Source organism: Chrysoperla carnea, chromosome 2 (assembly GCF_905475395.1).
Source record: "Chrysoperla carnea chromosome 2, inChrCarn1.1, whole genome shotgun sequence".
In the NCBI taxonomy this organism is placed as follows: Eukaryota; Metazoa; Arthropoda; class Insecta; order Neuroptera; family Chrysopidae; genus Chrysoperla; species Chrysoperla carnea.
This window is the reverse complement of record NC_058338.1, coordinates 7,319,843-7,456,588: the sequence shown is the minus strand read 5'-3', so window position 1 is coordinate 7,456,588 and position 136,746 is coordinate 7,319,843. Positions and strand designations below refer to the sequence as shown.

General features: G+C 29.0%; 11 protein-coding genes across 14 annotated transcripts; 2 read left to right on the top strand and 9 right to left on the bottom strand.

Moving 5' to 3' along the window:
• Positions 1-15,476: 15,476 nt before the first annotated feature.
• LOC123291405 (fatty acyl-CoA reductase 1-like) lies at positions 15,477-18,272 on the bottom strand. Its single transcript, XM_044871679.1, has 8 exons — positions 18,034-18,272; positions 17,582-17,830; positions 17,272-17,423; positions 17,093-17,202; positions 16,653-16,863; positions 16,075-16,302; positions 15,679-15,817; positions 15,477-15,608 (listed from the first exon to the last, which is right to left on the bottom strand). Exons 1-8 carry the CDS (start codon positions 18,262-18,264, stop codon positions 15,477-15,479), a joined length of 1,452 nt encoding a protein of 483 aa, XP_044727614.1. The 5' UTR covers positions 18,265-18,272.
• Positions 18,273-20,927: 2,655 nt separating this feature from the next.
• Positions 20,928-32,173, bottom strand: LOC123294321 (fatty acyl-CoA reductase 1-like). The gene is made up of 9 exons (XM_044875468.1): positions 31,851-32,173; positions 31,397-31,645; positions 30,657-30,808; positions 30,476-30,585; positions 30,193-30,403; positions 22,558-22,785; positions 22,086-22,224; positions 21,887-22,014; positions 20,928-21,060 (listed from the first exon to the last, which is right to left on the bottom strand). The coding sequence occupies exons 1-9, from the start codon at positions 32,139-32,141 to the stop codon at positions 20,958-20,960; spliced, it is 1,611 nt and encodes a 536-aa protein (XP_044731403.1). The 5' UTR covers positions 32,142-32,173; the 3' UTR covers positions 20,928-20,957.
• Positions 27,467-28,310, bottom strand: LOC123294322. The gene is made up of 3 exons (XM_044875469.1): positions 28,177-28,310; positions 27,984-28,108; positions 27,467-27,608 (listed from the first exon to the last, which is right to left on the bottom strand). The coding sequence occupies exons 1-3, from the start codon at positions 28,276-28,278 to the stop codon at positions 27,500-27,502; spliced, it is 336 nt and encodes a 111-aa protein (XP_044731404.1). The 5' UTR covers positions 28,279-28,310; the 3' UTR covers positions 27,467-27,499.
• A 4,046-nt stretch (positions 32,174-36,219) lies between the features above and the next one.
• Positions 36,220-52,691, bottom strand: LOC123291404 (fatty acyl-CoA reductase 1-like). The gene is made up of 8 exons (XM_044871678.1): positions 52,677-52,691; positions 51,969-52,202; positions 51,454-51,702; positions 37,852-38,003; positions 37,681-37,790; positions 37,103-37,313; positions 36,370-36,553; positions 36,220-36,261 (listed from the first exon to the last, which is right to left on the bottom strand). The coding sequence occupies exons 1-8, from the start codon at positions 52,689-52,691 to the stop codon at positions 36,220-36,222; spliced, it is 1,197 nt and encodes a 398-aa protein (XP_044727613.1).
• A 1,144-nt stretch (positions 52,692-53,835) lies between these two features.
• On the bottom strand, positions 53,836-59,045 carry LOC123291402 (putative fatty acyl-CoA reductase CG5065). The gene is made up of 9 exons (XM_044871676.1): positions 58,683-59,045; positions 57,539-57,787; positions 57,001-57,152; positions 56,821-56,930; positions 56,508-56,718; positions 55,194-55,390; positions 54,395-54,510; positions 54,190-54,317; positions 53,836-53,938 (listed from the first exon to the last, which is right to left on the bottom strand). The coding sequence occupies exons 1-9, from the start codon at positions 58,974-58,976 to the stop codon at positions 53,836-53,838; spliced, it is 1,560 nt and encodes a 519-aa protein (XP_044727611.1). The 5' UTR covers positions 58,977-59,045.
• A 4,032-nt stretch (positions 59,046-63,077) lies between these two features.
• Positions 63,078-67,899, bottom strand: LOC123291401 (putative fatty acyl-CoA reductase CG5065). Its single transcript, XM_044871675.1, has 9 exons — positions 67,894-67,899; positions 66,446-66,724; positions 65,779-66,027; positions 65,050-65,201; positions 64,880-64,989; positions 64,610-64,820; positions 64,286-64,513; positions 63,667-63,805; positions 63,078-63,209 (listed from the first exon to the last, which is right to left on the bottom strand). Exons 1-9 carry the CDS (start codon positions 67,897-67,899, stop codon positions 63,078-63,080), a joined length of 1,506 nt encoding a protein of 501 aa, XP_044727610.1.
• Positions 67,900-68,849: 950 nt separating this feature from the next.
• LOC123291832 (monocarboxylate transporter 9-like) lies at positions 68,850-79,718 on the bottom strand. 3 transcript variants are annotated; one of them, XM_044872259.1, is made up of 7 exons: positions 79,576-79,718; positions 73,379-73,561; positions 72,153-72,423; positions 71,562-72,008; positions 70,428-70,985; positions 69,640-69,831; positions 68,850-69,134 (listed from the first exon to the last, which is right to left on the bottom strand). In XM_044872259.1, exons 2-7 carry the CDS (start codon positions 73,454-73,456, stop codon positions 68,992-68,994), a joined length of 1,689 nt encoding a protein of 562 aa, XP_044728194.1. In that variant the 5' UTR covers positions 73,457-73,561; positions 79,576-79,718; the 3' UTR covers positions 68,850-68,991. The 3 variants fall into 3 exon arrangements, with proteins under 3 accessions (XP_044728194.1, XP_044728193.1, XP_044728195.1); XM_044872258.1 differs by having other exon boundaries at positions 73,379-73,565; positions 79,593-79,718; XM_044872260.1 differs by having other exon boundaries at positions 73,379-73,565; positions 79,598-79,718.
• A 3,440-nt stretch (positions 79,719-83,158) lies between these two features.
• On the top strand, positions 83,159-84,166 carry LOC123293771. The gene is made up of 4 exons (XM_044874677.1): positions 83,159-83,367; positions 83,426-83,591; positions 83,651-83,821; positions 83,889-84,166. The coding sequence occupies exons 1-4, from the start codon at positions 83,250-83,252 to the stop codon at positions 84,046-84,048; spliced, it is 615 nt and encodes a 204-aa protein (XP_044730612.1). The 5' UTR covers positions 83,159-83,249; the 3' UTR covers positions 84,049-84,166.
• Positions 84,167-85,274: 1,108 nt separating this feature from the next.
• LOC123294000 (nuclear RNA export factor 1-like) lies at positions 85,275-104,123 on the top strand. 2 transcript variants are annotated; one of them, XM_044875048.1, is made up of 10 exons: positions 85,275-85,458; positions 85,527-85,715; positions 86,248-86,389; positions 86,979-87,163; positions 87,286-87,429; positions 87,879-88,096; positions 88,440-88,608; positions 88,810-88,997; positions 89,652-89,771; positions 90,052-90,171. In XM_044875048.1, exons 1-10 carry the CDS (start codon positions 85,345-85,347, stop codon positions 90,152-90,154), a joined length of 1,572 nt encoding a protein of 523 aa, XP_044730983.1. In that variant the 5' UTR covers positions 85,275-85,344; the 3' UTR covers positions 90,155-90,171. The 2 variants fall into 2 exon arrangements, 1 of the variants encoding a protein (XP_044730983.1); XR_006535067.1 differs by lacking the exon at positions 90,052-90,171 and adding an exon at positions 104,113-104,123 and having other exon boundaries at positions 88,810-89,655.
• LOC123294001 (3'(2'),5'-bisphosphate nucleotidase 1) lies at positions 90,472-96,185 on the bottom strand. The gene is made up of 6 exons (XM_044875049.1): positions 96,083-96,185; positions 95,614-95,753; positions 95,280-95,541; positions 94,930-95,204; positions 94,556-94,792; positions 90,472-91,129 (listed from the first exon to the last, which is right to left on the bottom strand). Exons 2-6 carry the CDS (start codon positions 95,731-95,733, stop codon positions 91,073-91,075), a joined length of 951 nt encoding a protein of 316 aa, XP_044730984.1. The 5' UTR covers positions 95,734-95,753; positions 96,083-96,185; the 3' UTR covers positions 90,472-91,072.
• On the bottom strand, positions 97,902-107,634 carry LOC123291399 (pro-resilin-like; the record flags this gene model as incomplete). Its single annotated transcript, XM_044871673.1, has 3 exons — positions 97,902-98,063; positions 106,977-107,177; positions 107,317-107,634. Coding segments are annotated over 3 exons (633 nt in total), but the record flags the coding sequence as incomplete, so codon positions are not given.
• Positions 107,635-136,746: the final 29,112 nt, after the last annotated feature.

Sequence of the window (136,746 nt, the reverse complement as noted above, 5' to 3'; positions counted from 1 at the left end):
ACCTTTAATAAGTTTCAAGAATGTGGGATCTTGGTCCTGATATCTAGCGCAAGGAATAATGGTAGCGAAAAACTAGCACCATGGATCAAAAGTTTGGCCCAAAGTTAGTGGTTTTCAAAAAAAATTTCATTCCGATCGGATAAAATTTAGCTGTTTTATAAAAAAAAATCTATTTTTGAACTTTATGACGTCATCAAAATAAAAAAAATGGAATTTAGCTCTAGCACATCCAAATTTTATCCAATTTTGATAAATCAAGTATGTAATTATACTAAATTTGGGTCATACTTTTCAAATATGTAGTCAAAATTAACCTACCTTCAATAGGTTTCAAGAATGTGGGGTCTTGGTCTTGATATCTAGCACAAGGGTAAATGGTAGCGAAAAACTAGCATCATGGATCAAAAGTTTGACTCAAAGTTAGTGGTTTTCAAAAAAAATTTCATTCCGATCGGATTAAATTTGGCTATTTGATCAAAAAAATGGATTTTTTAACTTTATGACGTCATCAAAATCCAAAAAATTGAATTTAGCTCAAACACATCCAAATTTTATCCAATTTTGATAAATCAAATATGTTATTTTACTAAATTTGGGTCATAGTTTTCAAATTTGTAGTCAAAATTAACCTAGATTTAATAGGTTTCAAGAATGTGAGATCTTGGGTCTCCGTTAAATAAAAACTGAAAAGAAACAAAAAAAATTCCAGCAGTTTACATAGCGACTTTAACAGTCGGAAAATCCATTACCATTAAAATCTATACAGGCTTCAATTTTCCCAATAATAGGTCCCTATTGTTTTAGACGCTATGTAAACTGCTGGACTTCCTGGACCTTCTGCTCGCTGTTTTTTCTCTTCAGTTTTTATTTAACGTAGGATTTTATGATTTTTCTTAAATAATTTTTTTATGTCTGCAATAATTCAATGAATTTTTACATAATGTGATGATAGCCTTTCAAAAATAATAAATAATAAACATTCAATTGTATTTCGTGTTCCACCTCTTTGTCTGCTCGTTCGTATGCTGTACTTGCGTTGTGATTGTAAGTAAAATAATAATAAATGTTTTATAAATAAAATGTTATTATTGAATTTGTTCTAGTGACCTAGGTCATTACATTAATAAGCTAGCTAACAGCAACAAGCTAACAGTACAATTCAATTCAAACAAGACATCAAGAAAAATTTATGCGCAATAACACACTGTACCACAACGCAACAACGGTTGTATTGTACATGCAATGGCTCAATCATTGACATTGTATTTAATGGAATGAGCGATTTTTACTCGGAAAGGCTCAGCATACCTATTTCATGGGTGTGATTGGTTAAAATTTATCCCAAATAGTGGATACCTTTTTAACCGATTTCAAACCAAAAAAAAGGAGGTTCTCAATTTGACTGTATTTTTCTTTATTTTTGTTATCTCAGAACTTTAGACTGGGTGAACCGATTTTGATGATTCTTTATCTATTTGAAAGCTGGGGCTTCCCGTGTGGTCCCTTTTCATTTTGGTCTAGTTCTGACAACAGTATCCATGAGAAAACCATAAAAGTCTTAAATTTGCATTCATTATGCACGACAAGAGAACGAATAACTCAATATCACGTCAACCGATTTCGATGATTCTTTTTTTAGTGACAAATTAGTTAGTATACTTCAGATTCACTAAAAATCACAAAATAAAAAAACTTTAAAAAAAACAAAAAGAAAACCGACTTCAAAAGAAAATCTTTTTCAAAACAAATTAATATGCAAAAAGTAAAAAAATAACGATAATATAATGCAGTTAAAATTATTGTTATTTTTGGAGTCGGTGTCAGCCAAGCTAATGTAGCAAACTGTTCTTTCAGAGTTGTTTCCTTGGCTGACACCGACTCCAAAAATAACAATAATTTTAACTGCATTATTTTATCGTTATTTTTTTACTTTTTAGTGAATATTAATTTGTTTTGGAAAAGATTTTCTTTTGAAGTCGGTTTTCTTTTTGTTAAAAGTTTTTTTATTTATCGTTTTAATACCAAATTCAAAGATATATTGGTTTCAAACAGCCGGAAGTATCGCGGAAACCAGATTTCATTATTAGACCCGGTAAAATCTATCCCAGCAAAATTTTAAAACTAAAAGAATGAATGCATCGTTTTTTCTTTTTAACCGACTTAAAAAAAAAGAGGAGCGGGTTTTCAATTCGACTGGGCGAAGCGATTTTCATGATTCTTTATCTATTTGAAAGCTGGTGCTTTCCGTGTGGTCCCATTTCATTTTGGTCAAGTTTTGACAATGACATCCATGAGAAAACCCTATAAGTTTTAAATTTACATTAAGTATGTGCGCGAGAAATTGTCAAATAACTCAATACCACTCCAACCGATTTCCGTGATTCTTTTTTCAGTGACAAATTGGTTAGTGTACATCAGATTCACAAAAAATCACAAAATAAAAATCGATTTCAGAAGAAAAAACCATTCCAAAACAAATTAATATGCACTAAAAAATAAAAAAATAACGATAATATAATTTAGTTACAAATACTGTTATTCTGTCACAGTTGTTTCCTTAGCTGACACCGACTCCAAAAATAACAATAATTGTAATTATATTATCGTTATTTTTTTACTTTTTAGTGCATATTAATTTATTTTGGAATAGTTTTTTCTTTTGAAGTCGGTTTTTATTTTGTTAAAAAAAATTTTAAATTTAAAATGCATACAATTTTTACCTGTATACAAATTAGCGTTTTATAATTATTAACACTTGATCCGATTGTCTTTACAGGGGGTCAATTTAATTTATATATATTTAAAACAATTAAATTTAATTGTGAAATAATAAAAAAAAATGCATTATAATTAAAAAAATAAAATAAAATAAAATAAAATAAATAAATAAATAATAGTATTTCAAGTAAAAAGTTAATGACCTGATTATTTACAATAAATTTCTTGCAAATATATAAAATACATGAAAAAAAAAAAAAATGTCAATGTTAAAATGTTATCAAAATAATAAAATAATCTGTGTATTTCCTATTACTTAGTTATACGCTTCGTAAATCCATTTCAATTTATTATAATCCATTCTTTGTTTTATTTATTTATTTCATTTTAAGTTTAGTTTTAATATTCTTTGTTTAAATTGTCCATGGAAATATTTATTCTCCATAAAATGAATTAAAGGCTATTCTGATGTGGACAAGAGAAGGTCAGGTCATAGGACAAATCTTTAAAATAGATAACGATAGAATGTAGAGTCCTCGTCCCGGAATTCAGAACATAAGTGATAGCTACCGAAAAACGGACATCACAGCTGAAAAGAATGACCGAAAAATGGTGGGTTTCAAAAAAAATTCCAATAAGATCCGAACAAATTTGCCTGTGTTATCAAAAAAATCGAATTTATATACCGAAATTATATATTTTTTAACTGTTGGGTTGAGTTGGGTTGGGTTGGGTTTAAAACAAAAAATTTAATTTTGCTCTATCACATCCAAAATTTATCCAATTTTAATAAATCAAGTATGTAATCCTACTAAATTTGGGTCATACTTTTCAAATTTGTGGTCAAAATTAATCTAGCTATAAAAGATTTCAAGAATGTGGAGTCCTCGTCCCGGAATTAAGCACATAAGTGATAGTTAGCAAAAAACTTACATCAAAGCTGAAAAGTTCGAGCCACAGTGGGTTTAGTGGGTTTCAAAAAAAATTACAATAAAATCGGATCAAATATGCCTCTGTTATCAAAAAAATGAATTTTTTAACTTCATGACGTCATCAAAATCCAAAAAATTTAATTTTGCTCTATCTTTCCCAAATTTTACCCAATTTTGATAAACCAAATATGGAATCCTACTAAATTTGGGTCATAATTTTCAAATTTGTGGTCAAAATTAACCTTGCTATAATAGATTTCAAGAATTTGGAGTCCTGGTCCCGAAATTAAGCCATATAAATTATAGCTAGCCATATAAATGATAGTTTTTTGTTTAATATATATTGGGAGATTTGAAAAGCTAGTGTGATTAGTTTAGTTAAGCATAAAGAAAGTTTTTATTTGATTAATTCTTATTTCATAATATAAATTATTGCATCATTTTTATATAAATCATAATAATTTTTTAGGTATTGTTTTCTTTTTATATAACAGTCTGGAAATTTGTTATACGCACACGTCATATAAAAATTACTGAACGAATTTTAATCAAACTTTCACTCAATCATGTATTTGTGTGTAAATAAAATAAAGGCTATATTAGTGAATTTTCTGAAAAAAAAAGCATTTCTCCTTGTAAAAATTGCATTTTTTACTTATATTAAACAATACTGAAAAAAAAAACTGAATATTGATTGAGAATAAAATATATAATTATGTAGAGATTAAGATTTACAAAGTTAAAGAATCTTTATCGATAGTTGTTTAGTATTTAAACTCTCGAAAAATAATCTATAATTTTGAGGAATAACAGTGCAATAAACAAAATCAATTTCCATTGCGATATTTTTAAGAATGACTATAAAAAACACATGAACGTAAATTTTGATTCTAGGTATTACACCTTCCCCTATATTAGAAACATTTTAAGTTGTAAATTTTCATAAATTTATAAACAAACAATAATTTTTCTTTATAATATTTATTTACTGAAAATTGTATATGACTGTTGTAAATATTTGAATTTTAAATAAATAAAAAATAATAAATTTTTTTATGATTCGAGACATAATTTTGTTTTGTTTTGTTAACTTAAAGGCAAAAAGGTTATTGAACTGCTAATAATCAAAATATTCAATAAAATAGCCATTGAACTTACGTACTACTTTTTTTTATTCGTATAAAAAAAAATTTATGGAAAATGAATCAAGTGCGAATTTAACTCGAGATGTAGAAGCTATCTCAATATCTGTCAAATATTCAAAAACTTATTTTTAACACTCGATGACAATATCAAGGTGTTGTAAGTTTGAACACTGTAACCATTTTTTCCCGTGATATCATGGAAAGATCGATTTTGTCGGTATTGTTTTTATACAACAGGCTAAGCATACCGCGTACGGAATTGGTCAGGGTTTGACCAACTACTAGGGTGAACTATTTCTCCTTTTTCTAATAAGAGAACATTTAATTATATCAAAATGCGAAATTCAGTCACCAGTCGATAAGTTAATACTGTGAGGTATCGAAATAAACTTTTCCAAAATTCTGTGCTCATCAAAATCTTCACTAAGATGTACATTGAGCGAGGCTAAATCGTTTAGCCGATTTTCAGATATAATTGTCGATCTAAGGTATGTTTTGAGACGACACAAAGTTGAGAAGGGGCGATCATATGTCTCGGTAGTCACAGATGAAGCTGCCAGAACGCGAAGCATTTAGTAGACATATAGAAACTTATCTTCATTATAAATTTCGAAGGCTTGAAGTGAATTTTTGACGCCCTGTCTGGCAATGCGTTTTCGTCTAAGTTGAACTTCGTCACAATGATGTCACGGAAATCATAGTGCTCAATTGAAGAGTATGGTTTAAAAAGTTTACCCTGGTTTTCTGTTTGAAGTACTTGAAGAAAAGACCCGCGGGTAATCGTGTACGAATTGTAAATTTTACAATATTTATCGCAAAACTCGCAATATACGAGTACTGTCATCGAAACCATCAATTTTTTAAATTGCAAAAAAACTGGTTACATAATAAACCATCAAATACAGGTTAAAATAATCATAGAAGTTTTGATTCTCTACGGATTCACGCTCGAAATATAAATCTGATGATGTAAGTATATAAGGTCCAAGGAGTGGCTAACTTGATTTTCGGGTTAAAAAATTTATATTATTTTCTTACATATATTTTTACTGGACTTAAGAACAAATAGAACGAACAAATTCTGGAATAGTGTCCCATTTTTTAACGCAAGGTACAAGAACTTCAGAACCCAATTAACTCCTCTATATTTTTCGGTCTATTTTTCGCTAACAGCCTTTTTTTGGGGTACGGAATCCTAGGAATCCTACTATATACAATAAAGGATAAAAAAGACTACTAGAAAAGTAATTTTATGTAAATTTCTAAAAATAAATAATTTGTATGATAATTATATTATTACTGATTTTATTTTTTGAAGTTCAATAATCTTTCGATTAAAATTTAATAAAAAAAAAATTTGGTTTCTTTCATTTCATTCACAATAAAATTATTTATTCAATAGTTTTTTTTTTGTTGTGAAGTCTATGAATAAATAATTGTGTTGTTTTTATAAAGTGGTTCAACTGAATTATCTCAAATAAATTTTTATTTCATGGAAATGACCTACAAAGGTGAAAAGAACTTTGTTTTTTAGTAACTTTATTTTTAGTAAGAAGAGTAGATACCTCGGCCGTTCTGTTCTGAAACATTTATTAGCGATATTGTTCAACTCCTTTGCTTTGTGACCAAGAGAATCGATTTATTTTTATAGTTCTGAAAAAAGGAAATTTTGCACACAATATCCAGCCATGATGCATTGTTAATTGTATCAGCAATAAAGTCAGTGTTGCTATGGATTTTTTCTCGAAACGGAGTGAATGTACATCCGTATTTCTCTCGCTAATTTTCGTTAGTTATCTCGATTTGCCTTAAATCATGAAGAATTCTTAGCTCATACTGTCAAATTAACAATTTTTTTTAAGCAGGCGTTTTCATCAACGGCTGTTTTTCTTCCAAAATAATATATATGGGGTCTTCCGTAACTCAACGGACAATTTAAAGTCGAAAGTGACCTATATACTTTTTTCCAAAACCCAATAGCTAAGAAGTTATATGAGTATTATTAAATTTAACCAATAAAGTAAAAGCATTGCTGATTAAAGTAGTTTATTGTTTTATTAATTAAAATTTTTCCTTCGTACACTACTAGAGGAACTATTTTCGACCATGTTAATGATAACTTTTTCCCCGGAAAGTTCTTGCTGTACGATGCACATATAATAACACTTATTTATTAGGAATTATTCGTTCAGGCAACCGCCGTTGATAATCATGCAATGACGCTCTTGTATTCCATGACAATATCCATACGATAACTAAAATTTGTACACAAAATTTAGCAAATAAATATAAATCACTACATAGTATAAAATATAAAGTATAAAATAATGTCCCTATGTCCCTATGTACGCTTAAATCTTTGAAACTACGCAACGGATTTTGATGCGGTTTTTTTTAATAGATAGAGTGATTCAAGAGGACGGTTTTTATGTATAATACATCCATATTATAGTAGAGTAAGGGGTTGAAATAGGGGTTGAAAGGGATATGCTTCAAAAAATAAAAAAGTTGTGCATCGATTAAGCTCAAATATTGACACGATATACAACCAGCTTCAAAGATCTATTGTTTTTATCTACTTTTAACCTTCGGAGGGTAGAAAGGTGTAGCGAGAAAGTGGGAAGGAATTATCGAATATTTACAAATATACCTAAGTGGGGTATCAAATAAAAGAGCATGACGTGTACATTACAAAACTGTTATCCCACGCAAGGAAATGTGGAGGGAGGGGTGCAAGTGGGGATGTTGCCCAGCAAAGCGGGTAGTTCACAGCTATTAAAATATAAAAGAGAAATTAGAATTATTTTGCTATAACTTGGATCACTCTATATAAACAATAGTTCAATTAAAATTCTTTTTTCCAGACATAATAATATTTGACCTTGAATGGTGTGCAAAATTTTTTAAAATGTTACCTGCGGCATCAACTACGTGTAGTTTTACATGTGATTTTATGAACATTTAAACCAATATTTGGTTTATAACATCAATATTTCTAGGCGTTACAAACTTGGAACTAAACTTATTAATATAACTTGAACTTTATATATGTATAAGGCTTACAAATATATGAACTCAACAAACTATCATTCTTTAATATTTTAAAACCTCCTGTACTATTAAATCCGTCAGTAATATTTAGTCGCGTGATGAGAGATTAGCTCACACGTTCTGTATATGTGTCAAATATTTCACACGTACATATTCTTAAACTTTGTAAATCATGACAACGATGAGACAATGTTTCATCTTCTCTCTCACTGCCCAACTCTTGTCATGAGGAGATAGACTTGCTTGAGCCAGCCTCCCTTTGACGATCTCTCCGACCTGGAGTCCGTCGACGTCAAAGCTCTCCTGCTGTTCTTAAACAGCTCTAAATGGTTCATGGAGTAGTGGCCGGAGATGGTTCAACCCTTTTTCGGTATCACAACGGACCCTATGGTCTAAGTGTGTCCCACCCCAGGACAACCACTCTAACCTAACCTAACCTAATTAGATTAGAAATTATTTAAAGATAGAAAAAATAAAAGATAAAAGTTATTTATGTTTTAAATCGAAATCGATTCAAATGCTCATAACGCGAGTGCTAGTGGGTTAAACAGTTTTTTTTTTTACATAATACATGAATTTCCACACACTAAGTATAGGTTTATTAAATCAATACGAAGTTTATTGCAAAATTTTTGTACCTATTATAAAAATTAAAAATAAAAACTTTAGACTTATTTTCGTAGACATCATTATTATATTCTAATGAAAACAAAAACATTATGAAATTCTTAACAAGATGATTAAATGAAAACAAAAAATTAATAAAAATTTATGCAATATTTATTATTTATATTTGGCAAAAAAAAATTAAACAGACAGAATTTATCATCGACTTTGTATCATAATTTTTTTTTTGCGTTGTAAATTTCAACATATGATAATACGTTTTTTATATGTTTCTTTTTTTTGCGAATAATTTTTTATCTCTAAATTTAATGTTTCATTGACTTCTGCTGTTGAAATTAAATAACGCGTAATTAATTTTTTGGATTCAGTTTTGCGTAGACTTAAAGAAGTATAGAAGTATCGAGATGGGAAATAGTTTAGTGAAATCAGCACTCATTTTTGTAATCTTTTATTATACACTAGCTATGAACTACCCGCTTTGCTGGGCAACATCCCCACTTGCACCCCTCCCTCCACATTTCCTTGCGTGGGATAACAGTTTTGTAATGTACACGTCATGCTCTTTTATTTGATACCCCACTTAGGTATATTTGTAAATATTCGATAATTCCTTCCCACTTTCTCGCTACACCTTTCTACCCTCCGAAGGTTAAAAGTAGATAAAAACAATAGATCTTTGAAGCTGGTTGTATATCGTGCCAATATTTGAGCTTAATCGATGCACAACTTTTTTATTTTTTGAAGCATATATCCCTTTCAACCCCTATTTCAACCCCTTACTCTACTATAATATGGATGTATTATACATAAAAACCTTCCTCTTGAATCACTCTATCTATTAAAAAAAACCGCATCAAAATCCGTTGCGTAGTTTCAAAGATTTAAGCGTACATAGGGACATAGGGACATAGGGACAGAAAAAGCGACTTTGTTTTATAATATGTAGTGAAGCTATAATACAAAGATGTATAAAAAATTAAAATTTGAAGCTTGAACAACCGTACTAAAATGATTTGAATGATTAATTCCCATAGAAATATATGTTAATTTACGATAACTTATTTTCTAAAAAACTTGTATAACTTTCAGACAATTATTAGTGGCCTCTTAACTGTAAAACAAAATTAATAGTGGCTTCTTAATCTGTAGTGCCTCAACAACCTTAACAACAAGTAATTTACATATCTTTTAACCATGATATAAAAAAAAAACTTCCAAAATTTATGGTATTGACCTTAAAAAAAATAAAAATAAAATTAAATACGCAATTTCTTTTACAAAAATTTTCCAATTTTTATTTATAATCCATTTTAAAGGTCTGTGTACAAAGATAATAAAGATATTAATTATAAAAATTTGCAACAGAAATTTATTTAACACACTCTTTTAATATATTTTATTTTCAGGTATCATCATAAAAAGATTAAACATGTCATATTGATGGTATTATAAAAAAAAAATATATATATAAAAGTGAAATTTTGCTCACTTAATTTATATTTATAATGTTATTATCGATATAAAAGATGTATGATTCATATATCATATTTTATATTTAATAGGAGAAACTGTGGTACCTTGATCATTGTGTACCTTTACAATTACAATTAACAATTAAAGATGAAAAGAAAAGTATTCCATAAAATATTAACATTTAAGGAGATATGCATGGATTGAATTATACTAGGGATTTCAACAAAACTTTATAAATACATTTTTTGATTAACAAAGTTTTCAAAAATCACCAAAAATTCCTAGGTCATCAGGCTTTTTATTATTATTTTATCGTTCAAAGTTGGCTGAAAAAATGATGAATCATATAGGTTATCTTTTTCAATTGGATATTTCTATGTCAAAAAATCTAGAGAGTGTGATAAAAAACTATCTAAAATATTTAGACAATCTTGTAGTTTATAATAATATAAGGTTGTCGATGATATAAAAACAAAATTTTAATTTAATTATGAATTCATTGAAGATCCATCATTTGATGGACAGAGACGACTATAGTTAGAGTGTTGATGATTCAAGAGCGATATCTATAATATCAAATTTATAAGCAGCACTTGTACACCAATATAGTTTTCAATATTATTCGCACCCTTAAATAATTTTGAGAAACTGAATTTGTATATTGTATGTGAAAAAAAAAACTGAATAAATGAAGATATATATTTTTTTACCTATGGTACAACAATTTCCCAAATTCTTTTATTTAAATTCTTATCAATATGGAATAGTATTATCAGGGTTACTTTAATTATTATTAATACCTTACTAGTCACCTAATACCAATCCTAAGGTAAAACGATGACTTATTTATATACTTACAATAAAATATTAATACTTACTTTACAAAATAGGTATAATATTACTCATCGTAAAAATTTATACTTATTATTTTTAGAATTCATTTTTAAAATTTATATACTCGTTGACAATGATAAAAATGAATATAAAATCAATTGGGAAAAATTATTTTGACATACAACAATCGTTTATAGAAGATAATTCCGATCAGATGCTTAAACTAGGTTTCAATAGGCGTTAAATAAATGGATATAAGAAACCATAGTAATTTACAACAATACTGATAAAATGCATCAATGGCTTGCACATGAAGCGATCCGAACCATCGTACAAGATATACCTATCACTATTTATTAACAAATTATTAATCTAATGTAATATACATATATGTTTAATTGTTTACTTATGCAACACACACAACAAGTATGCATTATAAGTAAGCTACCATATAAGATTATAGTAATGTATAATGATTGATATTTCTTTATCGGGAATAGTAAAGTCTGTCAATAGACAAGCGGGCGGATAGAGTAGTCTTGGTAATACGGTTCCGTTGGTAAACCTTCGTGTACGGAACGAAATAGTTATCTCTTTTAATGGGAGTTATTCCATAAACCATTGTTTTTGTTTAAGATTTAAAAAAATTAAGCCTGCTTATGGCTACCATATTGATTGATTGATGTCATTAGAAAATTTCTCAAAAGTTAAGAAAACAATTGACAGAGTTAACTGTTGTAATACCCTTTATAGAAAGTATTCAATATCAGTGCTTGCATTTAAAATAAATAAATTAGAAGGGTTTAAACAACCAACACAATTATGGCAACATTTCAGTCACCATTAATTTGGTTTTCAGAAATTTCGAAAATTTTCGAAAGTATTTTCAAGAATTTTTTGTCGTTTTTCGAGAATATTTCATCATAATTTTCAAATCTGATGTCAGAACAAGATGTCCCACATTTAACTCTGCAACTTTGGGTTAACTTTTAATGGTACACTCTGTATCTATATTGAAATATATATAAATAAAATTATTAGTAATTTAATAATTTATAATTACAATTAATATACTTTTACAAGAATTTGATACATTTTATTTACTGATATATATATTTTCTACTTAATTTTATTGTTATTGTTTCTGACAAAAGAATTTAAAAAAAAATTTGTTTTCAAACATAAAATATGATTCATACTTAATTATAATAATAATTAGGTATTTTATGTGGTGTGTTTGAAATATCATATTTCATATTTTTCATGTGATCGATCGATATATCCATTTAAAAATACCACACTATTTGAGAACTATAATATAGTCGGATTAAGGAATACGTAAAATAGCCATTCTTAGGGAGTCCTCAATAACAGCCCCAATTTTGATGATTTTTTTGTTAAAACTGCATGAATGTAGACGAAATATAATAAGTTAATTTTTCGATATTTGTCTTGAAATGGATTTCAGAAACTATTTGTCTAGGAGGTGAAAAATAGGCTAGATTTTCGTAATTTTTAACGAGCTTTTACTCTCAACAACGTTAATTAGTGAAGCTGTGTCTCGATAAAAGTACGTCGGATCTATAAACTTAAAATTGAATGAATCCAATGAACATAAAAATGGATTTTCTCCTTGGAATTTTAATCTAGATTTCCTTTGTGTTTTTTTGTGTCAAATAAAATTCATTTCCACGCCTTTATTTGCTCAATTTTATCGTAATAACAATGTTTGTCAAACATGTAATAAAATTTAATAGTTTATACTGTTACCTAAATCTTTTAATCTAAAAATTAAGACGTTTCGAATTAAAACACATTTCTTTCAAAATAAAATCATGGACAAATCAATTTTTTATTGAAACTTTTGTTTAATAAAAAAATAAAATAATGCGTGAACTAATTTTAAAACAAAGAAATATTTTATTATTGAAGGTAAAGTAGGTTTCTTCTTCATTATTTATTTAATTATTTTACTTTTTTTGTGTTGAATCAATTGTGTTATTGTGTATGATTCATAATAAAACATTACCTAATTTAGGATTCAACATTCCATTCCAAAATTTTATAATAATTTTATCAAAATGTTTATTATAACATAACAAAATTAGAAGATTGTCTTTGAATGTTAAATTTAAAGGTTCTTGTAGGCGAAAAATGAGAAGCTGCACTTGATCAAGTCCTTGATACAACAATAGTATAAATATTGATTATTTTAGTATTTCTATAATGAAGTATAACAAAATTTGTTTTTACTTGTTCAGCTTTTTAGATTCGGTATAAACATCTATGATTGAAAACTTTAACAGCTCGAATCTATGATTTTAACAACCTAAGGGGTATTAAAAAATTTACTTGCTTATAAAGGGCGTTAATGAGAATGCATAAACACAATCTAAAGATGATCCCAAAAAATCGCGTTTTTTTTAGGAATGTCTTATTAATTAACTTCAAAAATTGAAAATTTTCGGTGTCTTTTACTTTTAAAGAGATTGATTGATTAACTTAAAGAGAAACTTGCAAGTGAACAGCTTTGGAACATGTCGAAAAATTTCCATTACATTTTCCAGGCTTTTAATCTTACTTGGTCACTAACAGATCTTATACTAATATTTTTGAAGACCTCACGATATCCACTTTCATATCGATGATTGGCTCTAACTGCTGGGACAAACACGAAAAATTATCATGAGCCGAAAAAATCTAAGCTGTTTCGGAGAACAGAGTATACATTTTTTCATTCCAATCAGTTGTATATATAAATAGTTCATTTGTGTTTTTATGCAAATATCATTACATATCAGTAACAACAGTTGCCAGAACAAAATTAAATATACAACAATTTTCATGACTGTTATCAATAAAAAGTTTTAACAAAAATTACTTTAACGATGGTGCCTATATTTCATCCTAAATAAAACTTCAATGTTTATTTAATTTTTTAAATAAATAAATCATAATTATGTCAAGGTTATATTTATGATTACAAAAAAAAATAGTTTATAATTTTTAGGTTTTATTTGTTATTGTTTTGTCATAAAAATACAATGTTATCCATATTATAACTATCTATTATTTAGAAGAATTTATATGATTGGTCACGAATAAATCAAAAAGGTGGTCAATTGTAATAATAAATAATAATAATTATTATCAGTTATAAGTACACTTGTATTATTAGTTACAGTGAAAATTTATAATCTGTCATCACGATTACTCAACAACGAAAAGATATGTCAATTTTTATAGCGTGCTTAGGATGTAAAAAGTGAGGTCAAGTTCGTAAATGAGTAACATAGGTCAGTTGGGTCTTGGATCCGTAGGACCCATCTTGTAAACTGTTAGAGATAGAAGAAAAGTTTAAATGTAAAAAATGTTCCTTATAAAAAAATTAACAACTTTTGTTTGATACATTTTTCGTAAACATCACCTTAGTGATGAAGCTCTATTGCCCACGAGTTTTTTACAAATAAATAAATCACTCTATTTATCGAAATAACTACATCATTGTTTTGAAATAGAAAAAAATCTATGACAAATAGTCAGATGTTCAAGGTGAATAACAGAGATAGTCAGACCAGATGTTCTATTTAAAAAAAATTTTTTTTTGTTAATTAGCGTTTTCTTTGTTCAGCAATGTTTACCATTAGATAAGTTAAATAATTATTTATGATTCGAATTTATTCAATGCCATCGCACATTTTAAATGTTATGGTTCAATAAAAAAACAAATACTAATCGGACACGTATTGGTAGACGATTACGAAAAGCAAGTATGAAATCCTACTAAATTTGGGTCATACTTTTCAAATTTGTGATTAAAATTCTGATAGTTTTCAAGAATGTGGAGTTCTGGTCCCGGAATTATCCACATAAAGGATAAGAATGGGCCAACCTTCGTGGGTTTCAAAAAAAATTTCAATATAATCGGATCAAAGTTGCCTCTGTTATCAAAAAATCTTTATGACGTCATCAGAATCCAAAAATTTAATTTTGCTCTATCACATCCAAATTTTATCCAATTTTGATAAACCAAGTATGTAATCCTACTAACTTTGGGTAGGTAACTCAAAATTAACCTAGCTCTAATAGATTTCAAGAAAGCCTGGTCCCGGAATTAGGCACATAATTGATAGATTGACATCATAGCTGAAAAGTATGATCCAAAATTAGGGGGTTACCAGAAAAACACTACTGGGGAAAGGAATATTATGGGAAAAAATTAAAAAAATTAAAAGTAATTTTAACTATTCGATTTATTATCTAAAAGTAACGTTTATACAAAAAACTTTCAGTATAACGATTAATGACGAAAAGAGAACCGATAATTAAAAGACTTATTAACAGGACATGCTGAAAAAATTTTCTGTAAATGAAGAAAAATCGATATATTTTTTTATTAGTTAATATCAACAAAGGATTATGCTTATGGAAAATAGCTTTTTTTAGATAGAATTTGTGATAAAACAGTTAAACTAGTAAAAATAAAAAAATAAATTGAAAATTTTTTGGGTTTCTGACCATAGGAACTCCTATTTTACTTTTCTCAGAGCTAACATTTCTCAAATTTTCAAAAAGTATGTTCGACAGACGAAAGCTATTTTCCATACGTATGTATGATGCGATACGATACTCGAAATAAAATGATTTTATTTCGAGTATCGTGATATTTATTTCAATAACTATACTTAAAAACATCTTACTTTTTTAAATTAACCATTCGTTTATGAAATGCTTTTTCTGAAAAGTTATTTTCTTTTAATAGATACCGTTTTGTCCCCTCTATTTGAGTTTCAAATAGTTTCGGAATTGTTAACCCAGAATAATCTACCTATAAATTTTAAATAAATTTTATTCAATTATAAATATTTCTAATTATCTGTTTTAGTTTTAATACTTACCGAGAACTTATCCATATCTTCTGGTTTCAATAATGCTTGCAACGATTTAAAATTATCATTTTTAAATGTCCACTCATTTAGCGTGAACGGTGCAAGCTTCATATTTGCATAAAATACTTGGCGATATAATTTAAATAAACTAAAACAATGTTACTTTTGAAAATTTAAAAACAAAAATTATTTCCATTAAAAAAAACTATTTTTATTCAAAAATAAATTATTTTTTAATCGATTTTTTATGAAAGGGTAATTATTATTGATTATTTTTTAATAATATTTATTTTTTGCTAAAAGTTACTCTCCTACCGGCTGCGCCAAGAATTTTTTCGTGATTTTACCTAAATATAATCTGATTATTTTTAATTTAAGATTATTTAATTAACAATTTTTACTTACTTTAATCTCTGATTACTTATTTTCAATAAAACACTTAAAAATATTGCTGGAATTAGGTGCAGTGTTACAAAATAAAACCAATATAAATATTTATTCGAAGTAGGGAAACAAAATGGATACCATAATAGTTGATTCGGTGGATTTTTTATTATTTTAGTCACACCAAGATCAAATAATACGCTATTATTAAAATTTATAAAATCACTGGTTGATGAGTTAATTACTAAGCTAAAAAAAAAAAATACTTTAAGTAACACTTCCTTTGAAAGGTACTTTTAGACAGTAATTTTTCGTGGTATTCATATATATTTTCACAAGCTTCCTATAATTTGTATCCTCAGGTGAATTTTTTGAAAGATTCAAGCGAAACGAAATTCTTCAAAACAAAAGACTGGATAAGTTTTGATCTTGATAACTTCTGAATTTTGATTCAGCTGCCCAAAAAGCATAAAGGTACCATATTTTAGATTTCCAAACGGAAAATACCGATCCTTTTTCTACACTTTGTGAAAACATGGGAAGCGTTTTTAGATTCGTCAATGAGCATGAATTTATGTTTACAAATCATATAATATTACCATTGATTACGATCAGTTTGTTCTAAAGCCTTGTACCATGCTGATGCTATCATTCCATTTATAGCTCTGTCAACAGGCACCCAATCTAACTTAGCATTACCGTCTACGAAAATTGTATGTAGTACGCCAGTCTGAACTCCACTAATTAGACCCATTGGTCCATTGTAGTTATCAACCCAGCCAGGCATTGGTTCCTTCTCCGAAACAATCACTAAGACAAGATATAGCTATTTTATACTGTTAAAAAATCTTTCATAAGCATTTAGTTTAGAGTCATAAAGTAAATTGCTTGACCTTTGTTGGTATATGAAATTTAAATTCAATTTAAGCTGAAGCTAGAATAGACTTTTCTATCAAAAATGTACCTACGCAGATTTTCTTACACCCGCAAGTCTAGCAAAATTTAAAAAAACAAAAATAATTATAACTTAAAAATTTACCGACTGTAGGACGAAATATAACTTTTGGTATATCTTGACAACTTTCAGAGAGAAGTTCTTCAGCAAGATTTTTTGAAAATGTATACGTATTCGGAAACTTATTTAAAATTCTAAAATTAAACGAATTCATTAAATTCACTTAAAATGCTAACTTTGAGCAAACTTTACAAACAACATACTTTTGTTCAAGAAAATTGAGCACATTTTCATCCATATTTTCAGCCGCTTTAATCATAGTTTTCCAATTCGTTGCCGCCTCATAAACCTTTTCTTCGATTGCGTCCACGTCTTTATCGATATTACAATAAGTGGTTGACGTATACAGGAAAACCTAGTCACAGAAAGAACTTTATAATTTGCGATCAAGGAAGTAAACCGTTATATTCAATCTGGATAACATTGATGCACAACGGGTTAAATCATTCAGTATTTTAACGGGGAGCAGTCAATTTCACGGAACGTTCGATATAAATTTTTTTAATTGATTACCTTTAAATGTTGCATTTGTTTAAGTATCCTTAACATTTCTCTAGTTCCTCGTGTATTAATTAAAATGGCATCCTTCAAAGAATCATCGAAACGAACAGATGCTGCCACATGGAATACAATATTTATTTCATTTATTATAAATTCCAAATCAGAATCAGATAAACCATATTCTAGTTCACTGATATCTCCTTTAATTATTTTTACTTTTGATAATGATTCTGGATATTCAACTTTTAATCTGTCAAATAACTAAAAGAAAGTGGAATTGATTACGTATATTGTGAAAGGAGAATGAAGGATTGCATGCCAGGTCAAAATGTGGAAAAACATTTCCCAGGATTATACACTTTATCACAAATTTGAACCCCTAATAACTATCAGTATATTTGTTTAACACTTACAGGTATATTAAACATTTTATTTAATCTTTGTTCATCCGTATAATTTTTTTTCGAACGCATTATTAAATAAATTCCTTTAATTTTTGGACATGAACGAAGTAATTTCTCAATTAAAACTTTTCCCATAAAACCAGTACCGCCAGTTATCAAAATGTTTTGATCAGCATAAAATTCACTAATTGATGGTACATCCTCTGATAACTGTGATAGAGTTACTTTCTCCACAAACACTTTCTTCTTTGGCTTAACGATATTTTCTTCAACAATATAATTTACAAACATTTTGAGAACTCGACACAGAACACAGAACCATACAAAGAATAAATCTTGTGCTTTAAACCACGATTATTAAAATATATTTTTTTTTATTTGCAATATTTAATTTAGTTATATTTTCTCCGAAAATGTAGTCTTACGCACTGTTTTGGGTGGACAAACCGTTGTCTAACGAATGACATTCTCACTTTGTGAAAATTCGCATTTGGAGGAGCTGAAGAAAATATGAATTTCCTGAAAATTAAAGGATAAAAATTTTGGGTGTATAAATGTGGACAAATGATGAACAAACGAATCCAATTATGCTATTTTCACGGGGCTTCAAAACAGCCTTTTGATAGTGGCGAAACTCCAGCTTTTCTTTCAGCAATTTGATGTTAATGTTTTATACGTTCAAAAACATGAAAATATCAAAATTCCATTTCAGTAGAAAAAATTAAATAATTGAATAACTAGGGGAAAATATGACTTTATTGATGGAGCTCTGCTGCTCACGAGTTTTTTTTTTTAATATTTAAGAACAATTGTATTGAAATTGATGCAATTTTTGATGAATTGATGCAAAATATAAGGTGACTCAAAACAATAGTGTTAAAAAAGTTTATACTGGTGTCTGCAGTACGTTACAGAATTCCTCTGCTACCTCTGTAATGAGATTTTTCTCTCAAATCAAAGAAAGACATTTCCTATAGACCTCTTGGATTGAGTCTTGTCCTTGGAAGTTAGTAATATGCACGTCGTTACAGGTTTCTAATAAAAACACGAACATTAGTTTGTCATTTTTCGCAATTTTAATAGATTCCACAAAAATTGATTGAAATATTTGTAATAATCTACTCAAAAAATTAAAATTTAGTTCTTTAGAATTGATGCAAAATATAAGGTGATCCAAGAACAATAGTGTTAAAAAAATTCCTAAAAAAAAATCTTTTGAAGATTGTTAGGTAGTGGCACCTTAATCGACGACTGTCGAGTCAATTAGCATAATCATTAAACATTTACCAAACGTTTTACCGATTTAGCCATGAAAAGAAGAAAATCAAAGTCAATTCAACGTAGATAATAATAATCTATTTTCATCTATTAAACAAAAGGGCGTATAAAAGGTAAAATTAGCCACGGGGTAAGAGCCTTTTAGAGACTCACTCACTTATCTAATTAATATTTAACAGCAATACTTATGCATAGGTTTGCATATTAGGGAATTTCCGAAGGAAATGGAGCTATTGCTCTTGTACTGATGATGGAATTTTGAAAAATTTCATACCTAATAGATGTTCTCCAGCGGTCGTCGCAATTTAAGTCCGATTTGAATAAAATTTGGTCTGAAGAAGGGTTTTGATATTTGAAAGGTCAAGTTCGCTAATGAGACTAAAATCGACAGATTTATTAAATAAAAAATATGTTAGTATTTGTTGATCAGTTTTAAGCAAAAAAGTACTGCTGTATTTTTTTTCTTTAGATGCTTAGTTTTCGAAATAAAAATTCTTGAAAATGTAATATTCGATTTTAAGAATTTGTAATTTTTTTCAATCTTTGGGGGAATTCGGTTAGCTAACGCAACTCTTGCGCTATTTTTAAAATATAATTGTATATGTTTTGAAAGTTTGAATGCTTTACATATCTACTTATTCAATATCCTTGGCCCAGGCCAGAAGTGCAAGTTTTGGAATACGAAACAATACGTGTTAATACTTTCAATTTTATTTTACTTGTTAATATTATAAATTCGATAGTAACACTTTCTGTATGTTTCGTTGTTTGTATTTCAAAGAATTTAATTATGGAAATACCTAGTAATCGGTGAATAAACAAGGTGGTGGTTTATTTTTGAAAATATCACTTGAAATTTAAAAACTTGAAACAATTGAAATTTAAAAAACCCCCGACAAAACCTTCTCAATCAAAGCGGTTTGACCGTTTAGGTGCTACGATGCCACTGAGAAACGCACCGACGCACAGATAGACACTTTAAACTTATAACACTCCTTCTTAAACCAATATCAAAGTGATGGTCAAGGATATCAGATGAGATGAAAAGGATACTTAGAGAGCTATCATTTTTTGGGACAAATTTTTGGAAATATTTTAATTTAAAATGGAAATTTATGAGTTGAGTTTGTTCTTTTGAATTATTATTTTGAATTATCTAATTATTTTACCATTTCACTTTTCAAAATGAATTGAGCCAGGTTTATTTGATCATTCATTTCCATAGTAATTATTTATATGTTAAAGTTATATGTCATGCCTTTTCCAAACTGAATCAATTTTGAAGATCATCGCCAATTTGTTAATTTTTTCGGGTGCGGAACACTAATCTCGCACTTGAAACATAGCTAAGAACACTCGTATTAGCGTATTTTCCTTCGAATAATTAAAATCGTTCGACGAAGCGGACGGGTTACGCCTAGTTATTAAATAATTTTAATAGTTTCAGTATTTTAATAAAATGATAATTATTTTAACCTTGTTTTTTTTCCCACCATTGTTTTTTATTTTACCCCAAAATGAATATCAAAAGCGTCCGGTATCAAATGTATTGTATTCAGGTTGATACACTAATGTAAATACAAAACCTGGACAATTTGAAGCCATCGAAATTGGAACGTCTCAAAACAAGTTTTCTAAATAAGAGATGTTTGATGAAAAAAAAAAAATTATACCAATTAATTTTAAGTAAAAGTTTTATTCGTTATCTAAAAGTATCGTTTGTACACAAATTTTCCAACATAACGATTCAAAACGAACATAGAACCAATAAGTAAAAGACTAATTACCGCAACATGCAGAAAAAATTTTCTGTAAATAAAGATAAATTAGTATTTTTTTTAAATATATCAACAAAGGATTCGGTACAATGCTTAGGGAAATAGATTTCGGCCAAACATTCTACAAATTTGATTTTTCAATTAGAATTTGTGATAAAACAGGTAAACTAGAGTTAAATAAATCGAAAATTTTTTAGGTTTATGACCAAAGCAACTTTTGTTCTACACTCTTCAAGAACTATAACACTAACATTTCTCAAATTTTCAAAATGTATGTTCGACAGCCAAATGCTATTTTCCATACGTATGTTGCGGGGTTCTTTTACATCACGCACTCATTTAAAAACTTTATATGACGCAGTGACTTAAATCAAGACCATTACGTTTCAACTATCGTCCAAGAAAATTCTGGGAAACTGGCATCAATTTTTGATTCAATACGCGAGTATTGCTTACATTTGCTAGATTTATATAAAGGCAATTAATTATTTAGGAGAAGTTTGGACTAATTATTTAACAAATTTCCCGTGTCCTCCACGAATACCGTTCACCTTCGCCACCAAGTACCTCGGATATCAATTCTGTTACAATATTCGTGTTCTGTTACAATATTCGACCCCAAAAACCCCCGAGTAGTAACGAGTTTGGAATCATTTTCCTCGCTAACGAATCGGCTGTTATTATAATAATGGCCGTGGTGAGAAAATAGTTCGCTCATACAACGAATGCACTTTTTAAAGTGGACGCCGTATACAGAGAGAACATCTGCTTAAAAAAAAGATTATTTACTGATCATGGTCACTGCATCATGGAAGAATTATAGAATATAATTTATGTAGATCAAAATAAAATCTTACATTTTTAAATTAAACACTCGTTTATCAAATGTATCTTTTGAATAATTCTTATCTTTTAATAGATACCGTATTATGCCATCTATTTGCAATTCAAAATGATCCAAAACTACAACCCCAGAATAATCCACCTATAAATTTTAAATAAAATTGTTTCATTTATACGTATTTCAAACTATCTGTTTTGTTTTAATATACTCACCGAGAACTTATCAACATCTTCTGGTTTCAATATTGCTTGCAAAGATTTAAAATTATCATTTTTAAATTTAAATTCATTTAATGTAAACGGTGCAAGCTTCATATTTGCAAAATATATTCGGCGATATAACTTAAATAATCTAAAAAAAATTTTATTTACAAGAATTGAAAAAAGTTTCGAAAGTCGGTTTTGCTTTCTAGAACAGAACTTATAATTGAAACAAGTTTGATGGGAATGAATCTATTTTGTGTAGTTGACATACGTAAAAACAAAAGCGTTAACGCTGTTTGCAGTACGCGACAGAATTCCTCTGCCAGCCTTTAATGAGATAGTTCTTTCAAGCCAAAGAAAGGCATGTCATAGGCATCTTGGATTGAATCTTGATCCTACCGGCTGCGCCAAGAAACAATTTCCGACCAAAAATACTTAACTGTTTTTTATTTTAAAATTTTAATACTCAATTTATGCTTACTTTAATCTCTGATTACTTATTTTCAATAAAACACTTAAAAATATTGCTGGAATCAAGTGCAGTGTTACAAAGTAAAACCAATATAAATATTTATTTGACGTGTGGAAACAAAATGGATACCATAATAGTTGATTCGGTGGATTTCTTTTAGCTATCTCAGTACCAGGATCAAACAATACGCTATTATTAAATTGTATAAAATCACTGGTTGATGAGTTAATTACCAAGCTACAAACATTAAATTATTAAATAAGTACCTAATACACGTTGGCTAGGTTGCTTCGAGACAGTTATTTTTTCGCGAGTATATATTTGTTTTTTGATTGATTAAAATTTCCGGAAAGCAGGATTTTTGCATGAACCTTTTATTTGTGGTTCTAAACAAAATCCCAAATCGGAATCAAATAACACAAAATAAACGGTCACTGTTATTGTAAAAATAGGAATTATCAAGTTTGTATATTAGGAAATTTCCAACAAAAAACATTAAAGTACTTTTTTTTGTAAGACTAACTGAATTTTGATTTAACCGCCCAAGAAGCATAAAGATACTCAAACTTATTTCGTGCAACACGACCCATACGCCTACTGTTAGCAGCTACTGAAATTTACGATACCATCCTTCTTCTATACTATTCGCTGTTTGGGAAAACATGAAATTATAGTTACTGGTTATAAAATATTACCAATTATTACGATCAGTCTGTTCTAAAGCCTTATACCATGCTGATGATATTATTCCATTTATAGCTCTGTCAACAGGAACCCAATCTACCTTTTTTGCACCGTCAATTAACACTGTACGAAGTACGCCAGTCTGAACTCCTGTAACTAGACCCATAGGTCCATTGAAGTTATCAACCCATCCAGGCATTGGTTCCCTCTCCGAACCAACCACTAAGGCAAAACATAAATATTGTATTGTAAAAAATGTTTCAGAAGCATTTGGAGTCATAAAATAAATTGCAAGACTTTATATATCAAATTCGAGCTCAGATTAGAGTGAAGCTAGAACATGCTTTTCCATGTTAGCCTTCTGGGAAGTCCGGATAGAATATTCTTCTTTTGAGCGCTTCTGGAAAGAGCAGCCTTAAATGATTAATGAAAAAATCATTTTTCTAAGTAGCCAGTTCAACATTCAATCTTTTATTGGTCTAATCGGATGGTTCCTCTAGGGCCAAGTCCATGAACATTAAAGAAAGAAAATAGTAACTAAAATTTTACCGACTGTAGGACGAAAAATAACTGTTGGAATATCTTCACAACTTTCAAATAGAATTTCTTCAGCAAGATTTTTGGAAAAAGTATACGTATTTGGATACTTATTTAAAATTCTAAAATTAAACGAATTCATTAAATTGATTTATAATGCTAGCTTTGAGCGCAAAATTTACAAATGACATACTTTTGTTCAAGAAAATTGAGTACATTTTCATCCATATTTTCAGCTGCTTTTATCATTGTTTTCCAATCCGTTGTTGCCTTATAAACCTTTTCCTCAATTTCATCCACGTCTTTATCGACATTACAATAAGTGGTTGACGTGTACACGAAAACCTAATCACAGAAAAAACTTTATAATTCGCGATCAATGCAGTAATCAACTATATCCAGAAAAAATAACTGCTTTATAATTATACTGTTCCTTGTTTTGGTCTATTAATGTATCAAACATAAGTCCTCAAAAATAGCGGCTGCGTCAAACCGAAATGAGTCACTGAGCAGAAATATACTACTTGCAACGGATTTATCTTAAAGAAGAAAATGGATTATCATTTGTGGGCGTTAATAGCACTTTCTATGACGTCAAGTTTAATTATTAGTGATCCTGTTTGGATAAAATTGATACACAACGGGTTAAATCTTGCAATGTGTTAATGGGGAGCAGTCAATTTTACGGAAGATTCGATATATATGTTTAATTTATTACCTTTAAATTTTGCATTTGTTTAAGTATTTTTAACATTTCCCTGGTTCCTCGGGTATTAATTAAAATGGCATCCTTTAAAGGATCATCAAAACGAACAGATGCTGCCACATGGAATACAATGTTTATTTCATTTATTATAAATTCTAAATCAGAATCAGATAAACCATATTCTAGTTTGCTGATATCTCCTTTAATTATTTTTACTTTTGAGAACGATTCTGGACATTCTTCTTTAACTCTGTCAAATAACTAAAAGAAAGTGGTATTGAAATACGTATATTGTGAAACTGGAAGAAAGTAGTGCATGTCAGGTAACAAGTCAAGTATAAACTGACTAAAATATGTGGAAAAATATTTCTCAGTCTTACACTTTATCACAAATTTGAATCCCTAATAACTATCAATAACTAGGAATATCATGAAAACTTACAGCTATATCGAAGATTTTATTTAATCTTTGTTGATCCGTATAATTTTTCTTTGAGCGCAATAATAAATAAATGCCCTTAATTTTTGGACATGAACGAAGTAGTTTCTCAATTAAAACTTTGCCCATAAAACCAGTACCGCCAGTAATCAAAATGTTTTGATCAGCATAAAATTCACTAATTGATGGTACATTCTGTGATAATTGTGATAGAGTTACTTTCTCCACAAACTTTTTCTTCGTTGGCTTAACGATATTTTCATACATTTTGTAACACCCGGAACACAAAGAATCACACAAAGAACAAAACTTTTCTGCTTAAAACACTTGTACCAAAATATTGAACAATTCAAATTTTATTTTAATAATTTGCGTAGTTATATTAGATTTTTTCCGGTAATATAGGAATACATTGTAATAAATTTTCTAATAATAACATAAATTTTCTAATAATAACAATAATATTCATATTTTTTGAAATTCATTTACTTTAAATTTGTATACAGTAGAACCTCGATAACTTAAACCTCGGTAACATAAAAACCTCTGTTACTTCAAAAAATACTATGTTCCCTTCCCATCAGAGCCCAAAACCTCTATAACTTAAAAGACGCAACCTCTATAACTTAAATAAATAATCTCTGTATAGGCCCTCAGTAACTACATAGAAACATGTACATACCTCTATATTAACTAGGGTACATAGAAACATGTACATACCTCTATATTAACCTTTACCTAACATAGACCCTTGATAACTTAAAACCTCTATAACTTAAAATATTTTGTGTTTCCCTTGGACTTTAACTTATCGAGGTTCTACTGTATAAAAAAATGGCCTTGACCCAGTCAAACCACAAACATAAATTTTGGAATACGGAACAATACATGTTTAATTTAAATTTTGGTGTAAAATTTGTTTTATATTCTTTCTAACAAATAATATAAATTCGAAAACAAGTCTGTCTGTCTGCCTTTCTCACGAAAACGGACTTTTTTACGTCCAGCCCGTGCGTGTGAGTAGTTAAGTTATTTTAGGCTCCCCCCCCCCCCCATTGAGAATCTCTCCACATAAATTTGCACTAATAATACAGTCCTGTTTATGCAGCCATTTATGAAAGGCAGAACAAGAACAGGACGATGAAGTTAAATTTTGGCGAAAACGTATTGGATAGTATCAATATTTGTAAAGAAGATACATTTTCAAATGCCTACCAAATACTCAAAGAAAAAAGTACTTAGATCGACAATGCTTGAAGATTAGAATTACTCGAAAAAGGAGTTAGTTGTTTTAATTAGTTTTATGACCTTACATGAAAAAAATAAGTTTGAATATGCCTACTTTTGAAGTCATTTATTTATTTAAATAATCGGGCATGCGCCCTAAAATTTTCAGAACTGATTTAGACCTAGTCCAACTTCAAATAAAAAATATAAAATTGTCCTAGTGTTCGTAAAGCCTTAAAAACTTGAGAATAGGTGAATTAAGCTTGAAATTAAAGGTTTACCTGTGTATGCTTTCGCTATAGTCTATCAAATACATATACGAGTCTTTGAACTGGTATCGTTTAGTGAAGCGAGCGGGTTACGACTAGTTATTAAATAATTTATTTGCTACAATTGTTTTATAAAATGCCAATCATTTAGAAGTAGGTTTTTGCGTCGTGTCAAACGGAATACTTTCAAATCCTTCTACGCTCATACAAAACAACATAAAGTGGCCAGTGCAGGTAGTGCTTTCGTAGCAAACGTTTTAAATCTGTCGCATAAAGTTCGACTTTTGATAATTAGAATTTGCTTTACTTACTTTTTTACGAAGTTTAAGAATCTATAATACAGACTAGAGAAATTTTTTTTCCGCTTTAAATAACAGGAGTTATGTTTATACCATGAATATATGAAATATATCAAGCTAGGGCAGACCGAAGACCGAGGACCAATTTTCAGTTTAAACGTTTGTATTTTTATTGCTTTAGTATTTATTTTTATAAGAAGCAATTCTATCGATAGTGACACTATTAAGCTTTGGAAAAAATGCCAATTAGTTCGCTACCAATTACAATATAGTGTACAAACTCGATTTTATAGAATGAGAAAAACGAGTCAACCTACCCCGTTCTTGAGTTAAGTTGACTAATCACTAGGGGTATGTTGACCTGATGAATGAGAAAAATGGGTTTAGAAACATCAAATGTATGCAATCATTGATATTAATTAAGAAAATAAAGTGTCAATCCTCTCAACATCTTAATTAAGCATAAATGAATCAAAATACAATTGAAATAATCCAGTACACTTCCATGGACAAATGCAAGTCATGGTTGTCTAGCAGTAATAAAACAGGCTCTTCTTTACTAAGTTTAACGTATTTTACAAAGTGTATTTTCGGCAATTATTCTCCCCAATTTTCGGCAATTATCCTCCTTCATCCACTCGAAAGAATCAGCGACACCATCAGAGCGTATCGGTGTACACCTATTTTTGACTGATTAAAACCCCCACTGAAACGAAATTGGGAAGATGAAAACTTAAAATAATGAGAGAATAATTAACGGGTTTTAACAGGTTTTATTTTATTTTTTTATTTAGATGTTCATGTAACGTTTGTAAATATATTTTCCAGCAAACATTTTCAGAATGAATAATGAACTGATGGCTAAAAATCCCATTACCAAAAGATGCAGATAAAACTTGCTGTAAAAAAAAAAGGAATAAAAAGTATAGTTTTTATTTAACACAACAAAAATCTGTCGAAAATCAAGCCGGACATCATTTTCTGATATCAAATTGGGGCTAGTTCTTTTGGTTTCCTTTATAGTCAATTAAGACCCTAAACAGTAGGTAATAGGTAAAAAAAAAAGTCTTAAAAATATGTCATTATTGTATCTTATCGAAAGAAAACACGCTAACAACGGAAAAATGCTTTAGCCAAAAGTTGTCAACGGCAATATCGATAGATTTTTACTAATCATTTGCCGTTTGGTACGCCATCAAAGTATTCTTTTTGATTTTATTGATCGTTTTTTAAAGGGCCATAAAAATAAAAAATTAAATATAACGCCTTCTTACATTTTTAAATTGTACAATCGTTTATCAAGTGTTTCTTGAAAGTTTTTCTCTTTTACAAGGTACATTGATACGCCATCTAATACCTCATGAAATCGTTTTTCAAGTACAAAATCAGAATAATCCACCTATAAATGTGAAAAAAATAAATAAGCATAATACTTCAAAATAATTTCTACATTTTATATTTACTCACCGTAAATGTTTCGACATCTTCTGGTTTCAATATTGCATGTAACGATTTAAAATTATCATTTTCAAATATCCATCCATTTAACGTAAACGGTGCAAGTTTCATATTTGAATAAAATACTTTTCGATATAATTTAAATAAACTAAAGTAAGAAAATAAAATGAATCTTTTCAAAAAACTATTATTCTGTAGATAGGTCAAGATTGGAGCATTTTAAACTTTTTCTTTCCAATTTCGAACTAACATGAACCCGTCAGCACTCGCGTTATTTGCATTTTGACCACGCTCGATTTAAAACATAAATACAATTTATTTTTAACACCCGAACTAAAAAAAGGGGTCTTATAAGTTTGACTGCTATGTGTGTAGAAGGGTGAAAAATAAATTTACGGCCTATTGTCATACCTACCGAACATACAAAAACATTTCATTAAAATCGGTCGAGCCGTTTCGGAGGAGTTCAAATACAAACACCGTGTCACGAAATTTGTTATATTATATATAGGTTATAATTTACAAAGTTAAAGAATATTTGACGTATGTGTAGAACACGTGAGCAAATCTCTCATCATGCTACTAAAGATTACCGAACGCTTGACGCAAGTGCTGACGGGTTAATAATATAAACGTAGAGATAAATGAGTTAAAAGTTAAACTGTGGTCTATACCATAGCCATTTTGGGTATCCCTTATGCCCTAAAAATATTTAAATTTTGCTTACCTTAATCTTTGACCCGCTAATTTTAATAAAACACTTAAAAATATTGCTGGAATCAAGTGCAGTGTTACAAAATAAAACCAATACACATATTTATTTGGCGTATAAAAACAAAATGGATACCATAATAGTTTGCCAGATGGATTATTCTGGATTGCTGTTTTTAATCCAAAATCAAATATCACACTATTGTTAAAGTCTATAAAGTCTCTGGTTGATGTATTAATTACAAGGCTACAATCAAACAATTATGGTTTTTAGTGAAAATTCCAAATGAAAACAGAATACAGCAGACATAACAAGTAGCTTTAGCAATAGGGAATATTCATGAAATTTGAATTTGGTTCAAATATTTTTCTTCCGTAACTTTAATGACTGAACATTTCAACTAAACCATTATTTTAGTAATTAATATCTTTTTAATTACTTAAAATTAATTAATCAAAGTACAAATTCAGTTAGGGCATTTCAAAATTTTTAAAACGGAAATTCAAACATTTATACGGACGTGACATCATAGTACGGGTTTGTCAAATTTGTTGAAATACTGTATGATATTAATTACTTACATTTTATATGGTATTTCATTAAATTATACTATTCTACGGCTTTTTATTAGAAAACTTAATAATAACGAGTGTAAATTCTATGTTGTAAATTCATTTTTTTAAAAGTGTAAATTATACATTGAACTGTCACCAATTGACAGATCACGTACTTATACGTCATCAACAGAGAGTGCCAAAAAACTGCGTTTAAATATCTCAAAATTATAATGTATTTTTAATATTTTTTTACACTTAAATACAGCATTTTTAAGCAGTATTTATGTTTTTTACTTTGTTATAACGGTGTAAACAATGAATTGAAAATATAAGAAAATACATGAAAATTCCCCCCCCCCTCTCTCATTTTTTAATTTTTTAATAAGAACTGACATTGTCGATAAGCTCTGGTGTTCACAAATACTCCAGCAAAAATTGAGTTATAAAAGCAGGGCTTATATATAGCAACTTGACAGGGATTTTAAGGAGAAATCCTCTTTTTATGTAAGATAGGTGCCATAGGTGGCATTAGTGCCAAAGATGTGACTTTTAGGGATATCAACTTCCCAGCCCCCTAATTCTTGTTCATACCAGAAAATCATGTTTTTACGCGGTTTTTAAGGCTTTATACACATTTATTGACTTCTCAGACTGAGTAAGAGGATTGTAAACCCATAGCACCATTCCCATGCCATCTTCGAATACAGTACATTAGCCTATAGTTTTGGAGGAGATATATGACTGATAAAATATTACCATTTATTACGTTCAGTTTGTTCTAAAGCCTTGTACCATGCTGATGTTATCATTCCTTTTATTGCTCGATCCACGGGCACCCAATCAACCTTTTTTTCACCGTTTATATAAACTACATGTATTATACCCACTTGACCTCCTGCAATTAGGCCCACTGGTCCATTAAAGTTATCAATCCAGCCGGGTATCGGTTCATTTTCCGCGCAACATACTAAAACAAATCAGTTTTATTAATATTCCAGTCAGCTACGTAAAATTATAAATCTAGAAATATTATATTTACCAACTGTTGGACGAAAAATAACTGTTGGTATATCTCCGCAATTTTCTGACACAAGTTCTTCGGCTAAATTTTTGGAAAATGTATACGTATTTGGATACTTATTTAAAATCCTAAAATATGACGAATTTATTAAATTCATTTATAATTCATAATTTGAGCAAACTTTACAAACAAAGCATACTTTTGTTCAAGATAATTAAGCACATTTTTATCCATAGTTTCAGCTGCTTTTATCATAGTTTCCCAATTGGTTGTCGCTTTGTAAACCTTTTCTTCGATTGCATCCACGTCTTTATCGATATTACAATAAGTGGTTGATGTATGCAAGTAAACCTAATAATTAAAAAAAAATTATCAACTGAGCTCTATTACTACGGTTATATTTCCTCCAGAAATAAATACAGTAAATGAGTTTTCCGATTCCGGAACCGGACTTCTGATTTTATCTTAACATTGTTTTCTATGGTGACGTTTCCTTGAATATCTCTGCTTCTTTTGATCGGATTGAGACGAATAAACAAAAAGAATTTTTTATTAAGGATTTCTACATCGACTTTGCCTGCTATGGAACCCCAAACATAGTGAAATAATCTCAAAACCGCTGTAACCTCATATTTTCAACTTTCTCTGATAAGTTTTTTAATTTTTTTGGTCGTTTTTCTCCGGTCTATTTTATCCTATTTCCTTTCTATTGAAATGCGATTTTTGGTGTTTCTATGTTTTTGAACACATGAAATGTTTACGCAAAAGGGCTGGAATCGAATCCGGAAAACGGCACTTTTTTAACATTAACTCAATATTTCAAAATTTGCTTTAGAGGTCGCGCAATAAAACAAAAAAATAATCCATGATTTTTCGACATAAAAATGGAGAAATAAGAGCTAAAAGAATTCGATGCTTTTGAAGATAAGTGATTTTTACCTTTAAGTTTTTCATTTGTTTAAGTATTTTTAACAATTCATTGGTTCCTCGGGTATTAATTAAAATGGCGTCCTTCAAAGAATCATCAAAACGAACAGATGCTGCTGCATGGAATACAATGTTTATTTCATTTATTATAAATTCTAAATCAGAATCAGATAAACCATATTCTAGTTCGGTGATATCTCCTTTAATTATTTTTACTTTTGATAACGATTCTGGACATTCTTCTTTTAATTTATCAAATAACTAAAAATAAGCATGTGGTAAATATCAGAACTTTGATGTTATGTGTGTAAAATTTTCTAATTTATTAAAAATAATTCAAGCACTGACATTCAACACTTTCTATACAGAGTATTTCAACAACTAACTCAGTCAATTGTTTCGTTTCACTTGTTTTTATAATGAAATTGATAAAAGAACAAAATTTTAGAATTATTTTCGAACTTACAGGTATATTAAAAATTTTATTTAATCTTTGTTCATCCGTATAATTTTTCTTCGAACGCATTAATAAATAGATTCCTTTAATTTTTGGACATGACCGAAGTAATTTCTCAATTAAAACTTTGCCCATAAAACCAGTGCCGCCAGTAACCAGAATATTTTGATCAGCATAAAATTCACGAATTGATGGTACATCCTTTGATAATTGTGATAATGTTACATTCTCCACAAATACTTTCTTTTTCGATTTAACACGATTATTATCTTTAAAAATATCGTTTTTATTATCAATCATTTTGAAACACACGAATCAACGAGCAAAAACCTTTTTTGGTTGATTATAAGCAAAATATTGAAATGTAAATGCTTTTTGATATAATTTATACAGATTAGATTTAAATTTATACAAATTTTAACTATCAAAAAACAAATGTTTTACAAATTAAACAAATTACAGGGTGGTCGATTTTTGCACCAATTTACATAAAAAAAAGTTTTTAAGAAATAAAAAACCCCACGCCCACTCATAGGCGTATATCCAACATGTACCTAATTCAATAATTTGCATTCAATTTCTCTGATATTCGGAGTAATTCTTTCGAAAATAAAATATACCAAATCTAAAAAAATTTAATATTGCTCTATCACATCCAAAATTTATCCAATTTTAATAAATCAAGTATGTAATCCTACTAAATTTGGGTCATACTTTTCAAATTTGTGGTCAAAATTAATCTAGCTATAAAAGATTTCAAGAATGTGGAGTCCTCGTCTCGGAATTAAGAACATAAGTGATAGCTAGCGAAAAACTGACATCACAGCTGAAAAATTCGAGCCAAAATTAGTGGGTTTCAAAAAAAATTCCAATAAAATCGGATCAAATATGCCTCTGTTATCAAAAAAATTGAATTTTTTAACTTCATGACGTCATCAAAATCCAAAAAATTTAATTTTGCTCTATCTTTCCCAAATTTTACACAATTTTGATAAACCAAATATGGAATCTTACTAAATTTGGGTCATACTTTTCAAATTTGTGGTCAAAATTAACCTTGCTATAATAGATTTCAAGAATTTGGAGTCCTGGTCCCTAAATTAAGCCAATAAATGATAGCTAGCAAAAAACTGACATCACAGCTGAAAAATTCGAGCCAAAATTAGTGGGTTTCAAAAAAAATTCCAATAAAATCGGATCAAATATGCCTCTGTTATCAAAAAGATTGAATTTTTTAACTTCATGACGTCATCAAAATCCAAAAAATTTAATTTTGCTCTACCTTTCTCAAATTTTACCCAATTTTTGATCAGAAATTCAAAACTCGCCTACTCTTAAGTTTAAAATTTAAGACTTACTTGGCGAAATATGTGATATAATAAAATGGAACAAAAAAAAAGATATGTAAAGATCTTTTAAATTTAAGGCATTCTATAGTACAAGTACGTAAAAAAAAGTTAAAACAATATTATTGAAAAATTAGAATACGTTTACAAAAAAACAAGTGAAAACAAACAATTAACTCAGTTAATTGTTTAAATACCATGTATAGACAGTGTTCATTACTCTATCACATTACACATATACCCTATACATGTATAGGGTATACATGTCGCACATATATAACTGATATTCCCATTTAATGCATACTATACAATTTGCGCCCGCACGGGTAAACTAAAAATTTTAACTTTTCTTAAGCTTTTGTTCTATCTCTCACAGTTTACAAAATGGGTCCTACGGACCCACGAACCAATTGACTTATGTTGCCCATTTACGAACCTGATCTCACTTTTTATGTCCGCTCTCACTTTTTATGAGTACGCTGTAAAAATTTCAGCTTGATATGATTTTTCATTTTTGAGGTATCGTGTTGATAGACGGACGGGCGGACGGACAACCGAAAATGGACTAATTAAATGATTCTATGAACAACTATACCAAAATTTTTTCGTAGTATCAATATTTTTAAGCGTTACCAACTTGGGACTAAACTTAATATACTATGATATATTTCATATACATGGTATAAAAATGACAATAAGGAAATCACAAAAATGACAAGAAGAAAAAAACAATAAAGATTATCGTCATATATATTCATTAATATGTAATAGTTTTAATTAGAACTCACAGAATTAAAGCAAATTATTATTTTGAATATTAAATTTGTATTTATATAGTCCAAGAGCCAGAACGGACAGACATTCGTTATTTTAGAAAAGCTGAAGGTTTCTCTGTGTATGTCTCCAACACAGGTAAGAACGACTAAAGACTATAGAATTTGGATTATGGATACTTGGGCAAGTAACAGGTAATAAAGTTTTATAAAATAGTACCTTCAGGATAACTTTAGAAATCACGTGGTTCATTGCCGGACACTTTTTACAGTTGCTATCCCCTGCTAGACACCCCTAAATAGTAATAAATTATAATTATACTTTCGTTATAATATAATGTTATTGGGACCTATAAAAAAATGTTACCTCAAAGGCCGGGTTTTCACATCTTGTCAGGCACATTGAGAATCCGCTGTAGGTGCGAGCGCGAGGTAAGCGTAATCGATTTACAATTTGATCGGGAAAAATAATAGCAATTTTCTTTCGGAAATCGTCTAAGGGGCTCACTGGCAGTATACATTTCGGTTTTCGGGATTCTAGTCGCGTTGCGTCATCCGACGTCTTTTCGAAGAACCGGCCATAAATCTATATCTAAGACAATGTGCTTTACTGCATTCGAAACACAAATATGTAGAAGATCAGATCAAGAATAAAATACCTTAGAAAAATTTCTTAAAAATTGATAAGTAAAAAAAAAGAAATAATAAAAACGCAATAATTGATATAATAATTTTTTTGTTTTATTCAATATCTCAATCTAAATTTTCCAATGTACAAATTTATGGCAAACAAATAGCCAACAATCAGAAGACCAATTAATCCAACATGAATATAAAATTTTCTGTAAAATATAAGTAAAACTTTTATTATTATTATAATCTGTTCACTTCCTTAAATGAGCTTATAAAGACAAACGAAAAAGCTCTTTACCAAATTTCGGTCTGAGGTCTAATTTCCGAGATAATTAACCAAATCAATTAACAAATTTTTTAGGTTGTCTTTATCGTTACATTTAATTATAAAATATCTCTCGTTTTATTAAACCCAACCCAGTAACTTATGTCTTTTATTACATATCATGGTAATTTTTGGGTGAGGTTTAATAAAAATTTAAAAAATAGATAGATAATTTGATAATTAAATGCAACGATAAAGACATTCTTCTATTTCTAAATGATCTGTTTAAAATTTCATAGAATATCTTACATTTTTAAATTGTATAATCGCTGATTCAATGTTTCTTTCGAATAATTTTTATCTTTTAATAGATACAATGCCAATCCTTTCATTCCACTTTCAAATCGATCTATAATTGGGCTTTTAGAATAATCTACCTATATATACAAAAACAAAAGGTCAGAAAAATCAAATCGCATAATTGGTTGTAAAAAAAAGTGTATAAAATTTTATTCTTACTGAAAATTTTTCTTTATCCTCTATTTTTAGAATTGCTTGCAACGATTTAAAATTATCATTTTTAAATGTCCATTCATTTAACGAAAACGGTGCAACCTTCATATTTGCATAAAATACTCGTCGATATAATTGAAATAAGCTAAAAAAATATTATAGTTTTGAAGCATTTAGAGAACATGATATTAACGTAAAAGTATAGGGCACCACTTTTATCGATATCACAACGGACCCTATGGTCTATGTGTGTTCCGTTCCAGGACAGCCACTCCCGGGGTTGGCCCATCCCCGGCCACTACTCCATGAACCATTTGGAGCTGGAACCAGTGGAGAAATAAGAACAGCAGGAGAACTTTGACGTCGACGGACTCCTGGTCGGAGAAGTCGTCAAAGAGAGACTGGCTCAAGTAAGTCCATCTCCTCATGACAAGAGCTGGGCAGTGACAGAGAAGATGAAACAATGTCTCTTCCTCCTCACCACTATGACAGCTTCTGCAGTAGTCGTTATACACTGCCAGGCCCAGGCGTTTAGCATACCTGCCGCCCAACCAGTGTCCTGTAATAGCCGCAACAACTTTGCGAACAAAGGCCCTTGGAAGTGATATAAGATCTTCGGAACGCCTGCGATTGTACTCAGACCATATCTGTCTTGTAGTACAACAAGTACATTCCTCCCTCCATCTAAGATTGGCTCTTTTTAAGATATCCTCTTTGAGGAGCAACTTGCAGTTCGCAAATGGAACTCCCGGAAGTTATGATTTACAAACTTAAAGAATATTTAACCCACGAAATATTTGACGCATGTGCACAAGGCGTGAATAAATTTCTCATCATGCGACTAAAGATTACCGACAGTTTGACGCGAGTGCTGACGGATTAAAGCTGGCCTGGACCGGACAAAATGAACTTGGTGACAATGAATTTTGTAAAAAAAAAATATAAACTTACTTTAATCTTTGTTTGTTAAATTTCAGTAAAATATTTAAAAATATTGCTGGAATCAAGTGTAATGTTAGAAACAAAAACCAATATAAATATTTATTTGACGTGTGGAAACAAAATGGATACCACAATAACTGACTAAATGGATTTGCCAATCCAACCACTTTTACTCCATAATATAAAAACATTCGATTATCAACCTGTATGAAATCTCTGGTTGATGAATTAATCACCAGACTGCAAACATATTAAATCCATAGAATATTACATACAATATCTGGATGACCGAGCTTTGCTCGGTATTCTTAAAAAGACACAAATTTTATCACTAATAGAAGACCGTTTTAAATGTCTCCACACAAATACCAATTTGAATGTCCCGGTAATGTATTTTATTTCATTAACTACGATATACACCAATATATGTCAGGAAGAGTTATAATTTGCATTGTATTTTTGGAGAATCCCGCTTCTGAACGGAAAAGTGCAGGTTTCCGGCGGGTAATCTGGGAGGGTATTGTTCACATTTGTTTAAAGAAATAAATATATTGACCGAATTGTTTCGCGAAAAAATTTTATCATATAATTACGGTCAAAATAGATAGATAACAGAGTAAGTGTCATCTATGAACACAATAAATGGATTAGCTAATGGGGTATGTATTATTTGTTTACATTATTTATAAATTATTATATTTGTTATTACATCGTATGTGCGTACATAAGCTCATACAACCTTTGTTTTATTTTCATGGATTTACACTTTCAAGTAAAAATTTAAATTACCATTTCTTAATTCCTGTTGGTTCTAAAGCTTTATACCATGCTGATGCTATCATCCCATTTATTGCTATATCAACAGGCACATAATCACAAACTTTTTCTTTGGCTATATAAACTGTATGAAGTATGCCACTTAAAACTCCTGTAATTAAGCCCATTGGTCCATTGTAGTTATCAACCCAGCCAGGCATTGGCTCTTTTTCGGTGCCCATCACTATAGCAAACCGTTAAATTAATTCAGATGTAAGTTAATATGAAATAATTTGCCTATATGGTTCATATTAGATCATAAGATATTGACATTTTTGAAGACCTTATTTTCTTGCTTCGCCTTAATTTTTAGCTCAGAGGCTGCTGAAAAGTATTTCCCTTTTGATTAAGAAGAATGAAAATTTCCTTACAGTTTTAATAGAAAAAATTTAAAATTTGACTCAACCAAGCTACTAAAATGTATCAAAATCAAAATTTTTAAATGGTAGGTCTCAGGTCCAATAACATTTCATAGTTCCCTGACCAATATTTTTCAATTAAAGTTCAATTATTCAAATTGTCTATTTAAAATAGAAATCAGAAAATATTACCGACTGTTGGGCGAAAAATAACTGTTGGTATTTCACCACAATTTTCCGATACAATTACTTCAGCAAGATTTTTGGAAAATGTATACGTATTTGGAAATTTATTTAAAATTCTAAAATTAAGACAAAAATAAATTTATTTGTAATCTCAAACAAATTTTACAAACAACATACTTTTGTTCCAGGAAATTAAGCACATTTTTATCCATGGTTTCAGCTGCACTAATCATAGTTTCCCAATTAGCTGTCGCTTTGTATACTTTTTCTTCAATCGCATCTACGTCTTTATCAACATTACAATAAGTGGTTGATGTATGCAAAAAAACCTAGATGTAATAAAAAAAAATGTTATCCTTATTCCAATCTATTCTCTATCCTTAAGGATGTTTATTTTAGTTTGTTTCGCTTTCCTTAAGAAGATTCAATGCAACTTTAAAAACATGAAACTTTGTACGATTTGAGTAAAAATTGATTACCTTCAAATTTTGCATTTGTTTAAGTATTCTCAGCATTTCTCTGGTTGCTCGTGTATTAATTAAAATGGCATCCTTTAAAGGATCATCAAAACGAACAGATGCTGCCACATGGAATACAATATTTATTTCATTTATTATAAATTCCAAATCAGCATCTGATAAACCCAATTTTATTTCGCTAATATTTCCTTTAATTAAATTCACTTTTGATAATGATTCTTGATTCTCTTCTTTTAATCTATCAAATAACTGCAAATAGAAAGAAGAAGCTTTTTTAAGGATCAAATGGATTAGCCTCAGTTGGCTATGTTTGGTTAATAGCTAGTGGTACAGTAAAAGGAGTAACGAAAGTCGACTTATAAAGGTAAATAAAATAAATCGTTGACTTTTTGCTAAAGCCTGCTGAAATGTGTTTCTAAGGGTTCAAATATCATTCATTGATTTCAAATATCATTTATTCAATTATCAATAAATTGTTCGTTAAAAGAAACGGGCTTTAAAAAAGTAATAAATAGGCAACTTGTGTTACGTAAAAAAAACAAATCTTATACATGTATAACATATATGTAAAACAAGTTGCCTATTTATTTATTTTTTTAAGTCAACTTTTACATGGACATTTCCAATTAACAATTTATTGTTTATGAACAAATAGAAACATTTGCGTAACTAATTCATGGTTTAGGAAATATATTTCATACCTAAGAAACATTCTACCAGGTTTTAGAAAAAAAATGAGCCTCAAAGATGATTCGAAGTGCTTCTAGTTTTTATAAATAATCATCTATGAGTGGCTCATTAAAGAAATTATTTTCTACTTTTAAGTACAATAAATGTGCGTCTTTCAATCAAAATACTTACCATCGAAATTCAATGTCATCCGATTTACACATGGATGCATAATTTCAGATCAAGATTTGATTTCAAACAACGGACAGAGTAAACTAAACAAAAACTTGTAAAATGAAAACATTGCCAAATATTTTAGGAAGTTTAATCGCTAATACGAAAGATGAATTTATGCATAAATTATTGCAATGGTTTTATATTCTTCGCCTAAGCGAGAAGCGAATTACCGAAAAATTCCTAAAACTTCTCTCAATAATAATTATATTGATAAATCAAGTAAACTTACAGGTATATTAAAGATTTTATTTAATCTTTGTTCATCCGTGTAATTTTTCTTCGAACGCAATAATAAATACATTCCTTTAATTTTTGGACATGAACGAAGTAATTTCTCAATTAAAACTTTTCCCATAAAACCAGTACCGCCAGTTATCAAAATATTTTGATCAGCATAAAATTCACTAATTGATGGTACATTCTTTGGTAATTGTGATAATGTTACATTCTCCACAAATACTTTCTTTTCCGATTTAACGATATTATCATTATTTTCATGAATATAATTATTATTCTCAGACATTTTGAGATAACTGAAACATCAAGCGAAATTCGTACGAACTGTTTTGATGGATTATTGCCTTAATATTAAACAAAATGTATACATAAAGACAAAAATATTTGTTTAGATGCATATGTAACACATAATCTTACGTAAATGCAAGTATTTGGTACAGGGTGGTACAAATACCACTGTTCTTAAATTTTAAAAGTAATCTTTCACAAACTGGTGCAATCAGGCAGGGGGTTTTGGGGGTCAAATCCTTCTGATTAAGAATCTCTCCACATTAACTTTAACAATATAGTCATGTAGATGCATCTATTTATGAAACGCATTTCCCCTGACTAATTAGCTGTTCAATCTATTTCGCAAACTTTCACGTTGACGGTTGTGACCTTTTTTTACAGACTCAAAATAATATTTGCTGTGAGATGGGTATGGGGGGTATGGGTATGGAGATTAGCGGGCCATGCTCGAGCATCGCGCCTCGAAGCAATGGTTCAGAGCACCTAACCAAAAAGACCCTTGTACTCTATCCCCGCTACGCTTTTCAGTGGCTATTATAACCAACTGATGTGCTGAAACCCAGGATTTGCCTAGCGCTGAGTTTTCTAATTTCTTCTGGTTCGACTATGGCTGGACCAAACCATTTCCTTCGCTGCTGTATGAGCGCCGGGCAGTAACAGAAAAAGTTTTTTTTGCTGTGAGATAATCAGCTGCAAAGTTTGCGATTTCAAGTGTTAAAGCATGCAAAACTTACTGTCATCCCAACTATTTTTCACGATATTAAAAAATTCTTTCAACAGAATTGAGAAAAAAAGTAAAAGAGGTCAAAGAAATGCTTTTAGAATAAAAAAAAATAGCATCAAGTCGTTTTGTTTTCGTGATATTAATTTAGACATAAATTGTGGAATTTAGGAACTTAGGCATTAATTATCTCGAGTTTGAAATTGTCAAAACTTCTGAAACTTTGGTATTTAATAGTAAGCCCTATTCATATTCTTTGGAAGAAAATTCGTTAAATTCTGTCGAAAAGTGGGCTTTACCGTAGTTCAAGCAAACAGAAAATCAGGATCTTAGCGAGCATAATGAAAGGTTATCTTACTCGAAAAAAGAGTATTTTTATATTGTACTGACTTAATAAACAAAAAATTGACCCTGGTCTTGGATGATTCCTGCATACGGGTCTAAAATCTATCATATTCTTAATTATGAAATCTCTTGTGCAGCCCTGATCGAATGGTCGTGATCATGATAATTATAATTATAACGAATACAAAGCCCCCAAATGGAAAAATTTTACATAATGTGACCGCACAATTTGAATACAATACATTTGATTGTTGTCTACAATGCTTTTAATGTTTTTAATAAATAATTTAATAAATTTTATATTAATTATTAATATTGGCTGTGTTTTCTTTCACGAAGCCCGAAAATTTTTGTTATTTCACTTCATGCTTATAATTGTATATTTGATTTTTTTTATTATTCGAATTCATTGCAAAAATTCTTTTATTTAAAACTTGTTAAAACGAACGATATGGCTAATCTATTATGGCTAATAGCATGTTTTCTAGTTAAAGTAAAGTTACAGAGTTTGGTGGGGGACGATGTTCTAGCATCAGATTGGAACTAGAAATCCGGGTTGCTTCAATAGTCAATTTCAATCCTAAAAGGTAAGAAATAGAATAACAATTTAAATTAGAAAGTTGATTCAAAACTAACATTTTTTTAGTTAAAACATTTTTTCGAAAATCGTTAGCTTTCGGAAGAAATGCGACCTAAAAATATATTTAATCGAAAGAAAAGACGCTAGCATTCGCCTGTTTTAATAAATTTTAAGCCCAGGTTAAATTTTCAACATCATCCGAAGATCAAGGCCAAATGACCTTAAAACTAGAATTTCAGGTCAAAGTCATGGACACACGCGAACTTTCTCTATTGCTCTTGTCACCTTTTGGCTAAAGCATTTTTTGTATAGCTAGTTTGCGTGCCTTTCGATTAAATGCAATATATTACATATTTTTAAGTAACATTTCCTCTGAAAGCTAACGATTTTCGAAAAAACGTTTTAAATAAAAAATATTATATTTACGATTAATTTTCTGACTTAAAGTGTTATTCTAGTTCTTATCTTTTCGTCTACATTATCTTATTTTTCGTCTACATTAATGAAGTTATAACAAATAATTAAATTAACTTAACATTTCCGTTGGTTTTTAACTTACCGAAGTTCTACAGTAACTGTAATCAATTCCATTAAAACTAAAAGGAAAAAGCTTGTACTATAAGTAAAAAAGTTTTAAAAAAAAAAACGCAAAATTATTATTAATATTAATACTTTTATATATTTAAATTAAATAAAACGTTTATACAAAATTTTTCTAGCACACAAATTCGCAATGAATAATGAACTTATAATTAAAAAACCAAAAAATGCAATATGCATGTAAAATTTTCTGAAAAAAAAAGTTTTGATTTATAAGTTATTAAATATGTATTATACAGAATTTTCGATTTACATCTGAGCATATAAATATTACGAGTATGACAGAATACAAGCGTTAAGCAATGCATCTAAGTGAGAGATATTATATACATGTGTTGTAGCTTCGATATGCGTTGAGATTGTTGTTTTTAAGTATTAATTTTGCTTGGAAAGCAACAAGCCTAAGGGATGAGGAATAAAAATCTAAATTTTTAACTTACATTTTTAAATTTAATAATCGTCCATGAAGCGTTTCTTTTGAAATGTGCTTATCTTTTAATAAATACAGTGCTGAACCAACCATTTGGCTATCAAATTGTGTTTCGAGATCAAAATTAGAATAATCCACCTAAAAATTTTACACAAAGTATTAGGTAATTAAATTTCAGATATTCTTAATTTTACTCACCGAAAATGTGTCTATGTCTTCTGGTTTCAATATTGCATGCAAAGATTTAAAATTATCATTTTTAAATGTCCATTCATTTAGCGTGAAAGGCGAAAGCTTCATATTTGCATTAAATACTCGTCGATATAACTTAAATAAACTAAAAAAAAGGTGAGAAATCAAATGAATTTTCCAAGCTCTTCCTTGCTTTGGGCTCTTGAACCCTTCTAAAAGAACTATACAAGTGATAAAAATAAATTTTCTTTATAAATTGAAAACTGGTTTCTAGATTTCGTCAAAGCTCTAACTATTATTATTCTATTTTGTAAATAATTCAGTCTGAAAATTCATTGCTCTCGACAATAGCGAGGAACAAAATCAGTTTAGCTCTTGATCTCAGCCACTTGTAAGACTAATATCGTAAGACTTGTAAGACGAAGAATAAGTACACGAATCAAGACCAAGACAAACACCCCTTTCTATTTTTTTTTCTACCAAACTTTTCCCCTACTTTTACAAAGCTAAGCACGGATTTTTGGAAAAGTGCATAGAACTTTTTGAAAGCTTAAATATTTATTGTTATTTCTCGAACCAAGATTAATAAGTTTAAAAGATTACAACATTTAAAATTACCCATAATATGTTCCCCCGAAAACAAAATGTTTACGATATTTCCAGCATGATATTTGCAGTTCCCAAGCTGCTATGGTAAAACCCACTTTTCGACAGTATTTAACTAATTTAACTAAGGCTAGTAATAGGGCTTACTATTTCTCTCATAGCCACATCTCCCGAGGCAGGCCTCAGATCGAAATTTGGTAAAGAGCTTTTCCATTTGTCTTGATAAGCTTAATTTACTGATATAATTTTCTGCTATCAATAACCCAACACCCTGTATATCATGATTACTTAGCTAAAAAATAAATAAATAAGAATGTTTGCTTACTTTAATTTTTGATTACTAAATTTCAATAAAACACTTAAAAATATTGCTTGAATCAAGTGAAGTGTTATAAAAAAAAACCAATACAAATATTTATTCGGCGTATAAACACAAAATGGATACCATATTAATCGACTTGGTGGGTTTTTTTCGATTTGACTTCTCCCAAAATCAAACGCCATACAATTATTAATTTGTATAAAGTCACTGGTTGATGAATTAATTACTAAGCTACAAACATATTAGTATTAAGTAAAACATAAAATCATCTTCTAAGGCTTATCTGCAAAGGCGGATTCTCTGTACGGTAAAGTAGGCACGCGTCTACAGGCGCGAGGTTATAAAAGGGCGCGTGTAGGAAGTTTCAATTTTGTTATTAATTTTTTTTTAATTGTCATTGATTATAATGAGAATCATTTTTTAAATAAATAATTCATAAATTAAATTTTTTTATTAGTGAAATATTAATAAATTATTTTAAGCTTTCACGCAATTAATAACAACACTGGAGGAAAGTGTCCTATAATGATCCCCCCAAGAAAAACATGTTTCAGAATTGACATTTTTAATTATATTCAAGGAAATGGGACGCAAAAAGTCTATGATCCCCAACTTTCTGCAGCGTAGTAAATAAGCTCCTGAGTTGATGTGGAGCATTTTCTTTCATAGGAAACAAGCGGCCATTTTCGAGGCAGATGGGATGGGGGAAATAAAATTAGAAATAATTGAGAAAAATTTCTGTCTTCCACCAAATAAGGTCCCTAAGATATTACCATTTATTTCGTTGAGTTTGTTCCAACGCTTTATACCATGCAGATGCTATCATTCCATTTATTGCTCTGTCCACAGGTAACCAATCTAACTTCTTAGCACCGTCAATTAACACTGCATGAAGTATACCAACTTGTACTCCTGGAACTAGGCCCATTGGTCCATTAAAGTTATCCACCCATCCAGGTATTGGTTCATTTTCTGAGCCAGTCACTAAAATAAACCAAGTTTGTTAATGAATTCTTTTTAGGGAAGTAAATGATCTCGCTATCTAAAATTTATCGGACTCCGAAAAAGACAACGGCTCACGAATAATTCGTAAAAGATAGATTTATAAATTTGGCAACGGTTTTATATAGCAAGTAAGGGCATGGCATAATTTGATAAATTAAATTAAATAACTGTTTAATTTTACCGATAGTTGGACGAAAAATAACTGTTGGAATATCTCCACAATTTTCCGCCACAATTTCTTCAGCTAGGCTTTTGGAAAACGTGTATGTATTTGGATACTTATTTATAATTCTAAAATTAGACGAATTCATTAAACTTTATTTCTAATGGTATTTAAAACTAAGTTTAAGAACAGCTTACTTTTGTTCAAGATAATTGAGCACATTTGCATCCATATTTTCAGCGGCTTTTATCATCGTTTCCCAATTGCTTGTAGCTTTGTAAACCTTTTCTTCAATTGTATCCACGTTCTTATCAATATTGCAATAAGTGGTTGATGTATGCAAGTAAACCTATAATAATAATGAAAATTTTCAAGGTCTGATGTAGAAGATGATAAAATATAAAGAAATGGCTTTAGTGGATTCAATTTTAGTTTAAAAATAAAAGCTGCCTAAATATTTGTGATAAATTGAATACCTACTTACCTTCAAATTTTGCATTTGTTTAAGTATTTTTAACATTTCTCTAGTTCCTCGTGTATTAATTAAAATGGCATCTTTCAAAGGATCATCAAAACGAATCGATGCTGCCACATGAAATACAATGTTTATTTCATTTATTATAAATTCTAAATCCGAATCTGATAAACCATATTGTAGTTCGCTGATATCTCCTTTAATTATTTTTATTTTTGTGAGTGATTCTGGATTTTCGTCTTTTAGTTTATCGAATAACTAAAAATAAAAACAACAGTGAATTTAAGATTGTATCACCAGGTTCATATTGCCTGGTAAAAATTGTATGGAAAGATGTTCATCATGCCAGATAAGAGACTCTAAGAAGAAAAAAAACATGGTGCAACGACAGATTAGCCTTTTGATTGGTTTTAACATTTTATCTTTAATTTAATCTTGGAAACATTTTCGAAATATGAACACACAGAGTTCCATTTCATTAACTTCTTGAGAAGTTCCATAAATACTATTAAATCAGGAAGGTACTACTTACAGGTATATTAAACATTTTATTTAATCTTTGTTCATCCGTATAATTTTTCTTCGAACGCATTAATAAATAAATTCCTTTAATTTTTGGACATGAACGAAGTAATTTCTCAATTAAAACTTTGCCCATAAAACCAGTACCGCCAGTAATCAAGATATTTTGATCAGCATAAAATTCACTAATCGATGGTGCATTCTTTGGTAATTGTGATAAAGTTACTTTTTCAATAAATATTTTCTTTTTTGATTTAACAATATTATTATGTTCTTCATGACTATTTTCCTTTTTATCAAACATTTTGGAACACTCGAGAACAATCAACAAAAATTGTAAATGATTTCATTGACTTTAAATTAATGAAATATTCTAAAATTTTATTTTATACGAAATAATTTTGATTTAATTTAAATACATACATATTTTACAGCGTGAATAAAGAGTGATCCAATTTGAGTTTCCTAATTTTAGTTTAGTTTTAAAAAGCACAAAAAAATGAAATAAAATCTTAGTTATATTTTTATTAATCGAATATTAAGTATAATTCAATAAATTAATAATAATAACATCAGCCAAATGGCTGCCTCTGAACTTTCTGTAGCGGTAGATACGATGGTTTATACGGATTTAGGTTTGAATCTCTATTCAAAATGGGCCAAAATGATCCATAAGACCATAATATTTTGTCGAGGCTATCGAACTGGATGATGCTACGAAAAGATTTTGATTGAAAGAAGAGTAAACGTTGGAAAAGACTTCAGAAATATTGGTAAGAAATTTGCGATGGATAGGACATTTAATTGTGGAAGCACACTGTGCACACTGTGTGACGTAGCCAAGGCTACGTCACAATAGACTCAATACTCGAACGTAGTACAGACTATGTCAGTTGACGATCATTTCCAGATCGTCAACTGACGTTTTTATAAAAGTGAGAAAGAACCCTAGAGTCAACTTACCTTTCAAACGAAACAAAAAAAATCAATATCGTTTCACCCGCTTAGCCGCTACGATGCCACAGGCAGACAGACAGAGACACACACATAGCGGTCAAACTTATAACACCCTTTTTTTTATTTCGGTATTTATATTATTATAAAAAATTGCTTCTTGTTTTTAATTACTTTATAATCTAACATGATAAACAATAGTTTGAACCTCCCCTTGGATGATTCCTACACACGGACTTGACAGACCAACGTTAATGGTCAAATAAACTTGACCTGAATCGATAAAATATTAATGTATATTTTAATTCATTAGAATATTATTTTTAATAAATACGAGATAATAAATAAAATTTTAATTCTCTTTGTCTATATCCAAGGACGAATCGAGTTTAGGTACAGCGCCATTAATATTTTTTATATGTTTATTGAATTTTCATCATTTCACTATGCGGACCGCTTTTGACCCCGGAACCTTGAACCCGGTGGTTGGAACATTGAACGCATTATAACTTTGTAAATATTAGTTTTCGAAGTTTAAAGTAAAAGTTTTAGGAAATTTGTAGATTTAAAAATTAAGTTATTAGCATTTTATTGTTTAAACAAATATTAGAAGAGATATCGATCATAAATAACCGCTAAGTGATACAAAAAAAAAAGGAAAAGCAGACAGAAAAGATAGGAAATTTTATTATCTAAAATAAAGGTAATTACCATTTTCGATCTAAAGTGCACGGCTACGAAGATATAGAAATGGCTTTTCTTAAAATGGCGGCACATCCACCCTTTTTTTTCGTAAGAATTTTGTGTATTAGGTACATTCAGAAGGTGGTTAAAAAGCAAAACCCGCCACATAATAGGGATCATTTTACCTATTATAATTTTACACACAAAATAGGGATCATTTTACCCGTAACGACATATTTGAATATCATCATAAACTGACCTTAAAATTAATTATACGCCTATCAAAATATTATTAAAAGTCATTTTAATACAGAAAATACAGTAACTAAGAGTAAAACAACCAGCCGGTAAAAACAAACACAAAAAACGAAATTTTACGTATAATTAATAATTTGCCTACGAAACACAAAAAATTTACGATTTTATTAATATTTAACTCTCATTACTATCAATTACATTCAGTTACTTTTTTTCGGGATCTATTTTTTTAGGTTTATTTTTTCTGGATCTATTTTTTCGGGATATTTTTCCCAGTCGATTTTTTTTTAGATCCATTGAAACCTTCATGATATTTTTCATTTTCCGTGCAAAACTATATGTATTTATTCAGTCGCATTTTGTTAGAAATACGTTAAATCTTATTTACACAGGTTTAGGTAATCGTAAAGAACTGCATTCCATTAAAAGAGGAAAGCTGTAGGTATTATTAGTGGAAAAATGTAATGAAAATAAAACACAATTAAATTTAAGTTTTATATATATATTTAATTTAATATTTAAATAGACATTTAATTATATGTGGAACGATCATAGAAAATTTTTCTAGCAAACAGATTCGCAATGAATAATGAACTTATAATTAAAAAACCAATTAAAGCAATATGCATATAATATTTTCTGAAAAAAAAAAAAACAAAAACAAGTTTTATTATTTTACAAAGTATTCTAGAATTGACTGCAAAACTCTTGCTTGCCTAAACAAGCTTATTTCGATCTGAGACCTAATTTTCGAGATAATTAACCAAAACAATTAATAAATGTATCCAATGACAGATCAATGAGAAACGGAACCATGTCTTTATCGTAACTGGGTTTGATTTAATAAAAATTTAAAAAAGTGAGATTGATAATATGATAATTAAATGCAACGCTAAAGACATCCCTATATGCATAACTACTCTGTCATTGGATAAATTTATTAATTGATTTGGTTAATTATCTCGAAATTAAGCCTCAGATCGAAATTTGGTAAATAACTTTTTCGTTCGTCTTTTTATAGGAAGTGCGCACCATCTTCTGCGTCCTCTATTTACAATAAATAAAACCATTGATGGCAAAAAAAAACGATATTAACAAAAAAACTGATTTCCGGGACCTTTAACCTTGAATATCTTAGGACGCGCACGCGTGACCGCATATGTGACTTTTGAGACAACTTTTTTACTATCAAAATAAAGGTTTGTACAAAAATTCAGCTTATTCCGTTTGATTCCGAAGTTGGCTACTTATTTTGACTAAGATTCGAGTTAATATACACATTTGATAGAATTACTTCGCTGCACAGCAACGCATGTCCGTATCAGCTAGTATAATAATAAGGGCAGAAGTAAGAGGTCGCGACATGAAAAAGATTGAAAAACACTGCATTGCGATACTCAACAGTTATATTTGGTTTCATCAACAAGTCTAAGGGATAAGAAATAAAAATCTAAATTTTTAACTTACATTTTTAAATTTAATAATCGCCTATGAAGTGTTTTTGAAAAGTTCTTTTCTTTTAATAAATACAAAGCTGAGGCATCCATTTGGCTATTCAATTGTTCTTTGATATCATAATTAGAATAATCAACCTAGAAATTTTGCACAAAGTAATTAAGGTAATTCAATTTCAGATATTCTTAATTTGACTCACCGAAAATGTGTTTATGTCTTCTAGTTTCATTATTGCATGCAAAGATTTAAAATTATCATTTTTGAATATCCAATCATTTAACATGTACGGAAGAAGCTGCATATTTGAGTAAAATACTCGGCGATATAATTTAAATAAACTAAAAAAAAGATTAACCATTGGTAAATCAACAGAATTTTTTGAGAGCCCTAAATTGAATGTTGATCTGAATTGGAGTAGCCTCGACCTTCCTACATTTTTTTTCTAGGACTACAAGAGTTAAACATAATTGTCTTTGTAAATTGAAAACTGACCTGTTGATATCGTCAAAGCCCTAATTATCCAATATTCTATTTTCTAAATAAACTGGTCTGAAAGTTTATTGCTTTAGATAATAGTGAGGATCAAAATCAGTTTAAGAAGAATAAATCCAAGAACTAAGCCCTAGACAAATGTTGCGATTTTTTTCACCAAACTTTTTTCCTATTTTTACAATGTTTAACATGGATTTTTACGAAACTGGGCCATTTGTCATCAAATACCTCGAATAAAGTCTACAAGTTTATAAAGTTTCTACGAGTTAGTATAAAGATGTGAAGAAACATTTGATGATCGACAAAATACTGTTTTTTTTTACTTTGCATTTCCACAAAATTATTATAACGAGTGATTTTTGGATCGAATCTACGAATTTGGTTCTACTTTCAATCCGGTTCACTCGTATAAATGCAGCATAAATTTTAGAGATAAAATAACACTAAAAACCTAAAATTGAGAACTATCTGAGGCTTCAAAAAACATATATCATGATATATCCTACTTAGGAATAAAAATTAATAAATAAGAATATTTGCTTACTTTAATTTTTGATTACTAAATTTCAATAAAACACTTAAAAATATGGCTGGAATCAAGTGAAGTGTTACAAAATAAAACCAATACAAATATTTATTCGGCGTACCAACACAAAATGGATACCATATTAATCGACTTGGTGGATTTTTGAGAATTTGTTTTAGTCCAAAATCAAACATCATACTATTTTTTAATGGTATAAAGTCACTGGTTGATGAATTAATTACTAAGCTACAAAAATATTAGTATTAGTAAAATAGCCGAAATCTTCTATGACTTATCTGTGCATTATAGTTTTACATCAGCTAATAAAACTCGCAATAATAATATTTATTAATACAGGATGATGTTACCAAAATACCAGCTTAGAAAAATTTGAAAATTGGGCATTATGAGCTAAGGATCCTTCATAATTTATATCCTTTCTGGATATTTATATTTATATCCAGAAAACACGAATCTTAAATACTGCCATGCAATTCTGAAACATCATGTATTAGAGTAAGTAATCCATTACCATTTATTCCTCTGAGTTTGCTCCAACGCTTTATACCATGCAGATGCTATCATTCCATTTATTGCTCTGTCCACAGGTAACCAATCTAAAATCTTAGTACCGTCAATTAAGATTGTATGAAGTATGCCAACTTGAACTCCTGTAATTAAGCTCATTGGTCCATTAAAGCTATCCACCCATCCAGGTATTGGTTCATTTTCTGAACCAACCACTAAAATAAACCAAGTTTGTTAGTGAATTCTTTTTAGGGAAGTAAATGATCTCGCTATCTAAAATTTATCGGGCTCCGTTAAAGACAACGGCTCACGAGTACGAGAATTCGTAAAAGATAAATTTATAAAAACGGTTTTATATAGCAAGTAAGGGCATGACATAATTTGATAAATAAATTTAAATAATACATAAATGTTTACCGACTGTTGGACGAAAAATAACTGTTGGAATATCTCCACAATTTTCTGCCACAATTTCTTCAGATAGATTTTTGGAAAAATTGTATGTATTTGGAAATTTATTTATAATTCTAAAATAAGACGAATTCATTAAATTTTATTTCTGATGGTATTGGAGCGAAGTTTACAAACAACATACTTTTTTTCAAGAAAATTGAGCACATTAGCATCCATATTTTCAGCTGCTTTTATCATAGTTTCCCAATTGGTTGTTGCTTTGTAAGCCTTTTCTTCAATTGCATCTATGTCCTTATCAATCTGGCTATAAGTGGTTGATGTATGCAAGTAAACCTAATAATAAATCAAGTGAAAATAAATAATTGACTGAGTTAATTGCTGAAATAGACGACTGCAGACAAGCAGACAACCGGAAATGGACAAATTCAGTTTTATGAACACCAATACCAAAATTTTGTTCCTAGTATCAATATTTTTAAGCGTTAAGAACTTGGGGCTAAACTTAGCCAAAAAATTGGGACTAAAATTTTCAAGCTCTGCTGTAGAAGATTTTATAAACAAAGCCTGTCTAAATATTTTTGATAAATTGATTACCTTCAAATTCTTCATTTGTTTAAGTATTCTTAACATTTCTCTAGTTCCTCGTGTATTAATTAAAATTGCCTTCGCCAAAGGATCATCAAAACGAATCGATGCTGCCACATGGAATACAATGTTTATTTCATTTATTATAAATTCTAAATCAGAATCAGATAAACCATATTGTAGTTCGCTGATATCTCCTTTAATTATTTGTATTTTTGTGGAAAATTCTGGATTTTGTTCTTTTAGTTTATCGAATAACTAAAAGTAAAAACAACAGTGAATTTAAGATTGTATCACCAGGTTCATATTGCCTGGTAAAAATTGTATGGAGAGATGTTCATCATGTAAACGCTAAGAAGAAAAAAAACATGGTGCAACGACAGATTAGCCTTTTGATTGGCTTTAACATTTTATCTTTAATTTAATCTTGCAAACATTTTCGAAATATGAACACACAAAGTTCCATTTCATTAACTTCTTGAAAAGTTCCATAAATACTAATAAATCAGGAAGGTACTACTTACAGGTATATTAAACATTTTATTTAATCTTTGTTCATCCGTATAATTTTTCTTCGAACGCATTATTAAATATATTCCTTTAATTTTTGGACATGAACGAAGTAATTTCTCAATTAAAACTTTGCCCATAAAACCAGTACCACCAGTAATCAAGATATTTTGATCAGCATAAAATTCACAAATCGATGGTGCATTCTTTGGTAATTGTGATAAAGTTACTTTTTCAATAAATATTTTCTTTTTTGATTTAACAATATTATTATGTTCTTCATGATTATTTTCTTTTTTATCAAACATTTTGGAACACTCGAGAACAATCAACAAAAATTGTAAATGATTTCATTGATTTTAAATTAATGAAATATTCTAAAATTTTATTTTATACGAAATAATTTTGATTTAATTTAAATACATACATATTTTACAGCGTGAATAAAGAGTGATTCAATTTGAGTTTCCTAACTTAAGTTCTAAAAAAGTTATGCAAAATGTAATATTCTTAAAGTGTTTGTTTCGCTACAGTATTGTAAAATATTGTTTTGGTTTATATTGCACGGGACATACATATAAATCAAATACATGCTTTGTAGTCTAATAATGTGTTATTTCTAGCTTTATAATACCTCGCAACTACAAAAATATATAATATATTGTGCACAAGTGCTGCTTATAAATTTGATAAAATAGATATCTCTCTTCAATCATCAATACTTGAACTATAGTCATCTCTGTTCATCATATGAAGGATCTTCGACGAATGCATCATCATTGTGTATGTTACTCGTTGCTAATTTGGTGGCGGACTGCACATGGTCCTCCGATCCGCTCACTGTTGGATGTACGACGACAGTGACGATACTGTTCTGTCGTCTTCAACAGTCAGCTTGTAGCATGCGGCTGTGTGTAGCGCCGCATACTACATGTTGCCTAAAATTTGCCTCAGTGGAATTGCGGCTTTAGAACGTAAATTTTTTAGAGATTTACATCTAGGCATACACATACCACGAGTATGTCAGAGTACATGAGTTAAGCAATGCATCTAAGCAAGAGGTATTATAGATGTTATATGAAATTGCAAAAGTATGTCTTACAACTCCAAGCGTCTTAGAACTAACTCAAAGCGTATCGAAGCTTCAACACATGTCTATAACACTTCTTTCTTAGATGCATTGCTTAACGTATGTATTCTGCCATACTAGTGGTAGGCCTGTGCCTAGATATAAACTGAACACTAGGTATACTAACATCCTTGAAAATTAGTTCATTTACCTAGACATTTATGGTCAAATGAACTTGACCTGAATCGAAAAACAAATTTTGGAATATAAAACAATGTACATTTTAATTCATTTTAACCTTTCATTTGCTAGCTTGACCTAAGAATAATATCTAATAAATCAAGCTTTGATTTATTAAGAATTGCCTTGGCTTGGCATTCCTTGCCAATATCTAATAATTAGATCAAAGTATATAAGAACATTCCCAAAAAAATGGGTGTATGAAAATATTTGATACTTACGTTTCAAATTTTGAGGGTGGACCCTGCTAGAACTTGAGAAAATTGAGAAAATTAGACGAAAATTAAGAGTAAAATTTTTCGATATATACCATAGTTTTTGAAATATTGATGACAAAAGATTTAAAGAAAATCACTTATAGAAGAAATCACACACAAATGAAAAACAAATGAAAAGTGTCAGTTGTTATAATTTTCTTTATAGGAAAATATTTGTCATGCTTTTAACTAATGAATATTAGTTTTCCAAATTAATCTTAAGAATTATTTATCTTGGACCTATAACTAAAAAATCGAAAATTTAAAATGAAACAACAATTTAATTGAACTTAAATTTTTTTATTCGATAACTACTTAAATGTAACGTTTATACAAAAATTTTCCAGCCCAAAAATTCATAATGAATAAGGAACAGATCATTAAAAAACACATTAACCCTACATGCAGGTAAAATTTCCTGTAATAAAAAAAAAAAATTTTATTAGATAATCGAAGTTTTTCAATTTTTATGGTATTAAGGCAATATTGATAAATGGTTGGAAAATATAAAAATATTCTAAGCAGCATTTTCTAATAATTTTTTTTTTTCGATATCTCTAACCATCTCTGACGCTAGGTAAATTATTAATAATCGGCCTTATTTTTTCCAATTTGTAGTAAATAATCCTAGATAGCCGAAGAAAAAATAAATCAAATTTGTAATCTTACATTTGAAAATTCGATAATCGTTCATCCAGTGTTTCTTTTGTATGGCTCTTGCCTTTTAATAGATACTTCACTGAACCATCTACTAACGTAGCAAATCGATCTTGGATTTCAATTGTAGAATAATCCACCTATTTTAAAATGAAATTATTAGCATAATGTTATTATTATTTAATTAAATTGCAAATAATTTATTTTTTTCACTCACTGAAAATTTGTCCATGTCTTCTAATTTCAACATTGCATGCAACGATTTAAAATTATCATTTTTAAATTTAAATTCATTTAATGTGAACGGTGCAAGCTTCATATTTGAATAAAATACTCGTCGATATAACTTAAATAATCTAAAAGATAATTTTTAATTAGGTAAGCCTAAATTTGATTAATATTTATTGAGGTCGATATTCAAATAAGAAGATAGACCTAAAATTCTTTTGAAATTATAGATTGATGGTAGAGAGGTACTACGACTTTGGAAACAGGCATCAATTTTATTGCCTTAAATCGAATAGGTATATTTCTTAACGAGCCGTTACTCGCCTGGGTCTAAGCTTATAGAGAGTTTTCAATTTTTTCTCCTCCAATCAATATCTTCAATCAAGAGCTTTCATCAATCTCTTTAAAATACTATCAGATAAAAAATTTTTTTTTATATACAACGACACCTAAAATATTTAACGAAACTATTATCGAAGCTATGATCCAATACATATAGTACCACTTATGAATACTAAACAGAACTATTTGCCATATATGATGTTATGGCCTATACAAAACTATGTTATGGCCTATAAGAACTGCCATCCCCTATTTTACCCCCTTCAAGTTTTATTTTCGTTACAAAAATTAGCCTACGTCTCTTCCCAAAATCATATCTATTTAAATAACGTAGGTCAACAAAATTGGTTCAGCGGTTTAGGCAAGAACATTTATAATATTAGTTAGAATTAAGATTATTATTTGTACTTACTTCAATTTTTGATTAGCTAATTTCAATAAAACACTTAAAAATATTGCTGGAATTAATTGTAGTGTTACAAAATAAAACCAATAAAAATATTTATTGGGCGTATAAAAACAAAATGGATACCATAATAATTGACTTGGTGGATTTTTTGCATTTTCTATACGTAATCCATCTTCAAACATCGATTTATTTTCAAATTTTACAAAGTCAGCAGTTGATGAATTGATTATTAGGCTGCAAATATAAATTGATTAAACAGTTGATATTGGAAAGTAAAATTTCCAAAATATACTTCAATAATATCATGAAATCGATGGAAAAAAGAGGCTGTGACGATTTACATCATCAATTTCCTACCGTCCACATCGCAAAAAAAAATTTTGTTTTGGAATTTGATGAAACTCGGTGGATGGGGTAATTTTGATCCAAAAAGTATAAAAATCCGGTTAATTTAATGATTGGATGCAGAGTTTCTGAGATATCGCAATATTTGGATCGATTTTAGTCCGTATCTCAAAAACTATCCAACCAGTCAACAAATGCACCCGATTTTCGTACTTTTTGGGTCAAAATTACCTTATATACTGAGTTTTATCGAAATTGGAGCTAAAAAAAATTTTTCGATTTTTTGGAATTTTTTTAAGGGGTACCCCTTTGAAAAAATTGAGAAAATCGGAAAAAATATTTTTGTCCTAGAATTTGATGAAACTCGGTGGATGGGGTAATTTTGATCCAAAAAGTATAAAAATCCGGTTAATTTAATGATTGGATGCAGAGTTTCTGAGATATCGCAATATTTGGATCGATTTTAGTAAGTATCTCAAAAACTATTCGACCAGTCAACAAATGCACCCGATTTTTGTACTTTTTGGGTCAAAATTACCTTATATACTGAGTTTTATCGAAATTGGAGCTAAAAAAAATTTTTCGATTTTTTGGAATTTTTTTAAGGGGTACCTTTCGACCAGTCAACAAATGCACCCGATTTTTGTACTTTTTGGGTCAAAATTACCTTATATACTGAGTTTTATCGAAATTGGAGATAAAAAAATTTTCTGCACTGGAATTGCTCCCAATATTTATGGGATCCAGGTTTCCAAACCAAACCTTCTATACCTATCGCCCTGGAGGTGCAAATAACATGTATGTAGGTTTCATTGTTCTTCACATAGGCCCTACAAGTGGGATCATCAGAGATACGCATGTTATTAAAACTAACTACCAATCGACGATTGTGTTCATTCAAGAGTCCCAGTGCCCTTTCAACTGTGCTTTAGTGGGTTTCACGCAAGTACAATTTGGCCAGTCGTATACCTCCTCGGAAAAAAAGATCATAGAATGAAAACATTACCATTTATTACGCTCCGATTGTTCCAACGCTTTATACCATGCAGATACTATCATTCCATTAATTGCTACGTCAACAGGCACCCAATCTAACTTCTTATCACCGTCAATATACACTGTATGAAGTATACCAACTTGAACTCCTGCAACTAGGCCCATTGGTCCATTAAAGCTATCTACCCATCCAGGTATTGGTTCTTTGTCTGAGCCAACCACTAAAACAATTCATTCATTGAATAAAAAATAATCTAAACAAAACAAGCTTATATCTTTGTGGGTATCGAAACCATGAACATTAGAGTTGTAAATAATCTTACCGACTGTTGGACGAAAAATGACAGTTGGTATACCTCCACAATTTTCAGACACAAGTTCTTCAGACAGATTTTTGGAAAATGTATACGTATTTGGATACTTATTTAAAATTCTAAAAATTTATAAAAATTATTTCTTTAAATCATGCTTGTAAACGTAAGCAAACTTTACAAACCACATACTTTTGTTCCAGAAAATTGAGCACATTTGTATCCATATTTTCAGCTGCATTGATCATAGTTTCCCAATTGGTTGTTGCTTTGTAAACCTTTTCTTCAATAGCATCTACGTCCTTATCAACATTACAATAAGTGGTTGACGTATGCAAGAAAACCTAATAGCAGAAAAAATAGAAATAAAGGTTCTCTTCCTATTTTACTATTTTTAATACAGTAAATAAGCCGGAAAAAGTGTCGATAGTAGAATATTTGAGAAACAGCACCAATTTTAATGAATTTTTTTGTAACGGTTTATAGGACCGCAAGGAACATTCAGCAAGGACCGCAGGGCCATTAAAATAATTGCAAAAAACCGGAAAAATTATTTTGTTTCCGATTTGGATAAAAATCTTTTCCTAGAGTTATTTTCTGTCCCAGAAAAAGCAATACGTTCGAATTTGCCTATAAAAACGAGTAATTACTGAGTATGACATCAGTACCAATTTCGTCAATCGATACCTTAGAAACTTGCCTTTCAATGCGAAAATCTTTGCAGAATTACCTTTAAATTTTGCATTTGTTTAAGTATTCTTAACATTTCTCTAGTTCCTCGTGTATTAATTAAAATGGCTTCTCTCAAAGGATCATCAAAACGAACAGACGCTGCCACATGGAATACAATGTTTATTTCATTTATTATAAATTTCATATCAGAACCAGATAATCCAAATTCTATTTCGCTAACATCTCCTTTAATAACTTTTAGTTTTGATAATGATTGTGGGAACTCGTTTCTTAATCTTTCAAATAACTGAAAATAAAAATAAAAAAATTAATTTTTAAAATGCGGAAAATTCTTTTTTTTAATATACGATTATTGACGGGATGGGCGTAAGAAAGTTGAGGAGTAAGTGCTGAATTTAGGATTAGGCACGTGAGGCAATTGTCTAGGGCGAAATAATTCAAGGGCAATACGATTTTTTTCATTTGTTGAATTATCAAATGATTGAATTTACTTTTTAATCTGCCGCAATATTAATTTTTTAATAGATCAATAGGCTTTTAAAATAATTATCAATGTCTTTATCGATAAATACTTAGGATTATTTTTTAAAAAAAGAAGATATATTAAAAAATTTTGAGAAAAATTTCTTTATTTTATGTAATGTTTTTTAATATTTGTATGTTCTGTCAAATTAATCTCATTTTACATTAACTTTCATATTTTTGATAGTTTTACTGAAATCAATACAAATGAGTTGAAAAACTACGCAAAATGAATTCGTCAGTAATTTTATCCTGACGAAGACTTGGGGAATGAATGTTTTCATTTACATTATCAACTTAAAGACACCTTATCAAATTTTGAAGATGAACGTTCGGCACAAAACATATATAATTTATTGCATTCATAGACCACAAGCCTATGCTGAAATTTTGAGGGTGAAAGACCCACGGAGAAAGACCCATGTTGAAAAAGATGCTCTTATGAATACAGATGAAAAAATGGATGTCACACCCCTTGGTATCTCACCCCTGTAGGTACCAGCAAATATCTACAGCGTTGAAAATGTCGTACAACTATTACTTCGGTATCGGAAGTTAAACGAAATTTAAAAAAAAAAAACAGTCATTTTTTGGGAATGTCCTTAAGAAAACTTTCAACCGGCTTCTCATAACTAGGGATAAATAAAATCAAAACTTACAGGTATATCTAAGAGTTTACTTAATCTTTGTTCATCCGTATAATTTTTCTTCGAACGTAATAATAAATAAATTCCCTTAATTTTTGGACATGAACGAAGTAATTTCTCAATTAAAACTTTGCCCATAAAACCAGTACCGCCAGTAATCAAGATATTTTGATCAGCATAAAATTCACAAATCGATGGTGCATTCTTTGGTAATTGTGATAACGTAACATTCTCCACAAATACACTTTTTTTCGATTTAACAATATTATTATTTTCTTCTTGAATATGACTCATTTTATAAATCATGATGATGGAATCACAGTGAAACAGTACACCGAAAACAAAAACTTGTCACTGTTCAATTTATTTTGTGTTGAAAATGTAACCATTTATAATTGATTTTAATGAAAGTAAATTGTTTTTATATTATTCAAATTTACTTAATTTAATTAATTATTCAAATGATTTTTATTAATTATTTATGCGTACGTCTCTCTAAAGTTTCCAAACAATTTTACTACGATAGTGCAATCAGTTAATTAGACCAGGCGCTGAAAGCTGTTATATCAAAGAATGAGAAAATCATTGATACCGACGCGACGGGGGTTTTTGGATTCCATTCGTGAGGGCGTTGTTAATAAAAGAGACGAGGAAGAAATGAAAAACTGGAAAAAGTGGAAACTAAATATCGATAGAAATGAGTCTGATTTTGTTACTCGGAGATTTTTGGGGCTACTGAACTTGAATATCACAACAAAAATGGCCCCTTAGATACTTAATGCCCAGAGCGGGTCAGTATACTCCTCGTTTCTAGGAGTTTAACGACACATTTCGTATTTTATGATCAATTTTAAGCAAAACAAGTGAAAACAAACAATTGACTGAGTTAATTGTTGAAATACCATGCATAGTCAGTGTTGATTTCTTTATAACATTACACATACAAACATGTGACACATACATAACTGATAATCAAGTATAGTATATAAAATTTCCGCCTAATTGGCGCCCTCACGGATGTTTACGAAAAAATGTTTCAAACAAAAGTTGTTTAATTTTTGATAAGGAACATTTTTTACATTTAAACTTTTGTTCTATTACTAACGGTTTACAAGATGGGTCCTAACGACCCAAGACCCAATTGACCTATGATGCTCATTTACGAACTTGACCTCACTTTTTACGTCGCGAGTACGCTGTAAAAATTTCAGCTCGATATTTTTTTTCGTTTTTGAGTTATCGTGTCCACAGACGGACGGAGGGACGGACAGCCGGAAATGGACTAATTAGGTGATTTTATGAACACCTATGACTAAATTTTTTTCCTAGCATCATTATTCTTAAGCGTTACAAACTTGGGATTAAACTTAATATACTATGTATATTTCATATATACATGGTATAAAAGTAAAAAAGTGATTTTTTCTCTAGGCCGCGCTTAGTTTTTGAAATGAAAATTCTTGAAATGAAATATCCCTCTAAAATGCATTATTCGATTTTAAGAAAAATATGTTATTTTTTCAATATCTGAGGTAATTTTCTTAGCTAACGCAACGCCTAAGTTGTTTAGTAAAAAATTTTGCGTTTACTACTCATTTATTTACAAGCCATGGCTATTGTGTTTTGTGTTTTAAATCACATTCATTACCATATATTTCAATTTTAAACACAACGTAAATTGTTCAGAATGTCAAATTTGAAAATGTGTGCATCAAAAAACCTTGAATCAAACAACGAATCAAAAACATTCTATACTTGATGCATTTTATCGAGGCCAACATTTCAATAAACATAAAGTAAATTTTTAAAGTACACAGTTTAATTTAAGTAGTTCGATCATTTACCTAATTCTGATTTAAAATCTTTATATATAAAAATTACGTGTCACGTTGTTTGTCCGCGATGGGCTCCTAAACTACTGAACCGATTTCAAATTTGATTTGCACACCGTGTGCAATTTGATCCAACTTGAAAAATAGGATAACCTACATCTCAATTTATATTCGCAATATTATTTTATTGCAAAATATTTGTGTATTATTTGAAAGTTACAATTATCTGTTAGCTCCAAACGATTCTAACAGATGGTGATATCTGTTGACTGGATTGAGTAGTATTCAATATAGATGGCACTATGTTAAAAATACAAACGTTTCATTTAAGTTACAATTTAATAGCATAACCACCACGTGTTGCTGATGTTTAAGGTATAACCTAAATTTATTTTGTAATCAACGAAATACAGTGAAATTATTTCTGCTATTTAGTTATTTGTGTTTTATTGTTTAAAACTGTTTAATTAACATATTATACATGTAAGTATTATCACATAGTTATATTATTAAAATTGCTATGCATCAAATCACACTGTAATAAAACAAGAACCTTGACCACAGCAACGCGTGGCCGGGTCTGCTAGTAACTTAGAAAAAATATAAATTTAAATCAATTAAATTGTACATACATACTATTAGAGTCAAAAACACACTTTAAAGTTCAAAAAGTTGACCTTGATAAAACGCATAAAGTATAAATGTTATTACTATAACATTCGATGTGGAAAGAGTACATTTAGAATTTGACTTAAATGTACTAAATTTTACCATTATTTTCTACTTTTTTCTTGGCTACCATTTACAAGTTTAGATAGCAACTCATTTTTGGAACGTAGAAAACATTTTTGGAACGTCCAATAACAATACTAATTATTATTCATGTAATATTGTTAACAATTGATGTAAATTTAAAATTTTCCAAATAGAAACAATCTACAGTAGTATAGTACCACACCGTGGGTGTGTTCCTTAATATTCACCAGTATACTGGCCAGTACGACGCCATATTGGTGAATCGTTCCGAAATATACTGGCCAGTGCGTGGCGTCATATTTTAGGTTAGGTAACAAAATAACTAACCTGCATTTGCTCTAAGATACTCTCCAGTAGTCTACTGCTACTTAGTAGTAACGAAATTTAATATTTCGTTACAATAAAATTCGTAACTGTTAATTATTGAAAAGTTTGATATGATTTTATGCTTATTAATTTTACGAAAACGTCCATAAAATAATTTTTTATCGTAATTAAATTTATTAAATGATCATTACTATACAGAATGTTCGATTTACATCTAGGCATATAAATATCACGAGTATAACAGAATACATGCGTTAAGCAACGCATCTAATTAAGAGTGATCTGTTCAACAAACATACGTTGGGTTGAGTTTCATTCAAAGATATTTTAATAGTAATACTATTATTTTATCTATGGTTTCATTAGTTAAATCAAGAAGGAGAACGATCGCTATGTACTAAAGCATTAGCGCACCTGTCCCTGAAAATTTGGAGAATTTATAGTTCATTTTCAACCACCAGCCGCGCTGTCGTCGGTAAGTAGTTTATTAGCGCACAACAGCCCGCATTTAATGATACAACTTAGCGATCCCAGCGCCTCACTTATTTTTTCAAAATATTGGGGACAATATTTTCTATTGCGATCGTTCTCCTTCTTTATAACCTTCATGAGTTAAATACTCATACAAAAATAAAAAAATAAAAATGTGTATGGTTGAATACCTTGCTAAATTAAAAATACTTCGACTTCCAGGTCGATAGATGGCCGATTTCCAGAAAAGTTGTAGTTTACATTCTATCCCGTTAGATTATATTCACACATTCCCATTCACACTCATTTTCACATTTCCAAATTGCACAGAATCCATTTTAATTATTTTTACTAAACAAAACCGTTTCTGCGGCTCAGTTTTGCATACTATCCATTAATAATTTACTATATGATTCAACACAATTTAAATACTGTATACCTACAGGGTGTCCCATGACTTGGTGGATATAGCTTGATAGTAAGGATTTTAGGGTACAAATAAAATTACAACTTTTTTCGTTATTTATTATATATGACGCTCAGTATACACAAATTTAACAGTCATTAAATTTATAATAAACATAGAAGCAATAATTATAACACTCATTAATGCAACATGAAGATAAAATTTTCTGTAAACAAAAAAATAGCGATTATTAAAACATATTTTGCTTATAGTTATATATCAACTTAGCTCGTAAGCTCATAATGAAATGGCTAGTTATTAAAATAGAAAATAAGTTTGAGATGTTTAAACGTAGTCCTTTTGGCGCTCTCTGTTGATGACGTATTAATATGTAATCTGTTAGTTGGTGACAGTTCAATGTACTTTTTACTACAGGTGTAATATCCACGTATGTAGTAATTATAGTATATATCCATGGTAATACCATACTAAATATAAGTAATTAATACCATACGGTATGTCAAAAAGTCTGACAAGCCACATACTAGGACGTCACGCCCGTTTTAAAGCAGAATCTCTGGCATTAAGAAAATAGACAAAAATTATAATGATCACTTACATTTTTAAATTGAATAATCGTTGATCAAGTGTTTTTTCCGAAAAATTCTTATCTTTTAATAGATATCGTAGTGAGCCGTCTCTTACGAGATCAAATCGTTCTTGATTTGACATCCCAATATACTCTATCTATAAATTTAACACAAAATAAACGTAATAGTTCAATTTAATGGTATATATTCCGCTGGATAGCACCCTTTTTACCAAGATTCTCTCTACGATCTTTTTTCGAACGTGTAACGTTTTCAAATCAGCATAGCATAGTTAAGCTATCGGTCTGAAAAAAACGCAGCAGGGAATTTGTCAACACTTTGACCAGGGATACGATTTTACAAGTAAAATATATATTTTACAAAATTTACCAATCAACTTGAGTTTGAAAAATTCCCTGCTGCGTGTTTTCAGACCAATAACTTGACGTTATCATGGTCATATAAAAAACCCAGCAATTTCGGAAAAATTCGTTCGATTCGAGAGAAATTGTGGTAGGCTCACTAAAAGGAAGCCACTCACGAAGTTTCAAGTATAATAATCATTTAACAAAAAGAGTACTATTCCTCGGACCAATATTATCTTTTTTACTTACTGAAAATTTTTCTACATCATCGGGTTTCAATATGGCATGTAACGATTTAAAATTATCATTTTTAAATGTCCATTCATTTAACGAGAACGGTGAAAGCTTCATATTTGCATAAAATATTCGTCGGTATAATTTAAATAAACTAAAATAAATTTAATTTTTGAGAGATACAAATAATAGACCTTTTTCAAATTTTTTTTTAATGAAAGTAAATATGTCTCTATGAATGAAAATCATTATAATTCAAATTGGCGAAAATGATCCGGAAACTCACGAAGTTATACGATTGACGCTGTGACGTCGTTAATTTAATATAAGTCATACGCAGTAAATTAAATTTAAAAAAATTATGACAGAAATATGATAAAATTAGTTAAAATGAATTGAATTATTTAGATTATGACATAATTAAACTTTTTTTATTTAGCTAGTGTAGATTTACAAGGTTAAAGAATGTTTACTCATCACGGATCTGACGGATTAAGTATAAACGTATGAATTGTAGAAACTCTAGCTTTCTTTGTAGAAATAGCTGTTCAGGTGACTTGAACGGAAGTGTACCTATGCGGATCTACCGGAATTTAAGGTGTGATTACTTTCAGTAACAAAACTGTTAGCTTACTTCAATCTTTGATCGCTGAATTTCAATAAAATATTTAAAAATATTGCTGGAATCAAATGCAGTATTACAGAATAAAACCAAAATAAATATTTATATTGCGTGTAAAAACAAAATGGATACCATAACAATGTGCTCGGTGGACTTTTTTTTGCTGTTGACGCTCCAAATTCAATCATCACACTATTGTTAATTTGTACCAAGTCACTGGTTGATGAATTAATAACTAAGCTAAAAATGATATCAAATGAAAAAATCGCTAATATTAAATTTTTTTAATGCTGACAAAACCGCTCTGTTTTGTCAGGATTAAAAAATTTTATATACCATTGATTACGCTCCGATTGTTCCAACGCTTTATACCATGTCGATGCTATCATTCCTTTTATTGCTATGTCAACAGGTACCCAATCAACTTTCTTATCGCCGTCTATATAAACTGTACGAACTAGTCCAACTTGAAATGCTGTTATAAAGCCCATTGGTCCATTAAAGTTATCCACCCAGCCAGGTATCGGTTCCTTTACTGAAATAGCCACTGAAACATTCATTTCATTAAGGATTTTTTTTTTAATTATCATTTATTAATATCCTTACCGACTGTTGGACGAAAAATAACTGTTGGTATGCCTCCACAATTTTCTGACACAATTTCTTCAGCTAGATTTTTGGAAAATGTGTACGTATTTGGATACTTATTTAAAATTCTAAAATTAAACGAATTTATTAAATTCATTTCTTGATGAGTTTATAAGCTGCGTATATACTTTTGCTCAAGGATACTGAGTACATTTTCATCCATATTTTCAGCTGCATTAATCATAGTCTCCCAATTTGTTGACGGTTTGTAAACCTTTTCTTCAATTGCATCCAGTTCTTTATCAATATTACAATAAGTGGTTGATGTATACAGGAAAACCTAATTATAGACAAATTTTCTGATTCTACAGTTTGATTAGAATTAAAATTTAATTATTATCTTTTCTAAGATATGGATTCTATTTAAGGGTGGATACTTTTGAAATGAACGCACTGTATATGTGAATAGTTATGATTAATTTATTAATGATTATTAAAAGTAAGAATCCAAAAATTCTGAAATAATACAATAAAACTCAATCGAAACTTAAGAGTTCAAAACGTGGCTTATGTAAGATCAAAGACAAGAGTCGATTGACCAAAGCCATGACTGAGAGTATTTTTACAAGACCAAGACTAGATTCTTCAAGACCAAGATATATTTTTCGCAAAATAAATACCAAGACTAAAACTAATAATGCGAGACTAATACCAAGATTCTATCGTCGAGATCAAGACCAAAAACTTATACCAGATCTTCGACCAACAAACTCACGATCCTTATTTAGAGTGCATCCGCCAAAAGTAAATATGCAAAAAATAATAATCAAAGGGAAAATTTTTCTCGAAGAATTCAATTTTATCCTATTTTCTAAGAATCCATAATTTATAATGACGTTTATTAGTTAATGGATTACCTTTAAATGTTGCATTTGTTTAAGTATTCTTAACATTTCTCTAGTTCCTCGTGTATTGATTAAAATGGCATCCTTCAAAGAATCATCAAAACGTACAGATGCTGCCACATGGAATACAATGTTTATTTCATTTATTATAAATTCCAAATCAGAATCAGATAAACCATATTGTAGTTTGCTGATATCTCCTTTAATTACTTTTACTTTAGATAATGATTCTGGATAATCTTTTTTTAATTTTTCAAATAACTAAAAATAAGACGTACCAAAGAGTGAGATGAATTTTTTTTCGGAGCGGAAATAGTAGCAGGAAGAGGCAGCTTGGTGTGCAGTACAAAGTATACAACGATATTCACCACATTCGTCGATTTGGCTATGACTAGAAGTAACATAGTACGTATAACAGACAAAGCATCTATTATTTGAAACTGACAGCATACTATATACAACACTTAAGGAGTACAATCCAGTCGTGCGTCGGAGCTGACATACACAATTTTCGATTCGAAGTTATTGAGAGACTTCGACGGTAAATAAAAACTGCATGCAAAAGTTTAGTATAAAACAAACTATAAATAATAAGTAAGTTAATGAATCCAAGAGGTCTGGGTTCGACTCCTGGAGCGAGTATATTCTTTTCAAAACAAATAAATCAGTTAAAACTTACAGGTATATCTAAGATTTTACTTAATCTTTGTTCATCCGTATAATTTTTCTTCGAACGCAATAATACATAAATTCCCTTAATTTTTGGACATGAACGAAGTAATTTCTCAATTAAAACTTTGCCCATAAAGCCAGTACCACCAGTAACCAAAATATTTTGGTCAGCATAAAATTCACTAATCGATGGTCCATTCTTTGGTAACTGTGATAATGTAACTTTCTTAATGAATTCTACTTTCTTTTTTGGGTTATCGATGTTGTTGATTTCTTTAAAAATATTCTTCTTTATGCCAATCATTTTAAAACAATCGAAGACACTTATGAAAAAAACTCCACCTTACTTTTCAACGAATTACTAAACGATATCAATTTTACCACAAATTATTTCTTTTTGTAGCTCAATAAAAAATTATTAATATTCATTAAAAAATTTCCATGAAAGTGCATAACAAAAAAATTATTGTGTAGTGTCATTAAAATTTAAGAATTCACATCAATATATAGGGTTTTCCACAAAGATATCAACTTCTCCCTTTTCTTATCTCAGAAATTAAGGACTTAGTTGATTTCTTTGTGTATTCTACTTGGGAGGCCTCCTCGTAATTTGACATCTCTAGCGTGTGTGGTTTGCCGGACGCCACAAATGTGGATTATATGATAATTGGAAGGCTATAATGTAGTTAGACAGTTTAATCAACTAACTCACCATCAATAATAGTTAAGTGCCAGGAATTCGAAACCCCAGTCTAAGAGTTTCATGTGGAAAAACGCAAAGATTTATTTTGCATAGTCCATTCAACAAATTCGTGCTCCAGAACTTGAGCATACCCAGAAGGCGTACATCTGGACTTCTAAGTATGTGTTTACGCCAAAATACTGTTCTTTTTTGCAATTTTAAGGCTAAAATTTTTCCTATTCCCTTCAACCAAAAGCGAGTTGAACGCCCATGCTCCAGAGGGTAGATCTCACAGCTACGAAAAACGATAACACCAAGTATACTCATTAACAATGAGCCTTTTTCCTAAATATCTTCTAAACAAGGACGGTAATGAGGACTGTTATCCCTCTGCGCCTCATGGTTGCGCAGTTGCGCAGGCCTCATGGCAACGAATCTTGATAAGAATTTACTTAACAACCTGTATTCGAATTTGAAATTAATATTCTTATAAATTAATAACGATTCTTAATGAACCTGAACCGAATGTAAGCACAAATTAGGAAATACAACAAATTCGCATCGTAGGAACTACGTAAGCTAAACAAATTTTATTCAACAAAATATATAGCTACATTTTTATTATACCTAGATACATGCATCTTATGGTAGATAGATTTAAAAAGAAAAAAGTTACTATACGAGCTTTTTGGACTAAGATATTAGCTTTTTGGGTTTTTAAAACATGCCAAAGAACATAATTTTTCCATATTTTAAACGTTTTTTCACCTGACCGCCATTTTATAAGAATAAAATGTTATCCAAAAATCGATCTAAATCTTATTTGTACTTTCTAGTTCTGGAATCTATTGCTCAAGAATTTTTATTACCCCTTGCCGCTTTGTACGGAGAGTTGAAAAGATGAAAATTGTTATCCCTTTTTATATTAAGTTCAGAAAGTTGTAAATCTTGAAATCTTCATTCGACAGTTCGTACGTGACATCTACTAACTACGATCGATGGATATTTAAAGAAAATTTTCTTAAATCGCCATCATTATTGATAAAAAACCAATAACTACATTCTCTACAAGAAAATGAATGTAAAAGGTTACCTATATTTACATTTTTGTTTATATTTTGTTGCAATTTTTGTTTACATATATTTAAAACATGACAAGAATTAAAATGCATTCATTGTATGCAAATTTAATATTCCTTATTGAGAAAATCATTTTGTCATGTGACCACCGGTGGCTTAAAATAGAACTACTTTTAATAAATGAATGAACTGACTTTTAATGGTCTAGTCAGTCCATAGACCATTTTCCAAATATTTAAAACAAAAAAAGTCACGCAAAAGCTCCCAAGTATAGATTCAAAAGATTTTTAGCGGTGGAAATATGAACTATTATAGATCTTTTTTTTTTTAAGTAATTGATATTATTTTTCGGTCCTTATTGAGACTGAATTTTTAGTTTACTTGAAAAAATCACGATAATCTTAGTAGGGGAGCCCAAGAGGGAGTTTGTGTAGTTACTCGAGCGCGTCAGATTAAGACATGGGGGTTCCCTGAACCTTCCTCAGTACCTCCACCAAATATCAGCCCTAAATATGGAGGGACCCGCGTAGGGAAGACGGTCAGATTAGTAAAACCAAAATTGCGATAGGTAAATTAATTCGAGCGCGTCAGATTAAGATATGGTGGGTTGATTACATGATTAAAAATGTAAATTTCAATAATCTGTTGATTTGGATTTTGGATAAATTTTTTATTTTACAAAAAAAAATTACATCTTTTCGTCTTAATCCTAAAATATATTCGAATGTTTTACAAAAAAATGCATTTTTTTTAAATCACAGTATGTCCTTTTTTTGCCGACTTGGATCGATTTATTTAGTATTTTTTTTATTTTTATTCCGTCTACAATAATGTATAATATATTCTAAAGTCCAAAAAAATAATGTAATACATGTGACTAAATTTATAACTATAATACAATTTGCAAAACTACCAGTTCGATCACGAATTATACCTGAAAAATATAAACAAATTTTTGAAAAGGCTGTGTAAATTATAGTTCCGTAAAATAACGCGATGAGACTAGTGGGAATTATTTGAAAGGTAGGCAGAATTGGTAAGTATTATTAAATTAAGCTGTTTTCTGGATAGGTTTCACTCCATTCGTCAAATATACATTTTTAATCTTCTTCAATTGGAATAAAAACAAAACGGTATACGATATCAATATGATTTTTTATAATTTTCGACATTTGATCATAAAATTTTTATTTAGAAATGATTTCACATAAATAACCGACTCCTAGACATTTATAAGGCTTTTTCATTTTCAAATTTACGATCTTAACTTCATTCATTAATATGTAGGTTCTCGAAAAGATGATAAAGTTGGGTGTTCAAGATAATCGATTATCTTATGAAGTTATAATACTCTTCATTAATCATAAAATCCCATATGAAAAGGAATTAATAAATATTGATTTTGCCCTTAAAATTTGTAAATTTCATATTAAGTTTACCTAAAATCGGACCAGCCCCAAGTAAAATGATTCCATTTACAACCATTTGTATACCAGATGCAGCTGCTAACTTCTCCAAGGGCACATACGATGGTATAACAAGACTCATGTATACAGTTCGAAAACCTTTAGAAATTCCTAATAACACAGCAATTACCAGCATTGGTGAATACGTTTGATAAAATAGAATACCTTGAAACAAAAAAAATTTGATTTATTGTCAATTATATTACGATTAATGAGCATAAAAAATTGAAGGTCGGAACCAAAAACAATCATTTTTATAATACGGTTCATTAACATTTGATATTTTTAACCGACTTCAAACAAAAAAGGAGGAGGTTTGTGAGGAGTGTGGTCCCATTTCATTTTGGTCAAGTTCTGATAACGGTACCCATGAGAAAACCATAAAAGTCTTAAATTTGCATTAAGTTTGCACGACAAGAGGACGAATAACTCAATATCACGCCAGCCGATTTCGATGATTCTTTTTTAAGTGACAAATTAGTTAGTGTACTTCAGATTCACTTAAAATCACTAAATAAAAAAACTTTTAACAAAAAGAAAACCGGAAATGGACTTATTAGATGATTTTATGAACACCTATGCCAAAATTTTTTTCGTACCATCAGTATTATTGGCGTTACAAACTTGGAACTAAACAATTCTACCAAATTTCAGTTGGGTGCGAATTTTTGTACTTTCGGGTGTTTAAATTGTCCGGATAATCGTGTTTGTTTCTCTTTTAATCATATAATTACTTTTCTTGGTGTAAAAATCTCACTTACATGATCTCGAACAAACTAGCAGAACCATACTAAACATGTACATAACTTTGGCTGGAATTTTAAAATGATCGCCAATAAATGGTGAAATAAATCGAAATATAATATCAAAAATTCCAATAATTGACATAACTGTTGCAATTTGCGATGTTGTAAATTTAAAATCATTCAAAATAAATGGTGTAAGTAATGAAAAATTGATTTCAGCAAAAACAGCAACTGACATTCCCAACATTAAACTCACATATTTCATATCCGTTAATAAGTCTAAATCGAAAAATAAAACTACACGATGGAAAAACGACTTAAACCATGATTCCTCTTCTGGAATTTTTTCCTCCAAAGTTTTTTCCTTATTTATATTATTCAATGAGATTGTTGTTGAAGGATTTGTGGTTGATTTCTCGGCAGATTTTTCATTTTTGTTAAGTAATTCCTCTTCAACTCCTGTTTCTTCAACGATTTTTTTGTCTAAGTGATATTTATTCGAAGCCAATGATAAATTTGATTGGTACAGCTTTTCAGTCGTTGATTTTTGTCTGGAAATTTTTCTATGACGTTCTGCAAAATTAAATGAAAATAATTTAACACTAAATGAAAGAAGATTTAATTTAAGGTAGTAAAGTGATTTTAATTTAGAAAGTGGTTGCTGAGTTGTGCATATTCACTGTGTGTGCATAACTTTTGAGCTAAATAACTCCGAAATTTTTGTACTTTTCTCCGTTTTTTGCTTGTAGCTCTAAAATGATACATGCGATGAAAAATTTCATTCAATATTCAAGTGGGTTAGATTTTGCGTCGAATGAGTATATACCTTACATATATTATGTATGTGTTTGTTTGTTTGTTTATTACTATATTCACTGAAGAAGTGAGAGGAAAGATACTTTTATTACTTTGTGAGTAAGAGTGATTATCTTTCTTTACTTACATGACTTAAAAAACAAACGATTGTGTCATGGTTTTGACACAACATTACCCTAAAATTTCCATTGATTCCATTCGCAGACTTCGATTTCATGTCATTCAGAAGAAGGTAACGATTTGGAAGGAGACTGTTATTTCCAAGTACATGACACATAAGTGTTTTAAGAAAGTAAGAAAATATAAAAAAGATGACAAACTTTGCATTCATACCTTGCTTAACTTGCGTTAAATCCATCGAGTTTCTTCGACTAGGTGGCGCACTTTCATAACCATATAAAGACGCTGTATCTATATCCTCCATTGATCCTAATTCACTACCAGCTTTTTTCGCCTGTTGTGATGGCGTTTCAGTACTTTCTGTTTTTTCATTTAATAGTTTTTCACCTTCTTCCACTGGAATGATTTCCTTTTTTATATGCCATTTCACTGGTTGTAGTAACAACGCTGATGCAATCGAATGTGTGGCCAGCGCACTTAAAATAAGTAAAGTACCTTGCACACCATAATATATCATAGAAAACCCAACAACATATGGCATAAATACAGGCCCTAAACCTGTCAATGTCATTGCATAACCAACAGCTTTATTCCTTCGTTTCCGAAAGTATGTATTTATAGCTAACTGAAAGGAAGCTGTTGATAAACTCACGCCTAACGCTGAAATGAATTAAATAGAAATTTCTGATATAAATTATTTGGGGGAAATAATCTTGGAAGAACTTGTTTCCGTTAGACGTTTAATTTTTAATACAACGAGTTCGCTGACTTTTGATTTTCTAAAATATCCAAAATTATACTTACAAGCAATAATTCCATAAGTAATTAAAAAATGTGTAAATGTTCGTGCGAATGCCGTCATACATATTCCAAGCGCATAAATCGATGCACTAAATAATGCAATTTTTCTAAAACCAAATTTTTTCAATAATGGCCCATTTATTAAACCCAATAACATACCAAATGCAAAATTAAAATTAATTATTATGGTTGCTTCTGTTGCAGAAATTCCATATTCCGTAAATTTATCTTTAAATAGCATTCCAAAACATTGGATAATTGGTATTGTGATTATCTATAAATAATGATACAAAAATTTAATATTTTCAATAATAGTCAATTATTATTATTATTAATTATTATCTTATTGATTGTTAACAGCATGGTTATTTCGTGTCGAAGTGAGGATAGGTCAGGGCAGGGCAGTTGCCCTTTCTTAAATCTGCAAATGGTGAGGGAAGGGGTCTGGTGGTCAAATAATGACTGAATATCACATTTTCACCTAAAAAACTTTTCTCTTACTCGAAAAAACTTCCACCTCCCTTGATTGATTCTTGCACACGGGCCTGGTATCTTATCCACGCGATCACTTCAGATATTCCCGTTACTTTTCAAAAACATAAGCCAGAAAATGAAAATCGCTTTAAATTTATTTAAGTATATTCGTTTTTACCCGACTACGAGTGGTAATGTGTTTATCAGTCTATATATGAATTTGTATGTATCTGTGTTCCTAAATAGCGCGCAAGAGACCAAACGAATGCGCCGATTTTGATTATTCTTCCGTCAATCGATTTATCTTAGCCTTGCGAGTGCTACTGAAGATAAGGAAGAAATGAAAATTCAATATGGCGACGACCAGAGGCCATATTGTGAAAAATGAAAGTAGACAAACTATGTTAAGTAGGGTATCATTGAATAGATATTTAATAGGCAAATCGACTCGCGCGTTTGATTTCTAGAGTACGATAAAAGACAAAAGTAAAAAGTATTAAATAAAAGAATTAATTTAAAAAATAAAAATACCCGACTGTATTAAATAAAAACTGAAAAGAAAAAAACAAGTTCAGCATACATACCGACTTTAACAGTCGAGATCCCTTATTGGGGCGATTTGAGCCGGTTTATATTTTAATGGGTCCCCACTGTTAGAGTCGCTATGTAAACTGCTGTACTTGTTTTTTTCTTAGCAGTTTTTATCTAATTCAGTCGGGTTTTTTTTTAATTTAAATTAATTTTATTATACTTACATTATTTAAGGCTGTCGCCAATACTATAATCCATCCATAACCCCCATCAGGGGGTATTAATATTACAGTTTCCACCATCGTCAAATTTTTTCACTAAACATTTTCGTTTTTTGCTAAAGCTATTTTATTACGTATTTTAATGCACTTCATAAAAATAACAGTTTAATTTTGTTTATAAAATATCTAACTTATTTAAAAAAAAAAAAAAAGTTATGAGATTATTATATCAAACATGTCCCCCCTTTTTTCGTAACATAAAAATCAATAAAAAACTCTCATCTATTTTACAAATCATGCATAATATCAAAATTGCTGTTATCAATTTTTAATTTAAGCAAGGGAATGAAAAATTGAAAATAAATCTCTTTAAAAATATTTTTAAATATTTTATCTATGCCATTTTTAAGTAGTTTAAGTACTTTTCCAATTCGGTTCATAGATTGAACACCGAATCTATCTAGGAAATAATTTTAATACTGCATTTTCGGATAAACAAAAAATGTCAAGGACAAAAGAATGAAAAAATTGATAATTATGCGTTACTATAAGTATAGATAAATATTTGAAGTACATGATAAGAAACGAATATTTATTATTTCGGAACTCTTTATAGGCATTTGAAATTAAGGACGTTGTCTTGCTATAATATTGTCAATAAAGTTATGGATTATATGCGAGGTAAGAGTATATGAGCTTGTAGTGAAATGGAGTAAAATTTTTGTCTAATACTTTACCACACAAGTGAACCACACACACAATACTCAGTGTGTGATAAGTTGGTTATAATACTTCTACTATACTTGTTTCTGTTACAACCACGATACTCGCTTGTAGTTGCTTCTGTTCAACAATAAAATTTTTTAATTTTTCGTTAAAATATCTCTGCAATGAAACGTTTGATAATTTTTTTTTCTATTTATAACTCTTAACAAATACATCAATTAGGTTAGGTTTTATTGGCTATCCACGAGAGACACACTTAGGTCATAGGACCAATTGTTATCCCAAATATCCCATACTTATCAGCTCATCAATTGTTTTCAGAGGCTGAGTGCACCTCTTGCATGCATACACCATGCACTACACCAGCCCATCACAACCTATAATTAAATTAATTTTTTGTTGTGACGACGGGAATCGAACCCGATACCCTAGGCATACCGCGAACGGAATTGGCTGTGGTTATACACAGTTTGACCTGTTGCATGCACTGCGTAAAATCCCAGTGATCAATATGGACTTGTTATAGCCATTCCTTGATTCGGAAAATTACGGAGCATCTTAGGAATGACAAGTTCAGGTGAAAGGGGCGTTTTAGACAACCAAACTCGTGCCAACGAGTCCACTTCTTGATTCCCTGTGGCACAGTACTTAGATCAGCCTTTCTATGTTAATCAGTGCCAGGTAGTTCAGTTCCTCGAAGCATTAAGCTATCCTCGATTAGAATCTTGACTACTCCGAATCTTGACCCGAAGTGCAAGCATGCACTGCGTAAAGTCCCAGTGATCAATATGGACTTGTTATAGCCATTCCTTGATTCGGAAAATTACGGAACATCTTAGGAATGACAAGTTCAGGTGGAAGGGGCGTTTTAGACAACCAAACTTGTGCCAACGAGTCCACTTCTTGGTTCCCTGTGGCACAGTACTTAGATCAGCCTTTCTATGTTAATCAATGCCAGGTAGTTCAGTTCCTCGAAGCATTAAGTTATCTTCGATTAGAATCTTGACTACTCCGAATCTTGACCCGAAGTGGAGACCTGATTCTCTGAGAAAATGCTGATACGTGTCCACTGTATCCTTTCTAGAATCTTCTGACACCATGCCCATAGCAAAACAACTACCTTAAAATATAGCACGAAGAAAAAACAAAACATATACTCGAACGAACCACAGGTTTATCAGCTTTCCGGACAGATTGCTCTAACCAACTGAATTTAAATTATGTTATTATATGATGTGCAAGTTCTATGAATAACCGCTTGTACAATCTGCAAGCAGGCTACATATTTTTAAACATACGCGTGGTTGGAACTCAGGAGCGACTTATTTCCGAACCTAATATATGTTCTTCTTTTTTTGTTACACCTCCTGAAGTAGAGTAGATGGATTTTCGGATATCGTGTATAGATTTGAAAACGCAATCACAGTTTTCGATCATGTGAAATGCATATCATGAAATCAAAGTCGTTGTGATTGATTGCTGATCATTATGTAACATTTAACTATAATAAAAAGGTAGTTTTTTAATTAAGCAGAACGACTGAACGACCTTAAAATAATAAAATTTAATACATAATAATAAATGTTAATTACATATTTATAATTATTTTCATAATTTTATTGCAACAAAAAAACTAATCACATATCTATTTAAGATTGTTACACTTAACGACAAAAATCAACTTATCAAAAATACTCCACGCAAATTAGATTTTTGGGTGATTTAAGTCTGAACCAAGAAGTTTCTCATCGAAGTATCAATGAGTATTTTTGGACCCGTACTCTCACAGCACCTGGCAAATTATATACAGTGTGTCGGATTTAAGATGAAAGATCCCAAGTTGATGAGTAGTATCCCATACAAGGGGAAGGACCCCAAGTTGAAGAGAAGAGTCATATACAAGGAGAAGAACCCTAGGTTGATTTACAAAGAAAAAAAAACGGCGCCGTTTGATTTGCACATTAATTGCATTGTCCATGGGCCCCGACATGGGTTGTTAATCCGACACAGAATATAACTTCCATATACAAACGAAACCTTATAACTTCAACAGTTTGTAGAACAGACATGGGCGAGTTATTTTAAGTCGAAGTCACCATTGTTATAACTTTATTATATACCATAAACTTTATTGTGTGTCTCTTTATGCAAGTCCGCATTGCTTATAGAGGAGGATGCGAGACAGGTATACGACTCTTCTAGCTATCTCAGTTTCTCTAATAGTAATGAGATAAGTAGAAAAAAAAAATGTTGTCTCTCTGTCTTACTCGTATTTTTGGTTGACACTGTCTTACTCGTTATTTAGTTACAAAAGTCTGAGGGACTTCTCTGAGTCACATTTGCCCATGCCTGCTGTAGAATCTGATATGAATTTTCACACCATTTGAGAAAATAAAATCATATGATCAATAAAATTTTATAACATTGTTTAATTAACAATTGACCGCGCGCCAATCACTTTAACTTTTGCTAACGAGCTGATTAAAAATATTATAATAATAAATATTTGAAAATACTGTTTGCTTGCTAATTACAGCAATTACCCTTTTTAATTTTTATTTCAATAGTAATTTAGAATCAGAATTTTTTTTTATAAATTAACGATTAGTGGGAACAATTGAATGTAAGGTGGATTCTAATAGAACTTGAGAAAATTAGACGAAAATTAATTGTAAAATTTTTCAATCATAATAGTTAATCGAAAGATATTTTATCTTCAAATTGCCTGGACTATCATAATCGCTTCAGTCTTTAATTTTTGTTGTTGTTGTTGGATAAAATATCCGCTTAGGTATGGAATATTATTAATTGTTTTGTTTGAAGAAACTCTAATTATTATTATTTATAAAATATATGTATGCAATTAACTTAATAATTATTTATAAGATTTCATAAAAATTGACAAATTGTATTTTATTTACAAGGTTTTAACCTTATTATGAAGAGATCAGATAATAACAGAGTCCGTGGATTAATTACCTGCAAATTTTCAACTCTCTATATTTTATAATTTTGGAAAAAGCACCAAAGTTTTGTCCTAATTTGTGCCTTCACGGGTAAACAGTGATGTTAACGAAAAAATGTTTCAAACAAAAGTTGTTTACTTTTTTATAAAGAATATTTTTACATTTAAACTTTTGTTCTATATCAAACGGATTAAAAAAAAGATCCTACGGAATTCAAACTCACAGCTGTTTACGTCTTGAGCACGCTATAAAAATTTCAGCTTGATATTTCATTTCGTTTTTAAGGTATCGTGTTTACAGACAGGCGGGGGAACACACGCAAATAAACGCATTAGCTGATTTTATGAACATCAGAACATCTATAACAACATTTTGTTTACAGCATCAATATTTCTAAGCGTAATAAACTTCGAACTAAAATTAGTATACATTGATATATACTTCTCAAATATAACAGGGTATAAAAAGTTGCGGATATCTAAACATGTAATTTTTGAACATCAAATACATTCAGCAGAGTAATTATTCCAATTTAATGAGTGTTTATTTTGTCCTGGGTCAATTTCACAGTTGTAAAATTTCCAAACTGAATTTTAAAACATACTATTATAACTTATTTCTGAGAATTGACAACCAAAGAAGCAACAATAAAGAAGACCTTTTTTTAAAATTAATCTGTTAAGTTGTTCCCTTGTCTTTTTATACTATGCATCGAATTGGCATCTGTTAATAATAAAATGGCCCATAATCTATTTAAACTGCACCGTTGAAATAAGGGATAATACAGATGTCGAATTGGCCAAATTACCCATAAAAATATAAAACTAGACTTGATACCATAACACAAATTCACCTCTTTTTAGCAAAAAGGAGTTTTATATATAATCTTTATGGCGATACCCACGTAAGACGGCGCAGTGGGCATCTTCCTCTTGCATACTAGTTAAGATTTTTAAAAACCAACTTCACAAAAAAAAAAATTAATAATTAATTCTTGAAGTAAACGATAATAACACCCTAAGTAAGTTTGATATGTAAAACACACAAATTCAGGGTCCTTTTTTCGGCCAGGCCACCAGTCGAGTAGTGATGTCAATGACATAGAGACATGCTAATTTTTTTTTGCTTATTAATAACAAACCAAAAAAATATGCTACACAAACTGTTAAGCAATCTATCGTTTCAAAAAAGTTCGAAAAACTTGTTATAGAAGATAATAGAAACGGCGGTAATAACCTTGCCAAGTTAGGGAAGTTAATGCGTGAATTCTTAGGAGTGCCGTATTTACTATTGAGGCAACCTAGATTGCAACCACCGAAAATTTCACATTTAAAAAAATTTTGAAACGGCTTCTGTTTGGGACCCCAGGTATATTTACGAGGGAATTACAAAGAAGAAAAAGTGGAAGAAAGTATACAAATCGTTGGTTAAAGGGCTCTAGTTGGGGTCCCAAGTAGATTTGCTAGGACTAAAAACACTAACACACCTGCTTAAGGAGGCTTCCACCAAAAATTCGCCCACAACCGTTGTTAATGCGGCACTAAGATGGAAAGAAAACAATCTATGAGATATTTTGTATATACAAGACGAAATTGGATGCCCTAAAGCCTAGACGTTTGTTGAAGGGGATACAGAAGTTAATTTGAAAGAACTTTACAGTTCTATTTCTAACAAAAATCCGTTTTCCTGCCCATTGTGAGACCTGTGAGTCTTAAAAACGTCCAAACGTCCAAAAAAACTTACATATAGTTTACCATGTATCACTATTTTCATAATAACGCATTGAAGCTCGAATGCCGATCATACAACGTCAATCATATAACTGAATGAGTCCACGAGAGTCATTCTTTCTTTTTTTGGTGAAAATTTTTAATGATTGGCAAAAAAAATGATAAGAAAAAGGACGGATTATTGTTATTAGTTCTTTATCGGGCTCTGAATATCTTAAAGATGGCTCTCGATGCCAATAAATCGGCGATCATGTGTTCTCATGGTGCCAAGATATCGTCACTTAAAAAATCAACCATTAAAATTAAACTTATGTGTAGCCATTGACTTTATAGTTATACATAGACTGAGCATCGCCGTACACTGAGAAGCGTGCAAACATCTGAGGTAATTGCTTAGGTCAGCTAGGGACATTTATAAAAAAAAACATACATTTGAATAGCAAATTTTCATATCACAAAATGTTTTACATAAAACATCGTGATTTCACTGAACTTTTTCCGCTTTTTGGCTTAAAAAAAATACTTATCACGTATCACTTTACATTTTTTCTTACGAATCTACAATGGATTAGACCTAAGCCAATTACCTCACATGTTGGCACGCTTAAAATCGTTTAACATTCAGTCAATATGTACAGCTAACTTCAACAATGCTTAATTCAATGACTAATTAGATACCAGAAAAGTTTCCAAGAAATAATAAATATTGATTTCATTTCCACTTATTTAATAGAAATTTATTTGCATAACAAATCAAGGTAACAGATTTCATTAACACATTAATAGATAAATTACATTACACCAGCCATAACACACATCACTATATTTTAATTAAAACATTTTTTCACGTAAAATCACGCATAAATTAACACAAACTTTATTTAAAAAAACTAACTTTTTTATATTACAAAAAAAAACCCCGTTTTAATTGTTTATGGAAAATTTTATAGTTTTTGTATGTTTTGTATCCGGCATCGGCTTGAATGAGAGAAGTTGTACAAGTTTGCCGCCACACTACATGCTTATCCCACCACCAAAAAGATATTTATATATTTTAGATAGAAATGTTTGATGCAGATGGGAGAATAATAATTATTGGTATATAATATTCTATGAATTTTGAAGAATGAGTAGCAATAATACATACGTTCTTGATGAATAGTCCTCAGCATCTCAAATGCTGTGCGATTTTATTTAGAGTTCCGTATAACTTTTTTTTATTTCAATAACTTTATACTTACGCAGTAGAATTTTTTACAGCTATCCCAAACTATATTAAAGTAGTACAAACACCAAGACAATTATAGAACCCTTGACAAATTTTTCGGCTACTCGCCAATTTTTAGTTTTTTCGTGTACGGAACCCTAAATTTGCACTTAAAACATAGCTAAGAACACTCTCCGTTAAATTTCCTTTCACACAAAACCAAAAAAATCAAAATCGGTTCATCCGTTTAGGCGCTACGATGCCACAGACAGTCGTAGCAATGTATTCTGTACAATATACCTAAAGAACATAAGTTCATCATCTGGAACTAATCTGACGGGAAGTCAAAAACTCATGTATTGTGTGATGGGTTCTTTATTGTTTTTTTATTCATCGATGTCAAAAGAAGGTTAATTTATTTCATGCGGAAATTCATGTGTGATTGTACATGCAATTGTTTAGTAATCTATATATATAATAATGGCTGCCATAGAAAATTCAATATGGCCACATTCACCATCGTACACGACCGTACTAAGTCTACAAGCTGTAATTTAGGACTTTGGAGCTGTGGAAATCAATTCTTGGGCTTCATAGTGTGAGCGTTCGCTATTATCGACAAATTCGACCAAATAAAGTTCTTGAAACAATGATTCTGAAAATTCTAGTCTCTTTTTTGAACCGCAAATCGGTTTTACGCGATAAAAAAAATTGGTAGCCTAAATCTTGAGTAAAGATTTTTCTTTACCTGTTGAATCGATTTTCGATAGTTTGATGGTTTTAGAATTTTTCACTCATTTTTTTGAAATCGAAATTTTATGCATGTTTACATTCGTAGGTATTAATTGCGGATTGAAATGCGAATTTTGCACCCCGTCCAAAAAAAAGTCTTTAAAATTTTCAAAAATCGAACCTTCGAACCAAAATGGGAAATATTCTGTACATCGAATGAAACTTTCAATAATTAATCACAGAACCCTTGTCAGAGTCAGCTCTAAAATAATCGGTGAGTTTTTATTGCCACGAAGACTATTGGTTATTATTCTTTATTCCAAAAATTAGAATGTTGAAATTCAAAATTTAAAAATAATTAGAAAAAAAAAATTGTTTCAATTAAATTTGAAATAATTATTTATGGTACAAGCGCTGGCGACGTTTTTCAGAGTTTATTTTAAGCCGGTTGAACTTCGGATATTTGATTCTCCCTTGTTTATTTTTTATTAGGAACATTTATTACGTTTAAACTTTTGTTCTATCTCTAACGGTTTACAAGATGGATCCTTTCGGATTCAAGATCTAACTGACCTATGTTGCTCATTTGAAATTAACTGTATCATGACGTTGCCAGCGATAATAATACTATTAAGTATGTTTTCTAATGCATTAATAAATTAGTTGATAAAATAATTACGCCACAAAACAATTATAAAATAAATTACATGTCATGTCAATAAAGTTAACACCGCCACAAAAAGAGTTCAAAATAACTATATAAATACAGAGTGTATAAGAATATGTGCTCGTGACTGTAGTTAGACATTTATTATTGGCCCACGAACTTTACAAACAGATACTTTGAACATGGATTCGATTGATTTTGGTTTTTTTTATAAAACTCAGAACAAATACAATGTTTATTGCTTAGTTAGTTAGTTAGTTTATCTGAAAGTTTTTTTTTTTTTTATTAAAAACTTTAATTATTCGAACTTTAATTAAATTTATTTAGAGTTAGAGACGGTTTAACGATTTCAAATTTTTATAGTAATTGACAGACTTAAATCTATAAATTTAGCACCGTAAAGAGGCTAATGAGAAAATGCATATACTGATTTAAAGATGATCCTAAGAAAACACCCTTAAGTTATTAATCTGTACATGGAAGTTATATGACGTTTCTTTCCAAAATATAATATTATAATATTGTGTATTATTAAAAAGCATGACGCATTTAAATTTGTATTTTAAGTCAGAATCATATCATTACAAAGCATTTTTTATTTTCAACGCTAATAGGCTAATAATAATTTTTTATTTTTTTTTTTATTTTAGTTTCAATTGAATTGGTAATGAACTTTGATGTCTTCAATTAAAATATTTTATATATAATAATTATTTATTACTGTATACTATTATTTCCAGTATTATTACTCCAATATACAATAGAAAAACGTGAGCGAGCGAAACCCGTCTCTTATAGACATAATTATATTATTCATAAAAAAGTTTTAAGTTTCAGTACGCTTATGCAAAAAGTATTACTTTGAAGTATAAAAAGTTGCATATTATAAAGAATTATCAAAAATTAAATAGCCAATGCGATAATAATTTATAACTTATGCAAAAAGTATTACTTTGAAGTATAAAAAGTTGCAAGTTATAAAGAATTATCAAAAATTAAATAGCCGATGCGCGATGCGATAATAATTTATAACTTATGCAAAAAGTATTACTTTAAAGTATAAAAAGTTGCATATTATAAAGAATTATCAAAAATTAAATAGCCAATGCGATAATAATTTATAACTTATGTAAAAAGTATTACTTTGAAGTATAAAAAGTTGCATATTATAAAGAATTATCAAAAATTAAATAGCCAATGCGATAATAATTTATAACTTATGCAAAAAGTATTACTTTGAAGTATAAAAAGTTGCAAGTTATAAAGAATTATCAAGAATTAAATAGCCAATGCGATAATAATAATTTATATTTTGTTTATTAATGATAAATACTTTTATCCCATCTAAGGGGTGATAAAATAGGGATGATACTTTTTCCAATAGGGATTACTAAGCAACTGTCAAACATATTAATGACTAATAGCTGTCAAAATATTCAGTGTACTTTGCCATTTCAGTATGCTTCGTTTCACGCTCCCCGATCGTTTGGAAATAAAATGAGTTCAATTAATAATTTCGACGGTTTTTCAAAATGAGTTCAATTAATGTTCATATGGAGCGTAATTTACTTTACACTCCATACATTTTCAACTTCAAACTATTTTTATTAATAGTAGTAAAAGATTCTTTATTTCATATTATAAATAATACATTACAGAATTACAAAATTACATATTTGTTATTTTTATTAATATTTTTGCTACTAAAATTTATAGTTGGTATTAAGGTTGGTATTAAAAGAAATTATTTGGCGCCAAAAACAATTCCCGACAAGTTACCGTCAATAACCATTTAATAAAAATACTTTGGATAAGAAAAAGTAAATAAAAATAAAAAATTTACAAAATGGACGAAATTCTAGATAATTTTGAATTTGGAATCGACGAAAATAGAGATTCAGAAGAAATTTCTGAAACTTATAACCTATGTGTTGCTAAACTCGAAGCATTATTAGCTACAAACAGTAAGAATGTTAATTTTTTAATTCAATGATGATAATAAATTCAATTTTTAAATTCTAGAAATTGAAACGAACGAAAATATTGACGAGCCAACAACTTCGGAAACATATAATGAAGTTTCTAGCATAAAAAATGATCAAGAAAATCTGTGTCTTGCAATTAAATATGCGTTTGCACTTCGAGAATTATTCAGAAGTAACGATCCACAGTTTGAAGAATATAAAAAGTAAATGGAATTAAATATACCGTGTGTTTAAAAATTATAATAAGTTATAAAATTTTTAGAATATTTCGACATTTATTTTATGAACTAAAAAAAAATGTGAATGAAACTCGTTATTTAGAAGAAGCATTGGAAACGTTCAAATATAAAATCACTGAACTTAAAATGACTGTGAAAAATAAACAAAGTGAATTAGATGAAGTAAAGCAATTAAGAAGAAAAGAAGCAAATAAGTAAGGATTTAATTTAGATCGAGAAAAAAAGCAATTATTATATTACCTTACGTGTTCTCTCTTTCAGGCAAACAGAAAAGTATAAGAAAAAACTGAAAAGTATTAACAACTGGCAGGGTTTAATCAGAGAAATGATTATTGCTAGCAATACGCCACTAGGTGATGATCCTGACTTAGTAGAATTATTAGCGAAATATCGTAAAACTTATAACCCTGTTTTGGAATGATTTTTTTGTATTCACTAAATAGAAAAATCTCTTAGTTTTGTAATTTAAAGGCAATGTTAACTCCAAGCTTCGACCTCAGCAAAACATTCTAACAAACTATCGAAAACATTATCATGGGCGGAGAAAATAGAGAATTAAATTTTGTTAATGATCTAATTTTTTTTTATTTAATTTTAGCGTAATATTTAATGAAATTGAATTGTTATCTATTTTTGTAATTTTTTTTAATAAATAAAATAATATAACCTATCGAAGCCTAATTCATCCTGTCGCAAGACGCTCATTTTAAAACTGACGCAAATAAAATTTAAACTCAATAATATTATTTTGAAGAAGATTTCTAAGTAGAAGAACTTATTTTATAATTGACCATTAATAGAGCATGATAACACAGGTCTGCAAAAAAAAAAAATTTTTGTCAGCTGCATGAGATATTTTTACTAAATTATATGTTTTAGAATGCGCTGATTTCAGAAGTGATGGTCATTTTTTCCTATCACGTAAAGTTTTTTTGCAAATTTAAAAACTAAAAATTGGTCAAAGCACTCGTTTATTAAAAATTATACAGTGACATCCCATCTTTCTTGGTACCGTCTCTCGATATCGCGGACATCTTGGCACCAAAATAGTATTGTAAAAATGAGCGACCAAAAAATGTATTTTGTGTAAAAGTGTAAATGAAATTATCATACAGAGGTGTAAAAGAAATTTTGTCAATCAATACTGAGAATAAAAAGCTAAATAAACTATGTTTAGTTTTTTATAATGTAACGCTGCCAAGTTTTTTCCAGATTGTAACATGCGATCTAATTTGACGGTCAGACTCAAGAATCAAACGTCAGCATGAAAATTCACCTTGGCTTCGGAGAGTTCCATTGTTTATTCATTTAAATTGTTATGTCTGTTCGATAATAGTTGAATATACATTTATTTAGCCAGTACTGCCAAAATCAATCTTGAGAATAAAAAGCTTAACTATGTTAAGTTTTTGACGTTGTGATGCTGCAAAGTTTTTTTCCAGATGTCAAATATGACCATAACTGACCATGTAACGAAAATACACGTTTACAGCTATATTTAGAACCGTTGAAAAAAATAAGGCATTATGATTTTCGCGGAGGTCTGTTACCAATATCATATGAGTATAAATGTGTTATTTGGTGTTGAAAGTGACACCGCAATGGAAATAGCCTATAATTGTTTGAATTTGACAGAAAGTAGTTTACTAATGAACACCGGCAATATTTTTTTATACGAATGAAATTTTTAAAATAAACTGAATAAACTATCAAAATAATGGAAGGTAATTTACCACTGGTATTAAATCAATCAAATGCTCTCATTGTGAAAAAAATGGGAGCATTTAAAAGTTGTATATTAAATCAACCACTATTATGGCATAAATTTGTTGTGAGTAAAATATCAATTTTAAAGATTACCGACTGACTCTTATAAAATAATAAAAAATTCATTTTCAGATTCACGATGGAGCTAGTTTAGATCGAGATAAAGTTTTAAAAGTTATTGTTGATAAGGCTGATGATTTATTTCCAATACAATATCAAATTGAAGATAAAAATTCTTCGTTTATTGCTCGTAATTGTTGTACAGCAATTGATGTATTATGTAGTCGGAATTTAGTATTAGAATATCCTGGTGGATCTCCTGTAAGTTTCAAAAACTCCATTTATATTTAAATAGGGAATATTTATGTATTTTTTTAATTCATTGTTTACACCGCTTGTAAAAAAATATTTAAAATACATTATCATTTTGAGATATTTAAACGTAGTTTTTTGGCGCTCTCTGTTGATGACTTATAAGTACGTGATCTGTCAATTGGTGACAGTTCAATGTATAATTTACACTTTAAAAAAATGAATTTACAACATTGAACTTACACTCGTTATCAATAAGTTTTCTAATAAAAAGTCGTAGAATAATAGAATTTAATGAAATACCATATAAAATGTAAGTAATTAATATCATACAGTATGTCAACAAATTTGACAAGCCCGTACTATGATGTCACGTCCGTATAAAAAATTTGAATTTCCTTTTTAGAAATTTTAAAATGCCCTCACTGAATTTGTACTTTTATTAATTAATTTTAAAAAGATATTAATTACTAAAATAATGGTTTAGTTGAAATGTCCAGTCATTAAAGTTACGGAAGAAAAATGAGGTTTTTTTTTTTAGATGATTATGAGTATTTTATTAAATAAAGGAATGCCGACAGAGACAACGTTAAAGATTCAAGATGTTTTAATGCATGTATTAAATAGAAGATTCACAAAGAAAACGGGAGTTTTAAATCTGGAAAATTTAGTTAAAGATCCAGGTACGTGAAATGGTAAGAGAAGTGATAGTAGCTCCCCTCTTGGACCAATTTTGTTAAATTAATAGGGTATTCCAATATTTTTGAAAAAGTACTTCAAAATGTTGATTTTGCTAATAAAAAGCTACCAAAAATATATTTCGGAAAAATACACACGCTTTCTTGTCCAAAAATTCAATTAAATTTTAAATCTTTTTTAAACTGTCAAAAACGCGGGCATCCAATTTAATGACGTAATATGGGTATCACTGTACGAAATAACACAAATAGGTTTGACAGATATATTCATAGACATCTGATTATAATAAATATAAATACTTATTATCTATGTATATATTATACCCAGCTGCCTACACTGAACTAACTGATGGTCTATGACTCATACCGATATGACATCACACCAGGGCTTGCCCGCGTTTTAGGTCACATGATATACAGTTTAAAAATTACGATTTTTAATTTTAAAATTATAAAAGAAAAATATACTTTTATGACTCGAAATCAGAATATTTAAGTATATTTTTACATAAATTTTAATTTTTTTCAAATTTCATGATTTATTTTTGACTAACGATAATACCCTATTTTCTAGGTTTATCAGATAAAGTATATTGTGCTTTATCCAATCACAAAATTTTATCATTTGTCCTATCACTGGCAAGAGGCTTAGGTGTAAAATGTTTACGATTAAATAATAATGAAATTAAGAGTATTGACGGTTTGGAAGCTGCATGGGCCCATCGAACAATTACATCCATTGATTTACGTAATAATCTGGTAAGTTCTATGAAATGTATTATTATTTTTATAATCCCATCAAATTAGGTGAAATTTACTGGAGTTTTGGAGGCAGCAAACAGCCTAGTAAGTTTTTCATAAATGAGGATTTTGTTTTCTAGATTGAAAATATGGTGAAATTATTTCCTTTGAAAAGTATGAACATCCAAGAATTATGGTTAGATGGAAATCCAGTATGTCAGAATTACGCAGAGAATGGATACGTTTTGGCAATAAAAGAAATTTGTCCCAATATTGAAAGGCTGGTTTGTGAATTAATACATCTTTTAGGTTGAACTTCTCTTTCAAGGGGTCTAGAAAATAAATATCTCAAAAATCATTTTGTTTGATTCTCGAAAAAACGAGATGTCTGTTGATCGATAGCTTAAAAATTGAAATTGTCAAACGAATGTCGCCCTCAATGATATTCCAGGCCTCTCTTTTTCTCTGTCACTATCCAGCTCTTGTCATGAGGAGATAGAATCACTTGAGTCAGAGTTTCTTTGAAGATCTCGCCGAACTTAAGTCCGTTGAAGTCAAAGCACTTCTGCGGTTGTTAAACAGGTTCAAATAGTACACGGATAGTGGCCGGGGATGGGTCAATAATTTTTTGGTATCACAACGGACCTTGTTGGTCTAAGTGTGTGCCACTCCAAGACTCATCACTCTAACCTAATCTTCTATGAAATATTTAGTCTTCAAAATTTATATTTAGGATGGTCAAGTATTAGCAACGAATGGTGTACCAGCGTTTCGACGAAATTATTTAGTGAAGTATGAAGCATTGGATTTCGTTGATCAATTTCTAGAACATTATTTCACTTTATACGATTCAAATAATCGTAAATCGTTAGAGGGTTTGTATTATCGTGGTGCTTTATTTTCTTTGACATGTTCTTTAATCATGGGACAAGTTACAACACCGACAGCGAGGTAATTATCAATTTACTCTATTAATTTTAGTCTCAGAAATTTTAAACCCATCTAAGTTCTTTGGTTCAAGTAAAACTCAAGGACAATCAGAATATTTAAGTATATTTTTACATAAATTTTAACTTTTTTTCAAATTTCATGATTTATTTTTGACTAACGATAATACCCTATTATTTTGTTTTCTCTACTTAATGGTTAATCCGGCCCTGAAGATGAGCAATTTTATACTGAAAAATCAAAAATTATCACGGAATTTTGAAACTTGATTCTTGTGGTAGCCACCCTGATAAAGAACAAAAATGTTTGTGCAATGTTTTAAAAAGTTATTTTGATTTTATTTCAGACTTGACGAATATAAAAGAATTACTCGAAACTTATTAAAAATGTCCGATTATTCAAAACACGACAAATATTTATTTCATACGTCGGAAGAAATTGTTAAAGCATTATGTATGTTACCACCAACTGAACATGATCCATACACGTTTACAGTGGATCTATTATATTATTCGGTAAATATTTCTAGTTACAATCAAAACTTCTTATAAAGAATTTCTTAAAATACAAAATAAGAATACCTCTATCCGGGGACACACTGTATATCGTTGTATAAATTCTGGTATTTCATAATTCGTTTGTTACATATTTTTGTAACATCCTGTATAACAATTTCTAGTTAATTTATAAATATTTTTGATTGAATTTTCTAACAGAATGTAACAGCTGTACTCCTAGTAACTGGAGTATTTCGTGAACAAGTTGAAAAATTATCAGATCCAGATTCGTTGTATGGTTTTACACGAACGTTTGTTTTAACAGCGGCCGCTCATGGTGAATATAACATTATAAACGAACAAGTACACATCTTTAATGCCACCACTGTTCAAGTGCAGCGTGCTTTTATAGTTATTAATGCTACAAGTGGGATAACTAGCAAATAATCTGACAGTCGTGGTGTTGCGGCATGAGCGTAAGGTTATGAGACATTCTTATGAAGACGAGTGTGGTAGATGTCGCTACGAGCCGTAGGCGAGTTGCGACAACCACACGAGTCTTCATAAGAATGTCTCATAACCTTAGAGCGAATGCCGTAATCACGACTGTCATATTTGCTAGTTATTCCGCAAGTAGCATTCAATACTTTTTACAACAATCGCTCGGGAAGTTGACTTTGAGAGAAATTTATCAATTTGAGAAATGATTTATTTACTTATTTTAAATTTAAATTTTATTGCATACAAATTTTTATTGCTCGTTCATTTTAATTTCAATTTTTAATTTTGTTTTTTTGTATGTAACACTCGCGTTTGACACAATCAGTGTGGTAACTTTAATAAATGAGGGTTAAGATTGATTACTTATTTTTTTTTAGTACAGATGGCGTGTCAGTAGTACATACAATTATGTAGTCTATAACCGAACATGTGCGTTTATGAAACACCTATAACCGAACATGTGCGTTTATGAAACACATATAGTTAAGTATGCGATTATTGTGTATTTTGAAGGTGACATACAGCGCTCGAAAAGTCTACTTCCCGAGTGGGCGTTGTAAAAAAGTTGTTAAAGTACCGAGCATCATTCAGAACCCAAAATTATATACTAATGAAGATAAAAATTGTATTATTGAAACATTTGCAAGAATTAGTACGCTTAATATGGCAAATGCCAAAAAGTAAGTCAAATATTATATGATTTTTAAGTACTACTATTTCAGACGATGAAAAATTCACTATGAAATCGTTAACTTCTCTCATGGTTTGATTCAAAATCTTATCTCGGGAAATGACTATAAATCGTTCTCGAAGTCTCGAGAAGTCATTATAAAATAACTATTAATCGTAGTAATCGTGGTTGCCGCTGGTATGGTAATTTGAACGCGACCAGTAAATTGGGCGTGGGAAACACGGGAAACAACGCGGATAGAAAATACTTATCCTGCATTTTCTTTTTAGGATGTTGGAAAGTGCGGCATGGGATTTAAAAACAGCATTAACCAAATTTGTAGATCAATACAAAGATGGACGATTACCACCAGAAGCTTTTAAAGTTACATGAAGTTTTTTTAAACTATATTAATTTAAGAAAATTTTTTATAAATAAATTGTAAAAAAAAAAAGAGGTGATAATTAAATGTGATCTCAAAAAAAAAACCTGTTTTCGAAATTTGTGACTACTTGATAAGTGTGTATACCAAAATGACGTATTTGATACCGTTTTAGTCAACATTACTGCATCTCCTCTTCTAAAATGTACCTTCTTGGAATTTATGGAAAATTAACAAACATTTATTTACTTACATCAATATTTTTTATTTAGATAAATTGTTTTATATATTAACATTTGAAAAATAATTTTTTATTGTTTTATTTTTTTTAAGTATATAGTAAGGTTTTCTCTACACTGACATTTATCTTATGAAATTTTTATTGGCCAAATTCGACCTATATTTTAAGAACCGCCCCCTTTTTGCATTCAAGCGTTTTTATCGATTGAACGCGACCAATAAAATCGCTTACGTTTACAATATATTATTAACTTGAATAATACCTCCTACTTACATTTAATGGTAATCGAAACTTAGAATACGGAAAATTAAAATTGAATACATTTTGACCGCTAAGTTTTCTTTATTAAACCGTTATTTTTTTTAAAGGTAATTCTTGATCTAAATATTTGTAGATGGTTACAAAACCAAGATTGCTATACACTCCAAATATGGAAAAATTTATTTTACGTGCGCTTTTATACCATTAAAAATTGGATATTATCGGATTACTGTATGCATTTTAAAACTACGCGTGGACAGGGGGCTCCAGGTTATTGTACGGGTCAAAATATTGAAGTGTCGTATTAGAGACTCTACTGTATTCATCTAATATATTCATTTTATAGTATGATTCAAGTTCTACTTTTTCAAAGCAAATAATTTTTCAAATACTTACAGATGAAAATTCTTTTTATCGCTATTTTTATTTAAAAATACGATAGTAGTTTTCTAATAGCATGTTCTAAGTAGATTAAAAATTTTACCTGCAAGATAAAATTTAATTTTTTTAAATTACAATAATGTATTTTTTTTTTAAATTCTATAAAATCTCTGTTTTATATTTTTTATATCGTAACACTCGGATTCTGTAAAATTTGTGCGCATTGACCTCTTATTTTATATATTTTTTTCTCTTTAAAATTTATTTTGGGCACTAAAATCAAATACATTTAATAACTTACAATTAGAAACTTATTAACTAATATTTCTTTTTCAATTCATTTTTGCACGTAAATCTGTAGTTTTGAGAATATTACTGGTCCGTTAGTTGTATTTAAAAAAAGTAATTACATGATATATTTTTTAAACTTTTTTTTATAAACAAGGACTTATTTGCTTTTCAAAATTCTACGAATGCTCACCCCATGATATTTTGAAACCCTATGTTCATAATGACGAAAACATTACTTTTCTTACTTTTCCTAGGCGGGTTTGTAAAAATTTACTCAAATATGTCCTTGATTACAAATTAATGAAAAATGCAATAAAAAAATCTATAAAACTTATTCTAGAAACACAAAAAAACTTATTAATGTTTGAGTAACAGAAAAAATGGTACAAAATGTTAATTTTTTTTATATTTATTTTATCCTTACGAATTATGAATACATTTATCTTACTGTTTCTTTTAATATACCCGTAAATTTTTAAACTTTTCATCAAAAAGTTGTGAATAAGTCTCGTATCTTTTTCAATTTACTTACATATACTAAACAACAAGAAATTAATATTGTGTAACTGTTTCCAGGAATGATGATCCTCCGTTTTTTACTCGGTTGTTTCCCAACTTTTCCAATGCATCTGGGCTTATTAGTAAAAAAGGAGCTTCCATAAACTATGTGGCTCAATTCCAGTTTTTTTGGAACCTATCCTTCCCTCCATGTAGTCTTTACTATGACCTTCCCCCTCGGATGGTCATCTATAATTGAGGTCTTAAATAAAAATACTCTAAAGCATGATATAAAAAAAATATATAATTCATTTTATAAAAAAAAATTAATGTGTTTTTGACTTTCTGAATTTCGAAAATTCATTTTTCCTGGAAACTTATACACAAATTCTATTAATAATGGAAAAAATTACACCTAAAATAGATCTTATTGTTTTGTTTTTTAGCGTTATTAACATCCAAACATATAATGACATTCTTTTTCTAAATGTAATTGGGAAATGACCTTTTTTGGTGTTTAAAATTTAAATAATAGCAATTCATCGTTTTGTAACTTTTTACCACAATCTCAAGGTCAATCTTAGATGGAGGGAAGGACGCACACTTGTAGTGCTGCAAGGCAGATATGATCGGAATACGATCGTAAGAATTCATAAAAACTGCGAAACCTGTTGCGGCTATCACAGGAAACTGGGTATGCGACAGTCACGCTGAACGACTGAGCCTACCCGAGCATCATGATTATTGCACGAGCTGTCACAGTGAGGAGAAAAAGGAATCGATGTCCCATCTTCTCTGTCATTGTCCATCTCTTGCCATGAAGAAGTGGACTTATTTGAGTTGAATGTCTTTCGATCTGAAACCTGTTGGTCTAAATTTCACAACGGGCCCTATGGTCTCAGTCAAATCCCAGGACAGCCACTCTAACATAACTTAACTTTGTATCATCATTCTTCACTTATTTTTACGTAAGGCGGCAATTTCGACATTACCAGGCTCTATAAAGTTACAGCCGGATGATTGACAATAAATTGAATGAAATTAACATTATTTCATTTCTACGTAAATAAAATTACATAAATTCGACATTATATTTTAAATCACACTTTAATGTCAGCTCCCAATAATGGTTTAGTGAAAATGGAATGTTTTTTTATTAAAAAGAGTAATAACTTTTGACAAATACGTCAAAACTTTGAACTGATCTACTAACATATATTCACAAAATCTAAATGCGAAAATTAAACTCTTTCATTCTTACAGTGGTATTAAAATTAGCCGGGAATGATTATAGTGCAAAATGCTAGAATCCGACCCGCAGATTCTTTTTGCTCCAACTAAAATGCTAATAACATCACTGTATTTTTTTTAACATTACCTACCATACATTCAACAAACCATCCACCAAAAGTTAACTATAAGGCTTTTATCTGGCTAAGTAATTATGAATAAAACGAATTATTTATGTTGAGACCCTTAAACAAAATTCTTTCTCAATAATTGGTAAAAATGCAGTATTTATATTTTTTACTTTGTTATAACGGTGTAAACAATGAATTAAAAGTATAAAAAAATACATGAATATTCCCAATTGAGTAAGAACGATGTCTTCGGTCATCTGAATTATGGATAGAACGATGAAACTTTGTTAGAGATAACAAATCTAATTAAAAATAAATTTCAAACAAACATTTTGTTAGAAACGTCTAATTCATACCATAGACAAAAAATGTAACTACATCGGATAATCGGCATTCTCGTTATTTTAACTATGAGGAACTCAAAACTGTTTAGATGCACACAGGTACGATTTATTTCATCATAAAATAAGTAGATTTACCATCAGGCGTAGTATTTGACAGTCATTTCAAAATGTCTGAAAGGCTATTTTCGAAAATTACAGAAATTTTCATAGCTGGAGCTATATCCAGCAATTCTCAAATGAATATCAAATAAAACACCGGGCCTTAGAATTATAAATGTTATAGCTCAGTAATTCTAAACTGATTCAGTTTTTACAGATTTTTGTTTTTGCTTTTGAAAGGTTTCCTACTGCCAGAAAAATCCTGTTTAAAAGCATAATTTGAGTGACATTGAAATTTTGTTAGAATTACTTTGCTGAAATTGAATCAGAAAATGCTAATGGATGAAACAAATTAATATTTTTAAACTGGTTTGAAAAAAAAAAAAAAAAACATAAGACCTGGTTTCATCAGCTTTGATTAAAAAGTAAGATGGATGAGTTAGGATATTATGCTAATTGATAACCTAATTTAAGGCCCAGTTTCGTCATCGAGCTTACTATTTTTATTGATAGGTTAGGAAAATTAAACAACCGTTAAAAATCACTAGATATTGATGTAACCGGGTCTAAATTATTTGAGTCCACTTTTGTTAACAGCATTTCATTTGGTGAAAAAGCTACGAAAGAAAACTTTACTCGGCAAGATAAAACTTTTTTTAAGTGCGCTACTTTTTTGCGGTTTAGTCATTTCCAGTGACGTTACAGATGTAATAATCGTCCCTTCTCTAAAATTTTACCATTTCAAAAGAATGCCTTCGCAACATTTTACGTTACCAAGAATGATAGCTCAAATTCTACTTAAATTTTGAACCAGGGTTACTTTATTTAATCGAAGTTGATAAAACTGGGCCTAAATCATAATTTTGTAAAAAAAATGTATTTATTTTAAAATTATTTAAAAAAAAAAAACGTGAATTATTGTAAATATTCACGTACATGTTCGGGTATTTTCTTGACGAAGTATGAATGATCTTCGCCAGGAGCTGTTGCTAAAACACCGCCAGTATTATTATATTGTACATCTGCATCATATTTGTATCGTTTTCCATTCATATCTGTTAATGTACCACCTAGAGCTGTAAGCACAGCTTCTGGACCACATATATCCCATTTTTTACAACCAGCGCTAGCAAATACATAAGCATTTGCTTTGCCTTCTATTAAAAGTAATACCTGCAACAAGATTATATAATCTATTAGAATCACATTAAGGCTAGTGTCAAAACGTCCTTAAATGCCCCACGACAGCTACTCTAACCAAGCCTCACCTAACATTTCTACGTTTATTTTAAATAAGATAATTTACTTACTTTGTGACCAGCACCACCAACTTTCAAAACTTCATCAGGTTTAAGGGCATTTAAAGCATCCTCAACAATTTTATTCGAATGCGATCGTGTTGTTGTCACAACTAAACGATCTTTCGGTGGTGAATGTGGTGTTATACCACCGATTCCAGCACCTATTATACCCCACACAGTCCGGCCTGTACCAGCAGGTGGACCATATGGTTGATGAATTACACCAGCAACAGGTTCTCCTCTCACAGCGATTCCAACCAATACCGTGACATGTTCAACTAGACCTAATGTACAAAAACAAAAATTATTTTTTGCAGACCTGTGTAATTAACTATGTTAGCTGTTGATCGAAACGTTACCTTTCGTATACTCAGAAGTACCATCTAAAGGATCAATCCAAATAACAATATCTTTTTCTTGGACATCTAATAAACTTTCTGGGCAAGTTAGTCCTAATGTATTAGTATCATTGCATGTTACAACCCAGTCACTTGGTACTTCACAACTCGTACTTGGACCCTCTTCACCAATGATTGTCACCGCTGGATATTGTCGTGATAACGATGCAATTATACATCTTTGAGCAGATCGATCAGCTTCTGTTTGAAAATCATTTTTCGCCTAAAAAAACAACACAATCAAACATGATTTTTCGAAGTTTATAACACTCTAATTTGATTCGTGAAAACGTACTTTTTCGACAATTCCTAGGTCACCAACCGTCATAATATCTCGAATAATTTTACCTGCACGATTTGCAGCCGCTACTGTTGAAGCAACTAATCTTAGAATTAATGGAGTACATTGAGCCATATTTTTTTTTTTTTTTAAATCTAAAATAGAAACAATTTCTTAAACATTCACGATTAATACACAAACTTAACTAAACACTGCGAATAATTTAATTTTATTGGAGGTAACAAAGTGCACTGAAGGAGATAAGGAAATTAATTCAAGGTAAACAGAAAAGTATTTATTTAAGAAAAAAAAAGTGGTAAATGTTAAATTTCATGCAATGTCACCGTTTTTTTCTAATAGTATTGAGTTTAGTACGTGACAAATTAACCTGTTTTTTCTAGTTAATCTTATATAATCCCTATAATATATTAGCGTAAGTCATATTTCTAATGAATTTTAATGATTTTAATTAAACTTATCATACCAATTAATTTTAATTTACGTAATTATGAACATTATCTTTTTAAAAAAAATTTCTCAGCGCCTTGTAACAAGTGGTTTCAAAATTTAGCTGTCAAAATTTTGGGTTATTGTCAGAAAAAAAAATTAAAATCGAAATTGACGTAAGCGGTGCAGTTTTTTCTTTTACCAACGGAGTAAAATTTAGTTTAGCCGTTGTTTTGTAGATGGCACTGCAGTTGAAAAGTATTAAGACTCGATCATAGATAATAAATATTTATTATAATTGGTTGTCTATGGACTCGATTACTAGTCGAAAATTTCAATTAAAATTTATTTTTGAAGACTAATTTTCAAGGAATTGACTTGGTTGTCCAGAATAATCGAACCACAAATTCGGATTTTGGACATGGCGTTGGTGCTCCTGTTGTTTCTATAAACCTTCGATGAGTAAAATAGTATCAACATTCACCTTTAGACCAGTTACGATGAAACATAATCGAAGGACGAGTGGTTCCTTTTTCGAGAGGGAAGATGGCTCAATCACTTACAACTTTTAGAATATTTTTGAGGTGAAAGATACATCGCTGGGAGTTAAACTTTTTGCTATAATACAAGCAAGCTTATATTAATATTACGAGTGTAAAACAATCCCTACCATGATTTCGAATATTATGGAAGGGGATAAGTGAGAGCAAGAGAGGTGAAGGTTACAATGCGGTGATCTTTACCAATCTTTACGTACTTTGCGTACATGCAATAGAGGAAATAAAACTTCATTAAAAATGTTTTTTTACAATATATTTATTTTATGAAAAAAATTATAATACATACTTTTTATTATATAAAAGGAATATACACACATTCGGCGCGCAAATTAAAATTTAAAAAGAATAAGATCTTTATTTTGAAAATTGTGACAAAAGCCAAAAAAAAATTATACAAATTTTTATAAAAATTATATAAATATGGTATAAAAACTTATAAAATGATCTTAATATTCTAAAAAATAAATTTGCTAAAATTAAATGCAATGTATTTTCTCTTTCCTTATGGCTACAAAATTTTTTCTTTTTTCTTTCTTGGATAATATTTTGGAAAGATTTATGTACTTATTTTGTTTTTGGATATAATTTTAGTAATATTTTGATAAGAATTTAGTAAAATTTCTTTTAAAATTAATCGATTTAGTTAGCTCAAAATTTTGGAGAAATTTTTATGGATAAGCCGAAAGCTTATAGCATATTTTTTCCATTTCTGAGAAAATTATTACCAAAATCAAAGAAAACATGATTTTTCACAAAATATTACCTCTATCATTATAATAAAAAAAAGAATTCAATACATTTTCGGTAAAAAAAAAATTGGTAACTTTCTTGGAACACAGATTATTGTTTAAAATTAAGTTGGGTAACATTAAAATATAGCAGGATAAAATGTACTTTATATATCGAGTTTTTCTTCTACAAAATCATGAAAATTACTCCAAATAGCATCTTAATATTTATCACGATACACACAGGTTAGTAATACAAAAGCTTTAGTTTTGTATTCCATCACATATGGCGCTATAATCGATTGTAGTAGCGCCATTTATCATGAACTAAAATTAATCTGTGTGATGTGAGTATGTGAAATTAGTAGCAAATGTTATAAATATAATTTATCTATAAAAAATACTGACATTTGTTCAATAATTTAAATTAATTATATTATTAATTATATACCTATAGTGAAACAATGCAATAGTTGGTAGTAATTATTTTTTTTACGTGTTAAAAATAGTATACATTTTGCGTTTTTTTTTAAAAATGTCTTGTTCATTATTATATAGAAGAGATCGTAATTATTACATTTTGTTAAGTTCTTTTTCTTGTTTCTTTCTTAAATATTTAATATTGGTAGCCTTGATTACCGCCTCCTTGTTGTGGTGGTGGTCCATATTGGTTTTTAATTCCTGAACCTGCACCTTGAGCTGGATATGTTGGTGTACCTTCATATGTTACCTGTAAAAAAAAGGATAAATTAATATCAAATAATCATCGAGCAATCAAATTTAATCAGAGTTTGATGTTTTGGATTGATATGATTGGCATATATTTTAAATATGCACTCTATTTTCGGCCATGTTTTTAAGGCGTGTCTCTAAGTCAGCTATCAGTTGGTTACCCAAAATATTTTAGCATTGAACCACCAAAAAAAAAAAAAAAAAACCCATCTATAGTCCTAGATAAATTTATTTTTTTATCGACAACTAATCTTGGATTTATTTTGTTTGATTAATGAAAAATTAATAAATTTAATCAAATTAAATTAAAAATAATTTGGCATTTTTATCTATGAATTATTTGTATAGTTTTGTAAATAAATTTCAATAAAATCGTGATTGAATAAGTAATAAAATTGATTATATTTTTATTAATTTTGTGTGTACATGATTGATTTTTTTAGGTTTTTAATTTTCTAAATATATATTTATTAAATTATTTTTTGTAAATATGATGTAATCGGTAAATTTTCAAAGTAATTAGGTACAATGGTTTACATTAAAATTGCACGTATAAGTTAAAATTTATGGAATTAATGAACGACTGTATCTATTTTAAAATACGTGTAAATTGCGCTTTTTGAAATAAACTTCTAGTAAAAACTAGCCTAACAAAATTCGAATTGTATGGTTTTTTACGTATTTTATGGTGAGATTCATCTATAATTATCAAAAGGTCAAAGATTTTTATGTTTTTAAAAAGTCTTTCTTAATTGTCCTAATCCATGGACATGAAGATCTGATTGAATTTGCGATCGAGCAACAAGTTTCTGAGGCGTCAACTGAAGAAATTATTATTAACGATTATTATCGATACTTCAGAAAAATTTATATTTTTTTGGGCAAATTTAGCCTAGAAAATGATTTTTTTCCAAATAGCATACAGAAATTTATTTTGAGCTATTGCCTAAATTCCTGTACTAAAATTGCTGTTTCGGAATGATTCTGGATTCATTCGATTTGGATTTTTGTTTTGGATTCTAATTACTCTAATTAATCCATAGAAACGAGAACGTCTATTGAACGAAAAAGTTTCTGAGGAGATTTATAACAGATTTATTTGAATTTATATTTTAACATAAATTACTTACAAGATGCATGTTAGATTGATTCAGTTTTAATGTGCAGGACTGTACATATTTATAAAACACCTTAAAAATGTTAAATAATTTTAAGTGTACTTTAAAGAAGAATTAATTCATAGATAAAAGATCAATTAATTTTACTTAAGGCATAATTATTTATTGTTTTAAATGTTAAAAAAACAGTAAGCGTATATAAATTTTAATGATTAGTTATTAAAATATTTTTAAAGATTTATTCAATGCAAGATTACACCGATTTTTATGCAGTGGAAAAATTTATTTGCTACTTTATAATTCCTAGTTAGGGTGTCTATTGGGCACTACCATCTTGAAAGGCATATATCCTCATGAAGTTGTGATGGGCCGGATAATAGGCCATTTAACTTTCTGGTAGAATGTCCAGAAATACATTTGTACATGTACATTTATGGAACGGCAGACATTTTAGCAACCGTAGATTTGTAATTATCTATAAAATTATTTTCATGGGGTTTCTATATACAAACTTTCATCACCTTTTCACCCCCTTAGGAGTTAAATTTCCAAAAATCTATTCTAAAAGAGCGTCTACATCATGTAATAATTAACTATGCTTAATTTCAAGACAATTGGGTGAATAGTTTTCGAGACATCGTGATGAATCAGTGAGTTAGTGATATTTCGTTTATATGTAGATTGGTCTAGGTTCGAGGTTTGAGTTTTGGTACAAAATGGAAGATAGGATAATAAATTCGAATGGTTAATGGATCTTGAACAATTTTCCCGTACGCCTTCTGTGTTTAAAACGTCCTTGATTAGATACAGATTAGTGAAACGTTCATAATCTGAGAATAACTACAAATACTTCATGATTATCTAAATCTTCCGTCATAATTTACACGCAGACCGCAGCGAAATTACTCATTCTTTTTTTTACCATTAATCTCTATTTTTAGATAATATAAATATATTTTTTTTTTGATAGACGCACCAATGACAAATGATGAATGAAATTAATTTTATACTAATAAGTATGTAATAATTCTCGTTTTTTTATAATTAAGCGCCAATGACCTTACATGTCTAAGCATCGATCGCATCATTATTAAAAAAAAAATAAAATTATTTTTATATAATTAATTGAAGCATAAAAGTTAATAAGATTTGTACATAAAAATTACATACATCAAGTTTAAAGTACCCACTTTAATCTGGTTCAGTACGCACAGATACCATTGCTTTACCCTTTTGACCATTTAGGATAAAACATATATTTTTTTATGTTTTAAATCAAACGTGAGCAAAATGCTCATAACACGAGTGCTGACAGGTTAAAGAAAGATTCAGCTGGTTTAGTAACAAAAATCAAGAGCTTTGCATATATTACGAGGGCGGGTGGGCTTCTATGATTCACCTAGAAACTTTTAGAAAGTTTTGGAAATTTCACCGTTTGTGCAGCAGGATTTTTTGTTCATAGAATATAGAGAAATCCTCCTGGTCAGTGATGGTTTTCTAAGCGAAAATATAAGTTCATTCGACTGGAGTCCAAGTTTGAAACATAAAAACTTCCTGGGGGCATATATTCGCGTTTTCTCTCATACAGTGACTGCTGTGTATAAGATTGATTTGACCAAAAATTAGCTGTTTTTGGAACAGAATCCTAAGAATATCTTCATTCTTTGCATGTTCATGTATTTATAGAAGTTATCTAAAAAAAAGATAATCTGACATTTATCGGAGATAATTACGTTTTCTTGCGTGAATAAAATAATAAATTTTGAAATTTTGAAAGCGATAATATCTAGGGAATTATCTTCGCTTTATCTAAAAAAGTAAGTAGATATCTATATATAAAACGAATAAGGAAAAATTACTTCTTGAAATGGAGTGTTTCCCCTGGTATGATTTTTCTAATATTTGAACGTTTCGAGCTTGTGATGGCATTTGAAGAAACTATTTTCCAGAGAAAAAAAATTATAGGTATTGAATTTCTACGATTTCTTAAAGGCGAGTTCACTATTTTTTCATTTATAGGATTCAATTTTTAATATATTTTCCGAAAATTATTCATGAGTTTTTTTCGAAAGTTGTTATTATTTTATTTTTTAAAATTTATTATGGTTTTGATTAATTTTTTTATGGTTTTCATAATTAATGCATTTTACATAGATGGAAAAAATGCAATTTATTAATTACTGTACATTTATAATAATAATTACTGTTCCCATCAGTTTTTTTTCAAGGATTTTATGTAAATAGTTTCGGTAAATCTTTGAATCTTTGCGATAAATAAAGAAATATTTTTCCACCGTGTCGTCCTTATATAAAAACACAACCTCATTAAGCTAATTTACTTAGTACATCAAATTAAACTTCCATTATTTCCTATTGGCAAGATAATGAAAAAATACTCATGTATACGTATACTATTTGTGACATGTTACTGTATATAATACTTAGATATATATTTTATGTATACATATACAAGGTGCTTAGCTAAGTTGGATATACACGGTGTCTAGCTAAGTTGCGGAAAACTTTTATATTATAGGGTTTACGAAAAAAATTTATTCTTTATAAAAAGCTCTGCTTTCAAAAATATTAACATTCAGTTATTCACTTTTGACATCGAATATACAGGGTGTCCAAAAATTGAGAAAGTTTGATAAGAATATTACTGGTCGTTTAGAAATGTAAGAATCTCAAATTTTAATCACATTACCAAGATTATTTATTTTATTATATCCTAAAGAATTTCCTGGTTATAAATTTTCTTAAAATAAAAAACTTAATATTTTTGATGTTTATCAGAATGTTTATTATTAAAATATGGTCTTATAGAAGTAAACAAATAATGAATAAATAAATTTAAATAATATTTAAACATTAATTACTAGAATGAAGATGATAATCTTGCATTTTATAAACCGATTACCTTCAATTAATTAATAACCAATAAGTAACTGATAGTCAATAAATTATTATTAATAACACATTAAAATACCTTTGTTTTTTAAAATTATTATTGTTTAAAAAGAATTCTAATTAGTATTCAGATTGATCGGAGTATATAAATATTCCATATAAAAAAATAAACAAATTTTGTCTGAAACATGTGAAAATCACTCCGTGCGGACGCAAGTTAGGGCAAACTTTGGTGTCTATTTTCTCTAAAAATATACAAGATATGGAGTTCTTAATTTGCAGGTAGTTTTTGGTCTAAACGGTCTTGAGAAACATTCTGGAAAAACACAAAAAAAGTTTCTAGATAATTTTCGAAAACCAAATAAATGGCGGCTGTTGGCTAATCGAATTGTTGGTTGTACTCAATGAATAATTACTGTTATACATTAAAAAAAAAAAATAGAAAACCATACAATCTTTACCATTATTTCGAGTGTTATAGAAAAGGTATAAGCGAGAGCAATCTTTATCAATCATTACTTTTAAACCCAGCGAAGCGGGTGGGTATCACTCTAGTAAAATATAATATTTCTATCAGTATAAAATTGCTATTTGATTAAATTAAGAGATGATTAAGCAAATTAATAGTTTTAAAAAAAGAAAAACTTCTTTAACAAGTTTCCGTTCTGCATATTTGAAATAAAACGTAGTTATATATGTTTGTGAATGTCTTTGATATGTCATGTGTATTAAAATGCCATCGATTTTATTTTATATATTATTATTTTTGATTTCTTAATTTTATTTGATTTCTAATAAAGTATCTATACATATAAATTGATTTCAATCATTGTCAATATCAATTATTTGCAATGTAATTTTACAATTTAATTGACGCATTTATTTATTTTATTTTATTTTATTGTAATAATAATATTGTATTTGAATGCAGCAGTGTAAGATACAGTCAAACCTGGATAAGTGAGAACTGGATAAGTGAGAATACTCTATAAGTGAGAGTAATAGCCAGGACCCGTCATTTTAAGCTCCTAAAACCTCTATTAGCGAGAAACAGAAACCTCTGTAAGAGAGAGTCGTTTTTCCCTCATGGACCTCCGTAAGTGAGACTGCTACTTATCTATACCTCTATAAGCGACAGTCGAATTTTATTTATTTATATTATTTAGGAGGAACAATAGCTACAATTTACTATATTCGTACTTGCTGTGACTTGTTATTGTTGCGTACCTCTATAAGAGAGAAAAGTTACCCATGTACCTGAATTAGCGAGAAACTCGGGTTAGTGAGAAACCTCCATAAGCAAGAATGAGATTGTGCTCCCTTAAACTGTCGCTTATCCAGGTTTGACTGTATATTAGAAAATATTGTAGTCAAGAAATGTGTCTTTAAATATAATAATTGTCTATTAAAATCTATTTGATAATATAATATGTAATTGTTTTGAATGTTCCTTGTGTAATGCTTGTGATGTAGAAATATTATTTTTAAAAACTAGAAGGACGAAATTATTTAGTACAGATGAGAGTTATCTTAAAAACAATTTTTAGAATTGCACAAATTGTTAGAATTTTCTACACAGAAAATTTTAAAATTGAGATAAAACTATTATCAAATGAACAGGAAATTCTTACCATTAAGTAGAACAGATATATGAGATTATTTTTAACCCCCGAACTAAAAAAAGGGGTGTGAGGTTTGTATGTTTGTCTGTCTGTGGCATTGTAGCGCCTAAACGGTCGAACCGGCTTGATTGAGAACATTTTATAGCTAACTTTCCAAAAATCGGGAATTTGGAAACAAAAAATAAAACCAAATATTAATCACAGTTGAAAGAGATTGGTAAGATATAAAAATTTCTACAAAAAAAAAAAAAAATATTTTGGCAACCCGAATGCAAATAAAATCGTGAAAATGACAAAAACTTTGTTTATGATCTAAATCGAAATTGTTATTTAGTTTAATACTAAAAAAATTGATTTAAAACTAGGTTGTTTTCGAAGAATTGGAGGCTCAAGGCAGTAAATGTACCTATATTTATTTTTAACGGGGTTTCTTGTCACGTTATTCCCATTAGACAACACATTACGTCTCGGATCAAACAATTGTTTTAAAAGACTTAAATGATAATAAATATTTGAATAGAATAAAAAAGTAACTAGTTTTTTTATTTTTATAAAAGGGTACTTCGTGATTGTTGTATTATTTTACAATACAAATAAAAACAAACAATTGAATGAGTTAATTGTTGAAATACCCGGTATAGAAAGTGTCGAATATCAATACCAAAACAATTATGCCGGCGTTTCAGTCGCCATTTATTTGGTTTGCGAAAATTTTCGAAAGTAATTTCTAGAATTTTTATTTTGTTTTTCGAGAATGTTTCAGAAGTCCACTACTTGAAGCTATCTATAACGATCTATCTTTTATAGTTTTGGAGAAAATGGATATCAAAGTTTTGTCCCAATTTGTGCCCACATGTTGACGTTTACGAAAAAATGTTTCAAAAAAAAGTTGTTTATTATTGTATAAGGAACATTTTTTATACTTAAACTTTTGTTCTATCTCTAACGGTTTACAAGATGGGTACTACAGACCCAAAACCCAATTGACCTATGTTGCTCATTTACGAACTCAGCCTCACTTTTTACGTCCTGAGTACACTATATAAATTTCAGCTTGATATCTCTTTTCGTTTTTGAGTTATCATGTTGATAGACGAACAGACGGACAACCGGAAATGGACTAATTAGATGATTTTATAAACACCTACACCAAAGTTTTGTTCATGGCATCAATATTTTTAAGCATTGCAAACTTGGGACTAAACTTAATATACCTGGATATATATTATATATGTACAGGGTATAAAAACAATAAAGAAGAAGAAGTATCAACAACGAACGGTGTGGTGTGTTAAATGGGATGTAATGTGTGATGCTAGAAGGTCACGTAAATAATAATCTTTTATGTTTATAGGTCATCTGCATCACTCTGTACAGATTGGGTTTGTCAAGTATACAATGACATTCAAAATTAAGATGGATTATATAATTTTTATGTGTATTACTAGTTTGATACCCACCAATTCTGTTAAAGAATGTGCAAAATTTTAAGTAGATTGGACCAAGGAATGACATTGTGCCATACAGATTTTGCCCCCGTTTATCACCACACCCTCCAAGTTTCAGGTCTCTACGATCAGTTATCTTATCTAGGTTATCTAGGTAATGAGGTATAATTTATAAAAACTTAAACGAAATAAAGGTTAAGGATGTATGAGCATGGTAGTGAGGGCACAAATTTAAAAATAGATATTTTCAATTTTGATAATAAATTTATATTATTACTTGACGATATAAGACGAAAAGTAAGAATAAAATTTTTCGATATCTGGCTTAATTTTCAAAATATCGAAAATTGAAAATTTTGTTTAATTATTTAGCTTTCGATATTTCGAAAACCAAGACACATATCGAAAAATTTTATTCTTATTTTTCGTCTACATTCATGAAGTTATAACAAAATTCATCATCAAAGTTGAAAATAAGATAAAAATAATTTCAACCCTTAATCTACCCTGCTCTTACATCCCTTATATGGACGGTGACACTTAGTTTTTTTATTTTCTTATTAAAAAGTTTTTTTTAAATTTGTTTTCATTCATTCCAAATGAAAATTACCAAAAACTTCCAAAATATGTCGTTTTTTGAGATTCCTCCATAAGAGCCAATATATTTTATATCGATTTTTAATGACTTTTTTCTAAAAAATTTGCACGGTTACCTAAGCTGAAATTTTAACCACATATTCTTTGATTAAAAGACTACCTACAAACAAATTTTGAGCCTTTAAATCAAACATTGTTGTCATGCTCATACATCCTTAAGTAGCTTAAAGTTTATATCTGCTACTAGCAGAAAAAAAATTGCCATTTAGCATATTGATCGCAGTGAAATGAGCACCAGAAGTAAGTATCTCCGGATAATGAAACAAGTTTAATGAAAGTTTCATGAATAACTGCCTTGTTCAATGTTTTTTTGTTATTACGTTATACTTCATAACGTGTCTAATTTTGAATATCATTGTATAACAATCTAATCAGATCTGTTTTGGATGGTAAATAGAGAAGACCTACACGAATTAAATTAAAATTACTCGATGTGAAGCTCTTTTATAAACAAATTGGGTGTGGAACACAAAGTAATTTTAAGTATTATTATTATTTGTATTTGAATAATATTTTTGTTATAAAAAAAATCAATTACTACACATTTCTTTTATTATATTATTTAATAATAATAATGTCTTGTTGCAAAATATAATTGTTTAAATAATTCTATTATTATATATTTTTTAAGATTAATGTTTTATTTTATTAATAATAATTGAAAAAAAATGAAATAAACATAGCCAAAATATGATACACGTTACGATTTTGTAATATTGGTCATTGATGAAATTAATTTTGGGATGGGATTTGTTTAAGATTGAAAACTATTCAGAATTTATTGATAAAATACACGGAAGTTAACCAAGAATGGTAAATAATTTTCTTTCGCTAGAATTATCCTGCCAGCACTCGCGTTATGAGCATTTTGCTCACAATGGTATGTGTGGTTGAAATTTTTTCTATCTTCATATAATTTTATCTATTTTCGAATTATGGATTCTTCAGATTTTTTCAATCTAACTACAGATTTAAAAAATATATTTCACGTGCAAATAAGACTTTTATTCTTTTACAACAAAAGCTCACTTACTGGCTGTGTTAGTTGAGCGATGGATTTACAGACCAAAGGACCAGGGTTCGATCCTACCCTCGGATATTTTTTTTTCAAATTAAAGAATTTTTATTTTATTTTTTGAATAAGAATTAAACATACCTGTGCATTGAATCCATTTTTCCAATCAGCTGTATATCTAACAATTTGTGTACGACCATCTGGTAATAAAATTCTATATTCACCACGTGTTACATCACCATCACTTACAGCATTATGTGAATAATCATTACCATAATAATCATCTTTCACAGCATAGTTGAAATCGAATGGCATACCTGGTTCATGATGATGATGATCATGCTAAACGAAACCAAAAAAAAAGAAACAATTTGTTACAGTCAAAGCGTTTTCTGAAGTGAAAAATAAATTATGAGACCTCGCACAAACAGCGCAAAGGAGGTCAAATTAAAAGAGATTCAAAAACTATTCTATTACTTACATCGTCTCCAGAATGACCGCCTCCAGTTGTTGGTGGACCGTATGTTGGTGGTTGTGGTGGTCGGTAAGGTGGTTGTGTTGCTGGTCTGTATGTGGGTTGTGGCTGAGGTTGTGGTTGTGGTCGTGGTGGTTGATATGGTGGTTGATATGGTCGTTGTGTTGTTGGATATGGTACTTGTTGTTGATTATTACCAGATGGGAATGGTACAATGGGTTTATCGTAATTGTAACCTTTCTGTGGTGGTAAATATTGATTTGCTGCTGTACCAACATCTGCCCACGTCAAACCGGCTACTGCTAATAATGATATTAACTGCAAAAAAAAGAAGGGAAATCATATAAATATTGGCTTTTAATTTTTATTTGCGGAATTTCATGTTTGTTTTGTTTATAAGCTTCGAAAATTTTAAATTTAAACTCTATCTAAGAGAACTTTTTTTTGGATTCAAATATAAAGCTATTAAACAAAAAATGATTTTCTTATTGAATATTTTAAAATTCCAAATTTTTCACGTCCCCTACTATGAATTTTCGTAGAGAAAATAGTGATTCATCTCGACATCGAAAGTAAACTATCAACTTTTCAGCCGTTTTGAAAAGACTGCTAAATACTACTTCGAGACTTATCATGAAGTGCAACATTTAATTATTTCGTTCAAATAAATGTACATTTAGTTCAAAGATTAATTAATCCAACATTCGATAAAACTTATATATTGATTAGAAATAAATCTTTAAAGTTTATCATCGCGTGTTGAAAAGATTTAATCTTGAAAGATTTTCATATGCGTGTCCTCCATTTTGTGTAGATTTTCATTTATTTAAATATAAAATGAAAAATTAATTGTGATTAAGATTCATAAGAAAGAAACTCTCGTTTAATTTTGTTCTCAAAGCAATGGTGAACATTGGTGAAGCCGTGGGTATTTGCACCGTGCATGAGTTTTATTTCAGGTATTTCTATAGTCACGATACACACTACTTCATTAATATAATTTTATTAATGAACATGAATGGTTTATATTGTGGAAATTTTAAACTATTTTCTAAGAAATTAAAATAAGAGTAATTACGTTAATTTACATTAAAAAATATTATTTGTGTAATAATTCGCCAATTATTTTCGTAATTTCTAATGAATGTGAGTTTAATTAATTTTATTTTCCAATAATTTCAACTTGACATTTATCATACCATTTACATGTAAATATTTAGAAAATTATTGATATTTTAAATAAAACGAATGATTTATTGAAAATTTTATGAGAAGACAGCGTTGTGATTGATTCAGTTCTGCCCTTAAACTATTACGCACCCAACGAATTGCTTGTAAAAAAAGCAATTTATCTAAATTCAAACGTGTTTTTTCAAAACAAATTATTTTTATAGATTTTTATTTACTCATAAAATTAACGTTATGTAATATATTTGACAATTATAATTTGTAACAAAGTCATCAAATTATAATTTATTTATCTATTAAAAAAAAGGTTTTGATTTATTCTTATTTAAAAAGAATTTTATTAGAGCAGAACAATCTATCAAAAAAGGATGATAAAATTTTGATTAATTATTTATAGATTATTATGTTCAATTTAATATTGATTTTAGCGTGGGATTTATTTTGGGACACAGTTAATCTATTTAGATACTTTTTACAAAAAAAATCGTTCCATATCCATTACAAAATATTCTATTTAACCTTCGCGTTTAAATAAATTTATAAGCAACAAACTGGCTAGAAGTAGGTTCCTATATTTTACAGATTATGGATGCCAAAAATGATTTAACGAGAATTAAATGACATATATTTACAAATATTTAATAAATATTTACATGTAATCTTGATTATAGTAAATCTACCGGAACTAAATCATGAAACTGAATTATAAATAAATAAAAAAAAAATAAAAAAAATTATATATATATTTTTTGAAAGGTACCCGCACAACAGTAATTACATTCATTTGTCGTCACTGAATGTGATATATAAAATATATTGTTATATTATCCATTTATAGGCTGATTTATTATGTTTATAATCAAATGTATGTTAAGAATATGGTGGCAACCAAAAATATTTAATATTAATGAACAGCATCTCCATAAAAAATTAAATAAAAACTGAAAAGAAAAAAATTCCAGTTTAGTAGTTTATTTAGCAACTGAAACAATCGGGACGTAATAAAGTTTAGACCGACTCAAATCTTTCCAATAATTTGTCCCGACTAAAAGTCGCTATATATGTAAACTACTAGGCTTGAATTCTCCAGTTTTTATTTAAGAACTTATGCAAGGATTGAAAAATACTAGGGATTTCAATAAAACTATAAATACATTTTTTGATTAATAAAATTTCCAAAAATCACTCAAAATTCCTAGGTCATCGGGCTTTTTACTATTATTTTATCGTTCAAAGTTGGTTGAAAAAATGATGAATTATATAGGTTATCCTTTTCAATTGGATATTTCTATATCAAAAAATTTAGAGAGCGTGATAAAAAACTATCAAAAATATTTAGACAATCTTGTAGTTTATAATAATACCATCAAAATATAAGGTTGTCGATGATATAAAAACAAAATATTAATTTAATTATGAGTTCATCGAAGATCCATCATTTAATAAACAGAGACGCCTATAGTTAGACTATTGATGATTGAAGAGAGATATCTTATATTATCAAATTTATAAGCATCACTTGCACACAATATATTATATATTTTTTTTGGTTGCGTGGTATTGTAAAGCCAAAAATAACTCCTTACTTGACTACAAAGCATGTATTTGGTTTATATGTATGTTTTGTGCAATAAACCAAAACTTTTTTACCATACTGTAGGTTTACAATCACCTTAAAAGGTACAAAGTAATCATATGCGGTTGCTCTATATATTTTGATTTATTCATGCGTATATTTTGACTTAATTGTTATTAAACATAATAGATCAACTTATACATAATATATATGTAATAATAGCTGTAACTAATTGTGGTAAATTACGAATATTATTACATCAATAATGTACATACAAACAAAACAAAAAAAAGAATTGTAAGTGATGTAGATATTTAAATAACCTTCAATTTTATAGAAAAAGTAAAAACGTTTATTAAAACTAAACTCATCATATAAAGAAGAAAATAAAAGTACTGTTACTTATGTTATTTAAATTACTAAAATATTATGAGAAAGAGATTCACTTCAATCCATTCCCATTGTGTTTATGTTCTTTTATTATTATTAATAAAAGAGATGTCAAGGTCATCTTTCTTATGGAATAAAAAAAATTATAACAATAAAATTTATTTTTAGATTTTGTACGGATTTTCAGTTTTTCTCTTTGTTTTTCCACATTTTCCAAAAAGGTATTGTAGTGCGGATAGGTTGTAGTTTTCGCTCGCTAAAAGACAGTGCTGGATTTACACTAGGGGCTTTCGGGGCTAGTGCCCAGGGCGGCAAATTTTCTAGGGCGGCAAAATTTTGAAAGTGAGAAAACATTTTCTATACAATATATAATTAACTAATTCTTTTAAATAAAGATTTTATCTTTCAAGAAATATAATTTATGCATTATGTATCAAATTAAAATTTTGTATATTATAATATATTAAATTTAAGTGAAAACTATGAAAATAAAATTAATTTATTTCCATAAAGGTTTGAACAAATAAAATTTGATACTTTTTTTTTCTGAAATTGATAAATTAATATAGTTTTTTTTGAAGAATTACAAAAATTTTTTTTCCTCATGTTTATTGAGAACTCTGGACATAAAGCTGAAGATTTGCTAGTTGCTGTATTATCTGTTCTTCAGTTTTTTGATCTTGATCTCTCAGATTGTCGAAGTCAGTCATATGATAACGCGAATAATGTATCAGGGATTTCATTCTTTCATACAGTACAAACTTTATACAACTTTTTTACTGCATCGACGCATCGCTGGGAAGTCTTACAGTCTCATACTGAAAAAAGAATTGCGTTAAAAACTTTATCTGCAACCAGATGGTCAGCTCGTTATGAACCGGTTCTTTTTTCTGCAATTAATTAGTTATTCTAATTCTTAAAAAATAAGATATCAAAACTATTAAAATAAAATTTCAGTTATAGGGCGGCATTTTCTTCAGTGCCCCAGGGCGGCAGAAATTTAAATCCGGCCCTGCTAAAAGAAAATTATAAGAATACCTAACTCGTAAGTTGTAAGTTTTATAGTACTTGATTCATAAATCGAAAAAATCACAAAATTTTATAAAAATCTCTAACAAGGTTGTCGATGATATAAAAACAAAATTTTAATTTAATTATGAGGTCATCGAAGGTCATATATCAAATTTATAAGCTAGAGTATCAATAGTTAGAGTATTGATGATTGAAGAGCGATATCTATATTTTCAAATCTGTAATTTATGGTAATGTAATGTTTTTTTTATTTTTTTATAAATATATCTTTATAAATTATATCTCATGTGTTATTCTGATATATCAGATATATTGCTGTACAGTTTCATTAAAAACCATTCGCTAGTTTTAGCGTGAAAGCGTAACAAACAAACAAACAAACATGCTTACTTTCGCATTTATAATATATAGAGTTAGAGATAAATTGAATTCAATTGATTCAAATATAATTAAATTGAAAGTTATTGATTTTATGAATATTTCTTCAATCAATAAAATTTTATGAGTGTATCTACTCGTGTAATATGACATTAACTTTATAATTAAAATTATATAATAATTATAATTTATAATATATATATATATATATATATATATATATATATATATATATATATATATAATTATAAAAGAAAACAAACATATAATTATTTTATTAATATTGAAATAAATCGATTTTTTATCAATCAATTGATTATTTTAATAACAAGTTCATTATTTTATTTATTATATGGGAAGAATTTATGACTTTAATGATTTATTTAATTTTATTTATAGTAAAAATAAGTGTTTAAAAAATTGGATTATTAATATTAATTTCAAAACAAGTGAAAACAAACAATTGACTGAGTTAATTGTTGAAATACCATGTATAGTCAGTGTTGATTTCTTTATCACATTACACATACAAACATGTGACACATACATAACTGATAATCAAGTATAGTACATATTATTAAATTTCCGCCTAATTGGCGCCCTCACGGGTAAACAGTGATGTTTACGAAAAAATGTTTCAAACAAAAGTTGTTTAATTTTTGATAAGAAACATTTTTACATTTAAACTTTTGCTCTATCCCTAACGATTTACAAGATGGGTCCTAGGGACCCAAGACCCAATTGACCTATGATGCTCATTAACTTGACCTCACTTTTTACGTCCTGAGTACGCTGTAAAAATTTCAGCTCGATATCTTTTTTCGTTTTTGAGTTATCGTGTCCACAGACGGACGGACGGACAACCGGAAATGGACTAATTAGGTGATTTAATGAACACCTATGACAAAATTTTTTTCCTAGCATCATTATTTTTAAGCGTTACAAACTTGGGACTAAACTTAATATACTATGTATATTTCATATATACATGGTATAACAACAGCAGACCAACAGCTTTTACTCAAAACAATTTTTCGAAAGATTTCGATTTTCATTAAATTTATTAGATTTTCGAAAAAGAATTTGCCGACAAAGTTTAACATTTAATAAATAATATCTTTTTCTGAAATGCTATGATAGAAATACGGCGAAATTAGTACTGACTATTCAATTAGAAACTATTTTAATCAGACAATGCCTTAAAAAATACATTTATATGAAATTACGTAGAGGTTATGATTTACGGTCACGGCTACGGTCTAACGGTCTGTTTTTTTAGGATTTTTCCTTCCAAAAACCAAAACTTTTTACCCTGATCATATTTTCCCAAAGTTCTTTCTTGGAGAAAAATTAAGCTGATGAGATAAAAAATAGAGCACACTCAATACTAATGCAAGAAGAACACGATGCACGATGAAAATTGGAGGATCTAACTATTAGTATATTTTTACTTTGTGACTATTGACCAAAGAATTGAAATATGGCGTCAAAGATTGCATCAGTTCAAATAAAAGTTAATTAAACTCTAATGGGTCTGCCATCATAAAAATGTTTTGTTTTTTTTGTATATTTTGTTAACGATATTTAATAATAAAATAATAAATTTGTTTATTGTATATGGTCGATCCTAAAATTTTACTTGGATGGGATTGAAAAATATACGAGGCTAAAATAAAACACAAATTTTACACGTTGTTGTGTATTGGTCGAATAATCGACTGCAAGTGAACTAAACACTTTCACTTTTTCCTGATACCACTTGTCAAAAAAATAACTGAGAAAAATAGCAATGATACTAAAGGGGTGGCAAGTTGTCAATAAAATATTTATAGACCGTAAATGATGACAAGTCAAAGTGTCCCATTTCTCGCTTTTGCATCGAACGGAAATGAAAAGTATATCTTAACTTCGACGTACCGTTTTTATATTGCAAACATAAAACTGAAAAATGAAAAAAAATTTCGCGGTTATTTGGCTCTAAAAAGTTATGCACATCTTCGAGGATTGCACGCATTTAGGAACAAATCAAGGTGGATATTAAAGCAATTTTCAGCTGACATAGCAATAACTCTAGCAAGCCAAAAAAGTTTGGTTTTTCTTGAAGTTTAATGAGGTCAAGAAGACTATTTAAAAACGGAAAATAGATTTGTCCATAGGGTTGGGTGGGGTGGTTATGGAGGTTAGCGGGCCATGCTCGAGCATTGGGCCTCGAAGCAATGGTTCAGAGCATCTAGCCAAATAGACCCTTGTACTCTATCCCCGCTACACTTTTCAGCGGCTATTATAACCAACTGATGTACTGAAACCCAGGATCTGCCTAGCGTTGAGTTTCCTAATTTCTTCTGGTTCGACTATGGCCGGACCAAACCATTTCCTTCGCTGCTGTATGAGCACCGGGCAGTAACAGAGAAAGTCGATAGGGTTATCCATGTGGAAATCTCAAAAAATGTTGTGTATTTTAATCAACACTAAAATACGTTTCATCTTTTTCTGAAACTGGAACAATCTTGCAGTCTTTCAAATTCAATATTTATCAATTGATTGTATTGATTCATTAATATTCAAGTATAAAATATGAATATTTTAAGGTTATGGCTGTTTTCTTGAACGTATATCATCTCTCAACTGATGATATTTTCTTTACATTAATAATTATTGTGATTATTTTTTACTGACGTAATCAATTATTTTATTTTAGAGAGAATAATCAAATCGGAATGATTTAAATGCCAAGTTTATCAGCTCACAGCTGTATGATAATGTTATAAAAGGTATTCATTTAATTTAATATACCTTATATTATTTTTTATTAAACATATGAATTAATAAAATTTCAATTGAACAGTTTAATTTTATATAAAAAGCGATTAATATGTTTGTTAAATATTTTTATTTTATTGTAATTTTGTATAGAATGATCTATTTTAATTGATAAAAACTGTGAAATCATTGGTTATACCATGAAAAACCATTAATGTTCGTATTGGGATAATGCTATATCAAAACCTAGTAGCAGTATATAAAATGGTGGAAGTGCAGATAATTTAAAACTAGGATATACTTCTAATGTTAAATATGTAGTGCACTGCGCCAACACCATTATTTATACCATGTATATGAAATATACATAATATATTAAGTTTAGTCCCAAGTTTGTAACGCTTAAAAATATTGATACTATGAACAAAATTTTGGTACAGGTGTTCATAAAATCACCCAATTAGTCCATTTTCGGCTGTCTGTCTGTCTGTAGTCTATCTGTCGTTTGTCTGTCCGTCTGTCATCACGATTACTAAAAGAACGAAAAGAGATATCAAGCTGAAGTTTTTATAGTGTGCTTAGGAATTAAAAAGTGAGGTAGAGTTCGTATAAGAGCAACAAAGGTCAATTGGGTCTTGGGTCCGTAGGACCTTACTTGCAAACTGTTAGAGATAGAACAAAAGTTTAAGTGTAAAAAATGTTCCTTATACAAAAATAAATAACTTTTGTTTGAAGCATTTTTTCGTAAACATCACTGTTTACCCGTGAGAGCGCAAATTATGTTAGTTGGTATATAGAGTAATTTTGGTCCAAAAAATTCAAAAATCGGGTTCTTTATCTTACCTTATATAAAGAATTTTATCAAAAATTTTGTTCGATTATTTTCTAATTTCTTGAACTTTTAGTGGAAAATTTTAAGTAAAATTTCGTATAACGAACAATTTTGACCTAAAAACTAGGAAAAATTGTATCTATCGGATGATTAGTCGAGTATTTTTTATGATGTCATTCAAAAATGGTACACGAAGTCCTAAATTTTTCGTGGTATTTCGAGAACTACGCATTTAGTCGTTGAATATTTTGTATTTTTTAGGGGTCTAATATAATAATAATAATAATAATAATGGGGTTTAATCTCCGTTTCTCTGACATATACGCCTATAACAGAGGCCAGCCACATCATTATTTGTTAATCTTTATTTATTTAATTACAAACATATTTACAATTAAATTTTGATGTGGGTGGAGTCGGTTACTTCGTTCTTATCCAAGCGATGACAATGTGAATTCTGCACTCCCATTAATTATAAATTGTTCGCATTGCCGCTGCCTGGATTCGAACCCGCTACCTAAGTCTAAATGGACAAACAGTCAAAGGCAAACGCCTTAGAACGCTCGGCCATTTAGGCTCTTATGTAGGCTCTTAGGGGTCTAATATAATTATACCTCATTTATAAAATAAAAGTGTAAATAAGATATACTTTCTTCTAACACAAATCAAATAATATCGGATATAATTCAATTTTAGAGACAATTAAAATTTTAAAAGATAAATAACATTAAGAAACGTAACGTTAGGAAACTGTTCATAAATCATCAAATCCTCTTATGTAGCGACCAGGTTCTTCATAAATGATCTTATTTAGTATCCATGTAAAGACATGATTATAAATAAATTATATTAAAGTTATATTTATTTGATTTAAAATATCTTATTAAATAATATTTATGTATATAAAATTGTTTATAAATACTAAGAAATATTATTATTATTATTATTATTGTTATTATTAACTATAATCAATATTTAATATTCAATAATATGTTCATAACCTTAACCTATACATATACGTATGTATTTACTTCAAAATTAATAAACTATCATCATATTTAATAAGTTTAACTGCAGCCATTGCAGCATACCATGATGATATTATACATCATTATTTATTGATCACATACACTTTTCTTTTTTTTTTACTTATCCAGTAAATAGTAAGTATTTTTACTTAAAAACTTTATAATAATTACTAGAAATTATCATGTTATATGCATGTAGGGGAAACTTGCAATTTTATATGTCTAGTTCATCTGATTCTCAAACTCTATCAAAAACCAAGTGAAATTTACAAAATTTAAAAAACCCCCGACAAATGCAATTTATTCCTTGTAAATCGATTTTTGGAAATTTAGCTATAAAATGTTCTCAATCAAGTCGGTTCGATCGTTTAAAAACTACGATGCCACTGAGAAACACACAAACGCATAGATAAACACTTTAAACTTATAACACTCCTTCTTAAATCGTTATCAAAGTGATGGTCAAGGATATCAGATGAGATGAAAAGGATACTTAGAGAGCTATCATTTTATGGGACAAATTTTTTGGAAATATTTTAATTGAAATTGAAATATTTGAGTTGAGTTTGTTCTTTTGAATTATTGTTTTGATTTTACCTAATTATTTTACCATTTTACTTTTCAAAATGAATTGAGCCATGTTTATTTGACCATTCATTTCCATAGTAATTATTTATATGCTAAAATTATACATCATGCCTTTTCCAAACTGAATCGACTCTTAGCTTGCTCTTTAAACATAGCTAAAAACACTCTCCATTAAATTAATAATAATAACAATAACATTTTCTATTATTGAACAGTATAATATTGGCATTTTCCTGAATCGCCATAAACGAACAATATTTGAATTGAAAAGAAATAAACACTTTTGTGCTAAAGTGATTGATTACAGAAATGCATTATTTTAAATTTAGAATTATCCCGTAAATATTAAGATTGTTTTTTGTTTTAACACTTTTATATAAACCCAAGTTTCCCCTATTATATTTTTTTTTTTCAGTTTATTAAATTTTTTTGTAAATAAAATTTATAGTGTTAGGTAAATGTCCATAAAAGTGTTAACTAGTTTTGATTTATTACCAATAATTATTAATGAAAATATGTGTATATGCATTGGATAATAATTATATGCATAAAATTCAATGATTTATTAGTTTTTTAATACGGGACAAAATACCTAGTACAATGGAGATTTTTCAAGGTATATGTGTTATCATCCGTGTGAGATATTTCCTGATAAAACTAATGGTTTAGTTACCGTCTTGATTTGAAACTAAACAAGAAAATAACTTTCTATAATTGCCTAAAACACGAGAGAAGTGTTGCTTAGAGATGAAAATACGCGTTGTCTATGCAAGACGTGCTGGGGTCAAGGTTCGGCATTTGGAGGAAATAATTTTTTTTAAGTTATAAAAATTCATAAAATTAATTATTGTAAATATTGGTTTTTCAGGAAAAATTTGAATAATTGAGAATGATAATTGATAATTGAGAATGAATATACACCATTTGAAGATTATCCTAAGAAAACGTGAATTTTTAGGTAACGTCCTAAAGTGATTTTCGACTACTTTACTTACTATCAAAATTTCCAGTTTCATACTTTATTTATCTTTGTGAGATAAGAACTATTTATCCTACTTATTTTGCGTGGAATAACTATATTAGCGCACGGATTTGCAACTAATCAAATTAGCTAAAATTACTTTCAATATCAAAAGTAATAACATAGTAACTTTCTGAATGTTTTTTCGATAACTCATGAAAATTTTAGTTATAATTATCGTTTTTTTCACATTTGAGAGACGTAAATAAGGTTTTGTACGATATACTTGTGAAAACGGATTATTCAGGTACTTTACCCAACTTGTGATACGCAGTCGTTGTGCAAATTTTGCATGCGTACCACAATGACACTCTTAGCCAAGCATGGGCGAGTAATTTTAAGTAGAAGTTACCATTTTTATAACTTTATTGTGTGTCTCTTCATCTAAGTCCGCATTGCTCATAGAGGAGGAAGCGAGACTGGTAAACGACTCCTCTTCCTATCTCAGTTGCTCTAATAGTAATGAGATAGGTAGAAAAAAATGTTATCTCTTTGTCTTACTTGTATTTGTGGTTGCCACTGTCTTATTCGTATTTTAGTTACAGAAGTCTGAGGGCCTTCTGTAAGTCACGTTTGCCTATGCCTGTTCTAAGCCCACTAGTATTCTTAATAAATATTAAATAATTGTATTTAAATCATTGCAACCTCAGATTTAATAGGTGTGTCATTCTAGACAAATAAAACTGTAAATAAAAAAAAATAAATGAATAAAAAAAAACTCCACAATTACGTGAATAATAGTAAGCAGAATGGAATGGACAGAGTAAAATAGTAAATAATTAATTAAAAATAATTACAATATAAGTAATAATTTTTTATTCTGATGAATGACATTGACCATAGTAGCCATACATATTTATTATTATTAATAATAATATATTATGAATATGTGTGTATCATCTTTAAGGTAGTTCAATATTGTAGATAAAAATTTTATCTTAATAAATCGTGCAAAAATGATTTTGTTTCCATTTCCTAGATCAGAGATGGCGAACAACTTAATATTTTGGGCACACCACCGATCACAAAGTTTACTGTGAAAGAATTATATAACGAACGAACGCTTGCTTTTTTGTTGGCTAAAATTGGCATTTTGAAACAAATTACAAATCCATTAGTCAAAAAAAGAAGAACTAGAGCAAAAGGAATTCATTGCAATGAAGTGCAATGAAAGACAGAAATATACAGTCGACGTATATGATTAAATACGTTTGCAAAAAATGTCATACGAGTCCGTCATGTTACTTGCTTGCAAAATTTCATTACTCGGCATAGTAAACCTTTTTAAGGGGAGGAGGGGTTTTGAAGGAAGCCTGATTAGCATACACGCCTTCACTTTTTGATGATTCCGATATTATAGATAGGATAATTCAGCGCATCATAGACACTCCTCTCTACAAACATAATAAAAGAAAGAATCTAAAAACAGGCTGGAAATATAACAGATTAACAAAAAATTGCTATTAACTTCGCTCCTTTTATATCGCTATGTCTTGAGAAAAGCACTAACGTCACTAAATAAATACGGGGTTGTGTTCGGTTAACCTTAAGAATATTTTTAAGAATAGTAAGTTTACGAGTAGACTACCTTAATATAATCGGTAATGGTAGTAAATAGAAAAATAAAATAATAAAAAAATAGAAAAATAAATTTTTCTAATAATAATTATAAATTTAAATTTTACTAATTATTTATTACTAACTGTTTAACTGCTTATTATATTAATTGAATATTAAAATTTAACAAAGAAAAATTTTCTGTTGTGTAATTTTTACTTTCTTTGTGTTTTTATAAAATTTCTTGGAAAACTGATGAAGCTTTAGAAACCATGCGAGAATTCAATTTAACTATACACCAATTGGACAAACCTTAAAAATACGATTGCGTCAAACTATTGCTTTCAGAATGTTCAGAAAAGAAATGTTTTAATTGATACTTAGCGACGTTGCCAAAAAAATGAGTGTATGGAAATATTTGAGAATTACGTTTCAAATTTTGAGAGTGTTTAAAATATTTATGCCTAAATATTTAGAGAAAATCACTGTCAATGTATTTTATAGAAAAACGAGTATCGCTTGTTAGAATTTTCTTCGTAGGAAAATATTTGTCATGCTTTGAACTAATGAATATTAGTTTTCGAACTTAATCTTAAGAAAATTAGCCATTGCTACATGATAAAGTATACCTTTAAAAACACTTTAATATAGGATTTATATATGTTAAAAACTTTAAACAGCTTTTAACAGCTGAAATGTAAAAATTTACCTGTTTATAAAGAGCATTAATGAGAATGCATATACACGATTTAAACCTTAGAAAACATGATTTTTTGCAAAAGTTCTTGAATTAAGTATTGAAATCCTTGACCCAAGAAATATTTCCTCGTCAACAGCCAAATTTTACTTTAATCCAGTAGATTTTATTTTACTGTGTAGATTTCAAAATAGTTAAATTAAAGTTTTTATTAAAACTGAAACCTTTAATGATTTAGTTTGAGAAAGCCCATTTCTTTTCTATGAAATAATATTTAAGTCACGATCTAACTTCAATATTCAGTACCGATTTATTAATAATAATTAAACTAAAATTAATGAACAAATATTAAATAAAATGTCCTATCACGTAATATTTTTAAAGATAAATCTTTTTTTAATAATATTAATAATTATTGTTTCATATTTTATTCGTTTGCGTTTAATAAAATAAGGAAATCAATTTAAAATCGATCAATATAAATTTTATTTAATTTTAGGTAATATTGTTCGCATGACTTTTTAACCAATCAGATTCGTGTATTTTTAATTATTATTTATTTCATAATTTTATATATTTTTAATATTTATTTAATTAATATTTTTTATTATAAAAATATATAAAAATAAATATTGATTTTTATTAATAAATCTTTTGAATCTTGAACTTTTCTTAATTAACCTGCAAATCAAAAGAAAATTTAGTTCTTATACTTTGCAGACTTTCACAAACACCACTGCTGGCTATTTTTGGTAAAACAAAATAGACTCAGGCTTTTTTGAAATTCAAATTAAAATATCTCAAGTAGTTCTGAAAAATCTACTGAGTTTGAATTTGAAATTTAAAACTAAGATAAAACCGTCTAAAACTTAAATTTGTTCGGATTTTTACCCCTTTAAAGAAGAAAATTGAGATTTTATACAGGGCTAAGTGGGCTATGGCCTTAGACATTGGCATCAGTGAATTGTGGTGTATCAATTGTGATATGATAAATCAATAAAATTAGCTAAAATTAATTTAAGAAAAAGTTAATAAAAATCTACTTAAATTTAATATTTAAATACAATTATTTTTATAGTTTTTTTTTAAGAATAGAGAAATTGGCCGTGATTCCACAATGAAGCAAAATTATCATAACTCTATTTACCTACGTTTTTGCGGATTGATAAAGGTATGTTTGGTGATAAAGAAAGGTGACTCGTTTATATAGAAATCAGGTTTTGTGAACTGATCAAAGAGTTCGGCTTTGCACTTCATTTTTCAACACTTGCGTCACTCGCAACCCATTTTTCACGCATAGAGTTGTCTTTTAACATAAACGGCAAACAAGAAAAATCGTAGAAAAACACAATCGTAGATTTTATCAATCTTCAAAAAGGTAAACAAAATCGAATCATGAAATTTTCGTTTCATTATGAGCTCACGGTGGAATGACATTATAATGAATTTAAAAAATATCAATAAAGAAATTTATTATTTAGTCATAAAAAATTCTTTTATATAAGTTTGAAACAATATACTCAGAAGAAAAGTAAAATTGATTACTTCTGCTATAGCAGTTAACTTTTGTTATAAACAATCATAGTGAAACCAGTAGCTTTTATTTAAAAAAATTAACAGTCAATCTGTTACTTATTAATGCATATATTATGATTTACAGGGTGATTCAATTAAATTTGAATAGCCTTCTATAAATTCTTCGTAAATTTCTCAACTGGATATTTTCACTACTGATTAGAATAATGTGATCCTTATACAGACACTCAATATGAACTACAGTGCAATGATCAAAATAGTTTGAATTATTGTAAAAGGATAAATCATATAGGTTATCCTTTTCAATTGGATATTTCTAAACCAAAAAATCTAGAGAGACTGATAAAAAACTATCTAAAATATTTAGACAATTTTGTAGTTTATAAATAATACCATAAAAATATAAGGTTGTCGATGATATAAAAACAAAATTTTAATTTAATTATGAGTTCATCGAAGATCCATCATTTGATGAACAGACACGACTATAGTTAGAGTATTGATAATTGAAGAGCGATATCTATATCATCAAATTTATAATCGAGCACTTCCACAGAATATATTATATATTTTTGTATTTGCGTGGTATTGTAATGCTAAAAATAACACATTATTTGATTACAAATCATGTATTTAGTAAACGAAAACTTTTTTTACAAAATTGTAGGGAAACAAATAGCTTAAATTTGGGTTGAATTGTAGTTTCATTTTAAACCACTGGTTTTGTGGAATGGCAAAATGATTTTCCTAATAAATTGAGCAATATATGACAATTATGAATACATCAAATAACATTGCTAAATTTGATTTATTGATAGTTTTGCTTGGAGGTTCAATATGAAATAATAATGATGAATGCTATAAATTATAATAAATCATACAATAATATGTACTCAAACATTCTTCAAAACATTGTATATAAATGTAATTATAAGTAACGTCTTTCTTCTAATCATTATTATAAAGTTAATAATTGATTTAAAATTGAAATCTTTATGTCTTACTTCACTGTATTTATATATATTTCTGTATTACGTAAGGTAACAAATAAAACTACTAACCTTTAATTAAAGGTATGTTTAGATTAAAATATTGTATTACTTACTTAGTTACTTATAGTTACTACTTATTAAGACTTAAGTCACTTGAGATATTACTTAGTAGTTAATTTATTTAAGTACAAATAATTTCAAATCAATTATTTATATATATCTGTCAATATATTGTATATGTTAATTTAATTTTTTTCAATACAGTAAAAGATGTTACAAAAATTGGCTAATTAAGGAAAATTAAATAAGCCGTTCGCTTTCAGCTAAAACCTGGTGGAATCCTGTGTTACTTAAGGTAGTACTATCGGTAATAGACTTTGCATTCATATCATAATTAACCAGTTAAATTTTTAGAGGCCTTCAGGGAACTGAAAAAAAGATATTTTAACATTGATCCTTATGGGAAATCACAGATTTTATTTTATTTCACAAAATTGGACGTTCAGATTTTCAGTTCTCTGAAGGCCCCTAAAATTTAACTGGTTAATTATGATATAAAAATGTACAACTATGCCAAGTTTCATTAAATTCTGAATGCAAAGTCTATTAAATATGCCTCGAAAATTTTGACCTTACTTCAGTTTTTGCCGATTTTGACACAGAAGGACTGAGTTTTTCTTTAAAAATGTAGTGTCTATTTACCAAAATTTTGTCCTAATTTGCGCCTTTGCGGGTAAACAATGATGTTTACGAAAAAATGTTTCCAACAAAAGTTGTTTATTTTTTTAGAAGGACTATTTTTACATTTAGACTTTGGTTCTATCTCTAACTTACAAGAAACTAAAGAAAGCCCTAAAACCGAGGCAGGATTTTTTTTAAAGCTGACCGATTCGGAACGAAAAAAAAAAATCTTGGGTGCTTTGAGAACTTACCTTCAAACAAATCAGAAGGTTTAATAATTGAAACTTAATTATCCAATTATATATTTCTGTTTTTGGGAAAATAAAAAATATGCTATTGTTTAGGTAAATTATTTCGCTAGTAATTATAATAAAAGGTAAGAGTTGATAATATTTTATGCGGCAAATTCTTTATACAAATATTTATTTATTTTCTTCATATATACTTTTTAATCAATGAATAATTAAAATTTGATTATATTTACCCACAGATTTATAAATTCGATTACTGTATTACCCACAATATATATTAAACGCATAATTAAAATTGATATTTCAATAGAGACAGATAATTAGTTATTAAAAAAATAAAATAAATATTTTTTACACATAGAAATTAGATTTATAATTTCATAATTAACATTCATAAAATAAATAAACTACTAATTATTTATTAGTAAAAAAATTAGTAGAAAGTAAATTCGTCTATGAACCGATTTGTCGAAATTACTTTTTCTTATTATGCATTTCGAAATGTCATTGACCATCTTATTCTAAGTAAATGGTTTTTAAAGTTAAGGATGTATGAGCATGACAACAATGTTTGATTTAAAGGCTCAAAATTTGTTTGTAGGTCTTTTACTCAAAGAATATGTGGTTAAAATTTCAGCTTAGGTATCCGTGCAAATTTTTAAGAAAAAAGTCATTAAAAATCGATATAAAATACATTGGCTCTTATGGAGGAATCTCAAAAAACGACATATTTTGGAAGTTTTTGATAATTTTCATTTGGAATGAATGAAAACAAATTAAAAAAAAACTTTTTAATAGAAAGTAAACATATTAGCAATGAATTAGAAAAGAAAAAAACTAAGTGTCACCGTCCATATAAGGGATGTAAGAGCAGGGTAGATTAAGGGTTGAAATTATTTTTATCTTATTTTCAACTTTGATGATGAATTTTGTTTTAACTTCATGAATGTAGACGAAAAATAAGAATAAAATTTTTCGATATGTGTCTTGGTTTTCGAAATATCGAAAGTTAAATAATTAAACAAAATTTTCAATTTTCGATATTTTGAAAATTAAGCCAGATATCGAAAAATTTTATTCTTACTTTTCGTCTTAAGGAAGTACTATCGGTAATAGACTTGCATTCAGAATTTAATGAAAAATGTCATAGTTGTCCATTATTATATCATAATTAACCAGTTAAATTTTTGGGGGCCTTCAGTGAACTGAAAAAAAGATATTTTAAAGATATTTTACCATTAATTCTTATGGGAAATCACAGATTTTATATCATTTCATAAAACTGGACGTTCAGATTTTCAGTTCTATGAAGGCCTCTAAAAATTTAACTGGTTAATTATGATATAATAATGGACAACTATGCCGAGTTTCATTAAATTCTGAATGCAAAGTCTATTAGCCATAGTTCTACCATAAATACTTTTAATAAAAGCTTGAAATCAAGCTATAAGGACTACATTAAATTTATTAAAAAGAAAATGATGATACTAATTTCGTTCAATTTTTGGGTACTTATAATTTTATGAATTTACCTTCGACTGAGAATAATTTAATAAAAATTATTAATAGATATTTATTTTGATAAGAAAGAAAGTGGTTTAATTTTTTTGTTGGTACACAGTTAATTTCACAAATTAGATTCAACAAAATTAAAAAAGAAGATAAATAAATAAAAAATAAATAAATTTAAATACCGGAGGACATTTTAAGAAATGTGCTTCACACCTTATATTGGCTTCATTAAACAAACACAACAATTTAAATCACAAAAAAAATAAAAATAATAACCATTTTTTTTTTCTTCATATTTTTTTTTTTTTTTTACTTTTAATTAATATATTGATTTTTTTATTGATACGCTTATTAAAAATGTAAACTGGAATTTTTTTTTTGGCTACTTCCATTCTAATATAATTTCGAATAATTTCGTTTTTGTGATATTTAAATGAAATTGCAAATCGATTGAAGTTTGTCTTAAAAATGTTAGGTAGAATTTAACTAAAATTTAAAAGATCAATTGAAGTTTCTAAGTTTTTCTTAAAAATCTTATGGAAGCAGGTACACGAATTCCATCCGCGATCTGCTTAGGGTAGCGGGTTCGATTCCTGTCGTCGCAACAATATTAATTTAATTAATAGTTGTGATGGGCTGGTGTAGTGCATAGTATATGCATGAAGGAGGTGCACTCAGCCTCTGAAATTGAGTAGCTGATAAATGAAATTATCAGCGGAAAAGGTGGTAAAACACATATATGGTACTCACAATGGGCTCTATAGCCTAAGCGTGTCCTTCGCGGACAGCCAATATAATGTAAACTAACCATACATTTTGAAAAATGAAATTGATTTATGTTTCAAATCGTGCGTGAGCAAATTGTGCAAGAAAAATATTTTGGCATAACAAAATCCTTTCTCGATTCACATATGATTTATAATGGAAGTGATACGATGCTTTTTGGGAATGTTATGTATATTAACTTCATTATTAATTTAATAAAACAAGTATTAAAAAGTTTTTATTTAATTTTGGACTGTTTTATGATCTTGATTTGTGTATATATTTATTTATTATATACGCACAGTAAGTAGTTACTTGTTTTTGTATTTTTTTGTAAGTAAAATGTAACAATTTTTGGGTTGTTTTTTAATTTTGGTCAAAAGATAAATTTTTTTTATCTTTTCAATATATATAAATTCAAACTACTTTCTTTAATATGTCTCCGACGAAAAATACAAAATCTTGTTTTATTAATTCGTCTTGCATATTTATAATCAATGTATATATTGATTTGATTAATACGATATTTATTTATATCTATATGTATTACGAATCCATTTCACCCAATCTTTTTATTCGCACCGTGCATGAGTTTTATTGGAGGCGTTTCCATGGTAACGATACACTACTTTAATTATATAATTGTATGGATGCATATATAAAATTGTATGGATTGCATTTATAACTTACATTGAAAATTTAATATAATTGTCTCACAAATTTAAATAAATAATTATTATAATTTACATTTGAAAAATAATATTTGTGCAATTTAATTTCTTATTTTCACAATTTTTAAATGCATTAAGTTTAATTAATTAGCGCTTTTCAATCATTTTAATTTGACATTTTTTATAATATTAACATGTAAAGAATTACAAATTAATCATAACAGTGCAGCCTCATTTATCGCCAAAATTTTTCACTTGAAGCGCTGACATCGATTATATTGTCCCTACCATGACTACGCACACAACGAATAGAATAGAAATAAGAACATCGTCCTCTTGAGAGTTGATAAATTCAAAATTTTTGTCTACCAATTGAAAAAAAAAATTCGTTATTAAAGTAGGAACTTTTTGAATGAGTAAAATGTGCTAGTTGACTATAAAATTGAATCTTTTTAAATCATATGGGTAATTCCATGAAAAAATGTACCGTGAATGGAAGAAAATATTACATGATACTTTAGTATGTATTCATAATATGACGCAACATAAATCGCATTTTGGGTATCGCAAATGTAATGTCAGTCACAGTTTCACAGAATATCTAATATTATATTTCCGATTGTCAAGATTGAAATTCTAAATCTTGTAATGACGTCACCTTCCTCTTTATAAGCATTGCTAAATAAAGCTATCTATATCAATAATTTTCAATCAATACAAGTAATTAATATAAATGACTATTAAATTATTAAGTATTGATAATTATTATACAGTTAATTATTAGAAAACTTACATATTATGTCAAGTTTTATCTAATTACACTAATCGATATACGATCTGACGATTAGACAGCAACGATTATTATAGAAAAGACATTCTTGTTTATTAACCTTTTACAAAAAAAAAAAAATAATAATTAAAATGTATAAAAATATTTATATTTTTTTTATTTCATCTTTACTAAATAATTGTATGAGAATTTTTATTTGTATGTAATTTCTCTAATTTATTTATAAAAAGATTGGAAGAAATTAGTTTTTTGCATGCAAAAAACCAATTACTAGACGATTTATTAAAAATATATAATAATTTATTTAATTAAAAATATTTATGCAAAAAAAAAAATCGTAACTTTTTGGTATTGCAAATTTTATTCAAATCGTGTAGTTTTGATTTTAATAATACATTAATGGGATCTTCTAATTCTTAATTTTAAGCCCAAGGCATTTCAAGAGTTCTGTAATTTTTTTCCATTTTACTAAAACTGTTTAAAATTAAAAATAAATAATGAAGCACAGGTTTTGGTAGACCTGGTAGGACCTAAGTTCCATTCATAATTTAAAAAAAATCTACTGACAGGCATGAGTTTCGATCTGACGACCTTTCACATGAGGAACGGGCACCATAACTACAACCTCTTGTTCTCCTTTAGAATACTATTAATATTTCAAGATAATGTACTATAAAAATGTGCCTTTTTCTTTCCGTCTAGCCTCCATCCATTAAAATAAAGAACAGAGTTCCATTACATTGTCTCCATTGATGTAATTTTTTGGGGCACGATTGTAGACCATTAAAAGAGAGTTTTTATTAGACAGTTCATTCAGAAATTTGAACAGTTTTGTTGCAAATTACTATGGTTTTTTTAAATTCATCTATTTATTCTATTGAAACCTAGTTTAAGCTAGCTTTCGTTCCTTTCAATTGTTAATGAAATTGACTTTTTCTTAAAGACATCTCGAATCGATCGCAATCACGACCCATACATTTGGTGGTCAGTTAATTTGAATCAGTACCCGAAGTTTTCAAGATTTGTTAGCATTTATATTTCTGCACATGGTAGCAGCGTTTTCAGGGAAAGGCTATTTTCAGAATCTGGTCTGGTATATGAAGCCTAGCGGGGTCGCCTCTTGCCCACAAATGCGGAAAATTTGGTATTATACAAATATAATAAGGAAACTATAAATATAATAAGGGAAAATTGGTCTAAATTTTGGAAGTTGACTTGAAAAACAAGTATAAGAATGTAAATGTAATGAAAAACATATAAATAATTTTAAGTGTACTTTTAATTCGAGTTAAAATAAGTTATATATGGTGAATAGAATATAGATAATCTAAAATAGGAGCACTTTTGACCTATCTCAATTAGTTTGGGCTAAACCTTGTTTCCATATATGTTAGGAGGTATTTATTAGATCGTGAATGATCTTTGTATGACCTTTTTATAGATACTTAATACATAATAAATAAACAAATATTGAACTTTGTGTGTGTGTACGTAAATATTTTAGAGGCGGGATTATTTCTTTCATTATTATGAAGGCTGGTATCATGGTTAATCTTTGGTTAAGTAGTTAATATATGGTTAACCTTTATCAAAATTTTATTTTTTTTTTGATCACTTAATTATTATACCATGTATATATGAAATATACATAATATATTAAGTTTAGTCTCAAGTTTGTAACGCTTAAAAATACTGATGCTATGAAAAAAATTTTGGTATAAGTGTTCGTAAAATCACCTAATTAGTCCATTTTCGGTTGTCCGTCCGTCCGTCTGTGAACAAGATAACTCAAAATCGAAAAAAGATATCAAGCTGAAATTTTTACAACGCACTCAGGGCGCAAAAAGTGAGGTCGGGTTGGTAAATGAGCAACATAGATCAATTGGGTCTTGGGTACGTACGACACATATTGTAAACCGTTAGAGATAGAACAAAAAATTAAATGTAAAAAATGTTTCTTATAAAAAAATAAACAACTTTTGTTTGAAACATTTTTTTGTAAACATCAATTAATCAATAATGATGCCAAGAGACACGAAATGATACGGGTATACGTACTAAGAATCCTGATTTTTCTACAATTATTCGATAGACAGTTATCAAAATGCTCATAATTCCAACTTCAAAGCTATAATTAAAAGCAATATAAAGGAAAGCTCGATTGAATCATGTTATTGATTGAGAAATAAATTGATTCAATATGTGTCAAAATAAATGTCGCTATGATATTTTTATACCATGAATATATGTAATATGCAAGGTATACTAAGTTTAGTTCCAAGTTTGTAACACTTAAAAATATTGATGCTATGAAAAAAATTTTGGTGTAGGTGTTCATAGAATCATCTAATTAGTCCATTTTCGCTTGTCCGTCCATCCGTTCGTCTGTCAACACGATAACTCAAAAACGAAAAAAAAAATATCAAACTGAAACTTTTATAGCGCACACAGGACGTAAAAAGTGAGGTCGAGTTCGTAAATGAACAACGTAGGTCAAAGGATCTTGTAAACCGTTAGATATAGAATAAAAGTTGTCGATCGACTACTCATGTGTGATTTTTTTATTTCGATGTTTATTTTCTAGAAATAAATTGATTCAATATGTGTCAAAATAAATGTCCGTAGGATACTTTTTTTTTTTTTAAATAAATTCCACAAATATTTCCCATACTTGATAAGTAGTTAATACGTAATAAATAACTAGGTATAAATATTTTCAAACAACAAATTTTTCCCTACAATTATATTTAATAATAACTTCATTCAAACAGAATTTAAACAGTTGTAAAATAAAATATAAAATAATTTAATGTTTACATAACAGATGTAATATAACTGATATAACAGTTATTATTACAAATCTATCAAATTACTTCCTATTTTTTTTATTATTGATTTTTTATTTTATTTTAAATTTTATAAAAAATACTTCACCAAGTAATCCAATTATATCTTACATATATATTACTTTTGTGATAGACATATGTTTGTTTGTATATTTAAATATGTTACATGGAATGCGAATTATCAAATCCGATGTAATAATCATCTGCTTGTTAAATTACTGAGTGATTCAAGAATGTAGGGAAAGTAGGGTGATTCCATGGAAAAGTGTACGAGATAAATATAGAATCAACCATAAAACTATACTAAAATTAAAATCGTTCAGGATGTATGAGCACCAAGGCAATTTAGATTAAAGGTTTAATTTTTTAACCAACTTCAAACCAAAAAAAGGAGGTTCTCAATTCGAATGTATTTTTTTTAAATGTTTTTTACCTCAGAACTTTGGACTGGGTGAACAGATTTTGATGATTATTTATCTATTTGAAAGCTGATGCTTCTCGTGTGATCCCATTTTATTTTGGTCCAATTCTGACAACGGCATCCATGGGAAGACCATAAAAGTCTTAAATTTGCAATAAGTATGCACGACAAGAGGACGAATAACTCAATATCACGCCAACCGACTTTGATGATTCTTTTTTAGTGACAAATTAGTTAGTGTACTACAGATTCACTAAAAATCACAAAATAAAAAAAGCGAAAAGAAAAACGACTTCAAAAGAAAAACTTTCCCAAAACAAATTAATATGCACTAAAAAGTAAAAAAATAACGATAATATAATGAAATTAAAATTATTGTTATTTTTGGAGAAATAAATCAAAAATTGGTTCATCCGTTTGGGAGTTATCACTTTTTTCGCCGGGAGTTAAAAATAGCTTCCTCAATTGAATTCATGATGGCTCTATAGAAACAAGAGCCCATTCAGAAAATTCCATACTCTGTTCCATGTCCAAGAGTGTCTAAGAAATGATTAATTATAGAAAATTTTTTTTTTCATGTTACATCCGGTAAATTAAAAAATTAAGTAATAATAATGATAAGTTAATTTTTTTTTATACAAAAATTGAATAATAGCTTATTAAGCATAATATCTAAAAATTAATGTTTTCACTTTTCATAAAGATAGCTTGTGTGAGTTTAGCTAGTTCGTCTTCTAAAAACAATTACCAATATAAGTAACAACTATATGATTAGCTGAATTATTATGTGCTAAATTTTTTAACAAGCATATATATTTTTATTCACTTCAATAGCTTAAAATATAGCTTATAGCTAAGCATAGTAATTAATCAAAAAATATATTTTTATTGATGTTTGTTTTAATAAATATTATTTATATGTTTTTTAACTTTCATTTTTTATTTATTCTTTTCTTATCAATAAATAAATAATAACATAATAATATAATCCAATATGATTTGATTATGAAAAGTCAATCAATTTCCGACATTTTAAATATCAGTTGTATAAAAAAAAATATATAATTTAATTTGATTGGATGATTTCTGTTGTTCTAAATAAAAATGACTAAGTAAATATTTTGATAGATATCAATTTTAAAAATGGTTGTGGCACTCTTAAATGGAGACGTTAAAAATGCCATGATTTTTATAGAATGAATTTTTTTTTTGTCGAAGTTTTGACAACTGATATGTTCTACATTTAATTTTAAATATTTTTTTAATTAATTTACTTATTTAATTAATACGTGATACAGTCGAACTTGGGTAAGTGAGAACTGGATAAGTGAGAGTAGTAGCCAGGACTCGTCATTTTGAGTTCCCAAAACCTCTATTAGCGAGAAACAGAAACCTCTGTAAGAGAGAGTCGTTTTTCTCTCATGGACCTTCGTAAGAGAGACTGCTACTTATCTATACCTCTATAAGCGACAGTCGAGCTTTATTTATTTATATTATTTAGGAGAAACTATAGATAAAAATTACTACATTCGTACTTGCTGTGACTTGTTATTGCTGCGTACCTTTATAAGGGAGAAACGCTACCAATGTACTTGCATTAGCGAGAAACTCGGGTTAGTGAGAAACCTCTATAAGCCAGAAAGAGATTGCGCTCCCTTGAATTCTCGCTTATACAGGTTTGACTGTATTTATAATATATTATTTATTTTTAAAAAGGAAACTGACCTGCTACAACTGAGTAACTTAGCACAAAGTTAAATGCAGTTGTATACATCCCCCTTCATTTTCCCTATCCCATTTTATGACATGTTCTGTACACAGTTTGTATGATTTAAAAAAGAATAAATTGAATTGAATTCAATTTCTAAACTAATGTATTCATATTTAAATCTATGCACAGGGTTGTTAAACAAGATGTTACCACTTTAATGTGTTCATTTGAATATATAATCACCTCTATTTAAATAAGTATCTACAAAATTTATTTCGAAAAAAATTAGAATAAAGTAATTAAAATTAATTTAAATCCATTTTACATATACACACATACATAATCATATTAATTTCATAATGTTATTATTATCTTTTTATAAAGGTCATTTAAGGTTTTGGTTTTTAGGTTATAGGTGTATACTTTACTGTAGGTACTTAACTAAAAGAAAAAAATAACAAAAAATTTCTCATACTTGAAATCATATGAAAACTTAATATGATTTTAAATGCAATATAATTAAATATCTATCTAAAAAACAAACCGGTCAAGTGTAAATTAGACCTCCGGGGAGTGGGTTCCGAAGGTAAATGATCGCATTACTTCTGCTACATACTGTGATATCTTATTAAAAGCTTAATTATCAGCCAGAGCTTATATTTTACCGGTCAAGTGTAAATTAGACCTCCGGGGAGTGGGTTCCGAAGGTAAATGATCGCATTACTTCTGCTACATACTGTGATATCTTATTAAAAGCTTAATTATCAGCCAGAGCTTATATTTTACATTTGTTTAAAAATTTTAGGTTCAAATTTTAAGTTAATGGTTAATTTTTTTCTAAGGATGTATGAGCATGGTAGTGGGGGCACAAATTTAAAAATAGATATTTTCAATTTTGATGATAAATTTATATTATTACTTGACGATATAAGACGAAAAGTAAGAATAAAATTTTTCGATATCTGGCTTAATTTTCAAAATATCGAAAATTGAAAATTTTGTTTAATTATTTAGCTTTCGATATTTCGAAAACCAAGACACATATCGAAAAATTTTATTCTTATTTTTCGTCTACATTCATGAAGTTATAACAAAATTCATCATCAAAGTTGAAAATAAGATAAAACTAATTTCAACCCTTAATCTACCCTGCTCTTACATCCCTTATATGGACGGTGACACTTAGTTTTTTTCTTTTCTAATTCATTGCTAATATGTTTACTTTCTATTAAAAAGTTTTTTTTAATTTGTTTTCATTCATTCCAAATGAAAATTATCAAAAACTTCCAAAATATGTCGTTTTTTGAGATTCCTCCATAAGAGCCAATGTATTTTATATCGATTTTTAATGACTTTTTTCTTAAAAATTTGCACGGATACCTAAGCTGAAATTTTCACCACATATTCTTTGAGTAAAAGACTACCTACAAACAAATTTTGAGCCTTTAAATCAAACATTGTTGTCATGCTCATACATCCTTAAATCGTTTTAAATTTATGCATTTTAAAATAAATAAAAATAATATTTTTCCTTTGCGTTAGTGTTTCGGTCACTTGAATTAAATAAGGCTCTGATAAGAAGTAAATTTCTTTGATTTCATTCGAATCAGGAATCAAAACATTTATCAATTTTTTTTTGCATTTTTTTCAAGGGGCATCTACTTAGGAAAATATCGAAAACTGTGACAAAATCTATTTGAGCCCAATTTGCTTGAAATCGTGGTTTTATGTTAATTTTCATAGCCTGGCAAAAAGAATTCTGTAATCTTAAAGTCTATTGGTTTTATGGTTTTCGAGATGTCCTGTTAGTCTACAATTGTTTCGGTGATAAGGCGTGGATGTGTGAATTTTTTTAATCCATTTTATGCGTTCATAAAAAAATTACTGGATTGAAATAAATGCGATTATTTGTCGCTTGAATGCTCTGATCAAAAATTAATATTTCTTGAATCAACGATCTCAATACTCAATTCAAGAAAATAAACTTTTGACTGCTTAATAAAAAAATGCACAGCGACTCGAAAAAATAGGTAATACTACGAGGGTTCCGATTTTTTTTTTCATAGCATGACGGAACCCTAAAAAAAAGAGATGAATTAAAATTTACAAAAAAATAATTAAATATAAAATAAAATAAAAACATTAAAATTTATATAAATTTTAATATATTTTTTATGATAATTGATTATGAAGTTAATTGTACGCAAAAATACTTCTTTAATTTACTTAAATATTTTTAATTACTAATTACCTGTAGTTTTCATTGATAAACATCTTTAGTTATTTCAATTAACTTTTATTTTTTATTTTACTATGAATAGGAATTAAGTCACACTAAACGAAAATATCATTATAAAATCAGCAATTTTTTGAAATAATTCGCAAAAATTTAGTTAAAGTTATTGAGAATGTCAATGATCATTATTGAGAAAACTAAACTTCTTGGGTAGGACCCATCTTGAAAACCGTTACAGATAGAACAAAAGTTTAAATATAAAAAATGTTTCTTTTAAAAAAATCAACAACTTTTGTTTGAAACATTTTTTCGTAAACATCACTGTTTACACGTGAGGGCGCAAATTAGGACTAAACTTTGATGTCAATTTTCTCCAAAACTATAAAAGATAGGGAGTTGAAAATTTTACAGGTAGTTTCAATTAGTGGTCATGTGAAAGATTCTCGAAAAACGCAAAAAAAATTCTTAAAAATACTTCCTAAATTTTTCGAAAACAAACACAAATAGCGAGTGAAAGGAAAAATCGCCATAGTTGTGTTTTCTAATTTATTAAAAACTAGCTGTGAACTACCCGCTTTGCTGGGCAACATCCCCACTTGCACCCCTCCCTCCACATTTCCTTGCGTTGGATAACAGTTTTGTAATGTACTCGTCATGCTTTTTTATTTGATACCCCACTTAGGTATATTTGTAAATATTCGATAATTCCTTCCCACTTTCTCGCTACACCTTTCTACCCTCCGAAGGTTAAAAGTAGATAAAAACAATAGATCTTTGAAGCTGGTTGTATATCGTGTCAATATTTGAGCTTAATCGATGCACAACTTTTTTAGTTTTTGAAGCATATCCCTTTCAACCCCTATTTCAACCCTTTACTCTACTATAATATGGATGTATTATACATAAAAACCTTCCTCTTGAATCACTCTATCTATTAAAAAAACCGCATCAAAATCCGTTGCGTAGTTTCAAAGATTTAAGCGTACATAGGGACATAGGGACATAGGGACAGAGAAAGCGACTTTGTTTTATACTATGTAGTGATAATGCATGCACTGACATTCAACATTTTCTATACATGGTACTTCAGTCGATTGTTTTCTTTCACTAGTTTTATGCTAATTTATCAGTAAAATAAGTCTTATGACTAATTATTACCCCTGAATAGTTAGAATAATAAGAATAATAATTAATTATTACTCCACCTACAATTAACACCCTATTTTTCTTAAGATTACTGAAGGTCATTTTATTTCTTTATAGATTTGCATAAAAAATATTAACATAAATTTTAATAATTTTCTTTACACATAAATCATATTCACACACAATTAAATGAATTAACTAAAAAAATGAATGAATTACCGCTATATGTACCGAGTGATTACTAATTATTGAAGGTACTCAACACACGCGTTAACCGTTCGGTAATCTTTAAACACGAGATAGGGGATTTGAACATGCGTCAAATATTTCGCGCGTTAAGTATTCTTTAACTTTGTAAATCATAACCTCTACATAACTTAAGGTAGTTATCGTGGTACAATATTTATATAAATATTATGGAATATGCGCGTTGTAAATGTATACGAGCTTGTAGCTAAGTGATCCATAATATTTAAGTAAGCCTGTACTCGTGGAGACGTTACACAATATACAATATTCATGTGTACGAATACAACACTAATCCTAACACTATTCTGTCTGACTCGCTACTATGTATACTCGCTACTACTTGTTTCTGTCTGACTCGCTGCTATGTATACTTGCTTATAAATTGTTGAACTTTAAACCATTTTTTAAAAATAACTAGACGATCAAAAATTTTTTTAAATTTTTTTTTTAGAATTGAAACAAATCAATTAATAGACTGTTAGTTTTTGGAAAATATCTGACAGTTTTTTATAAATTAATAACTGATGCAAAAGCATAAAGAGTGTATACCACACATGTTAAATATCGAACTTTTAATTAAAT

Coding starts and splice junctions, on each gene's coding strand:
- LOC123291405 (XM_044871679.1), bottom strand. CDS start 18,264: ATGTTTGTAAATTATATTGTTGAAGAAAATATCGTTAAGCCAAAGAAG. Junction 17,424..17,581: donor AACAAATGCAACATTTAAAG/GTAATCAATTAA, acceptor TTCTGTGACTAG/GTTTTCCTGTATACGTCAAC. Junction 15,609..15,678: donor AAGATATGGATAAGTTCTCG/GTAAGTATTAAA, acceptor TAAAATTTATAG/GTAGATTATTCTGGGTTAAC.
- LOC123294322 (XM_044875469.1), bottom strand. CDS start 28,278: ATGAAACTTGCACCGTTTACGTTAAATGGATGGATATTTGAAAATGAT. Junction 28,109..28,176: donor AAGATGTCGAAACATTTACG/GTGAGTAAATAT, acceptor TCACATTTATAG/GTGGATTATTCTGATTTTGT. Junction 27,609..27,983: donor CGATTGTACAATTTAAAAAT/GTAAGAAGGCGT, acceptor TTTTTTTTACAG/CAAGTTTTATCTGCATCTTT.
- LOC123294321 (XM_044875468.1), bottom strand. CDS start 32,141: ATGATTGATAATAAAAACGATATTTTTAAAGATAATAATCGTGTTAAA. Junction 31,646..31,850: donor ATAAAATTTTTAATATACCT/GTAAGTTCGAAA, acceptor GCTTATTTTTAG/TTATTTGATAAATTAAAAGA. Junction 21,061..21,886: donor CGAGTGTTTAATTTAAAAAT/GTAAGATTTTAT, acceptor CTTTATTTACAG/AAAATTTTTTCTGCATGTTG.
- LOC123291404 (XM_044871678.1), bottom strand. Junction 37,791..37,851: donor CTTAATTTCCTGGAACAAAA/GTATGTTGTTTG, acceptor TCTTAATTTTAG/AATTTTAAATAAATTTCCAA. Junction 36,262..36,369: donor TAACATTACACTTGATTCCA/GCAATATTTTTA, acceptor TGTCCGGTCCAG/GCCAGCTTTAATCCGTCAGC.
- LOC123291402 (XM_044871676.1), bottom strand. CDS start 58,976: ATGATTTATAAAATGAGTCATATTCAAGAAGAAAATAATAATATTGTT. Junction 57,788..58,682: donor GTAAACTCTTAGATATACCT/GTAAGTTTTGAT, acceptor TTTTATTTTCAG/TTATTTGAAAGATTAAGAAA. Junction 54,318..54,394: donor AAGACATGGACAAATTTTCA/GTGAGTGAAAAA, acceptor ATTTTAAAATAG/GTGGATTATTCTACAATTGA.
- LOC123291401 (XM_044871675.1), bottom strand. Junction 65,202..65,778: donor AACAAATGCAACATTTAAAG/GTAATCCATTAA, acceptor GTCTATAATTAG/GTTTTCCTGTATACATCAAC. Junction 64,514..64,609: donor CAATCGGAGCGTAATCAATG/GTATATAAAATT, acceptor TATCATTTTTAG/CTTAGTTATTAATTCATCAA.
- LOC123291832 (XM_044872259.1), bottom strand. CDS start 73,456: ATGGTGGAAACTGTAATATTAATACCCCCTGATGGGGGTTATGGATGG. Junction 72,009..72,152: donor TACTTATGGAATTATTGCTT/GTAAGTATAATT, acceptor AATTCATTTCAG/CGTTAGGCGTGAGTTTATCA. Junction 69,832..70,427: donor GCTAGTTTGTTCGAGATCAT/GTAAGTGAGATT, acceptor TTTTGTTTCAAG/GTATTCTATTTTATCAAACG.
- LOC123293771 (XM_044874677.1), top strand. CDS start 83,250: ATGGACGAAATTCTAGATAATTTTGAATTTGGAATCGACGAAAATAGA. Junction 83,592..83,650: donor CAGTTTGAAGAATATAAAAA/GTAAATGGAATT, acceptor TAAAATTTTTAG/AATATTTCGACATTTATTTT. Junction 83,822..83,888: donor AGAAGAAAAGAAGCAAATAA/GTAAGGATTTAA, acceptor TCTCTCTTTCAG/GCAAACAGAAAAGTATAAGA.
- LOC123294000 (XM_044875048.1), top strand. CDS start 85,345: ATGGAAGGTAATTTACCACTGGTATTAAATCAATCAAATGCTCTCATT. Junction 86,390..86,978: donor AAATTTAGTTAAAGATCCAG/GTACGTGAAATG, acceptor CCTATTTTCTAG/GTTTATCAGATAAAGTATAT. Junction 88,097..88,439: donor GTTACAACACCGACAGCGAG/GTAATTATCAAT, acceptor ATTTTATTTCAG/ACTTGACGAATATAAAAGAA.
- LOC123294001 (XM_044875049.1), bottom strand. CDS start 95,733: ATGGCTCAATGTACTCCATTAATTCTAAGATTAGTTGCTTCAACAGTA. Junction 95,542..95,613: donor ACCTAGGAATTGTCGAAAAA/GTACGTTTTCAC, acceptor TTGTTTTTTTAG/GCGAAAAATGATTTTCAAAC. Junction 94,793..94,929: donor TTGGTGGTGCTGGTCACAAA/GTAAGTAAATTA, acceptor ATCTTGTTGCAG/GTATTACTTTTAATAGAAGG.